General features: G+C 39.3%; 1 protein-coding gene, 1 non-coding gene and 1 pseudogene across 2 annotated transcripts; 2 read left to right on the top strand and 1 right to left on the bottom strand.

Annotated features, from left to right (window-relative positions):
- Nucleotides 1-22,206: 22,206 nt before the first annotated feature.
- Nucleotides 22,207-22,308, bottom strand: LOC124993902 (U6 spliceosomal RNA). Its single transcript, XR_007110414.1, has one exon. It is a non-coding gene; the product is annotated as a U6 spliceosomal RNA (small nuclear RNA).
- A 13,294-nt stretch (nt 22,309-35,602) lies between these two features.
- Nceh1 (neutral cholesterol ester hydrolase 1) lies at nt 35,603-103,267 on the top strand. The gene is made up of 5 exons (XM_047565114.1): nt 35,603-35,904; nt 82,059-82,287; nt 85,119-85,188; nt 97,820-97,991; nt 100,070-103,267. The coding sequence occupies exons 1-5, from the start codon at nt 35,671-35,673 to the stop codon at nt 100,685-100,687; spliced, it is 1,323 nt and encodes a 440-aa protein (XP_047421070.1). The 5' UTR covers nt 35,603-35,670; the 3' UTR covers nt 100,688-103,267.
- LOC124993816 (uncharacterized) lies at nt 50,675-50,765 on the top strand (annotated as a pseudogene).
- Nucleotides 103,268-144,179: the final 40,912 nt, after the last annotated feature.

Raw genomic sequence — 144,179 nt, 5'->3', positions numbered from 1 at the left:
TTTTTATGCTGACAACTTCCCTTCAAAGTACTTATAAATACATAGTTTTAAATAACACCACACTAGTTTTAATTACAAATTACAGATTTAGTCCCTCCAAGAATTTGCTGATTAACAGATTTATTTCAAAAGTCTTAATGACTAGCCATGGAATTTGTCCTTTTTTTTTTGAATTAACATTTTTCCAATTAAAATGTCATATTTCCAAGTCAGTTATAATATAGCATCTTCTAACCTGTCACCCATTCCTGTAAAACAAGCTTCAGAAATTATAATCACTGTGAGCTAGAAGAAGCTATTTTGCACAGCTCAATAGTCAGTAATTAGTATATGAATCTTTGCTTTATGCACATGAATCATTAGGCCATAAATCACTTGACACAGATTTGCAAGACTACAAATTTTGCACTTTAAAACTTCACTTGGAAAAACAGAATTAGCTTTCCTTGATGGAACAAGAGGTTACCAAATATGAGGAAAACATTATTTCAAGTTATGTAATTTGATTAGCAAAATTTTAAAAGTGGAAAGAAAATATCAGCTCATTAGTCTCGTTCTTTATTTCACAGATGAATTTTGTCAAGGCCTGCAACATCGAAGTCACAGAATTTCAGGTAACTAATTAGTGACAAGATTAAAAGTTAGATTTCCATTATGTATTTATTTATTTATTTATTACTGGGGATCGAACACAGAGGCACTCTACCACTGAGCTACATCCCAAGCCCTTTTTATTTTTATTTATTTTTTATTTTATTGTAAACAAATGGGATACATGTTGTTTCTCTGTACATGGCGTAAAGGCATACCATTTGTGTAATCATAAATTTACATAGGGTAATGTTGTTTGATTCATTCTGTTATTTTTTTCCCTTCCCTCCAACCCCCCACCCCTCTTTTCCCTCTATACAGTCCTTCCTTCCTCCATTCTTGCCCCCCTCCCTAACCCTAACTCTAACTCTAACATTAACCCCTCCCACCTCCCATTATGTGTCATCATCCACTTATTAGCCATAGCATTCGTCCTGTGTTTTTTTGAGGTTGGATTATCTCACTTAGCATGATATTCTCCAATTTCATCTATTTGCCTGCAAATGCCATAATTTTTTCAACCTTTATGGCTGAGTAATATTCCATTGTATATATATACCACAGTTTCGTTATCCATTCATCAATTGAAGGACATCTAGGTTGGTTCCACAATCTGGCTATTGTGAACTGAGCAGCTATGAACATTGATGTGGCTGTATCTCTGTAATATGCTGATTTTAAGTCCTTTGGGTATAGGCCAAGGAGTGGGATAGCTGGGTCAAATGGTGGTTCCATTCCAAGTTTTCTAAGGAGTCTCCACACTGCTTTCCAGAGTGGCTGCACTAATTTGCAGCCCCACCAGCAATGTATGAGTATACCTTTCTCCCCACATCCTCGCCAACACCTGTTGTTGCTTGTATTCTTGATAATTGCCATTCTAATTGGGGTGAGATGGAATCTTAGGGTGGTTTTGATTTGCATTTCTCTTATTACTAGAGATAATGAACATTTTTCCATATGTTTGTTGATTGTTTGTAGATCTTCTGTGAAGTGTCTATTCATTTCCTTAGCCCATTTGTCGATTGGATTATTTGCATTCTTGGTGTAGAGTTTTTTGAGTTCTTTATAGATTCTGGAGATTAGCGCTCTATCTGAAGTATGATTGGCAAAGATTTTCTCCCACTCTGTAGGCTCTTTCTTTGCATTGCTGATAGTTTCCTTTGCTGAGAGAAAGCTTTTTAGTTTGAATCTATCCCAGTTATTGATTCTTGCTTTTATTTCTTGTGCTATGGGAGTCCTGTTGAGGAAGTCTGGTCCTAAGCCGACATGTTGAAGCTCTGGACCTACTTTTTCTTCTATAAGATGCAAGGTCTCTGGTCTGATTCCAAGGTCCTTAATCCATTTGGAGTTTAGTTTCGTGCATGGTGAGAGATATGGGTTTAGTTTCATTCTGTTGCATATGGATTTCCAATTCTCCCAGCACCATTTGTTGAAGAGGCTATCTTTTCTCCATTGCATATTTTTGGCCCCTTTGTCTAGTATGAGAAATTGTATTTATTTGGGTTTGTGTCTGTGTCCTCTATTCTGTACCATTGATCCACCTTTCTATTTTGGTACCAATACCATGCCGTTTTTGTTACTATTGCTTTGTAGTAGAGTTGAAGATCTGGTATTGCGATACCCCGTGCTTCACTCTTTCTGCCAAGGATTGCTTTAGCTATTCTGGGTTTTTTATTCTTCCAGATGAATTTCATACTTTCTTGCTCTATTTCTGTAAGGTACATCATTGGGATTTTAATTGGAATTGCATTGAATCTGTATAGTACTTTTGGTAGTATGGCCATTTTGACAATATTAATTCTTCCTATCCAAGAACATGGGAGATCTTTCCATCTTCTAAGGTTTTCTTTAATTTCTTTCTTTAGTGTTCTGTAGTTCTCACTGTAGAGGTCTTTCACCTCTTTTGTGAGATTGATTCCCAAGTATTTTATTTTTTTCGATGCTATTGTGAATGGGGTAGTTTTCCTAATTTCTCTTTCTGAAGATTCATCACTTATGTATAAAAATGCCTTAGATTTATGTGCATTGATCTTATATCCCGCTACTTTACTGAATTCACTTATGAGATCTAAAAGTTTTCTGGTGGAATTTCCTGGTTCCTCTAAGTATATAATCATATCATCAGCAAATAGGGATAGTTTGAGTTCTTCTTTTCCTATTCGTATCCCTTTAATTTCTTTGGTCTGTCTAATTGCTCTGGCTAGAGTTTCAAGGACGATATTGAAAAGAAGTGGAGAAAGAGGGCATCCCTGCCTTGTTCCAGTTTTAAGGGGGAATGCTTTCAGTTTTTCACCATTTAGAATGATATTAGCCATGGGTTTAGCATAGATGGCCTTTACAATGTTAAGGAATGTTCCCACTATCCCTATTTTTTCTAGTGTTTTGAGCATGAAGGGGTGCTGTATTTTATCAAATGCTTTTTCTGCATCTATCGAAATAATCATGTGATTGTTGACTTTAAGTCTATTGATATGGTGAATTACATTTATTGATTTCCTGATGTTGAACCAATCTTGCATCCCTGGGATTTGGGAAATTTTCTGATATTATTTCATTGAATAGATTGTTCATTCCTTTCGTTTGTTTTTCTAAGCCTTCCTCAATCCCAATAATTCTCAAATTTGGCCTTTTCATGATATCCCATAGTTCTTGGAGATTCTGTTCATGATTTTTTACCATCTTCTCTGTTTGTTCAACTTTGTTTTCAAGGTTAAATATTTTGTCTTCAATATCTGAGGTTCTGTCTTCCAGGTGTTCTATCCTATTGGTTGTGCTTTCTATGGAGTTCTTAATTTGGTTTATTGTTTCCTTCATTTCAAGGATTTCTGTTTGTTTTTTTTTCAATATCTCTAACTCTTTATTGAAATGATCTTTTGCTTCCTGTATTTGCTCTTTTAACTGTCGATTGGTGCTATCATTCAATGCCTGCATTTGTTCTTTCATCTCATCATTCAGTGCCTGCATTTGCTCTTTCATCTCATCATTCAATGCCTGCATTTACTCTTTCATCTCATCATTTGCTTCCCTGATCATTTTAATTATGTACATTCTGAACTCCCTTTCTGTCATTTCTTCTGCCATGCTGTCGTTGGATTTTATTGATGTAACATCTAGATTTGTTTGGGGCATTTTCTTCCCTTGTTTTCTCATATTTTTCAGGAATCAGTGGGTCATTAAGATATTGCAGATTTCCTCTATTGACTTATAATGTCCCTGAAGATTGCTAGTATATCCCCTCTTATCCTTCAGTAGCCTGCAGTCTTGGAGGAAGTTGATAATGCGGTGTTCCACAAGGAAGCTGCCTCTCTAGGGTTGGTGACCCTCAGGTGGGGTATATTCCCTGCTAGTGGGCAGAGGTGCCTCCACTTGTTGACCAATGGTCATCCAAAGGGGAACTAGGCTGCAGCGTGAGGCAAGGCCTGTTTGTGCCTGTGTCTCTGGTTTTACCGTCCTTGTGGGAAAACCTCACCTGGCAGGGAAGACTCACCTGGTGGGGAGGTCTCGCTGGTCAGTTCCCCTCCTAGAGGTTCCCCTCAATCTACAACTACCACCTGGGCTGGGCTGTCTTCCTCTGCAATGTTCCCAGGGGCCCGGACCTACCTCCTGGGCCTGGGAGCCTCACCCTTCACAGACGAGTCTCCTTAGGCTGCCTCTCCTCTGAGAATCTGCCCGCAGTCCTGGAAACTTCGCTCCGCCCTAAGCGTGTCTCTGTGCAGCTCTTCCACCAAGAAGCCGGTCCTGGGACCCTGCTCTGCACCTAATTGCCTGGCTATGCGGCCCCTCCTCTGAGCCGCCACCTGGAACCCCATACAATAACTCCAAGACCCAGAGACCCGCCACACACCTCTTCCTCCAGACAGCCGCCCAGTGTTCCCACGCAGTCGCTAGGAGTCCAAGCAACTCACTTCGCGTCTCCTCCTCCCGCCAACAACCCGTAGCCCTAGGCAGTCACTCCAAGTCCAAGTGACCCACCCTGTTCCTCCTCCTCCTCGGGGTAGCCCCCCGGGTGTTCAGGAGCAGGTCACTCAGAGACCAAGTGACCCACCACGCTCCTCCTCCAGGCAGGCCACCGGTTTTCAGGAGCGGTCGCTTTGAGTCCAATCAACTCACCACTCGCCTCCTCCTCTGGTGACCGCCTGTGGCTCTGATGCAGTCACTCCTAGACCAAGTGACCCGCTGCGCTTCTCCTCTTCCTCCGGGCAGCCCCCCGGAGTTCAGAAGCGGTCGCTCTGAGTCCAAACAGCTCGCCATGCAGCTCCTCCTCAGGCAGCTGCCCAGAGCCCCAGTGGTTGCTCTGAGTCCAAGCGCTGTGCTGAGCTGCCTCCTCTTTGATGATCCCAGTTGTCCGTGTTTACCGCTCCAGCGGGGGGAGGGGCGTCTCGCTGAGCAACTCTACTTCACAAAGTTCCCTGCGTTCCGGGGCTACCGCCCCATCTGGGACGCCTCCCCAACGGGAGAGACTCACCCGGCGGCTTTGAGTTGGTCCCAAGTCTCTCACTATCTCCTCTTTTGAATCCTGCGTCCTGGAGCAACGTGAAATGCAGCCGCCCTCTAGTCCGCCATCTTCCCTTTTTATTTTTTAAGACAAGCTCTCACTAAGTTGCTGAACTTGTTTTTCTCTTGCCTTAGCTTCGTGAGTTCTCATATTATAGGAGGACACCAACACATCCAGCCATTAATGTCTTATTTTTTTTTCTTGTTTTTTTTTTTTTTTTTTTTTTTTTTTTTTTCCCAATCCCATGGTGCTAGGGATTTGAACTTTCTGCTTGCAAAGTCAGTGCCCTATGGGATGGGCTATATCATCAGCACAATGTCTTATTTTTTATTAAACTTATTTTTGTTTTACATTATACATACATGCCTCTAATCCCATCAATTTGAAAGACTGAGGCAGGATTAAAAGTTTGAGGTCAGCCTCAGCAACTTAGAAAGGCCCTAAGACAGGATCAACTTAGTAAGATCCTGTCTCAAAACAAAAAATCATAAAAAGGGCTGGGAAATGAAGCTGAGTGACAAAACATCCCTGAGTACAGACTAGAGTAATAAATAGATAAATAACCAATATATTTATTCATAACGCAAACACATTTTACCTTTAAAACAATTAAGTTGCTTTCAGTTCTATAAGAGCCTTGTTGGTCTTGTACTCTAATAATACATTCTCAAAATTTGTCACGAGAATATCGTTGTAATTGATCTCCATGAATCCACACTGCCTTCGTCAACTCCATTTTTTTAATTTAATCCATTCTTTAGCCTGCATTCAGAGTAACATAATGGAAATCCAAAGTAATTATGTCATGTCCTTTTGAAAACCTTTCCATCCCTACTAGACTTACATAGTCTGACCTCTACCTGGTTCTCCAGCTTTAGTTCATACCAACCATACTCATTTTCCTTCTCTTGACTTTTTTATTTGTCTTGCAGAGTTGGGGATCTAAACAAAGGCCTCATCCATGCCAGGCAAGGTGCTGAATCACTGAACCATATCCCCAGCCCACTTCTTTCTTTTGAGGACTAACTATATTGGCCTTCCTTCTCAGGGGTTTTGCACCTGCTCTTCACCCATCCCTCTCATCCTCATTCCTCTAACCTACAACAGGCAATTGTAGTCACTTAGTGCTTGCTCACTTACAACTTCTTATTTATGTATTTATTTTTTAGTTGTAGATGGACACAATATCTTTTTTTATTAATTTATTTTTATGTGGTGCTAAGGATTGAACGCAATGCCTCACACTTGCTTGGCAAGCACTCTACCACTAAGCCACAATCCCAGCCCCTTACTTACATCTTCTTGAAAGTTTCTTTATGATTATACTATTAGAACCCCTACTGGCTAACTATCAGAATTCACAACTCCTAGCATGAATATGTCTTTTGTGGTATTCGCTGTAATTATTGGATTAATGTTTGTCTCTTCCACAATCTATACCAGTCAAGAGCAGGAAAGATGTCTGTGTTCATTTATCCACAGTACCTAAAACATAAAAAGCACTTAAATATTTGAAATAACAAGGGAATGAGTTAACAAATGAACTTTTTTTTTGTTATAAATTAGTGGTGCTTTGTCCAACGATAGCAAAAAAATTTCTATTATTTGTATTTTTATCTAATCCATGATTTATGACAATTTTTCCTGTTGTTTCTTACTAGGGATAATGGATTAAGTGGTTTATTTCCAAAATTAATAAATTTATATCAGGGATGAAATAATTTACATATTTAATTGGCATTTCAGTAAATTACCCAAGAATTGAATGATTTTGAACCATGGCCATCTCAGTTCTGAGTAGAAGAGAAGTAAAGCTAAATGCTACCAAACTGATTCAGTTAACTCCTCAGAGTTTACAAAGCTAGGAAATATATGGACCAAAAAATTCAGTTTTTTAACATATTCCTTCATGTATTATATGACTCCTAAAAGTTGTCTTTTCCATACTATCAACTGACTTGCAAATATCTGAGGTATCCCAAAGTGATATTGTGTCAGTTGAACTTTGACAGTAATTCCATCTTTGTATAATATTTGCCATAATAATTTGAATAGGTTGATTATATTTAGCAATGTCATTATTTCAGTTCAAATGAATGGAAAAACAGAATTTTTAATGCAGTTAAAATAAAAAATGGATCCCACATTATAAAAATATGGTTAATATTGCTGGGTGAGGTGATGCATAACTATAATCCTAGCTTTTTGGATCACTGAGGCAGTAGGATCATAAGTTCAAGTCCAGTCAATGTAATTCAGAGAGACCTTGTCTCAAAATAAAAAATAAAAAACTAGGTAGCTACATTCCAGAATGCCCCCAGTCTCAGTCTCTAGTAATATTAAAAGAAAGAGAAAAAAAAAAAAAAAAGGCCAGACACAATGGCATATACCTATAACAAAGCAAGTTGGAGACTGAGATAGGAGGATCACAAGTTTGAGGCCAACCTCAACAACTTAGACTCTCAGCAACTTAGCAAGACTCTGTCTCAGAATGAAAAATAAAAAGGACTGGGGATATATTCAGTGGTAAAGTACTCCTGGGTTTAATCCTCAGTACAAAAAAAGGGAAAATTGTACTCAATCATGTGCCTTTTGGACATAAGCAGCTCAGCTACGGGTTTTGGAGTATATCCTAGATATTATGGGAATTCATTCTTCTGTGAGCCTAAAACTGCTCTAAAATATGAAGCCTATTTTTTAAAAATATAGTTAACACCAGTTTATGATAAAAAATTCTCACCAAACTAAGAATAGAACTTTCTCAATCTGAAAAATGTCTTCTATGAAAAACTTAATGCTAAGATCTCATTTAATAGTGAAATGTTTAATGAACAAGTCAATAAATGCCAGTTTCACCACTTCTGTTCAACATTGTACTGAAGGTCCTAATCATGTCAATAAAGCACAAAAAGTAAATAAAAGGCCTAAAAATCAGAAAGAAAAAAGTTAGACTGCCTTAATTTGTGGATGATATAACTATGTCATAGGAAATCTTAAATTAATCTGCTAAACACTTAGAAATAATAATTGGGGTTAATAAATTGCAGGACACAAAATGAACATGCAAAAATCAATTATATTTTTAAATATAGCAGTGATCAATTGGAAAATGAAATTAGAAAACAAGTTCATTTACAAATGCATCAAGAAACGGAAAGTAGCCAGGCACAGTGGCACAGACCTGTAATCCCAGTAACTCGGAGGTTGAGGTAAGAAGAGCCCAAGTTCAAGGCCAGCCTCAGCAACTTAGTGAAACACTGTCTCAAAAGTAAAAATTATAAAACGGCTGGGGACATAGCTCAATGGTAGAGTGTCCCTGGGTTCAACCTCCAGTAATAAGAGGAAAGAAAGAAAGAGAGAGAGAGAGAGAGAGAGAGAGAGAAAGAAAGCTGAAGAATTAATTTAACAAAAAACGTGCTTGACTCTATACTACAAATTAGAAAACATCAGTAAGAGAAATTAAAGATGTTTTAAAATATTGAAGAGACACACCATATTCAAGCATCATAAAACTCAGTGTTGTTTAAATACCAAATCTCCACAAACAGAATAAATGTAATTTCAGTCAATACCTCATTAGAACTTTTGTAGAAATTGGCAAGGTGATAGTAAACGTTGTTGAAAAGCAAAAGACCTAGAATAGCAAATGTATAGTAATCTTGAAATAGAACATAAAGAATTTCTACCTACTTTCAAGACTAAAATAGAAATAAAATAATCAAGATAATATGTAACTAGCATAAAAATCAACAAATGCATAAAGAAAACCGAAGAGAGAGTCCAGGAATAGATTCCCAGTTATACAACTTTCTGACTTCCTACAAAGGCACATAAGCAATCCCATGAGGAAGGAGAGTCTTTTCAACAGTGTTATGGGAAAAGCCACATATCCATGCAGAATTCATTTCTACCCAGTCACATATGACTGTGATACCAATAATTCCATAGGCTGAGGCAGGAGAATCTTAACTTAGGGAGACCCTCAGCAACTTAGTGATCCCTGTCACAAAATAAAAAATAAAAAGAGTTAAGGATATAGCTCAATGGTAGAGCTATATTGGGTTCAATGGTAAGGATATAGCTCAATGGTAGAGCTATATTGGGTTCAATCTCCAATATTGTAATAAAAATTAAAAACCAATGAAAGCTAAAACCACGAATCTTCGTTTGAAGAAAAATAGAAAAATATCTTTATGATTTGGGTCTGAGTGAAGGTTTCTTCTTAGACAAGTAACAGAAAGCAATAACTAGCAAAGAAAAAAATGATAAATTAGATTTCATCAGAATTTAAAACAACAAAACCATTAAGAAAATGAATTTGGCATTTAAAAAAAGAAAGAAAAGAAAATGAATTAGGCAGTTCATAGACTGTCAGAAAGTAATTACAAAACGTATACTGGGAAAAGAACTAGTACTCAGTAGATACACACACACACACACACACACACACATACTCATGCACATACACACATACATACATACATATCTCCAACATATACACAGGAGACATATATAGATACAGATATCTACATGAAATAAATCAAATAAAATGGTATTGATACCTGTATCTATTTCTTATCCATCTACATCAGCTATACCTCAATAACAAAATGTTTAGCAAATCAATAAAAAACAGACAAGAGATTTGAACATACAAATAAAACATTATTACTAGTAATACAATATTAACTAATAATCAATAAGCACATTGTCAAGTGCTCAGTGCCATTATTCTTCAAGGTTATACAAATTAATAGTGAAATGGTCTAACACTGGACACTCACTGGAATGGCTACAGTTAAAAAGACTTGTTTAAAATTAGAAATTTTCAAATTTTAATGAAAAAAATTAAAAACAATGGGCATATAAGAAATCAAAACCTTCATACATTGTTGGCAGATATAAAATGCTACATCTTTTGGAATAGAGAAATCAGTACATATGTCCACAAAAAAATGTACAAGAATATTCATAGCAGTTTTATTTATTATAACCTCTGGCAAACAACCCAGATGTCCATCAATCAGATAATATATTTTTTACTTTTAAATTTAAAAAAAAAATTTTTTTATTTTGGTACTGGGGATTTGTTCTTATTCTTTCTTTTGCTACTGGGGATTGAACCCAGGGACATTCTATCACTGAACGATATCCCTAACCCTTTTTTATGTTTAATTTTCAGAGTATCTCACTAAGTTGCTTAGGCTTTTCCTAAAATTGCTAAGACTGACTTTGAACTTGCACTCCTCCAACCTAAACCTCCAAAGTCACGAGGATGGGATTACAGGTATATACCACCGTGCCCAGCAAGAATATATTTTTTATAACGATGGTATATTCATTCATACAAAGGAATATTGCTGACAAAGAGAAAAGAAGGAATCATTTCACAACATGTATGACTCAGAAACATGCTGAATGAGGGGAAGAAGGAAGCTTTATACAAAAGACTTGAGTCTACTTATATAAGATTCTAGGAGGGTCTGATCCAATCTGCAATGGAAAAAAGTCAAAACTGTCTCTTGGGGCACAGAGAATAGGGAATAAATGGGAAGAGCCATGATGACATTTGGAGTGTTTTTTTGCCTTTGAATTACGCAGGTACCTGCATTAGTCAAAATTTTGACTAACCACTTAAAATTTGTACATTTCTTTTGTATGAAAATTTCTCTTCAAAAGACAAAATAAACCAAGCACAGCAGAACACGCCTATAATCCCAGAAATTTGGGAGACTAAGGTAGGAGGATCAAAAGTTCAAGGCCACCTGGGCAACCTAGTGAGAACCCTGTCTCAAAATAAAACATAAAAACCCGGTGCCTAGCTCACTGGTAGCGCACTCCTGGGTTCAGTCCTCAGCATCACAACAAAAAGACAGACAAAAATTTTACTCTCATTAATGATAAGCATGTTGAAGTTTTTAAGGGGAATTGTACACATATCAGTAGTTTATTTTTGAAAGAGAGAACAGAAGAGAGAGAGGAGAAAGAGAGAGAAGAGGAAGAGAGGAGAGAAAGAGAACAGACAGCCAGAAGAGAAAGAAGAGAAATTTACTTTGAAATGTATTAAAAAATAGAAGATGGCTGAATAGAATTATGTGATAAAACAAATAGTAAAATGTTAGTAGTATAATGTAGGTGGGCTGTAGATAGGCCTTCACTGTAAAATTATTTCAATTTAGCTATATAATTTTTTTTTGGTACCAGGGATTGAACCTAGGGATGCTTAATCACTGAGCCACCTCCCCAGCCCTTTTTAATATTTTATTTAGACACAGAGTCTCGCTGAATTGCTTAGGGACTCGCTGAGTTGCTGAGGCTGGCTTTGAGTTTGCGATCCTCCTGCCTCAGCCTCCTAAGCTGCTGGAATTACAGGCATGCACCACTACATTGGGATCTGTGTAAAATTGTTCATGAAGTCAGGTGTAGTGGTACATGTCTGTAATCCCAGCTACTCTGGAAGCTGAGGCAGGAGGTTCACAAGTTTGTGACCAATCTGGCATTTTAGGGAGGTCTTATTTCACAATAAAATAAAAAGGGTTGGAGATGTAATTCAGTGCTAGAGCACTTGCCTAGTACACAAGACTGGGTTCAGTCCCCAGAACCTCAAAAAATTTTTTTTTCCTTTTTTACAATAAAATGCTGGGGAAAAGATTAAATAAAAATTTTACTAGAACTATGAGAATATCAAGGAAATTTGGATGCTCACTGGAGATTTGCTATTAAGCTATTACTGAATTTATTATTTTTGTATGATAATGGCATTGTGGTTATATTCTTTAAAGAGATCATCTCTTTTAGAGGTAAATTCTGAAATATGAAAGCCAGACTTTTAAGATTGTTGCCACGCTTATTTTTCTTTATTGGTTCAAAAATTTATATATTTTTTATTACCTGTAATTGACCTTATGGCCTTGCCAGTACTCTTTAGTTTTCCTAAGGTTTCGCGATACTGACCCTGCATATGATGTCCTTATTAAATCCTGGGGCAGAAATAAGGCAAAGAGATGACAAAGATCAGAATTCATAACTCACAGGGTATGAATTCAAAGATACTGGGATCAGAGAGATGTTGTAAACCCACAATAACTGAGCTACTGATATTACACCAAACACAGGGGGCCCAGTAAATAGTACATGAGATGCTAAGAGTCAGAGATGGACACAAAGGCAAAGAAATTCCATGTTATGGACAATAGAAGTGAATCAGTGGAAATCTAGAATTCAGACAATTGTCATCATTCCAAAAGTTCTTAACCTTTGTTCTAGCGAATGAACAAAAGATATCTTAAGATGTAATATCTGGGTTTTTGTGAGGATTGTAACAAAAAAGTGTTAGGTATTTATTTGCCATTCACTAGGCTAGGCACGGGGTGGGGGTGGGGGGGATAAAACCATGAGGCGTATTGATGTAGCTTTCTCTAGACAACTCCAGTGGTTTTGTTTGTTTGTTTGTTTTTTGTTTGGTTTGGTTTTGTTTTTTGCAGTGCTGAAGATCAGAGCCTCATACATGCTAGGTTAAGTTTAGCGCTCCACCCATGAGCTACATTCCCAGCTCTTCGACAGCTCTGATTCTATCATGCACGCTTTCCTTTCTGTACACTGGAGTACACAAGGCCTTACAGCATTCTGGTCATTCATAACAGAGGGGTAATTTTGTGTTAATATGTATAAAAAAGAAAATGTTTCCCTAATGCACGCTAACATGAAAGTTGTGATGCTTGATATAGTAGGGGGATAAAAAAACTAATGTTTTATCTCTCATTATTTTTACCTTCTCTTTTACACACAGTTGAACTTATTTTATAGAAGCTATTAAAATACTAGGCTATTTTCTCCTTCATTAAACATAATTTTCTTTAATTTTTCATTAACATTTTGCATGCTTCTTTTTCTGAAGATTAAATGGAGATGTTATATATAATATAAAGTTAAGATGTTTAGCACTATTTTCAAATCATATTGCTTCATTTTTCCTAATTAAATTTCTTTTTGGGGGTGGGGAGGTTGTTTTTTTCTTTTTTTTTTTTCATGAAACTGACTGACCAAGAAATTAAATTCATGCCTGCTCTTTAGAACACCATTATGAAAAAAAGCAAGAATGTATTATCATGGGCCCAACTAGACAGTATATCTTATATCTACATTACTTGATTTTTAAAAATTGTGAACATATATTACCTTTATAACTTAAAACATGAAAAAAAGAAAAACACCCTTTACTATGTCATTTTCCTTACCAAAGTACTAACTTCCTGTAAGTTACTAATGGCATACATCCAAGCACCTTCCCGTGAACACTCAAGGTCTTTTTTCCAACTCTCCTACAACCAGAAAGAACAAACATGTTTTCATGCTGTGAAAACAAGGAACATAAATTGAAAGGCTCATTTCCCGGAATGAATAGCTTAAGGTAGAAACCACAACTGACATGTTTATCTGAAATTTCTTTCTTTCTTTTTTTTTTTTTTTTCAGTACTGGGGATAGAATGCAGGAGCACTCTACCTTTGAACTACATCCTTAGTAGCAAAAGAATTCATTAAGACATTCAAGGTCAGCCTGAGCAATTTAGTAAGACCCTGTCTCAAGGAAAAAAAAAAAAAGAAGAAAGAAAAAGTATATGTGTGTGTGTTGGGGGGTGTCACTCAGTGGTAGAGTGCTCCTGGATTCAATCCTTAGTTAAAAAAAAAAAAAATACACACACATACATATAAACATTAATGGCATGGATTTAAATTTTGCTTTGCATTATTTCTATACTATTTTCATTATTTTCTTTGTTTCTTTTCTTGTTTTTTTTTTTTTTGTTTGTTTGTTTTAGTACTGGGGATTGAACCCAGGGGTGTTCTGCCACTGAGCTACACCCCAGCCCTTTTTATTTTTCATCTTGAGACAGGTTAAGTTGCTGGGGCTGGCCTCAAACTTGACATGCTCCTGGAAATGAAATGGTGAATGGAAGGAGGGAGAGGAACAAATCAACTAATGTGTAATTTCTGTGTATCCAATGGATGTGCTGTCTCTGACTAGTCTCTGCCTTTAGCATTTCACATGGGCTGAGTTTATAAAACATTAAAAATTATCACTGTGAATTCATTCTACAAATGGTTATAGTAGGGCTTTTTGATTATAAACAGAACTGACTCACTCTGGCAATTATTTAGTTGTTTGTTTGTTTGTTTGTTTATTACCAGGGATTGAGCCCAGGGCACTTAACCAGGACCTTTGCCCCTGCTGCTGCTGTGATCCCTGTGCTTCTTGACCAGACTTATCACCTTGACAAACTCTGCCCAATCCTCTGTATCTATAATGTTCTCCTTTGAGTCAAAACCTTGCACCAGAGCTGCTAGGACAGAATCCCACACATGCTGAGTGTGTGAGGGCTAAGTGAGTCTAGGGAAGGTGAGATTTATAGCTTCCAGCTTGCAGAACTAGGATTCACAATGTGTGAAATCGTGGGAGTTAGAAAAAAGATTCGAAAGACTCTGAGAGAGCTCAGAAGCCCACTATGATGCTTATGCAAGCATTCTTTGAAATAAAGTCTCATTCATCTGCCCCAAACACGTTCACTAGAAGGCGTATAGTCAGATGATTCACTATTTACTTATTTACATATTGAGGATTTCAGGGACAATTTTTGACTGTGCTACATCCCCAGCCCTTTTTATTTATTTATTTATTTTTATTTTGAGGCAGGGTCTCACTAAGTTGCTTAGGGCCTCATCAAGTTGCTAAGGCTGGCCTCAGATTTGGAATCCTCCTTTTTCAACCTGCCAAGTTGCTGGAATTACAGGCATGTACCACAGTACCCAGCAACTCGCCTTTTAAACAATATGGAAAAAACAAATATTTCTGGCAAATTAAATAGGAATTTAGTTTTCCTTTTTATTCCCTTCTAACAAACTACTTACCCCTTATTTTTCTCCTATTCTCTCTCCCTTTTCCCTTCTGTTTTTCTCTAAATTTATTATTTTTATGATTACATTTATCAATAATTTGAATAAATGGCAATTGTTCCTAAACTTGGAGGAAGTAGAGTGAGTTTACCAATGCTTCATAGTATTCATTTATTCAAAGCATTTGTTAAGCACCTTCTAAGTGCCAGGTGCTATTCTAGGCAGTAGGGATATAAACAGCAAGAAAAAGAGACAAAAATCCCTGTCTTCAAAGTAGATACAATTTGAATTTTAAATTTCAAGATCTTGTAAATACAAGCAACAAAGTAGGATCAAGTTCACTAAAAGAAAAACAAAAATCTGGGTGTGATCCTTATACCTGTATTCCCTGAAACAGAGGAAGCTAGTTTGGGCAATTTAGTAAGACACTGTCTCAAAATTAACATAAAGTTAAAATAAGGACTGGGGATGCAGCTCAGAGGTAGAACATACTTGTGTTCAAACTCCAGTACCCAAAAGAAAAAGAAAAGTTAGACTACAATATATAATTCAATTTCCAACATCAAAGCATATTTTATGTTTATTTGATTTGATTTGATGTATTTGTTTATTTATTTTTTTACTTATTTTTTGTGCTACTGGAGATCAAATCCAGGGTGTTGGGCATGCTAGGCAAGCACTCTAACACTGAGCCACATACCCAGGCTCAAGATGTAGAGAACAGGCTGTGCCCTGCTCTGAGTTACTCCATGGTGAGTAGAACTGCAGCTTTTCAGGCTGTTACCAACATTATAATAGTAGGTAGAATGACTTTACACCTTGGTTTTTTGGTTTGTTTGTTTTGGACTGGGGATTGAACCCAGGAGCACTTTACCACTGAGCTGTATCCCCAGTTCCTTGAGGGCAGCCTTGACAACTCACAAAGACCTGCCTCAAAATAAAAAGTGTTGGGATGTATCTCAGTGGTTGAGTGCCTCTGGGTTTCATCCCCACCTGAAAAAAAATCATTACTATTAAATTGAATCAAGAGAGGTTTTCTGTTTTTGTTTTTGTTTTCTTTTTTGTTTGTTTTTTTGGCCGTGCTGGGGATTGAATCCAGGGCCTCGTCCTTGTGAGACAAGCACTCTACCAACTGAGCTATATCCCCAGCCCAAATTCAAGAGAGATTTTTGATTAATGGGTGCTATAGGATAGTCCTGCAATTCAACTGACTCAGGAGACTCAGGTAAGAGGATCACCAAGTTTGAGGACAACCTCAGCAACTTAGTGAGACTCTGTCTCAAAATAAAAATATAAAGGGTTGGGGACGTAGCTCAGTGGCAAAGCACCCCTGGGTTCAATTCCTAGTATCAATAAGTAAATAATCAATCTATCCAATCAACCAAACTGAAGGCACGTTGTCAAATCTCTAGAGGTATCTGAAAACATAAACTTATAAGTAATTAGATACTAATCTGCCAGAAGGCATGCAGCTGTAGGAAAGAAAGATATCAAAAATCCTATAGCATTGTGATCTTTGTTTTGGCAAATTTTGTCTTCCCAGGTCTGTGCCTGGTTAAATCTGTTTTACTCTGTAAGATTCCTTCCTTCCTTCCTTCCTTCTTTCCTTCCTTCCTTCCTTCCTTCCTTCCTTCCTTCCTTCCTTCTTTCCTTCCTTCCTTCCTTCCACTGGGGATGGAATCCAGAGGCACTTTACCACTGAACTACATCCCCATCCCTTTTTATTTTTCACTTTTAAGACAGGGTCTCTCTGAGATGTGGAGCCTGACCTCAAACTTGCAATCCTCCTGCCTTGGCCTCCCAAGTCACTGGGATTACTGGCGTGTGCCACCATACTCAGCCTTCCTTTAAATTTAAAGCAAATATCACCACTATGTGAGGCTTCTTAGACCTAACCTCTAACCTGGTGAACAAGTTGTCCCTGCTCCATTCCCCTGCTTCCTTGACTCAACATGATATATAGTAGGGTTTCTCATGCTATATTCTCTATCCTCCACCCATTTTTTTTCAAGATTATATTTGTGTATTCCTAATTGTATCATGACCACCATCTTTTCTTTTCTTTTTTTATTTAAAGAATTTCAGTATGTGTCATAGAGGCACAAAGGTTTATTTAGGATGGGAAGGGATACACATTCAAGGAAAAATGCAAGCCATTTTGAGAGAGACATGGTTTTTTGGGAGAGATGGGGAGCTTTTTCATTTAATTAATTTATTTCTGTGATGCTGGGGAGCAAACTCAGGGCCTGATGCATGCTAGGCAAGCCCTCTACTACTGAGTCACATCCCTAGCCCTCACACTGCATACGTGGTGTTTCCCACTCCGATATTCCAAGCTATACAAGGGTGTTCCTTCTTGAAAGGCAGAAAAATCACATCTTTGTGAATTTACTGCTGCCATCTACTCCAAGGCACCCCCTCCAGCATAAACGATATGAATTCAATATATGTTTGTTGAACTTAAATGAATTGCAAGATAGTATCTTTTAAACATTATGTGTTGGAACACTTGAGATTTTTATCTGTTATTGTTGAACATATGAGGGTGGCTTGTGAAATCAATGTTATTACTTTACAATTGAAACTATTTTTTCTTTTATTTTTGCAATTCTGGAGATCAAACCCAGGGCCTGAGCATGCTAGGCAAGCACTCTACCTCTGAACTTTACCCTCAACCCTAGCTAGAACTTCTTAACATAGAGCATGGGCTAAATTTAAGTTTTCCAAGCTAGGTACTATGGCGTGTACCCTGTACCCTCCAGTTTAGGAGGCACAGGTGGGAGGATTGAGAGTCCAAGGTCAAGCCTGGACCTTTTAGGAAAACCCCAATTCAAAAAATAAACAAAACTTTCAGTTTTCCAGCCAGGTGCAGTGGTTCTTGCCAATAATCTGAGTGACTCCAGAGGCTGAGGCAGTAGGATCACAAGTTCAAGACTGATCTGGACAACTTAGTGAGACCCTGTCTCAATATAAAAAACAAAAGGACTGGGTGTCGCGAGCAGTGAGTAAGAGAGGAATCAAGTTTGGTTCCAACAAGTGGATTTTATTAGTGCAATGCACACTCAACATTCCTAATAATAGCAAGTCATGAATACATTGAAGATTCACTCCCTTGTTCACCTAGAGTCCAATCCCCATGGACTTACTCAATGTAATGTCTCTTGGCCAAGAAATCAGTCAACAAGACCTAGGGGGCTCTTCTCAGCCATAGCCTCTCTCAGCTCCTCGGATGTCTTTGGATGTCCTCGGGTGTCCGATAAGCCAGAGGCTGGGGAGCAGTTGTCACCGCGAGAGAGGTGGCCAGTCATCTAGCCTCGAAGACAACGGTTGATCAGCAGTCAGTGATGGAGTGGACAGCAGCTGGGGCAGTCAAGAGACACAGCAATGTGGAGTCCTCTGGTCACGGCGCTGCTGATAGTTTGCTCCAAAAGTCCAGGGGTGTAAGTAGTGATTTTCAACCCAGTCATGCTCGGCTGAAAGACCAGAACATGACTATTCTAGGAACCACCACTGGAATCATAGATAAAGGTTCAAATCGGCATTGTTCAGGAGTGTCATCCTGCCACACAGCAAGTTTGTCACCAGGCGCCTTTATTTTAGTTTTACAAGTCCAGGCAAATACCAAATACAGCTTATTTTTACTACATAACACACAACTATAGCAATTCCTATTATTTCTTTGTCTCATTACACTGGGGATGTTTAAGTCTTAGTACCAGAAAAAAAAATTAAAAGTTGTCTGAAATTAGCCATTTCTACTTTTTGTTGTTGTTCTTTGGTACTAAGAATTGAACCCATGGGTGTTTTATCATTGAGCTACATTTCCAGCTGTGGATAATTTTTTATTTTCAGATAGGATCCACTAAATTGCTGGGGGCTGGCAATCTTCCTGCCTCAATCTCTCAAGTTACTGGAATTATAGGCATGTACCATAATGCCCAGCTCTAATTCTTAAAAAAGTCTTTGGAGAGCAGCATGCTAACCAAAACCGTGGTGAATAAAAGGAAAGGAAATCAGTATGTTGTAGAGATATCTGTACTCAAACGTCGATTGAAGCACTATTCATAAAAGCCAAGTTGTGGAGTCAACCTAGATGTGCACTGATCATGGTTGAATGGGTGAAGAAATTGTGGAACATATTCACAGTGGATTATTACCAAACCTTAAAAAAGGCCGCATTTGTGGCAACACGGGTGGGCCTGGAGAACATGACCTTAAGAGAAGCCAGGCACAGAAAAACAAATACCACAAGATCCCACTCGTATGCAGAAGCCAAATAAGTTCATCTTAAAGAAGTAGAAAGTAGAGAAGTGGTCACTAGAGATTTAGAAGGAGGAAGGTAATAGAGAGAAGTTAGTTACTGTGTACAAAAATTGAGTTAGATATGAGGAATGTGTTCTCATACTCTATAGCATGGTTGGGTGACTAGAGTTCACAACAATTGATTATATATTTCAAAATAGCTAGTAGAGAACATTTTGAATGCTCCCAACACAAAGAAATTATAATGTTTAAGTGTTGGATATGTTAATCAACCTGATTTGATCATTGCACATTGTACATTTGTACATTGTATACTTGTACCAAAATATCATAGTGTATTTTATAAACATATATAATTTTTGCATGTCAATTAAAATTTCTCAAAAACAAGGGTGACTGTAATGGAATTTTTTGGTTGCTCTTATACTAAGGATTGAACCCAGGGTCTCACACATGCTTGGAAGGCTATCTACCACTGAACTACATCTCTACCCCTTCTTATTTTTTACTTTGAGACAAGGTTTTGCTAAGTTGCCCAAGCTGGTCTTGAACTTGGGATTCTCCTTCCTTAACCTTCCAAATAGCTGGGATGACAGGCATGCATCACCACATAGAGCTAGAAATTGAATATTTTAAGGGTTTATAAAATTCCTTTAGTCGTATATGTAAAATACAGTCATATTTGGTGTCAATTTTTTGGTGAATAAGTATTCTTTGAATACAAGTGGCTAGTAGCCATCAACACAGATCCAACAATCCTTTGTTTAAAAACCAAAATAGACATGGAAGTATTAATCTTATGTATTTGGAAATTCAATATTAAGTAAGTGTATAATACATTTTATTACTAGTTTATCTCTCGCCACACTGTTATTTCTATTTCTTCCTGCTTTTTCATTCCAGAATATAACATACTAATAAAAGCTCAGTAAACACTGCTTAAATAAATGAGTATGTGAATGATACTAGGCAAAAGTCACAGCACTTAGGATAAAAGTAATATAATAACTTACCTCACTGGAAAATTATTATGACTTTTGTATTTGTATCAGAGAAACTGCCCTCTAAAAAATGAAATACATTGTAATCATTATCTTCTAAGGTTAATATGATATGCAACCCAGCATTTCCAAGAAAGATATTGCAATATAAATCCTTACCTCACTTTTAGGTGTGATAAATGTGATTTCTGGGGCAATCGGAATACTTTTCTGTACAAATTTCTTTCCTAAAAACAGTTTATGACATCTGAAAATGCTACCACTATTATAACTGAATTTCTGTGTGAGAGGTATTGCAAATCTAGAAAGAAAGCAGGGATTTAAAAAATATTATTTTCAGTTTGTAAAGAAAGGTGGAGAAATTCCTCATTTTTTCTAAACAGTGAAAAAGTTTAAAAGAAATTTTTTTGCTTTAAAAAAATAAAGTCGGGTTCCCTGGTGGCATGGGCTCAGTAATCCCAATGACTCTGGAGACCGAGGCAGGAGGATGGCAATTTTTATTTTAAATTTATTTTTATTGTAAACAAATGGGATACATGTTGTTTCTCTGTTTGTACATGGAGTAACGGCATACCATTCGCATAATCATACATTTACATAGGGTAATGATGTTTGATTCATTCTGTTATTTTTTTTCCTTCCCCCCCCACTCCCACCCCTCTTTTCCCTCTATATAGTCCCTCCTTCCTCCATTCTTGCACCCCTCCCACCCCCCATTATGTGTCATCATCTGCTTATCAGTGAGATCATTTGTCCTTTGGATTTTTGAGATTGGCTTATCTCACTTAGCATGATATTCTCCAATTTCATCCATTTGCCTGCAAATGCCATAATTTTTATTATTCTTTATAGCTGAGTAATATTCCATTGTGTATATATGTATATATATATCACAGTTTCTTTATCCATTCATCAATTGAAGGACATCTAGGTTGGTTCCACAGTCTGGCTATTGTGAATTGAGCAGCTATGAACATTGATGTGGCTGTATCTCTGTAGTATGCTGATTTTAAGTCCTTTGTGTATAAACTGAGGAGTGGGATAGCTGGGTCAAATGGTGGGTCCATTCCAAATTTTCTAAGGAATCTCCATACTGCTTTCCAGAGTGGCTGCACTAATTTGCAGCCCCACCAGCAATGTATGAGTGTACCTTTTCCCCCACATCCTCTCCAACACCTATTGTTGCTTGTATTCTTGATAATCGCTGAGGATGGCAATTTTGAAGCTAGCCTTGGCAATTTAGCAAGGCCCTAAGCAACTTAGCAAGACCCTAACTCAAAATTAAAAAAAAGAGAGAGCTAAGGTGTAGCTCAGTGGTCAAGTGCCCATGGGTTCAACCTCCATTACCAATACAACAAAACAAAAATAAATAAATAAAAAGAAAAGAAATTACAGCTGGACACCGCAGCACATGCCTGTAATCCCTGAGACTCTGGAGGCTGAGGCAGGAGGATCACAAGTTCAAGGCTAGCCTGAGCAATTTAATAAAACTCTGTCTTAAAAAATAAAAAGAGCTGGGGGTATAGCTCAGTTGTAAAATGCCTCTGGGCTTAATCCCCAATACCATAAGAAGAAAAGAAATTACAACTACTTTGTATATAAATTAGAGTGTTAATTCCCTCCCCTCCTCCCCATCTTCATTTCAAGAAGGGATTGAAGGGGAGATGATATCTTTAAGAGACTAGGCTTTATTGTTAGAATACTGGTTTTAAGTACTGATATTGCTTACTTTGTGACGTTAAGTAAATCACTTACTTTTCTGGAACTTCTACCAGAGTGGATACAAAATAGTTCTCATTGCATCAGTCTCACAGAATTGTAAGAACTAAATTAAAAAAAAACATGAGTTTGATCAATAAATGCTGTAAAATTAGCTGAATCTGGATAGAAGTATAAGGACAGTACTAGTGAATAAAATAGGTGGAATGGGGAGCACTTTATTTTTAACAACTGATAATCAATTTTAAAAACATAGAATGCTTCACCAATTTGCATATCATCCTTGTGCAGGGGCCATGCTAATCTTTGTATTGTTCCAGTTTTAGTATATGTGCTGCTGAAACGAGCTGCGGAGCACTGTTATTGCCATTTTATCAGAGAGAAATGATCTAACCAGAAGGTGGACAGAAAAGTACCAAACACTAAGTATTAGCTGGGTAGAGTGGTGTGCACCTATAATCCCAGCCATTTGAGGTTGAGTCAGAAGGATTTCAAGTCTGAGGCCAGCCTTGGTAATTTAGTGAGACCTTGTCTCAAAGTTAAAAAAAAAAAAAAGAAAAGAAAAAAATAGAGGCTGGGGATGCAACTTAGGGGTAGAGTGGTAGCGTGCCCCTGGGTTCAATCCCCAGAATAATAATGATAATGATAATGATTATTATTATTCCTACATATGGTAGAGATTTTAGCCTTAAAATTAGTTTCTGAGTTGATTTCTTCACACATTCTGGCAGTTAGAGCAATTTATGACCCAGTTTGCATGAAAGTTTAGACTCAAGTCAGGCGGACATTTTTGTTCAGTAAGAGATGTTTAGGAAATGGGTCTTGTATCTTTTTTGGGGGGGGGCGGGGTGTTACCAGGGATTGAACCCAGGGTCACTTAATTACTGAGTCACATTCCCAGCCCTTTTAATTTTTTATTTTGAGGCAAGGTCTTGCTAAGTTGCTTAGGGCCTCACTAAATTGCTGAGGCTGGCCTTGAACTTGCACTCCTCCTACCTCAGCCTCCTGAGCCGCTGGGATTATGGACGTAAACCACAGCCAGGAATCACCAAAACAAAATTTGGTTCAAGAATTGAAGGCTTGGCTCGTATAGACTCATTTTAAGCTTTGAGAAGAAAAGAACACATGACTCGAAGACTGAAAAAGAAAACAGCTTTTTAATAGCAAATAGGGAGAAGTTAGCATAAAATATAATGAAAAGAAACTTTCCAGTGACATGCAATTAGTGTTAAGTAGATAATCAAAGAATTTCTAGAATTAGTGAGACCATAACTTAATAGAAGTAAGCTGTCATAATACAGATCTGGAAACTCAGTATGTAAGTAAACTCAGACCAGTCTGTGAAGTAAGTCTCTTTACTTCATTAGCAATAGTACAAAGAGTACAACTTCACTAACTGGATGCTGAGATCTTTATCACTAATTATAGAATTAGTCTTGTAATTCTATTCATAAAGTAACTTACAGGGCAATTTGGCCTGAGTCATGAGTATTGCAACAGCTGAATGATTCATTTTACCTAAAGAAAGGAAAAATACCTTAGAACCCAAAGTAGCTAATCCTGGCTCCACACTTCTTTGCAATGATACCATGTATTGCCAAATATATATTTCTGTGTGATTTACTAAGATCACTTATTGGGTCACTACTATATTTTAATCACTTTCCCCCCAAAATAATTACTTTTTGATGATAGCCCTTGTATTTTTCTTGTAAAAGTACATTCTTAGAGCTTTAAGGAGCATTTGTGTGCGTGCATATGGTACTGGGAATTGAATCCAGCAGTGGCACTTTACCACTGAGCTACATTTCTAGCCCTTACTTTATTTCATTATTATTTTATATCAAGACAAGTTCTCTCTAAATTGCAGAGGCTGGCCTCAAACTTGCAATCCTCCTGCCTCAGCCTTCAAGGTTGCTGGGATTACAAATGTGTGAACATTCAGCAAGTCATTTTTTGTTTTGTTTTGTTTTGGCAGTATTGGGAATTGATCCCAGGAGTGCTCTACCTCTGAGCTATGTCCCCTGTCCTTTTTATTTTGAGACAGGGCTTTGCTAAGTTACTCAGGTTGGCCCTGAACTTGTTATCCTCCTGCTTCAGCCTCCAGAGTATCAGAGATTATAGCAATAAGAAAGACTCTTGGAGACCCTAAGTCCACACTATTATTTTACAGATGAGGTAATAGTGAATCAAGAACACTAAGCAAGCTGGAAGTGTAGCTCAATGGTAGAGTACATGCTTAGTATATGCAAGGTTCTGGGTTAAAAAAAAATTAAATAACTAATCTTTATTAAAGAATGTGTATTCTACATAAAGACACATGACAGTATCACTTATAAAAGAAAACTGGATACTATTATGGTTTAGATATTAGGTGTCCCCCAAAAACTCACATGTGAGACAATGCAAGAAAATTTAGAGGTGAAATGAAAGCATTAACCTAATCAGTGCATTAATCCAATGATAGGGATTAACTGGGTGGTAACTGTAGACAGGTAGGGTATGGCTGGAGGAGGTGGGTCACTAGGGGAGTGCCTTTGGGGTTTATATTTTGTTCCTGGTCTGCAGAACTGTCTCTGCTTTCTGATTTTCATGTGCTGAGCTGCTTTTCTCCATCATCCCCTTTGCTCTGATGTTCTGCCTTGCCTCCAGAACAGAGCAATGGAGTTGGTCATCTATGAACTGAGGCCCCTGAAACCAGGAACCCTAAATAAACTTTTTCTCCTCTAAAATTGTTCTTGTCTGGTCTTTTGATCACTGTAAAAAAGCTCACTAAAACAGATACTGTCTATTTAGTTACTTTCCCATCTGTGGATCTATTCTATCTTTATCATATTTTTTTTAAGAAAAATAGGATCCTTAGGTTTTATTTTATTCCTTGATTTTTAGTAAGGTTAAACATTTTTACCATGTCTCTGTTTATTAGCTGTATTTCCTGCTCATGAAAATAAACTGTAGTGGTGCACACCTGTAATCCCAGAAATTCAGGAGGCTGAGGCAGGATGATCCCAAGTTCAACACCAGCCTTGGCAACTTTGAGAGACCCTGTCTCAAAATTAAAAATATAAGGTGCTGGGGATGTAGCTCAGTGGTAAAGCACCCCTGGATTCAATCTCCAGTACAAAAGAAAGAAAGAAAGAAAGAAAGAAAGAAAGCTGCACTTATTTTTATCAATGGATCTTGATATTAATGCAAACTTCAAATAACAGAAAATTTAAATGTTTAAACAGGTATCAAAGTTCTTACTAGTGCAGGAAATGATTATACCTACTTTGCAAACCCTAGCAGAAAAAAACATCCTAAAACAGTGCTAAAATAATGCTAAAATAGTTAACGCACTTCCCAGGAGACTTAAGATTATAACTTGCTGAATAAATGGTAAAACACTTTCCTTAATGACATATGTTTATGTACGAAAAAAGAAAATCTTATACATTTTTCTCGCCTTTTCTTCTGGTACCTTTAAGGAGGGAAAATAAAAATGGATTTGGGTATCTCAAAGTGACCTCTCTCTTAGAGGGGATACCCAAAAGATTCAGATCACTTGACATACACAAAAGGCAGATTTGAATTAGCAAAGTGATTATTTGAATAATTATGTACAATTTTTTTTCTATTTTATTTATTTACTTTTCATTATCTTTTCTTCTATTTTATTTTCCACATATTTATTGGTGTATTTTAGTTGTACATATTGATGGGATTTGTTGTTACATATTCATACATGTACACAATATAATTTAGCCAATATCACTCCCCAACATTTCCCCTCTCTCTACCCCCTTTCCACCTCTTGGTCCCTTTCCTCTCCTGATCTCCCTTTTATTTTTAGGAGATCTACCCCCACCTTTGTTTTCTTTTTTCCTTTCTAGATTTCCATATATGAGAGAAAACATACAACCCTTAACCTCCTGAGTTTGACTTATCTCACTTAACATGATGGTCTTCTCTGGTTCCATCCATTTTCCTGCAAATGCCATAATTTCATTTTTCATAATTCTTTACCTATTACACTTGGCTGTGGAGGAGACAAAATTATCTCTTTTTCCATGCTCAACCTTTAAATCTAAATATTAGTCTTTATCAGCTATATATATTTATTGAACATGAGCTATATACTTAGAACTGAATTGGGCCCTGCATATAGGGCTTAGGTAAGGCACTGGAATAGGTAATAACTACAACTTTTGATTCAAATTTGTAAAAAGAACAGCATTCTGGCAATATGCGAGGGACATAAGAAAGGTAAATGCTCTAACTTAAAGTCTCATAATTTTTCAACATCCAAACCTGGCCAATTACTAAATGGAAAAAAATGATTAAAATGCCGTAGGCATGAGGTTTCAGCTGAAAAATAGCAATTTCCCTCAGCTCCTTCCAGATCTCAGTCAAGGCTTACAATGAAAGTAAGTGGAAGAAGCCTCCAGGCTCAGCAGGAGATCAATCTGAGACCCAAGGGAAACAAAGAAAAAGAAAAAGCATCTTTTACCTGAACTCACACTAATATAAGCCAGAAAGTAAATTGCATGGTGCTTTACTAAAATAATTAATGGCCCTGTCATTTTTTTCTAGGACTCTTGTTTTTCCTTTAAATTCTATATTTTTTGAGCTCATGATTTTAATATTTTTCTGATCAGTCCTATTTTTATTCAACTAGAATTTTAAAACATCTGTAACATTGCAATGGAGATTCACCTCCGAAAAGTTACAAGGCCTTTGCTTTTATGTTATGCGTATGTCATGTTGTCTGCTTATATATGTGCATCCATACATCATGTACATGGTGTCAAAATTGGCAGATAGATAATGATCACTCATGAATTAAAATTTTATAAGTGAATCCAGATGCCTTTAATTCATATAATTTAAAAAGGTTCCTTTTAAACTGGGTAAACAAATGAACATAAAATGTCTTTAAATTTTTATTTAACTCACAAGTCTAAGTGGTCAAACAAAATGTTGATGTCTATAAAATGTCTAATATCCATTGTTTCTAGGACTTTACTTCAACAAGAAAGAGATGCAAATACTGTTCAACACACTTGTCTGATATCTTGGTTTTTATGAAAAATAAGTAAATAGATTTGACATGTGTGAGATTACTCATAAATGTGTTTGTTAAAGACATTCGATTAATTTACAATGTTAAAATGCTGTTAAATATAACATCAAGTATTCTTAACTCCTTAAATTCCATGGGGTAACATATTTAGACATTATTGGTGTTTTCATAGATTGCTAAATAAAAAAGGGCTTACAATTTAAAAGAAGAAGAAGAAGAAAAGTAAATGTTCAACAGAAACAACCAATGCTTTTTACTTTGAAGATAAGCATTTGAAAAGCAAGAGATAAGAAGAGTGAAACTGAAGAAAGAAAAACCAAGAAAAGAAAAACTGAAATGGATGAATAGACAACAACCAGGCCCCATAGGACCCCTGGCCAGACTGACTGAGCCCCGTCTCCAGGATCGCTCAGCCTGACTGATCACTCCCTGCCTCCGGGGCCCTCACATCGACTGACTGCGCCCTATCACCAGGACCCCCAGACTGACTGATTGCACCCCGCCTCCAGGACCTCCAGATGACCACACCCACACCCCAAGCTGTGGCTCCCATTTGCCAACACATTTGGAAGCCAGAGTGGCCATCTTGGATAATCCTGGAAGCTGTATCTCCCATCTTTAGGTGAGGCAAATCTCATCCTGAGATGCCTACTAGAGACTAGAAGCTCATTGTCAGATACTTCTCATACATCAGGCTATTGAAGACTGGGAGGTTTGTATACTATATGACTGTTATAGTGTAGATTTTCTTTTTTCTACTTATTAAAAAATTTTAAGTTTTTATTTCTTTATTTTCTCACTCTCTTTTCCTTTTGTTTACCTGTTCCTTTAAAGTCTCTTTCTCCCTTTTCCCATGCTAACAACTGACTTCTTTTGATTACACTCTCACTCTTTTTGTGATCTAGAACTTCTGTATATTCTTTTCTTATCCTATTAACAGCTACATCCTACACCCCTCCACATCCTCTTTGTCCTCCATTAGAAACTGCAGACCTTATTGCAAATCTATTTGTTATACTGAAGATAATAATTGAACACATTCTGTTTATTATGACAATATTATTAACGTCCTCATAGGGGCTATTTAGTTTCTGGTTGCATACTGTCTGAAATGGGAACTGCTAATATTGATCTCCCCCTTAAAGAAAAGTTTTTGGAAACCTATAGGGCCACTATAAGCCTATAGGGGGGAAACTGCATTACCCCAGATCTGCACTGCTAGAGGGGAAGATACATGAACAACATGAAGAAGCAAGGGAAGAAAATGATCCAAACAAATCTAGATTCTATATTAATAGAATCCAGTGACAGTATGATAGAAGAAATGTCAGAAAAGAACTTCAGATTAGGCATGATTAAAATGATTTGTGAAGCAAAGGATGAGACAAGAGAGCAAATGCAGGCAATGAATGGTCATACAAATAAGCAGTTGAAAAAGCAACTGCAGGAAGCAAAAGATCATTTCAACAAAGAGACAGAGTTAAAAAAAAAAACCAGAAATCCTTGAAATGAAGGAAATAATAAACCAAATAAAAAACTCAATGGAAAGCATCACCAAAAGACTAGACCACTTGGAAGACACAACCTCAGACAATGAAGACAAAATATTTAATCTTGAAAATAAAGTTTCCCAGAGAAGATGGTAAGAAATCATGAACAGAATCTCTAAGAACTATGGGACATCATGAAAAGACTAAATTTAAGAATTATTGGGACTGAGGAAGGCACAGAGATACAAACCAAAGGAATGGACAACCTAGTCAATGAAATAATATCAGAAAATTTCCCAAACCTGAAGAATGAAATGGAAAATCAAATACAAGAGGTTTATGGAACACCAACTGCACAAAATTACAAAAGACCCACACCAAGGCACATTTTAATGAAAATGCCTAACATACAAAATAAAGATAGGATTTTGAAGGCTGTGAGAGAAAAGCATCAGATTACATATAGGGGGAAACCAATACAGATATCAGCAGATTTCTCAGCCCAGACTCTAAAAGCTAGAAGGGCCTGGACCAACATATTTCAAGCTCTGAAAGAACATGGTTGCCAACCAAGAATCCTATACCCAGCAAAACTAACCTTCAGATTTGAAGATGAAATAAAATCTTTCCATGATAAACAAAAGTTAAAAGAATTTATGAATAGAAAGCCTGTGCTACAGAATATTCTCAATAAAATATTCCATGAGGAGGAAATGAAAAACAACAATGTGGGTCAGCAAAGGGAGGAACTACCTTAGAGAAAAACCACTCAAAGGAGAAACCAAACCAAATTAAAAACCAAAAATAAGCCCAAATGACTGGGAATACAAATCATATCTCAATAATAACCCTGAACGTTAATGGCCTAAACTCATCAATCAAAAGACATAGACTGGCAGAATAGATTAAAAAGAAAGACCCAAATATACTGCCTTCAAGAGACTCATCTTGTAGAAAAAGACATCCACAAACTAAAGGTGAAAGGATGGGAAAAAACCTACCACACACATGAACTCAGTAAAAAAGCAGGGGTTTCCATACTTATTTCAGATAAAGTGGACTTCAAGCCAAAGTTAGTCAGAAGGGATAAAGAAGACATTTCATACTGCTTAAGGGAACTATATATCAGGAAGACATAACGATTGTAAATATTTATGCCTCAAACAACGGTGCATCCATGTACATCAAAAAAAAAATCCTTCTCAATTCCAGGAATCAAATAGACCACAAGACAATAATTCTGGGTGACTTTAACACACTGCTGTCACCACTGGATAGATCTTCCAAACAAAAACTAAATAAAGAAACCATAGAACTTAATAACACAATCAATAACTTAGACTTAACAGACATATATAGAATATTCCATCCATCAATGAGCAAATTCACTTTCTTCTCAGCAGCCCATGGAACCTTCTCAAATAGACCATATGTTATGCCACAAAGCAGCCCTTAGTAAATGCAAAAAAATAGAGATACTGCCTTGTGTTCTATTAGATCTTAATGGAATGAAATTAGAAATCAATGTCAAAATGAAAAACAGAAATTACTACAACACCTGGAGACTAAATAATATGCTATTTAATGAAGCATGGATAACAGAAAACATCAGGGAGGAGATAAAAAAATTCTTGGAGGTTAATGAGAATGACGATACAACATATCAAAATTTCTGGGACACTATGAAAGTGGTACTAAGAGGAAAATTCATTGCATGGAGCTCATTCAAGAAAAGAATGAAAAGTCAACAATTCAATGACCTAACATTACAGCTCAAAGCCCTAGAAAAAGAAGAACAGAACAGCACCAAAAGTAGTAGAAGACAAGAAATAATTAAAATAAGAGCTGAAATGAATGAAATTGAAACAAAAGAAACAATTCAAAAAATTGACAAAACAAAAAGTTGGTTCTTTTAAAAAGTAAACAAAATAGACAAACCCTTAGCCACACTAACAAAGAGAAGGAGAGAGAAAACTCAAATTACTAAAATTCAGGATGAACAAGGAAATATCATGACAGACACCACTGAAATACATAAAATAATGAGAAACTACTTTGAAAATCTATATTCCAACAAAATAGAAACTACCGAAGACATTGAAAAATTTCTAGAGACATATGCTCCTCCCAAACTGAACCAGGAGGACATACACAATTTAAACAGACCAATATCAAGCAATGAAATAGAAGAAGCCATCAAAAGTCTACCAACCAAGAAAAGTCCAGGACCAGACAAATCTCGGCTGAGTTCTACAAGACCTTCAAAGTATTCCAGGAAATAGAAAAGGAGGGAACCCTATCAAACTCATTCTATGAAGCTAATATCACCCTCATACCCAAACCAGGCAAAGACACATCAAGGAAAGAAAATTTTAGACCAATATCCTTGATGAATATAGATGCAAAGATCCTTAACAAAATACTGGCAAACCTTATCCAAAAAACATATTAAGAAGATAGTGCACCATGATCAAGTGGGGTTCATCCCTGGAATGCAAGGATGGTTTAACATCCGTAAATCAATAAACGTAATCCATCATGTCAATGGACTTAAGGATAAGAATCATATGGTTATTTCAATTGATGCAGAAAAAGTGTTCAACAAAATACAACACCCCTTCATGCTCAAAACTCTAGAAAAAATAGGGATAGTAGGAACATACCTGAACATTGTAAAGGCTATTTATGCTAAGCCAATGGCCAACATCATTCTTAATGGAGAAAAACTGAAACCATTCCCTTTAAAAACGGGAACAAGATAGGGATATCCTCTTTCACCACTTCTATTCAACATGGTCCTCGAAATACTAGCCAGAGCAATTAGACAAACTAAAGAATTTGAAGGGATACGAATAGAAAAGAGGAACTCAAGCTGTCACTATTTGCTGATGACATGATTCTCTATTTAGAGGATCAAAAACTCCTCCAGAAAACTTCTAGACCTCATCAATGAATTCAGCAAAATAGCAGGATATAAAATCAACACACACAAATCTAAAGCATTTTTATACATAAGCGATGAAACATCTGAAAGAGAAATGAGGAAAAAAACTGCATTTGCAATAGCCTCAAAAAAAAAAAAATACTTGGGAATCAATCTAACCAAAGAGGTGAACGATCTCTACAGTGAAAACTACAAAATACTGAAAAGAAATTGAGGAAGACCTTAGAAGATGGAAAGATCTCCCATGTTCTTGGATAGGCAGAATTAATATTATCAAAATGACCATACTTCCAAAGGTGCTATACAGATTCAATGCAATTCCAATTAAAATCTCTATGACATTTCTCATAGAAACAGAAAAAGCAATCATGAAATTCATCTGGAAAAACAAAGACCCAGAATAGCCAAAGCAATCCTGGGCAGGAAGAGTGATGCAGGAGATATCACTATACCAGACCTTAAACTCTACTATAGAGCAATAGTAACAAAGACAGCATGGTACTGACACCAAAATAGACAGGTAGACTAATGGTACAGTATAGAAGGCACAGAGACATACCCACTAAGTACAGTTATCTCATACTAGACAAAGGTGCCAAGAGCTTACAATGGAGAAAAGACAGCCTGTTCAACAAATGGTGCTGGGAAAACTGGAAATCCATATGCAGTAAAATGAAATTAAGCCCCTATGTCTCACCCTGTACAAAACTCAACTCAAAATGGATCTAGGATCTAGGAATTAGACCTGAGACCCTTCACCAAATAGAAGAGAAAGCAGGCCCGAATCTCCATCACGTTGTCTTAGGACCAGACTTCCTTAACCAGACCCCCATAGCACAAGAAATAAAAGCAAGAATCAATAAATGGGATAGATTCAAACTAAAACGTTTTTTTTCTCAGCACAGGAAACAATTACTAATGTGAAAAGAGAGACTACAGAGTGGGAGAAAATCTTTTCCACACACACTTCAGACTGAGCACTCATCTCCAAAGTTTATAAAGAACTTAAAAAACTTTACACCCAAAATACAAAGAACCCAATCAATAAATGGGCTAAGGAAATGAACAGACACTTCACAGAAGAAGATATGTAGGTGAACAACAAATATGTGAAAAAGTGCTCATCATTCCTAGTAACTAGAGAAATGCAAATTAAAACCACCCTAAGATTTCATCTAACTCCAATTAGAACGGCTATTATCAAGAACACAAGCAATAATAAGTGTTGGCATGGATGTGGGGAAAAGGGCACACTCATACATTGCTAGTGGAGTAGCAAATTGGTACAGCCACTCTGGAAAGCAGTATGGAGATTCCTTAGAAAACTTGGAATGGACCCACCATTTGACGCAGCTATCCCACTCCTCCGTTTATACACAAAGGACTTTAAATCAGCATACTACAGTGATGCAACCACACCAATGTTCATAGCTGCTCAATTCACAATAGCTAGATTGTGGAACCAACCTAGATGCCCTTCAGTTGATGAATGGATAAAGAAACTGTGGTATATATATACAATGGAATATTACTCAGCCATAAAGAAGAATCAAATTATGGCATTTGTTGATGAATGGATGAAGTTGGAAAATATCATGCTAAGTGAAATAAGCCAAGCCCAAAAAACCAAAAGCCAAATGTTTTCTCTGAAAAGTGCATGACAATATATAATGAGGGGGGGTAATGGGGGGAAGAGACGAATGAAGGAACTTTGGATGGTGTAGAGGAAAAAGGGGTGGGAGGGAGTGGGGACGGAAAAACAGTAGAATGAAACAGACAGTATTACCCTATGTATATGTATGATTACATGAATAGTGTGAATCTACATTGTGTACAACATAGAAATGAAAAGTTGTACCCCATTTATGTACAATGAATCAAAATGTGTCTGTAAAAATAAAAAATATTTTAATTTAAAAAAAGAACTTAGATTCCCAGAGCTTCAACATGTAACAGTGATTAATTAAAATAAACCCAGAAAATAAAAAATTAACAATTGCCTCCCTAAAAAATAAAAAATAAAAAAATCTACTGCTTCTGGAAGCTGCTCTGTTCTGGGAAGCAGGAGAAAGAAATATTGGTTCCATCACTTCCAAACAAGAGGACATGAACAGCTGTGCTGGTCTTTTTGAAGCTCATCTATAACATTGAACTTGTTATTACAGTGAAGATGAAAGGGACAGGTGTGGGTTTTGGTTTTTGGTGTAGTTTTGTCCTTCGTTCTAAAATCTATGATTTCAGAATGGTAGAAAATATATTAAAGTCTACAAGGTAAAACTCTGAATCATTTTCCAGAGTACCCCAAAACAAGTAAAGTTATGTCTCTGGGATTTGGGGTGGTACAGGGAATTGAACCCAGGCCCTCAAACAAGCTAAGCAAGCACCCTGCTAGAGTTACGTCCTCCAGTTCTCTTTATTTTATTTTGAGATTTAGCTTGGGCTAAATTGCCCAGCCTGTCTTCAAAGAGGCAATCCTCCTGCCTCAGCCTCCTGAGTAGCTAAGATTATAGGCATGTGCCACTGCACCCATCTTTTGGGATTATTTCTAATTACCCATAAAGATTGGGTTCTAAATTCATGCACACACACTTACCCACATACACAACCCTGTCTGTTTAGAGTTACATGCATAGCCAGTAACTACAATTTAAAAAAAAGAAAACAACTTCCTCAAATTTATGCTTGAAACACCTTTGAAAAATGTCCTTCTTAACAATGTTTACCTCTGACTTTGAACAGAAAACCAACTTCTAATAATCTCATCATCACTCTCACATTTATGGCTATTTCGCTTCTATTAATTAAATTAAAAGTATGTTAAAATGCAAAATTATATATGCTAGGTGTTTTAAGGCCTTGATTAATAAGTTTGGAGTTGCTCACCTACCACCTCCTTAAAACAGTTCTAAATGTTCTCCTTGATTTCTGGTTGTAATTCTGCTAGTGAAGTTTTCTCTCTTCCATTCCATACTCCTCCCCACCCCTTCACTCCCAGGAAATGCAGATTCCAGTTCTTCTCCAGGTACCACTGACCCACTGGAAGAGTTGTTTCAGGTGGTATCCACCAGGTTTCTCCATTATGAAGTCATTACTTTTCCCTTTGTAATTAATAATTTATGGAGAGATCTTTTGATGAGAAATGGAAATTTCTTGTGAAACTTTCATCTGCAAGTTTTAGCATTCTTTTATGATTTTCTGTGGTTAATAATTGACATGGTAAAGAAATCTTCATGTGTTTACTCATTTATATTAGTATATATTCCTGAGTTATCTCATTCAGTGGTTTATAATCATTGTGATGACTTATTTTGATGCTAAAATTATTACAGGTTTAGAGATGAGGAGACCCTTCAAACTGCCACCTGTGACTTTCTGACCAATCCCCATCATTTCGTTTCTTAATACGCCTTTCTTCTAGCACAACAGCCTTGTCTTGTCATTTACCTGTCCAAGCCTTGGAATAAGCCTTCTCTCTAAGAAGCTGTGGCAGAGTCACCACTGGAGAACAGGATTTCTAAACCAAGACCCAAGACCCAGGTGCTAGATGTAGTGCCCGGTGAGTCATTTTTTGAGCTACAGGAATTTATCACTCTCTTTTCATCGCTTATCAATTTAGAACTTACATTACCTATGTGGGTCTAAAGAGAGATTTTTTTTTTTTTTTTTTTTTTTTGGTACTGGGGATTGAACCCAGGGGCACTTTACCACTGTCTTACATCCTATTATACATCCACAGCCCTTTTTATTCATTTTTAAATTTTGAAACACCGTCTCGCTAACTTGTTCAGGGCTTTGCTAAGTTGCTGAGGCTGGCCTTCGAAATTGCCATCCTCCTACCTCAGCCTCCTGAGTCGCTGGGTTTGCATGCATGTGACACCGAGCCCGGCTAGAGAGAAAAATTTTTATTATCTTCCTCAGTAGTATCTCCATTTTGAGCCAGAATGACTCACGTGCTTTGGACAGAGACCCATCACACTCAAACTATTCGGTTTTCAACTGTTTGAGAACGTTCAGGAGGCCGGTCGTCACAGGCATGCAATACAAACAGTGTCCTCCAGAGCCCGCTGTGCTACGTCCAGCGCAGCGCCAGAGCTTCCTCAAACCTGGAGCGTCTGCAGCACTTTGCAAGGACACCGAAGAGGGGGCACGTCAGCGCTCTGACTTCCTCCCGTCGCCGTCTGTGATTGGCTCCTGGGCTTACAAGAAACACGTGAATGAACAGCTGCCGTTGGCAGAAACTTGCTGGAGGTCTTTGGGTGGTATCGCCCTCTCCTCCTTGTCAACCCACAGGCGAGCCGAGCCGGGGGAGGATGAGGTCGTCCTGTGTCCTGCTCACCGCCCTGGTGGCGCTGGCCGCCTATTACGTCTACATCCCGCTGCCCAGCTCGGTGTCCGATCCCTGGAAGCTGATGCTGCTGGACGCGACTTTCCGGGGCGCACAGCAAGTGGTGAGGCGCAGCCCGGCGCTGCTTCTCTCTCCCTCCTCTTAAGCAGTGTGTGATGGGGAAGCAAAATTTCTCGACCGTGTTCCATGAGAACACATATTTTGCTAACGCAGTGAGGCGATCGCTTTTTAAGGTGGCCCCGCCGGACATTTTCAGGGTATGGGCTTCGCCTCCTCCTGCTAGCGGAGGGCTCGATCCGGGTCGCCCGCTCTGCGTGTGCGATGGAAGAGGTGAAGTTCTTGAACAGAATCTGACAGTTGTCTGACCTCTCGTCCGCCCTAAAGATCCCCCTTTCTTGGTTTGCAATGTCAAAAGTCAAATCCTTCAGCATTTTATAAACCGCTCCGCCCCCGTTTTCGTCCTCCCATAGGAGCCGGCAGAGAGTGAGTTAATTGTTTTAGGGAGGCTCGGGGAAAACAGGCTGCAATTCCGGGGAATAAAGCCACCTTAAAAGCAGAAGCAGGCAAGGGCAGTCTCCCACGTCCCCTTGGCCTTCCCGGGGACAGCAGGCAGGGCTCCGCTAGCACTTGAGGAACCGCACGGATCTCTCATTTCATCCATGGCACTTCTCAGCTCAGCCCAAGAAAGGAGGCCAGGAGGCCCTTCTGGCTGAAAAGGTGGTGGAGGAGGTGGCAGCTCTTGTGTATTTTGTGCCTGTCCCACAGCGTTTATTTTATGACCTTGGCTGTCAAGGAGATAATCTTTGCAAAGCCAGAAAACCCTGCCTTAACCTGGAAGGGTAACATTTCTCTCCACTGGATCCAATGTGTGTGCCCCTCCCCCCCAACCCCGCGCCCCCACCAGACAGGGAAAGGGAACTGGTTTATTCCATTGGAAGAGGCATTGTTTTTACAGTCAGAACTACAGTCTGCAGCCAAGGCTAAGCCCTATGATTGGGCAGTATTTCTGAGCAGACTGCCTTATTTAAATTAAGCTCAATTCTTTTTTTTTTTTTTTTTTTTTTTGGTGGTGGTGGTACTGGCCCTTTAACCCAGGGGCACTCTACCACTGAACTACACCCCTAGCCCCTATTATTTATTTATTTGTAATTTATTTATTTAATTAATTGAGACAGGTTCTCTAGGTTGCCCAGACTGGCCTCATCCTCCCTAGTCTGTGGGATTTGAGGCTTGGGTCACCAAGTCATGTACCTTATCTAAACTCTTAACCCTACTTCAAAATCAAATGGCCTCCCTCCCTCCAATCTTGGGTATTAATCTCAGGTTATTTTTGTAAAGTCCTTCTTTCAGAAATGACAACTAGACAAAGAGAGAGAGAGAGAGAGAGGGGAAAAAATAAACAATTGTGATTTTTCTAGAGGGTTTACATTTCCTAGCCACTATGTGTAGAATTACATAGTGGCTTTGTCCCATTAAATGTCCCCTTACTAGGGCACTGTAGTGCATTTCTAGTACAGATTTGCTTTTCCCCCAATCCAGTCACATTCTCCACCTCCAAGACTTCTTTTGTCCATTTGAAAAAGTCTATGAAGCTATAGAATCCCTTCTTTTCCAACTGCTTACTAAAATTTGGCACAACAAAACAAAGACCATCCCTTTCTCTAGCATTGATATCAACCCGCACTCCCAAAAAAATCAGTCTTCATGTCTTCATGTAGGAAACCCTGCAATCCCTCTCTCCTCTTATGAGATTATGTAATTTGAAGTAAAACCTGTTAAAGATTCTGGAGAACAATGGTGTTTACCTGGGTGGGTTAAATGGACATCTGCAATAGCTTAGAAATAAGGAAAACACATACTCGGCAAGGTGGCACATGACTGTAATCCCAGTGGCTTGGGAGGCTGAGGCAGGAGAATTGCAAGTTCAAAGCCAGCCTTAGCGACTTAGCGAGGTGCTAAGCAACTCAGCAAGACTTTGTCTCAAAATACAAAAATGGGCTGGAGATGTGGCTCAGTGGTAAAGCACCCCTGGCTTCAATATGTATTGAATTTACATATTCAATAAATATGTAAATAAGGAAAACATGAAAAAAGAAAGAGTTGTCTGCAGACAATATTCTTAATTTTCAGGTCACTGAGAAAGTCTCCCTTATTATAAGTAATTTGGGGGAAACCAGATATGTAGAAAAACCTGTTTTCCCCACTTAGGTGACCAAACCATCAAGGGTGAGACTGGATAGGGTTCTCCACAGTGTGCCTTCATCCGGTGTTTGGAAATGGAAAGATTGTAATGCCAGGACCCAGCAATAGAGATGGCAGGAATCCTCACCTGACTCTGTGACCCTGGAGTAGATTGGTTGAGAAGTGGCTTTTGTCATTTCTTTTTCTGCATTGCAAAATAAAAGCAAGATTATTCAGAACAGATAAAAGCATATTTTACTCAGTAAAGTCATTTTCCTGAGTTTTCCCTATAAAATATGAATTAACCCAGAGCCTTGCGTATGGTAGGCAAGTACTGTACCGCTGAACTACACGCACAGTCCAGGAATGTGTGTGCGTGTGTATTTGTTTATTTTGTGGTATTGGAATGGAATCCAGCTCTACCACTGAGTTATATCCCCAACCCTTTTTATTTTTTTATTTTGAGACAAGATCTTACTAAGTTGAAGAGACTGGACTTGAACTTCTGATGGTCCTGTCTCAGCCTCCCCAGTAGCAGCTGCTATCTCCCACCCCCGTAGTGTACTTAAATGCCTGGTATATATAGTTATTCTAAAAGTTGTCTCCAAGGATCCATTATGAATTGTGGGGAAAAAAAACTATCAGATTGCCCAATTTTGTTGAAACAATACAATACATGTAACCTGGGAGTCATTTATATCATTGAAACCTAGAGAGCTACCATTAAATTGCATGGCATAAACTGACTAATTAAAATAATTTTAGTTTTCATTGGTTGGCTCCATTGCAAAAGCAATTGAAGCCATTTAGAAGATTAAGCTTGGCCTACCTCCTGACACAGCAGCACCTACCTGTGGCATCAAGAGTCAAGAGTGCTGCTTTATTCTTTATCACCTTTATCTTGTACAGTGAGTCAGATTATTGAGATTATGTTCATTGCACTCTTCTTCCTTGGAGTCCTCCAATATTACCTATGAAGCTTCTTAGAGACAATAAAAAATTAAAAGGGCTAGAGATGTAGTATATTGGTAAAGAGACCCTGGGTTCAATCCCCAGTACCATAAATAAATAAACAGCTACTTAGGATTTCGCTCTTAATTCATCTCAAGCACAGATGCTGCATTGGAATCTCCTAGAAACCATTAAAAAATCCTGATGCCCAGATCAGACCCTATGCCAAATTTATTCAGAATCTCTGGGAGATAAGGATTTTTAACAGTGTTTTTAGAACTTCTCCCAGGTGACTTAAATAACTGAAAACCTTGAAAGATACTGCTCTATGAAATGAATGTATTTCTGTGATAGATAATACATTTTCCTTAAACTGTTCAAGTTACATTGCATGCGTGTGGCTGGGAATGAGCCCTTTTACATTAGCATGGATTAGTTCATCAGATTAGTTGGTTGATACTAAGAGTCTAAGGGGATAAAATACTAGGCTAATTTTAGTGTTAAAAAAGAGCCATTATAACAACTAGCAGTGGAAAAACACAAGTTAAAATAGGTCTGGGAAGGGCAGTGGAGCAGTTTATATAAAATGGGGCAACAGAAGACTAGAGGAGATCAAGGAGAGAGAGTGGGGAAGTTATGAAGGCTGATTTCAAAATGCTATGCAAGTGAAGAAATGGTAATCCCAGTGCCGGTGAAGGGACTGAGAAGTGTAAACTGCTGGATAAAATGTACATCAGGACTAACTTTTTTGAGGACAGTTTGGCAATATTCACAAGAGGTCATCGAAGTATGTTGGTTCTTTGATCCAGCAGTCCCTCTGGATAGAAGGTTGTAAATCATGATGGATGTTGGCAAATTTCGGCTGGTGTTAAAGCTCGTGGTTAGATGGCTTGTCTAGCATAAGCAATCTGTAGTTATAAACTTGGAAACTTTTACAGGATTAAAAACTTTGTTTAACTCTTCCTTTTTAGAGCCCCACCATTTAAGAAATGTGGAGAAATATTATATATACATATTTATATATATATTTATATGTATTTATATATATGTATTTTTTTAGCATCATTTAAGGGAATGAAAAACAATGAAGGAGGGGGTATGGAGTGGACCTCAGAAGTAGAGCACTTGCCTAGCATGTATGAGCCTGAGGCACTGGGTTTGATCCCCAACACTGCCCCCAAGATTAAAGTATGGTGAATATGGTATATTCATATTTGGGGACATTATGCAGTTGAAAATTTTATGTTGTAAAATAATGGTTAATGACTTGGGAAAGATTTGTATATGAAGTGGGAAAGGCTCTAATGCATGTACACTATATATCAAAAAGTACATTAATGTATTTTTTCACAATGAACATATAATAAAAAAATTTTCTAGAACTTTTTCTTTGTCCAGGAGTATGTTTCCTACTTCTAAAGTGAAATTGGTCCATATATGCATATTAATGTAATGTATATTTTTTGGAATTTTCAATGAAGAAAATCAGATTTTTTTTAAAAAGCATCTTTTGATGTAGCTATTATAGTCTCATGCAAAGTCACTTAGACTTAACACAGATTGAAAACCTACAGTGTTAGCTGGGCGTGATGGTACCCACCTGTAATCCAGTGACTTGGGAGGCTGAGACAGGAGGAAGTTTGAGGCTAGCCTGGGCAACTTAGAGAGACCCTGTCTCAAAATAAAAAGTAAAAAAAGGCTCGTGATGGAGCCCCATGGTAGAGCACTTATCTTGCCTTTGGGAGGCCTGGGTTCCATCCTCAGCATCATGTTAAAAAAAAAAAAAAAGCTGGGAGCTGATAGGCATCATGTAAGAGGTACAGTTACAAAAGCCTGTAGGAGGGAGAGGCTATGTACAGTTCAGAGGGTAGGAAAGAGGGTGACCCGGGGTAATGATGATATTTCAAGGGAATTCAGATCAGGAACCTGGCTTGTCTTACCTTGATCATCTATCTCTTAACTTACTTGTTCTTTTAATTATTTTTTAAAATCTATTTATTTATTTATTTATTTATTTTGGGGTGCTGGGGATTGAAACCAGGGCCTCTTGAATGTTAAGCATGCACTTCATCACTGAGCTGCATCCCCAGTCCTTTTTATTTTTCATTTTAAGACACAGTCTTGCTAATTTGCTGAGACTGGCCTCCTGTCCCAGTCCCTGAGTAGCTGGGATTATTGGGGTGCACCGCTGCACCTGACCAGCTATTAGTTCTTATACTATGAACCTTTTCAGTGACATAATGTAGAAGAGAGATTGTTGAAACAGGCATTTCTTCTGATATTCCCCTGTTTCTTATGGATGATAGTGCTTTTAGACTAGTCCAGTAAGGTATTTCATTCTGTATAACGCCTCCAAACCTGTTGAGCTTTAACTTGACCTCACCTGAATTGCCTGTCGGTGATGTGCTTTGGGGCTGTGTGGGTGGTTTAAATGACAGCTTAGCTGGAAACCCTGAAGAACTGTAATATGCTAACGTTTTTCATAACAGTTCTGAACTGGAATTTTTACTAATGTCAGGCAAATTTAACTTTAAGACCTTAATAAATAACAAGTTTTATCTATTGCCTTTCACACCTGTGATAGTGTGTATTTGTTCATGTACACTGGAGATTTCACTAACAGTAGTAATTTTTAGATGATTCAGAAGAACCGTTCTCATTTATTTTTAAAATTAGAGACTACGTGTGAACAATTATTTAGGAATTACAGAGTTTATGTGTGGGTTTAGTTGCTTTGAAGCAACTACCTCACATTCTTTTTATTCGCTATTTTTGATTGGTGCATTATAATTATACATAATGGTGGAATTCATTAATACGTATTCATACAGGCACATAGTATAATAATATAATTTGGTCAATATCGTTCCCCAGGATTTCACCATTTCCTCTCCTCCTCCTTCCCCTTGGTCCCTTTTCTCTATTCTACTGGTCTTGAGATCCCCACATCCCCCACCCCCAGTCCCCACTGCCTCAGGATTATCTTTAAACACATGGGAGAAGAAAGGTTTGAAGACTGGCTTCAGGGGTAGTATTTAATCAGTATTAGTTTTGAAAGGTAAGAGATCTAAGTTGGTCTCTGCAGACAGCACTTAGAAAACTAAGGTCAAATGGATTCAGCTGCTTATTTATAGTTGCATTTGTTTTGTTTTGTTTTGTTTTTCTAGCATTTCTACAGATAGATCCCTGAGTACAGAAATACCATCGTTCTTACTGTGTCCATCCACCTCACTCTCCCTGCACTAGGGATTAAACCCACAGCCTGGCAAATGCTAGGCAAGAGCTACAGCGCTGAGCTACACCCCCAGTCCTTTTATTATTTTTTAAAGACAGGGTCTTGCTAAGTTGCCCAGGCATGCCTCAACCTTGTAATCCTCCTGTGTACTACATGATTACACTGTGAAGCCAAGGCTGGAACTGAAGTTCCTGGCTCCTAGTCTCTGATGCTCTCACTGCTGGGTCATGCAGTAGGAATGCTCATAGTAACCTTTCACCAGTGCAGTCTTCATATTCTGACATTGTTTTTAGCTTGCGTGGTTAAATGATTAAATTTCTGTGGTACCCCAGGGGACACTGAAAGCAAAAAGAATTTATACAAATGGTTGTCAAATAAAATGCCAACTCCGTAAGTTTTTTTTGTTTTGTTTTGTTTTTGGTATTGGGGATTGATCCCAGGGGTGCTCTACCATAGAGCTACATCCCATCATTTTTATTTTTTATTTTGAGACAGGATCTCATGAAGTAGCTGAGGGTCTTGCTAAGCTGCCAAGGCTGGCCTCAAACTTGAGATCCTTCTGCCTCAGACTCTTAAATTGCTGGGATGACAGGCATGTCCCTCTGCATCCTGCTTGATAAATTGTGAATAGTTATACAAATGTTTTTAATTTGTTGCCTTTATGATGCATTTAAACATCAATATCTTGTGGGTCACCTATACACATTTGCAGAGTTGGATAGCTCATCTCGCCACATTTATTATCATTGCTACTAAGCATGGATAGATAGTCCCCAAGTTGCATGTAAAATTTATTGTCCAAGCCAGGATGTTTTTGAGAGTGACAGGAGCTGTCAAAGATAATCATGCCAGGATGATTATCTGATTATTAGTCTTAAACCAGAATTATTCCCTGGTAAACCTGAATGATTTGCAAACGTTCAGCCTGATAAAGTCAGGGTGTAGAATGAGGCCTGTCCTGGGTGCTCCCATCTGACTCACTCCTCCGGTTGCCACTCTGCCCCCTCTCCCAGTTGCCTGTCCCCTATAGAATACTACAGAATAAAAGTGCTAAGTTCTGTAACTGGTCCGCTCTGTGTCCCTGAAGACAGTAACAGACTGGTGTGGGACCCCTTTCCCCTTGTCCCTCCGACATGCATGCTCTCCCACCCTCATACTTGGGTCAACATCCCCTACAGCTTCCACGTCAGCTCAAATATCCTCTCTTTTTAGAAACTTCCCCACCCTCCAGTAGCCCCTAGCAGCCTTCATTTCTCTCCACACTCAGCTAGCATCTTGTTTTTCTCTTATGGCTCTTTCCTGTTTCTTCCCTTAACATTGATATTTTCTTAATATGCCGGGTCCCCACCGAATCATCAGCTTTCTCACCTTGGTAGATAGAATTTCCCTCTTATGATTTTTAATTTTGTTTGAAGTTCGCGATCGAGAAACTATAAAGAAAATAGGAATTTCATGGTTCTGCTTTCTTTCAGTCTGTGTATTACTCCATCTGCCCCAAGGGACAGACCTAGGGCCTCCACGGGCTTCTGCCTCTGAAGAGAGCCCAAAATGGTTTTTGCTGTCTTTTGCAACCTTTCTTTTTTGCAAGCCTAGTTGATTTCTAGATTTTAACTTCCTCATAATATCTTACAGATTTATGCTTGTCTTTATAATGAATTATCTACCTGTTTCTAGCTAAATATTACTTAAAATTACTAAATATTACTTAAAATTATAAGCCATCTCCTTAAATGGTAAATTTCCACATTTATTTGATATCATTCTGTCTCTTTTCTGCTAGAATGGAATAACTGATGATTGCTCCATGAGAAATTGAGCAGTTCTCTTCTAAGCTTCCTATACCATGATATCAGATTTAAACTATTTTTTCTTTAAAGAAGTTGAATCTTTTTTTTTTTTTTTTTTGTACTTGGGACTGAATCCAGGGATGCTTTACTACTAAGCTACATCTTCAATCCTTTTTTTTTCTTTCTTTCTCTTCTTTTTTTTTTTTTGTTTTTTTTTTTTGTTTTTTTTTTAATTGTGGGACAGAGTCTTGCTAAATTGCTGAGGGTCTCACCAAGTTGCTGAGGCTGGCCTCAAACTTGCATTCCTCCTGCCTCAGTCTCCTGAGTTGCTGGAATTACAGGCATGAGCTACCATGAATGGCAAGTTCACTTTTCTAAAGTGCATGATGTTTAGCTCACTATTTCTTGTATGTGTGTCCATTCTAAGAGAGGATCTTTGTCCCAAGGTTTCTGTATAACAATGGATCTCTTTACTGAATTATAAACATTGAATGAATGATAATTGAGACTGTATAAAATTAGTAATTTCCTTTATTTTTCAAGAAAGGAAATAGAAGTCCAAAAAAGTTAAGTAACCTGTTCACAGACACATGACTGCTTAGGAGGCTGGCCATGGACGAGGTCCACTGGACTCCGTAGCCATGCCTGTCCAGCCTCCCCTGTCCCCACTCCACCTCTCTACTCCACCCTCTTCTGTACTCCTTGTGTAGTCCACACTAAGAATGCATCACACAGGAAGAAGTGTCTTGTATATTTACAAATTTTACTCCTGGAGGATATTAATATCGTTAAGAGAAAAACTTTAGACAAGATAAATTTAACAGAGTATATATAATAAGCAAAGGACAATTGAAGAATCAGACAGTGTGAAGAACCAGAAGAGGTTCACAGAGCTCCACTCTGCCTGTGAGCAGCAAGGTTTTGGAGATGAACATGGAAGCAAAGTAGAGAAATTATTTGGCTGCAGCTAGACATTTGCCTTATTTGGGTATGATCCTGTGAAAAGTCCTTTAGTTTAGTTGGTGGTTTCTGACTGGTTAAACTTGAGTTTCATTTTACCCTTTATATTGACTTGGGTTTTGGTTTGCTTAGGAGTTCTGGTTACAGGGACAACCTCAGGCTAGTGGCCTTCTTCTTATTTGTCTTTATGATCTTTATTACACATTAACAAAGTGTTTCCTGGTTTAAAAAGATTAGGCAATGCTGAATTAAACAGTTAATGAGGATTTTTTTTTTAATTATAAAGAATTTTGGATTTCTTACTTTTTAATGTGCATTTTGAGTTTTGTTTTTTTCTTTGAGTTACTAGTGATTGAACCCAGGAACACTCTGCCCCCAAACTGCGTTCCCAGTTCTTTGTTTTATTTTCAAACAGGGTCTTCCTAAGTTGCCCAGGCTGGCCTTGACCTTACAATCCTCATGCCTTAGTCTCCCAAATTGTTGGGATTAAGGCATGTATCACCATGCCTGGCTGTTTTTTGAATCTTAAGAGTATATACAGCCAGGAACAAAGGTGCATGTCTTAATCCCAGCAACTCAGGAGGCTGAGATGGAAGGATCTCAAGTTTGAAGCCAGCCTCAGAAACATAGGGAGACAATGTCTCAAAATAAAAAATAAACAGGGCTGGGGCTGGGGATGTAGCTCAGTGGTAAAGCACTCTTGGGTCCAATACCCAGTACAAAAAGCAAAAAACAAAAAACCCCAAACATGTACAGTAGGTCCCCAAATTTAATTGACTATAGTTCTCTTGTTTCACAAACTATTTCATGAAACTGATAACATATTACCAAATTTTGAGGACCATTTTCACAGTGATTTAAAGTGTGGACTTTGGTATCAAAAACTGTGTTTGAATCCTGACTTTGATCTATATTAGCTGTATGACCTTGAATAGAGTATTTAACCTGAGTTTGTTTCCTGACCTAGCAAGTGCATATATAATACTTAATCTATAAAGTTATAGGAAGATTTCACGATATGATGTGTATAAAGCTCTGTTGTCCATCATCGTCATCATCCTTGCCGTTCTTATCAAACATCATTTAAATGTGCAAAACACCTGGAGCATGAGAATGATTTAGTCCAGATCTGATTTTGGCAATTGTCCATAGTGTCCTACAATAGTAGCATGTGGTTTTTGTCATATTGTTTCCTCTTTTCCACTGCTCCCTGGTTTGTGGCTTTCTATACAGCTGTAGCTCTTCTTAACATGGACTGCTGGCTACTAGGTTTAAATCCTGTCTTTAGCACCTACTTGTTATGTGACTAGTTGACCAAGTTATTGAACTGTAAGGAAACTGTTAATTTTCTTCTTTCTTTTTATTTGCGGTGCTGGGAATTGAACCCAAGGCCTCATGCATGCTAGACATGCACTTTACCACTGAGCCACCCCCTCTACTCTTATTAGTTTCTTTATCAGTTAAAGTGGAGATAATGACAGGGTCTCTCTCAAGACTTGTGATAAAGATTAAATGTAATTACATGTATAAAAGTCTTAACACAGTGCTTGGCACACAGCAAGTACTTAAAACTTATTCCCAGTTGAAATTCTGGAGTACATGGGCTTAGTTGGTGATACCAACCATCATCATGGCTGTCATGGCTGACTCTCATTGTTCTATAATTTACATATATTAACCCAATCTTTATAATGACCTTGTGAGGTCAATACTGCTGTTATTTTTACATTGTAAATGAAGAAAGTGAGGCACAAAGGGATGGGTCAAGTATCTGTCTGCCCAAGTCATACACGCCATAAATGGCAAAACCAGAACTCTAATCCAGAGTCTGTCTGGAGTCATTGCTCTAAACACTGGAGAAATCTCTGTCTTTTGGACAAGTGCTATTTTATATCAGTGAGTCCCACTGGGCTTTGCTAAGCTATCAATCCATTTTAGAATTTTATGTGTCACCTGTATAGAGTTCTTTAGACTTTAGGTACCTGAGGTATGGTTGTTGACATGACATTTTGTTGTAAAAATGAACATATTTTTTACTGGAATTCTAATCCCAATCATGGGCCATCTTGCTTCAGTGGGAAGTTGATGAAGAAGTACTGACAAGCCAGCTTGATATCTTTCTCAACAAAGGTGTTGGGCTGAGGCTCAGTCCCTGGGAATCAGATTAAGGATCCTGACAGGTGAAGAAAGATATGAGGTGCAATTGGGATAGTAGACATGCTTTATTTGGAGGAGGCAGCAGCCCCCAGCTCTCGGCCCACTGAGTCTTCCCACAGGCCTTTGTTATATGCAAACGAAACAAAGAAGGCTTGACAACAGGTTACATAAGTGAGCACATGCTCACAAGCCACTCTTTATGACCTTGAGTACTTATGCTGAATCACAGTGTCTACAGCAGTGGCTATATACTAAAAACATAACTGACTAGAAGCCTTGGTGAGGGAGCATAACTACAGCCATCTTAAGCCTGCCCTACAGGAAGGTTTTGGATTTGCTGTAATGGTGGCTGTTGGTATTTGGCCTGTAAGTATAGAAGAGATGACTTCGAGTTCTCAAGTTATCAAAGACAAGTGTCTTCGGTTGCCCCCCATAATGAAAGAAATTTATCATTTATCTATCATTTGTTAGTTGAGCAATTATTATGTGCTAGGCACTGGGATGAGGTAACTCACAAGACAAAAGAGAACCTGACCTTCCTGAAGCTGAAACCTGGCTCTGCAGGGTCAAAAACATGTGACAAGTAGTAATGTAAGGAGAAATATAGGAAATATGGGTAGGTTTTTTGACAGGTCAGTGATAATTGAGACCTTGGAAACAAATGAAATTCCTAGAGGAAATGGCATTGAATGAGATGAGTGGTGTGAAGAGTGTTTGAGAAGAGGTGAAGCCAGCAAAGCAGTCAGGAAACAAGGAGGAAAACTGGGAAAATAGAATGTCAGGGGAACCCAGAATGTTGAACACCACCAGGAGGGCATGGTCAACTGTGTCAGATTCTCCTGAGAGGCTGAAAAACATTAGGGCTGAAACAGCTGGTCAGGTCTACATCTGGTGGACCCACAACGTGTCAGCCCCAAAATGTTCTATGTTCTCCCAGGCACCTGTGGCTTTTTCTTTTTTAAAGTTGCATCCGGACACAATATCTCTCTTTCATTTATTTGTATGCAGTGCTGAGGATCAAACCCAGTGCCTCACATGTGCTAGGCAAGTGATCTACCACTGAGCTACACCCCCAGCCCGGCCTCTGTGGCTTTTGCATTCAGTGTCTCAACCTACACCCTGTTTGCACCAATGAATTCAAGATGTCTACCCGAAATCATGCAATGTTGGTTGTAAGCTATTGTTTCTGACCAGAAATAGTCAAAATGTATTTTATATATCTTGGTTAAAACCTGAGATGGAGGTTACTGATGGCTTTTACTTACATACTAGATAGTAAAGCACATAAAGTAAGGAAATTCCCTTTTCCTAAGTAACTAATTTTAAATTTATGTTGGTTGGCTCATCTATGTGGAAGCATATTTTACAATCTGGATTCTTTTTAAATCATTGTTAATTGACAGATAATCATTGCACATATCTATGAGGTAGGGTGTGATGTTTCAAGACATCTATACATTGCATTAACAGTCAAGTTGTTTGGGTTATTCATCATTGCAAACATTTATCATTTCTGTGAGCTACATTTCCATCTAGCTACATTCCCCAGCTCTTTTTATTTTTATTTTAAGACAGAATCTTGCTAGTTGGCTATGGCCTCACTAAGTTGTGGAGGCTGGCTTTGAATTTCTAATCCTCCTGTCTCAGCTTCCCAGGTCACTGAGATTATAGGTGTGTGGCACAACACCTGGCTCAGATGAATGTTAACTTATCCCATTTTGCATTGAATTCTTTCAGTTCTATAGTTATGATTGAAACATTTAAACATATATACTATACTTTGGTGAAGGACAATGGGTCAGTAATTTACAGAATATTCCATGTGCCAGATCTGAGTCTTAGCAGCCACAGATGCTACTATGGACCAAAATTTAATAACTTTCTTTTATTTCCTCACATTGTCAGTTAATATTGCATAATTCTGAATTATTAAATTAAGTGAAACTATGTCTTAGATTAAAAGATAAACTCTGTTTTTGGTTATGTCTATAGAAGGAAACCATTTGGTAGTGATTTTTAATTACTCTAAAAAATTAACCTCAATTTCCTGTCTCTGTAATAGCATGTTTTTTGGCAAATCGTAGACTTTTTAACTGCTTTAAAAACAGCTGGAGCCAGGCATGGTGGTGCACACCTATAAACCCAGTGACTCTGGAGGCTGAGGCAGGAGGATCTCGAGTGCAAAGTCAGCCTCAGCCAAAGCATGGTGCTAAGCAATTCAGTGAGACCCTGTCTCAAACTAAAAAATAGGACTGGGGGTGTGGCTCAGTAATTGAGTGCCCCTGAGTTCATCCCTGGTACCAAAAAACAAAACAAAACAAAAAAAAGTTGGAGTTTTAGGCCCGTATGGTGGCATACCCTGGTAATTCCAGCTACCTGGGAAGCTAGAGGCTAAAGGATCACAAGTTCACAATCAGCCTGGGCAACTTAGTGAAATCCTGTCTCAAATTTTAAAAGGCTGGGGATATAACTTAATGCTTGCTTAGCACTGGTGAGGCCAAGGGTCAATCTCTAGTACCAAAAAGAAAAAAAGTTTGGAGTTTTGAGATGGGGTGTTGCTCAGTAGTAGAACATCTGCCTAGCATGCAATAGGCCCTGGGTTCTATCCTCCCAACACTGAAAAAAAGAAAGAAAAAGTTGAACTTTCATTTGGGTGTTGTCCATGGTTTTATCTTTTTTGGTAACAGAGATTGAACCTAGGGGCATTTAACCACTGAGCCACATCGGCCCTTTTTTTTAAAAAAAAAAAAAAAAAAGTTTTATTTTATTCAGAGACAGGGTCTCACTAAGATACTTAGGGTTCTTGCTAAATTGCTGAGGCTGGTTTTGAACTCATGATCCTCCTGCCTCAGCCTCCAAAGCCACTGGCATTATGAGTGTGCATCACCACTCGGCCCAAGGTTATATCTTTATGCCACCACCAACCACCATTTTCTCGTTTTTTCTTTTTTCCATTTTCAAGCCTCAGAGAGTGGGGAGCAATCATGGGTAGCATTTTAAGTTCAATATACCTGTGATCTTTAAGTGACTGCAATAAAAATTGGTTCCTGTGGTTTTATGTGTACATGGAGATACAGTGTTACTTTTAGGGTCTTTTTATAAACATCGAAGTTAAATGTATAATGTCATACTCTGTTACAGCTCTTCCTCTTTCTGCTCAGGGAAGGAAGTGATGCCTTACTTCTTTTCTAAAGTGCCTGTATATTTTTAGCAGACATTTATCGATCACTCAAAATGTGCCAGACACTGCAGAGGCCTTGAGGTTCTTGCACTATGAAAACTCTAAAAGTAGACAATCCGTATAATACTGCTGAGTGCGTTTGACTGTGGTGTATGGTGAGAGCTGGGAACCTGGTGGAGGAAGCTCCCACATGTCTGAGGAGCTTGGACCGAGGAGGTGCTGGCTGAGCTGAGTCTGATCAATCAGACAGGAAGGGCATCCAGGGAGAGAAAACAGAGGGAGCCAAAGTCTGAAGTGGGAGAGCATGCCACAGACAGGAAGGTACTTCCACTAATTTTCTGACAGAAAAACAAAAACAAAAACAAAAAGACATTTGCATGGGTGAGACTAGCCTGTCTTGTGTTGCTAAGATCTCTTATACTTGCTTCAGCTGCTCATATACTAAAATTGGAACAATACAGAGAAGATAAGCATGACTCCTGTTTAAGGATGACATGCTTTTTTTATTTTTTGCAGCACAGGGGATTGAACCCAGAGGCACTCTACCATTGAGCTATAGCCCCAGCCCCTTTTATTTTTTATGTTGTATTTTGAGGCAGGGTTTCATTAAGTTACCGAGGCTGACCTTGATCTTGAGATGCTCCTACCTCAACCTCCCAAGTGGCTGGGATTACAGGCATGAGACATCTAGCTGGTAAGCATTCTACATTTTAAAAATTCTATTTTATACTTCATCATGGTGTCTTTCAATAAACTAGTAGTAGGATTGAGAGCATGATTTTTCAAGAATAAGTGCCACTTGGTGAAATAAGCTTAAACTACTTATGAAATATGTTCTCTATGACAGGGCCGAGGGTGTGGCTCTGTGGTAGAGTGCTTCCTGTGTAAGACCCTGGGTTCATCTCCAGCACGAGGTGGGGCAAGGGAAGAGTCTGTGTTATAAACCTATAGAGTAGTATTTAAATTTTGATAATTAATATAATTTGAAAATGTGTTTTCTAACGTTGTTTGCTTTAGTAGCTTTTTATCTTCGACAAAAACTTTGTCAGTCCTTCTTGTTCTAGTGTTGCTTTAAAAAGTCTTGTTTAAAGTTGGAACACACTGTCATTGGCCGTGTGGTTCCTAGTTTGAGACAAAAGCTTCTTGCCTTTTCACCAGAGGGTGGGTCTGTAGGTTAGAGAACACGATCTCTTGTTTTAACTACCCAGTTCAATTTCTCTTACTACGTTTGTGTTTCTCATTCCACCCTGTTCTTTCTTTTCCATTTTTTCCTCTTGGCATTTGTAATCGTCTGTTTAAACTTCTACATAATTTGTCTCCTCTGCCTGACTGGGTAGTTCTGGAAGGGAATGGTCATGTCTGTGGGTTTCCCTACTGTGTTGCTCAGCTTTTCCTTTCTGTGGCCAAAAATACCTGACAAGAACAACTTGGAAGAGGACAGTTCACTTTGGCTCACGGTTTCAGTTGCAGTCCATGGCAGGTTGACTCCACTGCTGTGGTTCCAAGATGAGGCAGCACATCATGGTGGAAGGGCCTGGTGGAGGGAAGCTGCTCCACTTAAAGTGCACAGGAAGCAGAGAGAGGGCAGGAAAGGGGGCACAGGGAAGATGCTCTCTTCCAGAGCACACCCGAGTGACCTGCCTCCTCCTGCCTAGAGTTACCGCCTAGTCGGTCCATTCAAACTAGGATGGGCTCGATTGGGTTACAGCTCTCATAGGAGAGAGGGTGTTGGTGAGGACACCTCAAAGAAAGTTGTTCCTGTACATCCCATTTCTCAAATAAGGACCCATCAGTAGAACCAATTAGCAAAATTGTTTGCTTTTGCCACAGACTCCTGTTTTCTTTCCGTGAAGAGCCCAGGTAAAGGAAAACAGTATAGGGCCGCCTGCCTGCAGCTTCACAAGGCATGAACTTAGAAGCAACAGTGAAAAGAAACACAACAGTAATACTGGATACTGGTTCATTCCGTGATTCCAGGGAACACTAATTACATACCAAGTAGTATGTTAAACTTAAGGCAAGAAAAAGGAGCCAAGAGATCTAGAAACTTCTCATGAAAATGTAGCACATTCCAAAAGTTTGAACCAATAGTGGAGAGCAGAAAGGCAGGAGTGGCCATCCAAGCAGTGAGTTGGACAGGGTGATACAGAGGAGGGACCCTTGAAATGGACACTGCAGGATTAACTGGAGTTTGGTCATGAGAGGAAGCAGGAGAAATTCCAGGGACTGTTGGAACCCTACAGTTCAACCCTCTGCCTCTGAGGAAAGTATGTACTGCATGGGAAGGACAGACACATGGTACGGGCAAGGTGTGTTCAGGGAAGCAGTTCACACCTGAGCAGGTGAAGGGTGTGTTTGTACAGTGGGTGGGTACCAGATGCTTAAGTTATATAATCCCTGGGTGTCACAGCTGCCTTAGAATTTTCCCCACAGAAGCATAATTCCTTTAGTATATTAAAACTGATTTTTTTCTTACTCTGAAAGGTTAATAATCATGCCAAGAACATTTTGGAAAAATAGAAAAAAATTCATCTAGAATCTCATCTTAACACAACCATCCTGCTTTTATTGTATTTCTGTTTCGTCTCTTTGAGTATATGTTTGTCTTGCTTTGCTAGATGCTATCATACTATAGGTACAATTTCAGGTACTACTTATTTTACTTAGAATTTTACCAGAAGGACTTAGCACGTCATTACTGCATAGTATTCCCAGTTCTCTTTGCAGTGAGTATATCAGAGAACTTAGACCACTTTTTAAACTGTTCTCCTATTACCAAAAATTTAGACTGTGCACAACGGTGCAGGCCCATAATTCCAAGTGACTCACGACGAAGTGGAGGCAGGAATTTGACAAGTTTGAGGCCAACCTCAGCAACTTAGTGAGGTTCTAAGCAATTTTGTGAGATATTGTCTCAAAATAAAAAATAAAAAGGGTTGGGGAAGTAGCTCAGTGGTAAAGCACCCCTGGGTTCAAACCCTAGTACAAAAAAGAAAAAGCATTTAGACTTTCGTTACTTGCCATGGTAAGGAATGTTACAGTGGTGCACATATGATCTTTTTGTTTTTGTGTTTTCCTCAAGAGATTGCTCAAAAGTAGACCTACTAGATAAAAGGCTATAAATCTTTTTGCAAGTACATAAACCTCTGCAGTCTTTGAGAAGACCCAATAAATACCCCTTCGATTCTACATCATCTGTCTGTCCATTTTCATCCATAATTAAACTGCTTCTGTGCCTTAACATAACTTAAAATGCAAAATAAACAAGACCCCCCCCCAAAAAAATTCCAATACTTCTCTTTTTATTTTGTTTTCTATTGTCCAGGTTTGAAGATAGGCCAAACCATAATTAATAAATTATTCATATTTGTATGGGAAAATGTAATCAGACTTTCCATTAACTAGCTGAAGAGTTGAAAACTGACCTGTACATGTTATTTTTGGCCCACACTGTATGCTAAACATTTTTAAATTTGTTGTCAACACTTAAAGGTTCAGATATTTCACACAATGATCTGGACTTCCTGCTTCTCTTGGAAAAAGTCCTCATCTGGCAGCACGGGGTCAGCCTTTTCCCCTCCTGCTGTGGACTGGGGGCTGAGTATAGCTGCTTCTGTAGGCATTAATTCTCCAGTTGGCCACAAGCCTCCCCACTCCCTAATGTTCATATCTGTTTTAGTCAATTTCATTAGTTGCCCTGGCCTGGGAAGGTTCTGTGATCTCCTAGCATATTCAAAAGTAAGTACTCAGTTAATGTCTTGTGTAATTAATATATATTTATTGAATAACTTCCATTTTGCACAAGTGTTCCAAATGGTTCCTATGCTTGCAGAATTCAGAATCTATTGGGGAAAATGAGACACAACCGCACAGCAAGTAGACTAACACAGGAGCATAAGCCTAGAGATGTCAGGAGCAGTAACCTGGATACTTTTCAAATGGGTGGTCATTAACAAGGGCCATGAACCCAGAAGGGTGAAAACTGACCTTGGGAAGATTAAGATTGAAGCTGTACCTTGAAGAACAGGTCAGAATAACATTTCAGGGTGTTAGAGGAGAAGGAAAAATATAAAACTCCAACCAAAGCAAACTAGTAGGAAGGAACATGCTGGGGAAGTGTGACAGGACCAGCTTGGTTGGAATACAGGGGATGTGGAGAGGAGGGTGGGCATCCACCCTTCAGTTATCCCCACCAACGGCCCCGCAATTCACAGTTGCTCTGGAAATGCCCAGAAAGCAAATGGTGTGTGCAAATACTGGCCCACCTCTCTTTATGCAAAGTATGCCTTCCACTTTAAGACTCCTTCTCTTATTTCTTCCCAGTTCTGTTTACTCCGGGACAAAATGAAGAGACTTTGATTTCTTTCAGTAGAATCCATGGGGAAAGTTGGTGTAAGAGGGACAGTAGAGAAAAGGAGGGCCAGGAGGGAAGTGGGTTATGAAGTTAGGAGAAAATGGAAAGGACAGGAGAGTGAAGGGCAGGCAGCTTAGCACGTACTGCCAGATTCCAGGGGCCCAGCTTCTCTTGCCCTTTTCCACGTCCAGGTCCCCCATGTGCAGAGCTTCACCCACAGACTCCATCAGGACACTTTGCTCCAGGTTTGTTCCTGTAGTTCCTCGGAGCCTCTGAGAAAAATCCTTAGGATGGTTTTGTGTGTCTGTGTCCCCATACCTAGTATTGTGTACAAGTTGTGTAAGTGAAGACAATCAGCACATACCTGTATCCTGTATGATGGATGTAGGGTCAAGCTGAAATAAGAGCAAGCACCCACTCTTCTCCTGTCCCCACTCTTTCAACACTTGTCTTCCCAGGAAAGGGGGCTGGGTAGTGTGTACTGAGGACCAGAAGGAAGTGGATCCAACAGAGAAGCAATACTTCAAGAGTAGTCCCACCTTGGGCTCAGAGCTGGGTTGGAACCCTGACTCTCTGGCCAGTAGAATTCAGGCTTCCTTGTCATTTGTAAGACAAGGGGACTAGACAAGGCAGGACCTTCCCAAACCAGTGTTTCTTCCCTAGTACTAGGGACTGAACCCAGGGGCACTTTACCACTGAGCCCCATCCCCAGCTGTCCTGAGCATGCTATGTCACTAACATGGGCCAAACACCTTTATGTCTTTTCTCAATGTCGGAATTCATTGAGTAACAACAAATTCACAGACTATACAAGTTTCATCAGTGGCAGTTCACTCAGTGAATACTTGGGGTCACCTAGTAGTCATAAGCCAGACAATCACAGGTTCTTTTATTCCAACCTTAATTTCTAGTAGCTACAGTACTCAAGTTACATCACACTTTACACAAATATGTATGCTACAGAAAGGCTAAGAAAGGGTTAATGCAGCTACAGGGTTGTAGGATGCTGTGCCAATGCAAAGACAGAGAGAGATATGAATGCAGAGTCAGAGTCACTGTGGGGGTCAGATAAGGACTGTAAGGAACTTGTTCCACAGAGTTGTCAAAGCAGAGGGTCTGGATGGAGTGCAGTTTCAGTTTGAATGTCAGCTCAAGGTGTCAGCTTGGAGTGGGTCATGTATGGTCATCATAGGCAGGAGAAACTGCACTTTGCTCAAGCCCTTTGGGGACATAAAATCGAGGTTTATTGCTGTGGCAATTTTCCTGGGTAAGGCTCATGATAAGTGACCTGGCAACAGGATCAGTCTCAGGGGCTCCTCCTTTTATGGATCTTGAGTGAGGAATCCTCGTCTTGTGAGGTTGATAAGCTCCCATGTCTGGTGTTCCTGATAGGATTTCGGATGTCCACGTGTCCAGGTCTACTTGATTTAATTTGATTGGTTGACATGTAGACGCTGTTTATCAATGTGTGCCTTATGGTGGTGCTGGGCAGATGGTGGTTGTTTACTTGTACAAACAAGGTGTGTATTCATTCTACCTTCTACCTGGATACTCAAAATGGGGTAGCTATGGTAAACTACTGCTTTATAGAATAGAGTAACTCAGGTTTACACACATCTTTTTTTTTTTTTTTTTTTTTTTTTTTTGGTGCTGGGAATTGAACCCAGGGCTGCTTGTAAGGCAAGCACTTTACCAACTGAGCTATATCCCCAGCCCCTACGCACATCTTAAAAACGACTTTTCTATAAATCAGAGAGTAATTCAGAGCATGGCCTGTTGTCTATGCCAGCCCTTCTCTTATATTTTATATTGGGACAGGGTCTCTAAGTTGTCGAGACTGGCCTCAAACGATCCTCCCACCTCAGCCTCCCAAATTGCTGAGATTATAGACATGTGCCACTGCTCCCTGTCCAAACGAGTTTTAAGGCTAGTTAATAGGTATGAAAAGATTAATGATTAAGCACAGTTCAATAAAATTCTCTTTTACTACTGGGACTTGTCAGTGTCTTTAAAGAGGTGACATACAGCTGGTTGGGAGGATGCATACCTGTAATTCCAGCAATTTGGAAGGCCAAGGCAGTTAGGGATTGCAGCCAGCATGGGAAATTTGGTGAGACCTTGTCTCAAGGTTTAAAAAACAAAAAATAAAAAAGGGCCGGCAACCTAACTCAGTGGTAGAGCAGCCCTGGGTTCAATCCAGGGAAGAGTGATGTACATTGTGAATCTGAAAGGAATGATGCTGTTTTTCCTAAAGCCGAGCTGCCTCAGGATCACAGAGCCCTTCGCCCTTTGTTCTTGGCACAGAATTACCTTCTCCATCTACAGTTCTAGAAACTTCAGTTGGGAAAGGCCTCTCTGTAGTTTCCTTTTTACCAGCAATATGTCAATATTCTAAGTATATTTTAAAAAACAAACAGCAAACGTCTATAAAGCCACAGATATTGTTTCAATTCACTTTCCATTGTTATAACAGAATACCACAGATGAGGTAATTTATAAAGAAAAGTTTATTCCTCACAGTTCTAGAGACTGTGAAGCTCAAGAGCATGATACTGGCATCTCGCAAGGGCCTTCTTGCTGTGTGATTACCTGGCAAGACAGGGAAATTCTTTTATCAGGAGCCCATTCCTGAGATAACAGCCAGCTTCCATTCCTGAGGGCATGGCCTACATGAGCTAGTCACCTCTTAAAGGTCCTGCCTCTTAATACTGTTACAATGGCAATTCTCTTGTTTTTCCACATTTTTAATTGGTGCATTATAGTTGTACATATGATGGGATTTGTTGTTACATCGTGCATGCACACAAGGTAACTATAAATTGGCCATTATCATTCCTCAGTATTTCTCCTTTCTCTCCCCTTTTCCCTAGCTCTGCCCCTTTACTCTATTGGTCTCTCTTCAATTTTTATAAGATTCTTCCCACCCCATCTTTCTTTTCCATTTTCCTCTCTAGCTCCCACATGTGAAAGAAAACACATGACCCTTGTCCTTCTGAGTTTGGCTTATTTCACTTAACATCATGTTCTCAAGTTCCATCCATTTTTCTGCAAATAACCATTTTATTTTTCTTTGTGACTGAATAAAACTCCACTGTGTATGTATACCACATTTTCTTAATCCATTTATCTGTTGATGGCTACCTAGACTGATTCCACAGTTTGGTTATTGTGAATTGTGCTGCAATAAACATGGGTATGCATGTATCACTAAGTGTGATGACTTTCATTCTTTAGGATAAATACCAAGGAGTGGTATAGCTGGGTCCTATGGTGGTTCCATTCCTAGGCTTTTGAGGAACCTCTACTATGGCAATTTCCAACATGACTCTTGGAGGGGACTTCCAAACCACAGCAGATGTCAAAGAGAGGTCAGAGATCTCTAAGATGTAACAGCTCTCTAAAAAGATTACCAAAAATGAAGATTTAGAATGATACTGTCAGGACAGGGGTGCCCTAGTGCTATGTCTGGGAGGTGGATGGAATAGATTTCCAATTACTGCTGTATCTCTGCAGAATTGTGAGTAAACCATGGCATCTGTTCAGTTATCTTTTGTATCAATATGGCTTAATTTCCCAACTAAAACCCTCAGGCATCTGAACAAGAATTAGTTGTCATTAGTTCTCCCAGCAAATTGATTTTCTTGCCTACCTTTCATCTAGAGTTGGCAAAGAGAGGGGGTGTTACTACAGTGTTTGCATAATTATACTTTTGTACTTTTTTACGTTTGTTTGCTTGCAGTTTTCTGACATTTTCTAGGTTTGATTTTCCTCTTGGGTATTTGCTAAGGTTTTAGTATCTCTTAATTATACAACATGGTGATGCATGTAAATACTTTCAAATATTTGGGGAGCATCAGTGTATTTCTCTTTAAAGTATTCAGTCTATGCTTCTAATGTGATGTGGACATTAACTCATTCCACAGTTTTGGTTGAACACATACTATATACCGGGTACTCTGGTAAGGGTTAAAGGTGAAGCAGTGAACAAATATGTCATTATTTCCCTGTGTGGATAGGTACCCAGCTTCAAAGAACTGTTGCTTATGTAAGCATTCATTTTCTCATTCATTTATATTTAATGATTCTATTTCATTTTAAGTTATAAGAGAATGATAAAGTGATAACTTCCAGCAAAGCTTTTCTTTGAAAAGAAAATATACTTAGTCACCTTATTTCTTAGTATTCGGTATGTAAAGAGAAAAATATTTGATACTAGTGTTAGCAGCACTGTGTTAAACAATCCTATGCTTGTGTTTCTTTTAGATGACCAAGTCATGCACAATTCAAAACCCACACACATCAATTAGATGTGTTTGTCCTGAATATCCTTAACTGCTATATGGCAATCTTTCCAATTTTTCAAGCAGCAAAATTTGATTATGCACCATTTTATATTTAATTTGTCACATTTACACAGCAAAACAATGACTGCATAGGTAAAGCAAACACATCTTGGATTGGGTCTTCAGGTACACATTTTTCCCTAACACATTATTTCTTTCTTTTGAAGTACTGAGAATTGATCCCAGGGGTACTCTACCACTGAGCTACACCCCTGGCCCTTTAAATTTTTTATTTTGAGACAGTATCTCCCTGAGTTATCTAGGCTAGCCTTGAACTTGTGATCTTCCTTCCTCAGTCTCTCAAGTAGCTAGAATTATAACCAAACATATTTTCAATGGAAAGTTCTGATAATTTTCACATACTCTGAAAGCCACGCAGTAAACAAACAAAACAACCCTAAACCCAAAGTCTTCATTAGGATCAAACCCTGTAATACCAGACACACATGTTTTAGAGAATTTGCTGCTTTCTATTTGTTTTCTAGAATGTGAATACCTTTAAAATGCTAGGTAAAGTGATTTAATACTTAAACATTTGGGGTTTTTTTTCTTCCTTATAAATAACCCTAACATAAACTACCTAACCATGAGATTGGAAGTCATGGGTAGGGGCATTGAAGATATTATACAGCATGTTCACTAAAGCATGTTGCTTCCCTGAACTCAAGTATTCAGAACATTCTTCGGAACATGAACTGGAAGTTTTCCTGACCTTATTGATTAGAGGCTGTTGATCTTCGTTGCAAACATCTCTGTTCCCTCACTCTCTTCTGAAGTATCAAGCTGACCTCTGGGTCACGCAGAATGGTATTTTCCTTGGGTTCTGCCTTTGCTCCACTGGGTAATTTCAGGTGTAAATCCTCAATTTTCTGTCTTCACAGAAGCAATCACAGAAAGATAATGTAAAGTCCACCTTCTTGTCTTCAGCACCTTTGGATACATTTACCAGGTTCTCAAATTGGAAGTTGAGGTACTATCCAGAATTTGATTGCCTCATTTTAATATATTATAGCAATGTCAGATAGGTTCACATTTTATTAACAGAAAACCTAAATCTTTTTATTTTAATTTTTGCTCTGCTGGGGATTCAACCTAGGGCCTCACACATGCCAAGCAAGAGCTCTACCACTGAGCCACATCCCCAGCCCTTAGTCTTTTCAAAGTACATAGTATTTAAAAATATGTTTTTAGCATTTTCCCCTTTCTTCTCTATTTCTGTGTCATCCCCACCTTAGTGGGGATGTTCATCATTTGATTCTCCCACTTCTTCCTTCTCCTCCTCCTCCTCTACCACCTCTTCTTCCTCCGCAGGGAGGTCCAGGTATATCATTCCATTTTGCCCATGAGTTCATGTATCTTGGCAAGTAAGGGCTAAGGACTTATAGGGTCATTCTACATTTTTTTTCCCAGAGCCTTATCAAATTTGACTTCTATCTTAGAGCATCACTTCTGCAATTTTTTGAGGGCAAGGATTTGGCACTTCACAGATCTTGGCAGGCTCTCAATAAAGTCATTTTGAGGTCTATGGGATCTGGGGTTACCTCTGCCATCTGACCAGCAGTGCTGTCAGGAGTCCACACTCCAAGGCTGAGTCATAAAGGTCCAAGTTTGAGGCCAACCTGGGCAACTCTTGAGTCACTGTCTCTAAATCAAAAGGGCTGGGGATGTAGCTCAGTGGTAGAACATTCACTTAGCATATGTGAGGTGCTCAATTCAATCCTCAGTACCACTAAAAAAAAATTTTAAATCAGCACTCCATTCAGTGCACCTGCTTCTGCTGGTCAGCTAGCTGGGCCCCACATGTCCCTTGATTCCTGAACCTGACAGTTAGAGAAGTGGAGTGTAGGGTGGGGCCTACAGAAGCTGGGCACCCCAGCTGGACCCCAAATACTTTGTGGGTCTGCTTTTCCTACAGGAAAGGTGCTACCAAAATGTCCTGGGACCAGGAAGTAAAGGCTTCTTTACCCTCTTCAGATGTAGGGCAGATCTCATGCCCCTCTCCACCCACTCCTCGGTGCACTATCATGAGCCTATCTCTTCCAAATCCAGGTGACTCCAACTGGGTTTGTAATCTCAGAATTCACAAGGGAGTATTACACAAACCAACCTCACTGAAAGGTGGAAGAGGAAGCTGGGTGCAGTGGTGCAGGCCTAGAATTTCAGCAATTTGGGAGGCAGGAGGATCAAAAGTTCAAGGTAGGCCTAGGCAACCTCAGTGAGACCCTGTCCCAAAATTTAAAAAAATAAAAAAGACTGGAGATGTAGCTAAGTGGTAAAGTACCCGTGGGCTCAATCCCCAAAGAAGGTAGGAGAAGGGTAGAAGAATATTCTCTTAAGACATCTTGACATAGAGCATGAAGAGATCAATTCTGTGTGGGAGGGGTAGTTGGGGGCCTTCACAGAGCAGGTATCTTTAAGATAAGAAGTTTAGGGGAGGGAACATTCAGGTCTGAGGGAGGCCTGCAGTGGTCAGTCAGACTGGCCACATGGCTTGTCATTACAAGCCTTGCTCTTAAGAGCATTACCCCAAGCTTGGCATGGTGACTCAGGCCTGTAATCCCAGCAATTGGGAAAGCTAAGGCAGGAGCCCAAGGCATTCATCCATCACCTTTGCAAAGAAAATAAGAACAAAAGCCATGTAATGACTCTTTCACACTTTGAATGGTCTAGGCCAATTTCTCAACTCTGCCATGCAAAAGGATCACCTGTGACATTTGTGAGCCCCACCTCCAGAGTCCAGTTCAGTAGGTAGAGTTGCTCTAGAGTGTATATTCATCCGCAAACCATCCTTTGAGTATTCCTGGACAAGACAACTCGATAGCATAATGATAAGAAGCAAATGAGTTTGTTTTCTCTTTTTTTCTTTTTTCTTCTGTGTGTGTGTGTGTGTGTGTGTGTGTGTGTGTGTGTGTGTGTCCCTTAGTACTGGGGATTGAACCCAGAGGCACTTTACCATTGAGACACACACCCAGGTCTTTTCAATTTTTTTGTTTTGAGACAGTCTTGCTGAATTCCTGAGACTGGCCTCCAACTTACAATCATCCTGCTTCAGCCTCCCAAGTTGCTGGGATTACAGGAATGGGCCACCATGTCCTGCCACTGTCGACTTCTTAAGGATAGGTGCCCTGCTTGTATTTTCCCCTTGTCTCAGTATGAATTTTGGTGTCTGTAGACAATAAACATTCAACTGTTTGCTGAAAGACTGGATAAAAAATAAATATGGACCCACTTCCATACATTCCCATAAATTCACCTAAGGAGGACAATATAGTTTTTCCATCTGTTGTACACCTATTTTGATTTAGACTTACTATGTTAGATATTAAACAAGTTAGATTGTTGTAACTGTGGGTCTAGGCTGAATGTTTGTGAAGAGTGAATTGTTTGTTTCCTGTGTCTGTTAAATTGAGAAGTTTCTCCTGCTGTGCATCTTCTCCATTGTTGAAGAATCTTCCAGACTCTGCCTTCTTGAAGCTGAAGTTGGCAGACCAGCCTGTCTCCTAAGCCTTTGGGCCAGTTACTGAGCTGCATTAACTTGAAACTGCTGGCTGTGGAAATTCTAATTGCTGCAAAGGCTCCCAGCTTTTATATTGATGCTAATTTTCTCAGGCGCTCTTTTTGTAGGCAGACTGGTCCTGCTAACCAGCTGAGCAGATCTGCTGGCAGAGAGAATATGCTGCCAGTAGGATAGAGTTTGGGGTACATTTCATGACCTACTTCACTTCTCCAGTCTGGTTTCCAACCTTTTACTCTCAAGTGCTGCAAAATTTGTGTGATAGGAGAGGCTTCAGCTTCAAGTAATGATTTGGTTAGTGGTTGTCTCTGAGCTGAGTAATAGTATTCAGAGTGATGAGTCAGAATCGGTTGAACTTTTGAGTTCCAGTATGTACTTTGTCACTGTATAATTCGTGGCAAGGCAATTAACTTCCCTAAGCTTCAAGTGAGCATAAAATGAGCATAAAATCTCTCACAAGTCCTTGTGAGATTCAAACCAGTGAAAGTTCAAATGGTCATGAACTGAATAAAAGGGAACATAATTTATTATATATTTTATTTAGTACGTATTAAGTTATCACAATTATGCGAATATGCACAAAGGATATTTAGTTTATTATAATCATCTGAATCTAGCTCTTCATCTGAATCTGAAGATGTCTATAAAAACCATTTGCCAGCTGGGCACCATGACATATGCCTATAATCCCAGTGACTTGGGAGGCTGAGGCAGGAGGATTGCAAGTTCGAGATCAGCCTCAGTGAGTTCAAGGTCAACCTCAAAATTAGAAATGACTGAGGATATAGCACTGTGGTAGAGCACCCCTGGGTTCAATCCCAGTACCAATAAACAAGTAAATAAATAAAACTCGTTTGCCTCCTATGTTTGGAGTTTGCGTATGCCACTTAAGTAACTCCTTTTCAAAGGTCTTGTCAAATTTGCTGCTTCCTACACTTCGCATAGACCTGAAGGTGAACCCAACTTTTGGAGTACTCTCTGTGACTCGCTGGTGAAGTCAGGCAGAGGGCGTGAGTGGGCAAGCTCTGAATTGCCCTGTCCCAGAAGGGAGTTGGGGAGGCTTTGTTTGGAAGTTGAATTCTTCTGTGCTGCCTTTAGTCAGCTGCTATTTGGAACACTTAAATGAAAACAAATGCTACTTGTCCTGGCAGTCAAGGGAGGCTTTTAGCAGTTTGGGTAGCCTCACTAAGGACGTTTGTTTATGATCATGAAGCACTGGGAAAAAATTTTTTATTCCTTTTTTTTTTTTCTTTTTGTTGCTAACGGGTCTCCCACATGCTAAGCCTGTGTTGTACTACTGAGTTACACTTCCAGCCCCAGGGGAAAAAATTGATCCCCAAGACTCAGACCTTGTCGGTAGGAACTCACAATCTACTTGCCACTATGACAGGCAACAGAGACGAAAGTGAAAAAACTCTCAGTAGTTTTTTTTTTCAGTGGTGCTGGAGATTGAAGCCAGGGCCTTGTTGTAGGCTAAGCATGTGCTCTACCTCTAAATTACACCCCCAGCCTAAATTTAATTTTTTTAAAGTCTTATTTTTATGTGCCTACATAAGGTAGGTAAAGGAGAGTGAGGCATGATTAGAGCCAAGAGAGGTGTTAACAGAAGAGGCTGAGAGAGAATGTCCTGGGTAGGAGGAGCCCAGAGCAGAGGGGGTGATGGGCGTGGTTCCTTGGTCTAGGTGGGTCAGGGCTGGAGCTGCTTGGCCTTGTGTGCTCAGCCTGGGTGCGTCATGTCTCCTCTCTGGACTTCAGTTTCCTTTTGTGTTGATATGAGGAACTTAATGTTCCTTCCAGATGTAAAATCATCTAGTTTTATGATGTAAATCTGTCAATATATCTGTTGGGTTTTGAGAGTAGGTTTCTGCATAGCAGTAGAGGGTGGTGTTTTTGCAGGTTCTGGAGCCAGAACGCTTGGGGTGAATCCAGCTCACCATTGATGCCTGTGTGGCCTTGGGTGATTCACGTGGCCACGCTTGGCCTGAGCTTCCTCCACAGTGAGAGCTGCGACTGGCAGAGAGCAAATGTCAGCACATGCACTTTCCAAACCCTCCACAGATCCTCTAGAATGCTTTCACGTTCACATGTTCTTTAGGAGACTTTTGGAATTAAACCAATACTTTGGACCTGTGGAAATGACTAATGTTCTGTGTGATAGTCAAAAACAAAACAGTTAAGGAACTGAAAAGAGACAAGCTTATCCTTTTTGTTTTCTTTGAGATCAAATTGCAGCCCTACAGGTTTGCTGGGAGGGAGAGAACAGACAGAACCTTTCAGATTGATAAGGTCTGGGCACTGGATTCCTCTCTGAGCCCTTTCCTTTCTCTCATCTAGGTTTATTATGGAGTGGTGGTAAAGTTCTTCTCAGATTTGCTTTGTAGCTTGCAGTGAAGTTCTTGGATCTATGAGTAAACAATTTAAAACCCGTTGAATGCCTTGTGTGGTGGCACATGCTTGTAATTCCAGTAACTTGGGAGACTTAGGCAGGAGGATTGCAAGCTCAAGGCCAGCATGGGCAACTTAGCAAGACCCTGTCTCTTTTTTTTTTTTTTTGCGGTGCTGGGAATTGAACCCAGGGACTTGTGCTTGCGAGGCAGGCACTCTACCAACTGAGCCACATTCCCAACCCGAGACCCTGTCTTAAAATAAAAAATAAAAAGGAGTGGAGATGTAGCTCAGTGGTAAAGTACCTGGGTGTTCAATTCCCAGTAGAAATAAATAAATAAATAAATAACAAATTGAATGATCCTATAGTAGCATTATCTCATGAGAATACCCTATTATGTAATTATAGTATTTGTGCCTCACAGGTTGGCCTAATAATTCTGTTCACTGCTTTTCCAGTAGAGAGAGTGCAGCTGTGCCCCATACAGAACATGCATGTTGCATGTTCTCAATATGAGAAAAAAAGTTCATTCTACAAAAATAATGCTGAGTAAAAAAAGAAAAAAGAAAAAAAAGAATAGGAGAGGAAAGGTGGATCTAGGAAGGGTCCCAAAACAGATGGAGCTCTACTAAAGGCCAGGAGGCCGATCAAGTCTATACCCTGACTTATTGTGGGGACTGATTTCCACAATCTAAAGAACCTCACCATAACCGATTTTTTTTTTTTTTTTTTTTTGGCATTGAACCGGGGGTGCTTTAACACTGAGCTATATCCCTAGATTTTTTTTTTTTTTTTTTTTTTTTTAATTTTGAGACAGGGTCTCATTAAGTTGCTGAGGCTGATCTAGAACTTGTGGTCCTTCTGCCTCAGCCTCCCAAATCACTGGGATTACAAGTGTGTGTCACCATGCCCAATTCTTTCTTTCTTTTTGGTTGTACTGGGGATTAAACCTAAGGGCATTCTACTACCAAGCTATATCCCTAGTCTTTGTTTGTTTAAATTTTTATTTTGGGATAGAGGCTTGCTAAATTGCCCAGACTGGCCTTAAACTTGCAATCTTACAGCTTTAGCCTCCTGAGACAATGGGATTACAAGTGTGCACCCCTACATCTGCATTCACCATGACCAATTTCAATGTCAACAGACTCACAAAATTTCTGTAAATTTATCAATTGGCTTTTGGAACACAGTAAGTGCTGTGAAGGGCACTGCCAAAAAAATAGTTGGTAAAACTAACTAAATAAATAAAGTTATTCAAGTTCTGCTTGAGTACAAAGGGTGGGGTGGTGAGAAATGAGCTTGGAACGTAGAGTGGGACCAGACTGAATGCCAAGAACAGACTATTTTTTCCCCCTGCAGTAAACGGAAATCAAATTTTTAAGCAGTCATGTTATATATCAGACTTTTAGGGTAGGAACTTTGAGCAGCAGGTTATAGGCAAAGACAGTCATGTCTACAATTCCAGTTAGTAGGTGGATACAGGAAATAATGAGCCCCTTATCCGAGGCAGCATGGGGATTGGGGGTGGGAGCTGGAGGTTGAACTAGATCTAGAAAATGTTGGCAGGTGGAATTGAGATAAATCAATTATTGATCAGAAATCAGTGAGATAAAGAAGCAGCTGAGGGAGCTATCAAGGTTTCTACCTTAGAACCTGATTATTTGGTCAGATATTTAATTGAAAGTTTAATGCAGTGAGTTTCTTTACTGAGGAAGGGAGAATAGAACATGTTAAGTATTATTACTGTTACTTTTTGGCAGTGCTGGGATAGCAGCCAGGGTCTCACACATGCTAGACAGTACTCTACCACAGAGCTATATCCCTAGCCATATTCATATTAATTTTGAGGAGCTTAGAGGCTAGATACTAGAGACGTTTGGAAATATAGGCCTAGAGATTGAAAAAGGCAGATCCTTGAGATGTTGAAGCCATCAGTATATGAATAGAGATCATTGCCATTTGATTTAATAAACTGTTAGTGAGCACTTCCCTTGTGCATGGGTGGTACCATGGCTTGCTCAAGGAAAGTGGGGAATTATAAATTTGAATAAAAAAAACCAAAACAGCAGAATTTTGAACACTGTCACTTAAGGGGCTGGTAGGCAGGAGACAAAGAGCCCATCAATAAAAGACACATATGAAAGGTAGGAGAGAGAGAGAAAAAAAGAGGGGTTGAATTGTCATTGTAAAAAGAGAAACAAGAAACCAGAGAAGTTAAAGAGGAAGTGAGTTTCAAGAAAGAGCAGATTGTCAGATGTTTGCTGAGAGGCCAAGTAGGTCAATGGGTGAGCCTAATAAGGATGGTTTCATCAGAGATATGGGCTGGAAGTCAGATTGTAATGGGTTACAAAATGAGTGGGAGTTGAAGTAATAGGGATGGTGACTGTAGACAACTTTCACTGCTTGCAGAGATAAGAAAGGCACAAGGACAATAAACTGAGGGAGAGAGTAAAGAACACTTTTATTTTTTAAGTAGGGAAAGACTTAAGCATTCTAGGGAAAGAGCTGGTGGAGAGCGAGAGAAAGCATTATAGAACAGAAAAGAATGAATTGAGACCCTAGAGAAAGAAGGTAGAGTCGGGATCCAGAAAGCAAATGAAAGGTTGGTCCTGGGAAAGTTCATAACAAGTAAGTTCTTAGGGGACGGGAAGAAAGGTGACCTTTATCTCTAAATAGAACTTAACTCTGTTGAGGTCAGTTTTGCCTTTATTTCTAAGAAGAGTATGACTTCAAAGACCACCCTCTCTGAAGCCAACCATTTGCAATCTAACACAATTCATATTCTCTCTCTCTCTCTCTGCCTTTGTCTCCTGCCCTTTAAATGAGGGTGTTCTCTAAGGTTTCATTTTTTAATTTTATCCAGATTTTACAATTCTTTTTTTTTTTTTTTCAGTACTGGAGATTGAACCTGGAGAATGGGGGTAGGGCTCTACCACTGGACCATGTCCCCGTCCCTTCTTACTTTTCTTTTAATTTGAGACAGAGTTTTGCTAAATTGCTGAGGCTGGGCTTGCATTTGCGATCCTCCTGCTATAGCCTCTGGAGTCACTGGGATTATAGGCATATGCCACCATGCCCAGCCCAACTTTACAATTCCTGCTTTCCCTGAGAAAATTGACTTTCTCTTCCTGTTGCAGTGTACCTTGAGACCTAAATTCTCCTGGAAAGGGTGCTGTAACCAGGTGAAGCGACACACACTTGTAATCCCTGTGACTCTGGAGGCTGAGGCAAGAAGAATCCCAAGATCAAGGCCAGTTTTAGCAATTTAGTGAGGCCCTATGCAACTTAGATAGAAACTGTCCCAAAATAAAAAGGCCTGGGGATATAGCTCATTGGTAAACCACCCTGGGTTCAATTCCAGCCCCCCCACCCCGCCCCAAGTAAAGAAACGGGGTGTTGGGCTGGACATACTGGTGCATGCCTATATTCTCAGCTACTCTGGAGGCTGTCTGAGGTATTAGGCTCTTCAGTTGTAGGTCCACCAAGGCAACAGTAAGACCTTTCCCCTATCTCCATACAGAGAGACAGACATACTTAAAAGGAGTGTTGCTCAGATAGCCCGCTCCTTTAACCTGAGTTGGGTTGGAGTAGAGACCCAAGCCTCTGCAAGTGGAATTGTGTTTTTATCCTTGCATTATGGTTGAGAAATGGAGCGGAGGCTTTGTTGTCTTCATGTTCTCTCTCCCTCCTTGCTGGGAGAGGGTAGTGGGCAAAGGACCCAAGTTACCGGTGATTTTTTTTTCCCCACCACCAGAGTTATCTCTGTGCCTTCCCTACCCTTTTCTCCTCCTTCTGTAACCTACTGAACAGTCATTGAAACTCAGTTCATTTCACCTGACACTATGTCCTGACAGCATCTTTGACAGCCTCTCTTTTTTTGTCCAGACTTCATTTTTTTTCCTCTGTACTTTTAAGATACGAATCTCAATTTTTCATGTTTCTACCTTGGACCATAGTCATCTACTACGTCTGGGATATTCTTACATTTGTGTGTTCCTTGGAAACAGCCTCTAGTCATTGTTATTCTTGTACCCCAAATGCTTAGCACAGTTGTGATCAGATAGGTAGATATAAATGTTGTTTGGATGAATTAGTCAACTTAATTTCCTTAGTGATTCTTAATCTTGCTATGCAACAAATTTGCCTTGGGACCTAAACAAATCCCATGCCTTAGGTCACACTCCTAGAGATTTTTGTTTAATAGATGTGGGGTGGGACTCAGGCATTGGTAATTTTTAAAATCTCCCAGGTGATTCTAATATGCTGGTAGCTTTGAGAAACAGCAGATTAAATGAACAAAATAGATATGCCAGTTCCTGCTATATGTCAGACTTTTTAATTAAATTCTAACAATAACTTAGGAAAAGGAGGCAGAACTTATTTTTAGCAAAACAGAGGCCCAGAGTGTTGTAATAACTTTGCATAAACCACAGAGTTGGCAAGAGGCACAACTCGGATCAGATTCTGATACCTTGCTGTTTTTCCAGCTTCCAAGGTAGCTCCCATCCAATGGTGAGGAATCCATCCAGTGTCTCATTGATTTACTCAGCACTGGAGACCCCAACTCTCTTAAATTGTTTAACATTTGAAGAAAGGTGACCTTAACTCAGGCTCTACCTCCAATGTTGAACTTGGATGGGAGTCAACCTGTCTGTTACAACTCCAGTGTCTTCCACATTTGTAGGGCCATTATGCCTTCCTCTCTGGGCAGGACACCCAATCTTCCTTTCTTTCTGGAGGATGGTCATTCTAGTAGCTTCTTGGTCAATCAACCTTTACACCTTACCTCACACCTTGTCTCTGAAATTAGTCTGTAAACCTAATTTTTCCTTTCCACCTCACCTATAATTTCTTTAAGGTTTTGATGCTAATCTTTGATATGTGTAATGCTCTTTCTCCTTCAGCAAGTTCTATGTGTTCTATGCTTACTAAGGAGGAAACAAATCATTTATTTATTTTTTTTCTTTTTGGTGGTGCTAGGGATTAAACTCAGGAGTTCTCGACCACTGAGCTACATCCCCAGCCTTTTTATTTATTTACTTTTTATTTCAAGACAGGATCTCACTAAGTTACAGAAGCTGGCCTTGAATTTGCAAATCCTCATGCCTCAGCCCCCAAGTTGCTGGGATTATAGGTGTGCGCCACTGCATCTAGCTACTTAAGAGTTTTCTAACATTTCAGATTCACCAAAAGACATTCTGGGATTTTTTTTTTTTTTTTTTTTTTTTTTTTACCAGAAATTGAACCCAGGGGCACTTTACCACTGAACCCCAGCCCTAGTCCTTTAAATATTTTATTTGGAGACAGGATCTTGATGGCCAGAGTCAAGTTGTTCTAAATATTTAATTTGTAAATTTTATTTCATTTCATTTTGTTGGTACTGGGTATTGAACTCAGGGGGGCTTTCTTTACCACTAAGCTACATTCCCAGCCCTTTTTATTTTTTATTTTTTTCTTTTGAGAGAGGGTCTCACTAAATTGCTGAAGCTGACCTTGAACTTGTGATCCTCCTGCCTCAGGCTCTGGAATCAGTGGGATTACAGGTGTGTGCCACCACTGCAGCTAATATGTAAATTTTAATAATTTTTTTAGAAAATCCCTTAATGCTATAGGTAATCTTAATTAATTAGGCATAACTATTTTGATATTATTCTGTGGGATATAAGTCGAAATAACAGAAAGCTGGATGTGGTAGAACATACTTGTAATCTTAGCATCCAGGAAGGCTGAAGCAGAAAGATCACAAGTTTGAGGCCAGCCTGAGCTATTTAGTGAGACCTTGTCTCAAAAAATTAAAAAAGGTGGAATGTAGCTCAGTAATACAGCACCCCGGGTTCAACCCCAATACCAAAAGAAACAAAACCCCAAAATAGTAACAATGTAAAAAAAAAATTTGAAGCAATTCTTATTTTATAGTATTAAATACTAGTTGATGATCATAGTAATGAACATAGGACTTAGCATGTGCTAGGTACTAAGTGCTTTCCATCTGTTAACTTACTTTATCTTTGGAACAACTCTTTGAGCTAGGTACTATGTATTCCCATTTTATAGATGATGAAATGAAGGCACTGGAATATTAATTAAGACACTCAGCTAGTAAACAGTGGAAATGAGTTTCAAATCCAGCTAGGCTGGCCTCCTAGTCTGTGCTCTTAACCAGTGTTCTGTTTTTGCCAAAATGCATACCTTGAAAGTTAGGTTGCCCTTTGATAGAGAAAGATGGGCCCAGTGCTGTAATTCCTATTCCCAAATGTCATATACTTTTACTATTTGGCCTGAGCATAAAATGTGGGAATTCTCAGTAAATTGGAATGGAGCTGGGTATCTTGCACACAGTGCAGGTGATGATAATGAGGATATTGAAATAACTAGATTATGTCCATAGTATGCCTAAAACTCCCTTTGACTACTTGTGGGGACTTCCTTCTTGGGTGAATGACTGTTTTTCAACCCTTAGCTTTCCTGAATGGATGCATAGTCCAGTTTTTCTTGAAATTCTTTCAAATTTGGCTTCTCTATTCTTTTTATTCTCCTTTTACCCCTCCAACCTCTCTAGATTTCTCCCTCTAGATGGCTCTTTCCAGACTGTCAAAGAATATTTTCCTTCATGGTCTAGATCCTTAACCCCCTTAGGTCTCCTTGCCACCTCTGTGGAGCCTGACTGTTCTTTGAGTGTAATGGTTAACTCTGAGCACTGTTTCACTTCTGATCTCTTGCAATCTCTGACCCCTGCATTTGCTAACTGAGGTTTGGAACTTACCTGCCTAGATGCCCATTAGCTTTCAACAGACTGATTCTGAAGTGGAATCTATCTCCCCTTCCCTACTGGTCTTCTGCCTGTGTTCTCTTTCTCATTCCGCAGTAAAGATCCTTCAGTACCTTTGAGTCCTTTCTATGTGTGCCTCACCAGCCAGCCTGCCCGATCACAGGCCCTCTGCCCATGATGGTTGCCAAGGCCCGTGAACTGCGCCTGGGTGATCCCCCTTGCGTATGTTCCCTCCCTTGTACTTCCTCAGGGCAGACCTTCATTTGCTCTCCAGTGGACAGATGCCACATTCTTTCACCAGGAGAAAGAACACACACAGTTTATTACATGCCTAAGGCATGGGAGTATTACGATACCACCAGATTCTCATAGCTGCTGCCTTTGCTTCCAATCTCTTCTGTCCCTCGTCTATGACATACACCTTGACTATGCAATTCATCCTGAAACATAAACTCATTTAAAAAGAAAAATAAATTACTCATCCATAAATAAGAATAAAATTATGGCATTTGCAGATAAATGGATGGAATTGGAGAATATCATGCTAACTGAAATAAGCCAATCCCAAAAAAACCAAAGTCCGAATATTTTCTCTGATCAGTGGATGTTGATCCATAAAGGGGAGAGGGGTAAGGGAAGAAGGGAGGGAAATAAAGGAGGGGTGGGAGCAGGGGGGAGGAAAGACGGTGGAATGAAATAAACATCATTACCCTATGTACGTGGATGATTACACGGATGGTGTGACTTTACATCGTATACAACCAGAGAAATTAAAAGTTGTACCCCATTTGTGTACAATGAATCAAAATGCATTCTGCTGTCATATAACTAAATAGAACAAACAATAAAAAAATTAAAAAGGAAAAGAAAAAGGAAGTATTCAAAGATCACTTTCGTTTCACCAGTGATCTTCAAGACCTTCACTTGCAAGTGGCATTTAATCTGCCACTCTCTTGTCAGCTGTTATTTAGTCAGACTGATCATCCCCTATAATAGAAGTTGTAACTAGAGACCCTTTTCTTCCATATTTGGCCTACAGACATGTTTCCTCTGATCTGCAACTTCTAAAATTATTAATCTGAATCAATTTTTTTTTTTTTTTTTTTTTTTTTTTTTTTTTTTTTTTTTTTGGTGCTGGGGATGAACCTGGGGTGCTTTACCACTGAGATACATTCCCCAGTCCTTTTTTATTTTTTTTTAATTTTTTTTATTTTGAGGTAGGGTCTTGCTAAGTTACTGAGTCTGGCCTCAAACTTTTGATCCTCCTGCCTCAGCCTCCTAAGTCACTGGTGTATGCCATCTCATTCAGTCACTTTAAAATCATGGATTTCCCTTAAAATTTAAAGTCTCAGATGAAGTTCAAAGAAATGTGAAAGTTGGAATTTGAGGAAAAGGAGAAAAAAATCAGACAAAACACATTCTTACCTACTGAAATTCTTGGTCCATTTATACCCTTATTTGTATTCTTGTAAATATAGCATTAGTAGGTATCTACTTAATATTTGCCAAATTACAGTTATATTTTGTACAATTCTGTTTTCTGTTACTGTAACAAAGTACTTAAGGCAGGCTACTTTATAATGGAAAGAAGTTTGTTTGCCTTGTTGTTCTAGAAGTTCAAGGGCATGTTCTAGTGATAGCTTAGTTGTGCTGAAGGCCTCAAGGTGAATGGCATCACAATAGCCAGAGTGCAAGTGAAAGGAAGAAATCATGTAGCCATACCGGAAGCCAGGGAGTGATTCAGGGTTCAGGTTCTTTAACAACTCATTCTCTCCCAAGAACTAACTCCGGGTCCCATGAGAACTACTTCCAAGGGCACACCCCCTAAGGACCTCCCTCTGGGCTCCACCACTTAAAGCCTCCACCATTTCTCACATTGCCACTCCAAGCTTCTGATGTAAGAACCTTGGGGGACCAACCACATCCGAGCCACAGCAATTCTGTGTAGAACAAAAGTTCTTTCTACATTAGTGAATCCTGGGTGATCTCTGCAGTGGTCTCAAGTGCAAGTCATGTGAGCTGAGTGTCAGTAACAAAAAATAAATGTGCATTTAGGACCCTCTCTTCTCTGAAAGGGTCCACCCATTCCCTGTCTCCCTTGAGAGTGTTTCCTTTCTATCCCTTCAATAAACTCATGCCTGCTGCCTGAGCAATTCTTCTAAAATCCTTCCAGTGTGATTACAAAGAGTGGAGGTCAGCGTGGTCACTTGGTCTCTATGGACTGCCATGCCTCTGCCTAATTAACTCTGGTTACTCTGGTGATTTTATTGGTTACTTTCTTGATTCTGCCTTTTCTAAACTTTTTACATCTCAGGCTCATGGTGACTGGGGGAATATCTTGAGGCAGCTGACAGTTTCTGAAGGCAACACTTGAGTGAAACTGTAATGTCTCTTGATTGAGCCCTGGGCACCCCAAGGTCCTCAGGGGCAAGAGGCTGGGATTTCCTTTTCAATTTTTTTTTGTAGACAAGTCTTGCCCACTGGTCATTGAAAGTTCCTGACTAGGGCAACACTCTAGTGGAACCCAAAGATCAGTGATTGCACGTCTCTGAATGCCAGTATCCATTAGTGTAAATAGACCACTTTCTCTTCCTCTTACCTTCTCATTTTTATCTTCAGACCAGCAGAATGTTATAGGACCTCACTCAAGGCTCAGATATGTGGGAACTCTAATCAAGTTAAAACATGATCCCTGCCCTATCTACACCTTGTTCAGTTGCCTGCCTCTACCACTATGACCTCTGGATCTTCCCAATGCTAAATACTCTTAAGTGAGAGAGCAAGGACTTTGGGTCCCCTTTCCTTAAACAACTCTCTCTCAGCAGGAAGCAACTGGACTGAATCATTACCCAAATACCCTAAAAGAATTTAGGGACCCAAGTCCTTGACAGGGTAAATGATAGATAACAAACAGAGAAAATTAGAAAAAGGAGGTTGAAGGAATAATTGTACAGACTGGGCCTACAGTGCTGAACTCCACATGCAATTTGTCTGAGGCTACTCTGGGCTTAACTGGCTGAAGTCAATAAGACATGCTGCATTGTTCAGCAAACAGCCTGTAATCTGAAGGGGAAATGCAGGCCCAACAGGTCCCTCTCTGCTGATAAGAAAAAGACCAGTTACCCTGACGTGGGTGGAGGTGGGACTTCTGTGACCTTTACACAGAACAGATTCCAGGACTCAGGGAGACAGGAAAAAAAGAAGCAAAGCCCCAACCATAAAATCTATAAGAACAGGTTCCAGTTAGAACCTGCCAGTGTGGGCCACAGTGACCCAGAGTTGCTTTGGATCTTTAGTGTGTCATCGGAATAGTAAAATTTCCCCTTCAAGGGATAAGATCATGCACAATGGGGACTTGAAAATCTGATGCAGTCCTGCTGATAGTCAAAAGTCAAGAGGTGGAACTGGGCAGAGCTCTTTGGAAACTTCCCTGTTATCCCCAATAAAACTGGTCAGGAGAGGTGCCCTGTCACTCTCCTCTCTGAGAGGACCCATCTCTCACGTTCTCCCTTGACTGCATCCTTTTTCCCCTTTCCTATCCTATCTGAAAATATATATTTAATAATAATATTAATAACAAAAATATTAATAAATAATGTTTATTAATAAACAAATATAATTAAATATGCATTTAAAAGTACACTTAAACTTTACAGTGTTTAAAAAAATATAACCATAGCCAAGTGTAATGGTACATGCCTGTAATCCCAGTAATTTGGGAGACTGAGGCAGGAGGATTGTAAATTTGATGCCAATCTCAGCAACTTTTGAGACCCAATCTCAAAATAAAAATAAAAAGGAAATACCCCTGAGTTCAATTCTCAGTACCAAAAATAATAATATCAATAATAATAATAATGTATACTATATATATATGTGTGTGTGTGTCCACATTCACAGATTTTAATGCAGAAAAGCAAATGTTTCATAGGATTATAGACTTCTTCTATAACTTGGCACAATTTATAGTAGAATATGAAGAGGAGAATTTAAAAGAAGTTTGGCAGAATGAAATGACCATGCTGGAAAAGTGGAAGAACAACTGATAAAGAATCCAAATCACTGAATATGAGAAATATAGCAGGTCATGAGTTAGAATTCATGTTGTATTTAATGCAGTTGGTCCCTTTTGAAACTTAACCACATGCTAAGTTATTTATGTGACTGGAGTATCGGACTACTGATTCCTCACCTCCTTTCCCGTCCGCCTCGGATACAAGCATACAAATAAGCTTTTAAGAGATAATTTGCTGGGTGCGGTGATGCATGCCTATAATTCCAGCAACTTGGGAGGCTGAGGTAGGAGGATTGTGAGTTCAAAGTGAGCCTCAGCAACTTAGCAAGGCCTTAGGTAACTTAGTGAGACCTTGTCTCAAAATCAAAAATAAAAATAAAAAGGGCTGGAGATGTGGCTCAGTGGTTAAGCACCCCGGGTTCAACCCCTGCTGAGGTGGGGGGAGGTAATCGTCTACCTCTTTTTAACCTCTAACAATTTCAGAACATGGTCATTTGGCACTAATAACAAATGTGGGGAAAATTGTAGTCTCAACCACTGGGCAAATTACTAAACCTTTCCATGCCTCAATTTCCCATCAGTAAAATGGGAATAATGCTATATCAAGCACTTCAAAAGATTATTATAGGACGGAGGCTATAGTTCGGTGCAAAGCGCTTGCCTAGCATGCGTGAGGTACTGGATTCCATCCTTAGTACCATGTAAAAATAAACAAAATAAAGGCATGGTGTCCATCTACAACTACTAAAAAAATTTTTTTGAAAAAGATTATTGTAAAGACTGTAAGCTTAAGTACCTATGGCAGTGCCTGTCAGTGCCTGTCGCACACTGAGCCCTGTGTGAGTTGGTTGGCGTTAACACCACACCCGGTATAGAAGACCACTGCCTGAAGTGAGTCCAGGGTCAGCCTGGCGAGCGGAGAAGCTGGGATTTTCACTTCAGGTCTGGAGTTTGTACTGTGGACTTAAGTTCTGTATGTGCCTCTTTTAGATTGAGCCTTTCATTACCACGTGCCTCCTTACTTCATGTCACTTATTTGCCTTACCTACCCATAGACATTTGAATTAAAAAACATACCCAACACCTTATAGTTGGTTCCAACCCTTTTCTTTGTTATACATACTTCTTGCACTAAGACCCAGTTCAGGCTAGACACCTTTCTGGATGTCCCCAGGTGGAAGAAGTTCCTTCCTTCTCTGGTCTTGTACAACCCTTCACCTAGGCCTCTTTTAATACACCTACTATTTAGCTTACTATTCATTTAAAAGCATCCGTTCTCCTCTATTTTACTCTTACGTTCCAGAATATTATCGCTTTCTCCCCTTTAAAATTCTCCATCCATAGAATATATTCATAACTTATATGTTGAAATAGAGATCAATAGAGAGCAAACAAATTCATGTACCTAATAACTAATATATGTATATAATTATATATATAATAAAAAATATATATATTTATATATATACAGTTTCTCCTTGTCTTCCTTTGATTCTTGTTTGTCCTTTTGTCTTTGGCCATCAGACCTGGGTCTTTCACTGGGTCTTGTTCCACTGAAGAGCAGTGAGCATCCTCAGCCTCTTCCAACTCCTTAGGCAGAACTTCCTCCCCTAGAACTGGTCGCAACAAGTTATAAGACCTCTAGCAACTCACTGGATAACTTCAATTAGCCAATTCTAGGTGACTAGGGCCCTAATTCTACACCTGCTTCTTCAGTAGCTGGAGTTTTCCAGCTACTTCTAAAGAGATTTTGGGAAACTTTGTTAGTTCTAGAATATTACTTGAGTGAATTTGAATCTCATTTCATAACTTTGTTAGTTCTAGAATATTAAGTGAATTTGAATCTCATTTCATAAATTTAAAGATAAAAGAAATATAACTGGATCTGTGTTTTAATGCTCCCTTCTTCATCCTTAAGGTAGACCCTGAATCCCACTGAGTTTAGGAATTCCTCCCTGTCACAGTTTGCTTTTAGGCTTTGGAGGATCTTATACAATGCCCAGACATCTTGAGTTGAAGAGGCCATCTGGTACTACTCATCCTCAGCCCACACCTTTGTTTTACCTGGTCCTTGTGTGTGTTCCCTGCAGGTTGCCCTCAGATAGTCCTTGCTTTATTTATAAGAGCCCTTCAAGTCCATTAATGCTCACTTCTATTCCTGTTGGAGCCTTAAGAACATATATTGGACCCGGAGAGGAAAGAGGTTATCTCAGGCCCTTCTACAAGACACTCATGCAAGCCCTTGCTACATTTATGTCTTTATTGGCACATGAAATCATTCTACTTCTCCTTGACCAAGTAGAGCTTGGGGAACTGCCTAAGGCCACTTGAGGCACCATCTTCCTAGACTACCTTGCACCCACCTCTCTTTACCATCTTGCTTCTGCACATTTCTTCTTGAGTATGAGACACAGGCCAAGTGCTTCAGATTCCACAGAGCTAGCTGGAAGTTGCTGCACCCCGGGGTTCTTTTTTCATTGACTTTTAGATATCTCTCCATGCATTTCTCATTTCATCCCACACTCTCTTCCCCTCCCCACCACTTAGCCTGGGGAACCACTTGCTATGATTGGAGATTTCTTATTATCAGGTAACCTTCCAAATCAGTGTGTGTGCATATGCATGTGTGTTTAAATTCTCTGGAGGATGTATACTTTTCAAAACCAAAAGAAGGAAGATAACTCTTGATCTGTATAATGTTCCATCTGTGTTTCATGGAAATCAACTGTAAGAGTTTAAGAAATTTTAATCAAAGAAATTCTATCACTTTTAGGCTGCAACCTTCCCTCTTTCTGTTTTTTGCTTCTTGGCTTGTACTGGGGATCTGAACCCAAGGGCACTCTGCTACTGAGCCAAATCCCCAACCCTTTTTATTTTTCATTTTGATACAGGGTCTTGCTAAGTTACTGTGACTGGCCTTGAACTTGTGATCCTTCTGCCTGCTTCTGGGGTGTTTGTTCTCATACCCTTTCACTGAAGTATGAACTGTAGACATGCCTGGCTCCTGATTTTATTTGCTGGGCAGGAGGGGTGGGAGGGGAGCAGTGAGAAAAACTAGAGGAAACACTAAATACTGGAGGAAAAAGCTGGAAGATATTCACAATTTTGTTGTGCCCTATGACATCGTGTGAAGGAACACGCAAATGTGATCCCTACTGGACAGGGCTCAGAGCAGCTTCCCGGGCCCACACTGACCTAAACTAATACTTCTAGGGAAAGTCTATGCAACCTGTGATGCCTCCATGGTTTTAGGAATCCAACTTGGGCACAGATTCCTTCTTCTCCAAACTTCTCTCCTCTAAAGAAGGAATAGCATAGTACTTACCTCCTGGAATCTAGCCAAATTCAGCAAACTCCCCTGCACTCACTGTAGGCACTTAGGAGCTTTCATTAATAATAACGGTAAATGGTTAACAACAGGTAACCATTAGTTCTCTCCCTTTTCATAGTCTGAAGGAATCACGGCACTGGCTGTAGAATAACTTTCCTATTTTCTAATTTATCAGCATAGTCCAAACATGAGCACAGTTTTTCTTGGAGCAACTTCCTGGGTTCTTTCTTTTCCACCAGGTACCCTTTCTTGCTCCTGTCTTTTTTTTTTTTTCCCCCTACATAAACAACTTGTCCCTCTTCTAATTCATACTCTGTTACCATACTACCCCGTCACTGTCGTAAATAACGCAGGTAGTGATTCAAAAATTCTGCAAATGAACATAAGCTAATAAGCAGAGGCATTTCTAGAAAGGTGTGGGCAAATTCAGTCAAGTCTGTGCACCTGGAGCACACGCCACATGAAGGAGACCCACGAGGGTTTTCTTGTGAAATGAATGATCTTCCCTTGCCTGACCCATAAAGACGAGTGACTTATTTTAGAGCGTTTCTACGGTTGAAGACACAAATACTTTGTCTTAAATATTTATGAAGTTTTCATTTGACTAAAAAAAAAAAAAAAAAGGAAAAAACAATTCAAACTAGAAAGTGTCAGAGCCAAGACTGCCCATTACTTTGCTCATATTTCATCATCTTATGCCCATCAAGCTACACGTCCTGTGAAGACTGGAAAGAAAGCCAGGTACAGTGATGCACGCCAGTAACCCCAGTGACTCAGGAGGGGTTTTGAGACAGCAAGAGCCTGTCTCAAAATCAAAAAATTAAAAGGACTGGGGATGTGGCTCAGTTGTAAAGTGCCTCTGGGTTCAATCCCCAGTACAAAGAAAAAAAAAATGGAATGAATCGTGCCTGCTCCCTGTTAGTTGATAACAGTGCTGACAAGGGTTTATTGTGTCTGCTCTAGAAATCTTGGCCAATACAGTGATCTTCAGCTATGCCCTGGCAAACCTCAACATTCCCCCAGGTAGTGGGCTTGGGAGATAGCTCAGCTGGTAGAGTGCTTGCCTCGCAAGCACAAGGCCCTGAGTTCAATCCCCAGTACCAAAAAAAAAAAAAAAAAAAAAAAAAATTCCCCCAGGTAGACTGACATTTGACCACAAAACTCAAATGACAATTGTTCTTTTCCAATTTGCCAAAGACCTTAAGTCAGTGGTTAGAATCCTCTGTGCCTATGTGTGCACAGCCCTCAGCCCCAACTCATGTGTCCGTTTAATATTAAGGACATTAATACTAACTCTTTCAGTAAATGGAGCAATTGATGTCAGAGCACATACAGAAATTGGATTCTTTTATTAATACTTGGTTGCTGTGCTATCATTTATACTTGCCAACAAATCACTAACAACGGATTCCTGAAATAGCTGTTCTTTCTTAGATTAACTGCCTCTTGTTCTTGTTTTCCATGAATATTGGCTAATGGTTTTATAATGCTGTGCTTTCCAATTCTTTTCATGCCAAGACATCTATATATTTACAGTGATAATATTTCTATGGGACAGTGGGGTAAAGGCTCAGGAGTGTGGCTGTCCAAGGCTGAGCGCGTGAGCACTGAGGGCCACCTGTCTGTCCTCAAGGCATACCAGTGTGCCCCACGCACAGCCTCGAGAGCTATGTTATGGTGTGTTACAGGAGTCACATAGTTCTAATTTCTGCTCACACTGTTCCCTTGATCTTACAGTGGCATTAATAATTTCACTGGTTGCCAGTATTCTATTTCATATTCTGCCTAAGAGCACTGTCACTCCCCAGCTGGGTCCCTTCCTGAGATCTTGTAGAAGTGGAAAGAGAAGACTAAACCCTGCAGGGTCTTTGCTGGGTGGGTGATTTAGGCCTCTTCTTTCTTTGCATCACTGCAGCCAGATAACTTCTGTGACTACGAGTGCAGCCTCCGTGACTTCAGGGGCCTGTATGTTCTTTGCACTTTTCTGAACAACTCCAGGTTATGTCTGAGCTGGTCTGCTTCTAAATCCAGGGCCTCCGCTAACTCGTTCCTTTCCTCTGGCACACCCATCTCCTACTCCCAAAACAACCAGACACACTTAAGTAAGCCTCGAAGTACTTTAAAAACACTTCAAGTAGATATAAAACTTTCCTCTCTTTTATTTGCACTTAAAGTAAATGTAAAACTTACCTCTTTTATTTGCACTTAAAGTATTATTCTTCCACTCCTGGTATATTATTGGAACGATGATGTGCTTATTTAGGAAACAAAATTTAAGAAAAACTGAATCCTAGAATTTACATATCTTAGCTATGAGTCTCAGAATTACCACTGTTCAGCTAAATGGACAAGTTCAGGTCATTTCTAAGTCTTCTCAATCAAATGGGATCAATGATATCTGTCCCATTTCCCTCTGGAAGCTGGTTGAAAATGAAAGACAACTCAGGCATGAAAATATTTTATCAACTCTAAGAGCAAAAGATTAATACGATTTGTTGTTATAGCACAAGTGTCCAGTGAACCCTCCAGTCCAGCAGCCGTTGCTTGTAAGAATTTAAATACTGAGTTAGTCTGTGATCTCAGCTATTCTGGAGGCTGAGGCAAGAGGATCACAAGTTCAAGGCCAGTCTCTGCAACTTAGTGAGACCTTGTCTCAAAATAAAAAGAAATAAAAGGATTGGAGATGTAGTTTAGTGGTAGAGCACCCCTGGGTTCAACCCCCAGTACCACAAATATTATTAAAAGTTTATTAAAAATAAATAAATTACAAATGGTATGCCTTTACTCCATGTACAAACAGAGAAACAACATGTATCCCATTTGTTTACAATAAAAAAATAAATAAATAAATAAAAGAAGATAGGACAACTACAAAAAAAAGGTTACTTTTAGTTACACTAAAAAAAATAATTAATTAACTAATTAATTAATTAAAAGGACTTGGGGATATAGCTCAGAAGTATAGCTTTCCTGGGTTCAATGCTCAGTACTGAAAAAAAAAAAAAAAAAGAAATGCTGTGTTGTGAGTGAAGCTCTGGGGAGCAGTCAAAGTTGACACCCTTCTCTCTCTTTACTCTCTCCCTGATCCTGCAGAGTAACCTGATACACTCCCTGGGACTGAGCCATCACCTGATTGCACTGAATTTTATCATCGTTTCTTTTGGAAAGAAAAGCGCATGGTCCTCTGCCCAAGTGAAGGTGACCGACACTGACTTTGATGGGGTGGAAGTCAGAGTATTTGAAGGCTCTCCAAAGCCAGAGGAGCCTCTGAGACGCAGCGTCATTTACATCCACGGAGGAGGCTGGGCGTTGGCCAGTGCAAGTATGTCCCTGCCACCTGCGGATTGTTTGGAGTTGTGGTTGGGCCTGGGGAGGATATGTGGTTGAGTTTGTCTTTCTTCCTGGGTAAGGAGAAGGGGACCATTTATTTCGGGTCTCCTGGACTGTCCCAGTTATTTCTGGTGTCCCCATTAAATTATTAGTAGTGCCTGCTTTTTCACTCTCAAAAGGTTTCTGGTTTGCTGGGTGTGATGGTGAATGACTATAAGTACTCAGGAAGCTGAGACAGGAGAAATGCAGGTTCAGGGCCAGCCTCGGCAATTTAGCAAGGCCCTTGACAATTTTGAGACCCTGCCTCAAAATGAAAAATGAAAAGAACGAGGAATGTAGCTCGGTGGTAAAGCCCCTGAGTTCAATCTCCAGTACCAAGAAAAAAAAAAAAAGAAAGAAAGAAAGAAAAAAGGAAGAAAAAGGAAGTTCCTTGTTTGAATGATAAATTATATGATCATTATATGTAAAAAGTTTTTGCTTGTAAGTTTGTTTCTTTATGCAAGCAGACTGTTTCAAAAACATTTTTTTCCTATGATCTAAATCCTTTGATCAACTTATAAAGTGTTGATGGTAACTATTTATACCAAAACAAGGTGAAGTTTCTCTGGGCCAGAACATGAGGGAATTATCTGTAGCTCTTTTGCCAACTTACATTTTTATCTTTCTATGAAATGGGGTAGATATCTCTTAATACACATTATCTCACAGTATCTTATCAGCTTATGAAACTAAAGATTGAAATATAAAGGGTATGCAACCATTAAAGACAAACAATCTCACCAAGTTCAAGAACATTTTCTTTAGAGTTAGATCTCTTTCATGAATAGAAAAGGGTCCAAATGGCAGACAGCAAAGCAAAGCAACCAGGAAAAAGCCTGCCTCAGTGGAAGTCAGGGCCTTTGCTCTACCTGAAGATACTATGGAGCTACTTTCTTGTCTTTAGCCCAGAACTTTTGGCTTCCCCTATATTTAAAGGCAATGGCATGACTGGGTTTGTGACTCAGTGATTGAGCACTTGCCTAGCATGTCTGAGACCCTGGGTTTGATCCCTACTACCTGCAAAAAAAAAAAAAAAAGAAAGAAAAGAAAATAAACAATTAGTAAAGGCAATGGCAACTTGTCCTGTTTTTTTTTTTTTTATTTTACTATTACATATATTTTTAAATGAAGAGAAGGTCAAAAAGTATAAATGTCTCTAGAAATCCTACTTTATTTAGCTTCATAGTCACCATTTATTCTTTTTCTTTTTCTTGTTTTGGTACCAGAATTGAAGCCAGGAGTGTTTACCATTGGGCCACATCCCTAACCCTTTTTATTTTTTATTTTGGGACAGGGTCTCACTAAGTTGCCAAGGCTGTCTTTGAACTTAAATACTACTGCCTCAGTCTCCCAAGTCCCTGGGATTTCATGTGTGTGCCACTGGGCCCAGCTCTTTATTTTTATATTTTTATATTTGTGGTACTGAGCATTGAACCCAGGGGCACTCTACCACTGAACCATACTCCTAACCCTTTCATTTTTATTTTGAGACAGGGTCTCTCTAAATTGCCTAGGCTGGTCTTGAACTTGCGATCCTCCTGCCTTTGCCTCCCTAGTCACTGGGATTACAGGAGTGTGCTACCATGCCAGTCCACCATTTATCCTTTTAGTCACCAAGTATATAGGCCTAATTAAGACCAAAGGGCTTCCTGGGGTGTAGGACTTTGAGTGCAAAAACTCAGTTTTGGGCAAACCTGGACCAATGGTTAGCCTATGTGCTAGGAGCGGGGATACAAAAATGAATAAGACAGGGTCTCTGCCTTAGAAAAGACTGAGTCTGTAGCACTGGACACTTTGCCGGATGTGATATCTCCTTGAAGGACAGGAAGCGTAGGTGCCAGGAGTGGCATGGATTACAAGTGTTGATCAGGACTTCTCTATGTAATTGTAAGTAATCACTTCTGATAGAGAAAGAGCTGGGATTGGTGGAGGGATACAGGTGGATATGTCATTCTTAACCTTCTGGTTCCAATGCTGCCTTGAAAAGGCCATAGTTAAGGAACTATTAGGACAGGCACAGTGGCACATGCCTGTAATCCAAGTGGCTCAGGAGGCTGATGCAGGAGGATCATGAATTCAAAGCCAGCCTCAGCAATTTAGTGAGGCCCTAAGCAATTTAGACCCTGTCTCAAAATAAAAAATTTTAAAAAGGGTTGGGGATGTGGTTCATTGATTAAGAACCCCTGGATTCAATCCCTGGTACAAAAATGGAAATAGGAAATATTAAATCTTAGGCTCTCTTTTTGTACCATGTAGATCTTAATTTATTGTAAGAACAATTAAGGGATTAAATTCTTATACATTAAAATTTCCTCTGTCCCCCAAGACTTTTGGATCCCCCTTCTAAGAAACGCTAGGACTTGATTAAAATTTTGTTCCTTATTTATTGCTCAAATTGGTAATGCTTCTGAATCACAGCAAATGAGCTTGTTGAAAGAGCAAAATTTTATAAGTCTAAGGAGGAAACTTATTTGCTGTGATTTTTTAAAAAAGTTTTTGGTAGTATACATTTGAAAAGTTATAAAATCAGAATTAATTTGATGAATTTCATATTCTCCATTATGAAACATATTCAAGATTCATATGCATTTTCTGTTATTTATTATAATTGCATTTTACATTTTTACATGTAACTCCAATAATAAAACATTTGTTCACATTTGCTTTTTATTGTTTGTTTTTATTATTAAGTGAACTCCAAGTCTAAAAACAATCCATGCTTAGCAAAATTTATGACAGTATTAAATGACCCATTTAATAGTGTTACTCCTTTGTCTCTTTTAGAAATCAGGTATTATGATGAGCTGTGCACAGCAATGGCTGAGGAATTGAATGCTGTCATTGTCTCCATTGAGTAAGTAATTAATGCTGCTTATAATTTTTTTTATTAATAAGAGATTCTAGATAATAGTCTAGTAACTTTATTTAAAGTGCTGAAATAGAAGGTAAAATAAAGGTCCAGTGTAGTAAGAGATTTGCCCAATGTCATATTTAACATAATCAGAAAAAAAAATTACATCAGATATGGCTTAAAATTTCTTGGGCTAGCTGAATAACACCTTGAATTACTTTCTCATTTTAGTTTTGGAAACTTTGGGTAGTCAGACTGGTGCACATCTTAAATATATCTTATCAGCTGGGCACAGTGGCGCCCACCTATGATCCCAGCTACCTGGGAAGCTGAGGCAGGAGGAGGATCACAAGTTTGAGGGCAGCCTCAGTAATTTAGTGAGACTCTGTCTCAGAATGAAAAATAAAAATGACTGGATATGTGGCTCAATGGTAAAGTGCACGTGGGTTCAATCCCCAGTTATCGGGGGGGAAAAAAAAAAACTTCAAATACCCAATTACCTGCAACATTTGATACTTTTTAGATTTGTTCCTTTTAGATATACATGACACTAGAGTGTATTTTGACATATTATCCCTACATGGATTATGACTTATTCTAATTAGGATCCCATTCTTCTAGTTGTATATGATGTGGAGTTGCACTGGTTGTATATTCACATATAAGCATAGGAAAGTTATGTCCCATTCATTCTACTGTATATCCTATTCCCATCTCCCCTCCTTTCCCTTAATTCCCTTTTGTCTAATCCAATGAATGTCTGTTCCTCCCCTCACCCTTTCTTGTTGTGGGTTAGCATCAGAGAGAACATTTGGCTTTTGGGTTTTGGGGACTGGCTTATTTCACTTAGCATGATATTCTCCAATTCCATTCATTTACTGGCAAATACCATAATTCTTTATGGTTGTGTAATACTCCATTGTGTATACATACCACATTTTCTTTATTCATTCATCTGTTGAAGGGCACCTGGGTTGGTTCTATAGCTTGGCTATTGTTAATTGAGCCTGCAACATTTGATACTAACTTTCTAAAACTAAAAGCAAATCAAAATTTTAAGAGATTCTTCCCCACCATCAAGAGTTGGAAAAGTTATTTTCTAAGAACCAGGATAACTAGACCTTAAGTATAGAAATAAGTGTTCAACAAATTTTAAGGATGTAATTATTAGCAATAGTAGTAGTGATCTTGATGTTTTGAGTTGTCTCTGTCAGTTCTTTAATAGTCATTTTTCTGGGCAACTAAGAATGTAATTGTGACTGTGGTGATGATGGTAATAAAGAGACAGTGTGTCTGTTCCATGCCAGGCATTGTGCAGGAGCTTTAGCATCTGTTGTCTGTCCTCCTTTAGATCTCTGTTCAGGTTTCACCCACAGCCTTTGACCACCTTCCTCTGGCTTATAATTTCCAAAGATACCAACAGTGTCCCTATATTCAATTTATTATATTTATTGTGGTAAATGGAAATAGTGCAAACTTAATGAAGGTGGGATTTTAGGGACTTTTTTCTGTTTTGTTCATTGCTTAATCATGAAATTTCCCTGGCATAACTGGGTCAAAAGGTGGGTCCATTCCGAGTTTTCCGAGGAATCTCCACACTGCTTTCCAGAGTGGCTGCACCAATTTGCAACTCCACCTACAATGTAAAAGTGTGCCTTTTTCCCCACATCCACATCAATATCTATTATTGTTTGTGTTCTTGATAATAGCCATTCTAATTGGAGTAAGATGAAATCTTAGAGTCGTTTTAATTTGCATTTCTCTAATTACTAGAGATGTTGAGCACTTTTTCATATATTTATTAATCGCCTGTATATCTTCTTCTATAAATTGTCCAGTTCCTTGTCCCATTTATTGATTGGGTTCTTTGTATTTTTGGTGTAAAGTTTTGTAAGTTCTTTATAAACTTTGGAGATAAGTGCTCTGTCTGAAGTGCGTGTGGAAAAGATTTTCTCCCACTCTGTAGGCTCTCTTTTCACATTATTGTTTGTATCCCTTGCTGAGGAAAAGCTTTTTAGTTTGAGTCCATCCCATTTATTGATTCTTGCTTTGATTTCTTGTGCTTTGGGAGTCTTGTTAAGGAAATCTGATCCTAAGCTGACATGATGAAGATTTGGGCCTACTTTGTCTTCTATTTGGTGCAGGTCTCTGGTCTAATTCCTAAGTCCTTGATCATAGAATGGACATTCAATAAATATTTATAGAATACATGGAGAGTCATACTTAATTCTCACATGAAGCACCCAAGATACATATTTTTATATTTTCTTCATAGATGAGGAAGTTGGGACCTGAGAAACGAAGTATTCTGCCTAGGGTTTGAATTGCTAACTAGTCGCATGTGTAGGGTGGGAAATGAACCCAGGCAGATTGCTTCCAAGGTCCCTATGCCTTTTTGATCTAGTATCAAGCCCAAATCGGAAGCTGATAATCCTGAGTGACAGGGCTTGGCCATGTCATCCACTCCCATTTCCCATGCGCATCCAGATCTCCCCTTCCCTCCACCTCTCTTGCCATTCATGGCTCTTGCTCCTACTCCAGATCTGAGATCTAGGAGAACCCTTTCTTCTGCAGTTTTGGGAAGGGCCGTTCTTCCGAGTCATTAAGCAGTTCTGACCCTGTGAACAAAAGCCCAGAGTCACGCTGAGTAGTGCTGTGACTGCCTCCTCAGCAGATTTGGCTCCAGACACCTCTGGACAACTCCCAGGGGCCACTCTGAACTCTCAACTAGGTCTCCCAGTCCACCCAAGGGCTCTCTGTGCATTTTGGTAAAGCAGGAACCTTCAAGTAAATGATGGTGCCTCTAGCCTGAGCAGCTACCAGAGGAAAGCGGGCTGCTTCAGGAGCCGAGCTCCGTGATGGCACAAAGCCCTATAGCTCATTGCTGAGGAAGAAGGTCCAGGGACCCTTCAGTGGTGAACTGTGTAGCTTCAGCTCCTCATAGGTCTGAGAAAAAGAGAGAAGTTGAGTTGCTTTACCTGGTACATGAGGATTCTCCATTCATCACACACAACTTGCCCTTAGCTTCAATATCAGCAACTAGCAAGGGGCCCTGAACTTCCTAAAAGTTCATATCCACCCATCGACATCTGTCTCAAGTAAAACAGGTATTCATTTGAGTCCAGACCTATCATAAAACACAGAAGGACACATAAGATTTGAGGGTGGGGTACTGGGAATTAAACCCAAGAGCGCTATATCACTGAGCTACATCCCAGCCTTTTTAAATTTTTATTTTGAGGCAGGGTCTTGCAAATTGCTGAGGTGACCTTGAACTTGTGATCCTTCTGCCTCAGCCTTCCAAGTAGTAGGGATCACAGGTGTGTGCCACTGCCCTGACTGATAAGATATATTTAAGAAGATTTTATTTTTATTTATTTATTTATTTTTAGCCAGATAGGGTGGCAAATACCTGTGATCCCAGCTACTCGGGAGGCTGAGGCAGGAGGATCACAAGTTCAAGGCCATCCTTGGCAACTTGGAGAGACCCTGTCTCTAGAAAAATAAAATAAAAACAGCTAGGGTGTAGCTCTGTGGTAAAGCACCCCTGGGTTCAATCCCCAATAGCACCAAACAGAAAAAAGAAAGAAATTTAAATACTACAACTTAGAAGGGATTACTGTCATCTTATCTTCCCTTTGTATCTAATCCATATAATGTAGCATCCAGAAGTTTATCAACTGGGAAACCTCACAGTGCAACGTTCAGGTACTGCTACTCACAACTGTGTAACCCTCTGCTAAGTTGTAAAAACTCATGTGCACATGGGGTTAGGAATCTTCCCTGTGTGTTTAGAATGTGACTACTGGGGAAAGAACAGGAACCTTTCTTTTGGGTCCCCAGCACCTATAAGACTTAGAACATGCATGCCAAGTGAAAGCAGGTCGAGCTGGAATCATGATATCAGGTCAGTTTGGACAATTGATATAAAAGGGCTCCAGATGTTCTAGAGCACTAGACAGTCTGCAGGATGAGTGCCGTAGCCCGTGGAACAGAAGGTCAACTTACAAACGTACTTATCAACGTGTTTGGAACTCTTAGCACATTTTATCCCTCAGACATGAGATAAGGTGTTCGGGGTTCAGGCCAGCCACAGACAGCCTTGTCGCCTCTGCTCTAGTTGAGGTGTAGCCAAGATCATGTGATCAGGACGCTTCTCCTGGAAAGAATGTTCAGAGGTCTAACTTGGGAACATATTTCTTCTTGATGGCTTCCCTCTCTTTTTCTTCTGTTCCATGATTGCTGATTGATTTCCTGTTCTGTGCCAGTTTCCATGTAAATTCTGGTGACATAACAGAGTAAGACTTAGTTCCTGTTCTCACAATGTCGATGAGAAACAAAAGTTTGAACAATAATGTTCAGTGTGATAAGTGGATGAGCAGTAGCAGCTTCTGCAAGCAAGACTGGGCCCAGTTTGAAGGGTCGGAAAAGCCATCTTGAAGACTGTGATGCTTGAATAATGCCCCTAAGGATGAGCAGAATCTACTTAGACAAAGTGGAAGTCCAAAGTGTTGTGACGAGTGGGTGACCGAGCATTAGGGAATGAAATAGGAGAGAAGAACATTGGAAGGGCTTATGCTTCCGATGGTGATGAGGATGAGGCATAAGGGTGGATGATCTTGAGAGTCTTTAGGAGCTTGGGGAACCCTTGGTTCTCCTGAAATTCCACCTTCTCTGCTGCCAGCTGTTCCTTGTCCTGGAGGCTGTCAGGAGTGGGTAGTGGCATCGTGCCTCTGCTTCATGTGGGTTGTGGCCTTGAGGAAGATTACAGTCTGAGAAAACTGATTGGCAAGGGCTGGGTGCTCACATCCTGTTGGAATCCCTCTCCATCCATGTCACCTGTGCTGACTCAAGGGTCTGGGGACAGACCTAGTAACTGAGATATGTAAGGACTTTCAGCTATAAAAAAAAAAGGGCAAAAGTTATGCCTACTACTTAGTATCTTCTTCATCACTATGCCATTTTTTACACATTAGTTGTAAAAAAAAATGTGATAAATGAGTAAAAATCCTCACCTTATTATATCTAAGTTTCATGAATGTATCCTCGATTGTGTAATGTGGGAAAGTTATTTTATAGCCATAAACTTATTTTATCAACTTTAGTGTAAGTTAGTTACATGCTTTATCATCTCTAATTTGTTCAATAAAACATAATACTAGAACCATAAAACATAAGGGACAAGGAAGATTTAGAAACTTTTTTGTTTTACACCATGCTGGGATTGAACCCAGGGCCTCATGCATGCTAAGCAAGCACTCTACCACTGATCTACACCCCAGCCTTAATAACTTTTTAAAAAGATAATAAAGCATAGGTATATGGGTTATTATTAAATTCTACAAGGGATTTACCTTGCTCTTTGGGGTGTGGATAAGTCTTTCACATTGTGTTTTGCTTTTAATTGAATTTTTACTGCTCTGTGAACTTTGCATTTTATGTGAGTGCCTTAGAACTATCCACATTCTCCCAAACGTTGGGTGACACCTGCCATTTAAGAGGACTTGGAGCTGTACAGAGCTGTAAGGATGACTATTGCTAATGGATTGTAGAAGACAAGCTGTTTGAGTGCAGGGGTGAGTTCACTGCTCAGAGTTAAAAGCAATGGAACTTGGAAACCTCTGTTTTTTCCATCCATAAAATCAGATGGGTGTGAGCTGTTAAAATCACAGTGCTTTTACGAGGCACAGTGCAGTAAGCATCTCCATAAGTAGCTGTAGGTATAAGGTCCTCTGAAAGACGCTAGGGGCATTGACCTAGCTGTGACTTTCCCTGTCACATTGTCATGCTCTTCCTCAGAGTCATGAGTGGAGAATCCTTGCTTGTCACCTTTGCCTGGGCATCGTTGTAAGGTGGGCAGACTGCATTCTCCAGAGTCGGCCATGGTGGTGCCCAAGGACTTGGGAGGCCTAATTAGGAGAATTGCAGGTTTGAGGCCAACCTCGACATTAGTGAGAATCTCAACAACTTTGCAAGACCCTTTCTCAAAACAAAAAAGACTGGGGATATAGCTCAGTGGTACAGCAATCCCTTGGTTCAGTACCCAGTACAAGGGAAAATAAAAAGTAGGTTTCTTATTTTCTTCATTGTCATTAACTAGAGTTACTTCTTTTTGACATATTCAGCTAATGTCTTCTTGGCTCTGATCTCTACATAACATTAAAAATTCAGCTTCTCTCCCGTGGCTTATATCTTTTAGAATATGTCGGGGGTGGCACGGAAGGGGCTTTACACAGAGCCTGTGTTGCAGCTACAGAACACTTTTGAAAATTACTGGGAGCTTGTGAACCTGAACCTCACCCAGAAGGGAGGCTAGAGGGAGAAGCCCACTTGGGCTCCCCTGGTCCTGGGGAAGAGCGCTCTACTTAGCTCTCTTTTGCCCTTGAGGTTAGAGGGGAGCTTGCTTATGAATGGGTGGAGGCAGTTTAGATAAACAGAGAGCCTGGCACTCTCTGCTGTTCACATAGATATGTCTCATGAAATTTTTTGTGTGTATGTGGTGCAGGGATTGAACCCAAGGCTTCGAGCACGCTAGGCAAGCACTCTGCTCTACCACTGAGCCACAGACCCAGCCCTATGAAGTCTTCATCTGGGAACAGATCATCAGAAGCCTCACATTGTTTGATCAGATCCCAAATCTAGGCTCAGTCACTCTAGGATTTTGGTGAAGCATCCTGATACCCATCCTTTGAGTGTTTGTTTGTTTGCTTTTTCAGTCAAGGACCAAACTCAGGGCCTTCCTTGTGTGTGCTAGGCAAGCTCTCTGCCACTGAGCTAAATCCCCAGCCCCTTGAGTGTTGTTCTTATCCAAGCAGCCAAGGCTTTGCTGCCCCACTGCCCTTGCTGAGTGAATGGTGGTCAGATCTATCTCAGGGAGCCAATCTTGAGAGTAGAAATGTGAGGAAGGCCTTTATGCACAAACCACGTTTTCTGAATGAGGCTCATCATTCCTTCACAGTCCTTGTGCCCCAATGCAGTTTCACTGTCCTTTGAATGCAAAAGAAGCTTATACAAGCAACAACCGGTGTTGGCGAGGATGTGGGGAAAAAGGTACACTCATACATTGCTGGTGGGGCTGCAAATTAGTGCAGCCACTCTGGAAAGTAGTATGAAGATTCCTTAGAAAACTTGGAATGGACCCACCATTTGACCCAGCTATCCCACTCCTTGGCCTATACCCAAAGGACTTAAAATCAGCATATTACAGAGATACAGCCACAACAATGTTCATAGCTGCTCAATTCACAATAGCCAGATTGTGGAACCAACCTAGATGCCCTTCAGTTGATGAATGCATAAAGAAACTGTGGTATATATATACAATGGAATATTACTCAGCCATAAAGAATAATAAAATTATGGCATTTGCAGGATGAAATTGGAGAATATCATGCTAAGTGAGATAAGCCAATCTCAAAAAACCAAAGGAAGAATGATCTCTCTGATAAGTAGATGATGACACATAATGGGGGGTTAGAAGGGGGCAAGAATGGAGGAAGGAGGGATTGTATAGAGGGAAAAGAGGGGTGGGAGGGGTAGGGGAAGGAAAAAAATAACAGAATGAATCAAAAACTATTACCCAAGGTAAATGTATGATTATACAAATCGTATGCCTCTACTTCATGTACAGAGAAACAAGATGTATCTCATTTGTTTACAATACAAATAAAAAAAAAAAGAAGAAGCAGCTTGTGAGAGGACTAAACAGTTGAAAGATGCCGTGGATGTAATTACTGACTTGTTTGGAATATCCCCTACTGAAGATGGGCTTCCCAGTCTTAGGGGGATAGCAACCTTTTCATGTTCCCAAGATGGATCTGTTGAGCTTTTCTTGGGAGACAGTGGAAAGTTGGAAGAAAAAAAGCTGAACAAAGCCCAAGGCTTCTCTCTCTCTCCTGCCAAATCTAATAGGAATGTAATATCATTCCAGACCATCGCATGAACCTTTCACCTAGCTGGCACAGCACGAAGCGAACTCTGTCCTTTCCCGCAACAGAAGCGGGCACGCGGTTTACAGGTTAGGTTATTTTGAGCGACAACATTCGTTCCAACCCTCTTAGAACACTAGTGTCATTCTGGGCTTCGACTTGCATACGCCTGGAGCAACTCACGCGTCCCCTCAACTCTGGGCTTATGCACAGTGTCTGCCTTCAACTTAAGGAACAAATCATCAGTGTTCCTGAGCACTGCTCCACCTCCTGGTCACTGCTGATAAAGCGGCTCATAGGGGAAGTATTAAAACGTAGAAATGGTGCTGCTCACTTCAGGCTGGGCTCATCTTAACTCGCGGGTATATAATTATGACTCTCCTTCTACTTCTAAAGGAAGTCGAGGTGTCCATCTTGATGTGCTGTCAGAGAGACTTAGAGGGGGCTCTAAGGAAGGAGGGTTACTGTTGATACATTGGGAACCGTGCTCAGAAGGTTTACTGGGAGAAGTGACGTTTGAAGTGAGACTTAAAGGATGGGAACATTTGATGGGGAAGTAAAGAGAGAAGGCCCAGCGGTTAGAGGGACCACTTCATTGAGAATGGGAATGAGGGAGCCATGTTCAGAGAGAAATGAGGTGTGACTGGACTCTGGTGAGTTTTGAGCCCTAGCTACACATTAGAATTGCTTGCAGATTTTCTTCCAATATGGATGCTAGGCCCTGCTCCATACTAATCAAATTGGAATGTTTTGTAGAGGGGCAGTGTTTTGAAAAACTGCCAAGATTATGCAGATAGGTAAAGTACACACGGAAGACAGAACTTGTGCTTAGTAGCAGAGCCCTGGCCTAGTACTGATACGCAAGGCCCTAGGTTCTCTGCTCAGATTGGGGGAAGTGGGAGGGAAGAACTGAGAACCCCTGAGCTCATGCCCAGAAACCAGGAAGTGGAATCTTTAGAGATGGGCCAGAAGAGTAGGGGGTAGGAAGAATTTCCTCTTTTATATGTTTTGAAAGCCATATGGCTTTATTACTTTCACCGTCACAAACAGAGCTCTATAACATATATCTTATATGTAAAAGGTATAAAATAATCCCCAACATTTTGTTTGGAATGAGGAAAATTATGTTGTTGAAGAGGGGTCCAGGTGGGTTCAGGTACAGAGCTTGGTGTTTGTTTTGAGAACATTGTAAGTCCATTGAAATCACGAGAATGTTCTGAGATGCGAGAAACCCACAGTTCAGAGCATTTAGTACTCTGATGTATATATGTATATTCTTTTAAAGATTGTGGGTTTTGAAGAGGGAAGATATATTTTAAGGGAGGGGGAGGGTTTTGAAGTCAACTGTGAGTCAAGGTCCCAGGTCTGCCCCTTCCTGGCTGGTGTGGACAAGTTATGCATCCCCCATGAGCCTTGTGTTCTTATCCTTAAACCCACAGCTTTGTCCTGAGATTGGAGTGAAACACAGCTGTGGAACATTTGGCAGAGTGTCTCATCTAGGAGGAATACGATAAGCTTTTCAGAGTGTTCACATTTATTCCACTAATTAACCCTCGTGCCTGAGTTGGCACTTTTTGTTCATCTGGGAGAAGGTGTGTGCAGTGATAAAGGGAGGAGGTCTAGCTGGCATTGCCTTCAGCTCTCCCTGCAGTGAGTTGGGCACGTTAAGACACGCTTACACATATAATCTATGTGTGTGTGTATAGCTAGATCAGGTGCTTTTACTCAAGATCTATATTATTTACTTCTTTATGTGTCCAGGGGTTGAACCCAGGGGTGCTCTACCACTGAGTTACATCCCCAACCCTTTTCATTTTTCATTTTTTTATTTTTTTATTTTTATTTTTTTGCGGTGCTGGGGATTGAATCCAGGGCCTTGTGCTTGCAAGGCATCATTTTTTATTTTGAGACAGGGTCTTTCTAAGCTGCCAAGGCTGTCCTCTACCTTGCAATCCTCCTGCCTCAGCTTCCTGATTCACTGGGATTATAAGTGTGCACCACCATACCTGGCTAAGATCTTCAATTTTTAAATTAAAAAAAAAAAAAAAGGAATCCTTTTTAAAGTACTCTACAGGGACATAGCTTTGAACACAAGCAGCAGATAGTAGATATATTTCTGTATTATTTCTTTGGCTATATCACCTATGAATTTCCTTCTAATTCTCAGTGTTCTGTCTTTATGAATATATTACAAAATTTTGTGATACTTTTCAGATGAATTTTCAGGTGATAATTCTCAGGCCTATTTTTTTTAACCAGGTTATCTAAGAAATAGCTAGTTTTGTTATAATTTCTAATCTTCAAAATAGTGTTCCTAAAGAATGTTTCCAATGTGAACAAAAATAAGAGGAGGGTTAGAATATGTATCTTCAGAGGTTCCAGGAAGACTCTTACATCATAATGTTTGTTTTTATGCATGTTTACCTTGTTACCTCAGTCAGTTATTAATTGACAAGGTTAATTAGTAGCATGTCTTTAGATTACCAGTTTCCCTTGTTCCAAGACACCAAGTTCTCTTCTGAAATAGCATCTGGAATTTGAATTTAATTCATAGTTGTATCCTAGTAGGAATACGTTCTGACCTCCTGAGAAACCAAGAAAAGTGTTTGTCATGATACGTAGAATGTTAGTGAAATAAAATAGCCTTTACTTTCAGGTTTTAAGTCATGAAGTGCATCTGTTTTTCTTAAAATTAAGCATTCAGTTTGGGAATGGTGAAGTGATCAAGATCAGGGTAGATAGACTCTTGTGAGATATCGCCACCTAGTGGCAAAATTGTGGAATCTTACTCTAGCCGGTTCTTAATGAATGGAACAGTGTGGTAGCAATTTAAGACTGAAAATCGCCTGGAGAAAAAGCATTTTGAATGATTAATTGATCACCACAGATTTAAAAAATAAGAAATAAATTTAAAAGCTTATTTTATATGCTACATGGCAGTCACTAAGGGAATTTCTTATTGCATTTAGTTTCAAAATGTGATACATCCTGAATGAACAGTTTAGCATTCACTACATATTAAAGTATTTCACAAATTTTTGTCTATTTGTTTGTATCTGCATCGAATATCAAGATGTTTAAAAATACCTAGGTTTTAGGTGGGGGAAAATGGCCTTTTGTAGAGTAGCTTAGGGAAAAAATCATTTCTGAAAATAAACATGATCACTATAAGATAGAAATCTCAAACCTTAAGTCTTAAATGACTGTTAATTCAATTTTGTGTGTTTGTGTATGGTACTTGGGATCAAACCCAGGGTCTGGTGCATGCTAGGCAAGTGCTCTATATCACAGCCACGCAGTCAGTCCACTGTTATTCCATTTTAATTAGGTAGTTTCTTTCCTACTTTATTTCAGTATGTGTTTGGCTTATTTTACAAATCAAGTAGTTTTTATTTACCTGTTTTGTCTTCTTTTTGATATGGGGGATTGAACTCAGAGGTGCTTTATCACTGAGCCACATCCCTAGACCTTTTTAATTTTTATTTTGAGACAGGTGCTCTCAGAGTTGCTTAGTGCCTTGCTAAGTTGCTGAGGTTGGCCTTGAACTTGCAGTCCTCCTACCTCAGCCTCCTGAGTCACTGTGATTTTAGGCATGTGCCACCGTCCCTGGCTATACCTCAATTTCTTTATTTGCAAGCTGTTTATACTCAAAAAAAGGTTTGTTGGATAGATCATGATGATGACCTGGACCACTTGTAGATACTGGAAACACAGTGATGAGAACACAGTTCCTGGTATGAGAGAGCGCAGCCTTTAGAGGAAACACAAAAGGAAATAGTTTTAATAAGAAGCAGTAAGAACAGTAATATAACTGCATATAAAAATATCAGGGCAGTCCTTGAGAAGCCTACTTAGCCCCAGATGCAAGGGGAGTTGCAGGCAAACCCTCCAGTTAAGGCTTGAAGGATGAGTGGGAGGAGGGTGGGCACTGAGTGGGCACTCCAGGCCAAGACTGCCAAGGTGGATACCTAAGGTAATATTATGAGGGGGCATTGGATGAAACCAGGTTATTTCTTATTACCAATTGTAATATCACCGTTGTAAGCTCACAAAGAACTCCAACCTCGCAAAGCATGGTGGTAGAAGGAGCCCCGTAAATGTCTGAGAGGGTCTGTACTAGACTAAATGGCAAACTTAGCTTTCCTTTTGCTGGTTGAAACTGATCTTTTAGTTCCAGTCTCCAGTGAATACAGACTTTGCTTGGGTTCAATGTCAGGCTGGCATGGACCTCTTCAGTGGAGCCCAGTTTTATGATACTTATCAAATAAATTATGATAAATGCCTTACGGGCTCATTGTATGTGAGATCAATGAAGTGTAATACTGTGGAGTTGCCTTCTAACCTGAAACATCGTGAATGGATTACTGACTTCCAGGCAGAAACTTCCAAAACCTGTTATAATTCTATCCTTAATAATCAACATCTGGGTTAACGTTTTCTTCTTGAGTTCCTAGTGCCGATGAGCATGTTTTGCTTTTTTGGATCTCTGGTAGTTAATAAAAGAAAACTATTGCCAACACAAAATTATTACATTACAAACTAAGGATTTTGCAAAAAACTTTTTTTAAGTTATTTTTATGTTTTATATTTATTTTAATTCCTTATCTATTTTCAGCCTTAAAAGAACCAGTTTTTGTCTGTAAACATTAAGTGGCTTATAAAAACTTCATGAAGTCCTTAAATGAATACAACTTTTGTCTTCACAGATACAGACTAGTCCCACAGGTGTATTTTCCTGAGCAAATTCATGATGTCATCCGTGCCACAAAGTACTTCCTGCAGCCAGAAGTCTTACAGAAGTACAAGGTTGACCCAGACAGAATTGGCATTTCTGGTGACAGTGCTGGTGGAAATTTGGCTGCTGCTCTTGGACAGCAGGTAACACCACTGCCCTGCAGTGCTGGTGGGAGGAGGGGCAAGGCCACATCCAACAGGCCAACACATTCTTCAACACTTTGCCTGGGCCAAGTCATTGTTGGGTGGGCTGCTTCCTGTACAGCCAGGTTATTCAAATGATCGCATCTGCAGAGCACAAAGGTCTTTCTGAAATAGGAAGGTAGGTCATTGAAAGAAGCATCTCTGAATCCTTAGAGAGGCTCCGATTTCACTCAGTGTTAGAGAAGGCCTAATATTTTAGAGGGCTCCCTTGCTCTGAAAGGAGATGCATGGAATTTAAGTATCCCCTACACCTTCTACCTGTTTATCTTGCAAAATGGGGTGCTTTTGCTTAAATGACAGATCATTTTCTTAGAACTTTGAGACAAATTTAAAAATATTGCCCAAAGTTTTCTTTTACTATGAAAAAGGGAAAAAAAATGTAATGACTCAACTTTTTTATTTTATTTGTTTATTTTTGCAGTACTAAGGATTGAACCCAGAGCCTCATCACATGCTAAGCAAGCGCTCTACCATTGAGCTATATCCTCCATCCTTTCTGTTTTTTAAATCTTGAAGTAGGGTCTGAAACTCAGGCTGGTCTGAAACTTAAAATCCTTAGCCTCAGCCTTGGGAGTAGCTGGGATTATAGGAGTGCACTGTTGCAACCAACTTGGTTCAGTTATTTCAGATGTTAAATTACAAGTTGATCTTACTGTAAGTTCAAGTCCAGCCTGGGCAACTTAGTGAGATCCTGTGTCAAAATAAAAAATAAAATGGTGTTGGGGTTATAGCTCCTCAGTAGTTCAATCCCCAGTACCACCACCAAAACAAAAAAATTTTTAAAAAATGGTTCTGAGGTTTACCTGATTAAGTTCTACAAAAACTGTGTCATCTAGCTCTAATAGTCTAATAGCACTCAAAATCTTTGGTAGTTGCATAAATGCAAAGATATGTATAACATTTGCATTCTCTTATAGATATTTAAATAATGGAAGAATAGCATCTGAGTCTTCTCACCTCCCGATTTCTTTTGGTATCTTCCAATAATAGCATTTGTCATTTTATTTGTGATGTCCACACATGACCAGAAGAAACCCCTGGTGCCATGAGGAGAGCACCACAGGCTTTAGAGCCAGACAGAATGGGGTGTCAAATAAACCCCACCTTTATGAGATCCAGGACTCTAGTCAAGTCCCTCAACCTCTCTGAGCCCCAGGACAATAAGGGCAGGGCATCTGATTCAGGACTGGGACTTGGTGAAATGATGCCTATGCGATTCTGGGCAGACGTTATTATTTACTGATCGTTTTCTCTAGTTTTTACAGAGCAGTTGCATCTTTCCCGGGGAGAGGGTTCTGAAGTCCAGGAGCTCTTTTAGTTACCTATGAAGCACAGTGACTTGGTTAGCCTGCCTTTAGATGGAACATGACCAATGCTAGTTTTAGATACTAGAATTACAAATGGGGTGACGTGTGCACACTGCAGAGAGCCGCAGGTGAGCTGAGATTGCTGCGATGGGGATGCGCTCCCGTGCCCATTTCAGCTTCGCTCTGGGGCTCGTTGAGCCGGGTGGAGGGTGCACTGCCAGCATTATTTAAATCTCACTCTCACCAAGCATGAAGACTAAATGCTCATCAGAGGGGATTCTACTAAAACACTTTGGAGTCCTGTCATCTGTTCATTGAGCTTTTCCAATACCTCTCCTCTGGAAGAGTAGGGCTCATTTTTTCCCCCTAGGAAGCCACTCATTGCCTTTTGGGGCCTTGTAGAGAATAAAAAATTAAATAAGATTCACAGATTATTCATCCACAATACCCAGCCATCAGTGCTGAATGCCAGATGATAGATATGAATTAAGCATTAATGGGGGATTAAAGGCTTCAGAGGTCACCCTGGGTTCACTCAAAACTGAATCACAAACAACATACCTTTCTTTGTAAATATTACTGAATTCTGGTCCTGGTAGGAATTCAACATTTATGCCTTTGATTCAGAGCAGTACATGAAGCTACTCTAAAGAGTGTGCTTTCTGCAAAGGGAGCCATGCAAAATGAGATGATTCATTTCCTCTTTTCTAGTTTGCTCAAGATGCCAACCTAAGAAATAAGCTCAAACTGCAAGCTTTAATCTACCCGGTCCTCCAAGCTTTAGATTTTAACACACCCTCTTATCAGCAAAACGTGAACACGCCCATCCTGCCCCGCTACGTCATGGTAAAGTACTGGGTGGACTACTTCAAAGGCAACTATGACTTTGTGCAGGCCATGATAGTTAACAATCACACTTCGCTTGACGTGGAAGAAGCCGTCGCCCTCAGGGCCCGTCTTAACTGGACGTCCCTCTTGCCTGCATCCATCACAAAGAACTACCAGCCTGTCCTGCAGACCACAGGCAATGCCAGGATCGTCCAGGAGATCCCTCAGTTGCTGGATGCCCGTTCTTCCCCACTCATTGCAGACCAGGAAGTGCTTCAGCACCTCCCCAAAACCTACATTCTGACCTGTGAGCACGATGTCCTGAGAGACGACGGGGTCATGTATGCCAAGCGTTTGGAGAGCGCGGGTGTGGAGGTGACCCTCGACCACTTTGAGGATGGCTTTCACGGGTGCATGATTTTCACAAGCTGGCCCACCAACTTCTCAGTGGGAATCCGGACTAGGGAGAGTTACATCAAGTGGCTGGATCAAAACCTGTAAAGAAGTCAAACTTCTGGAAGACCCAAGCCCCTCCTGACCTCCTGCACCTGCTTTGGAAAGACATGTACTTTTCAGTCACCTAATCTCCTCCCTCTTGTTACTTGTGAGTTTTAGAATCTCGGTTCCCTGCAGATTCTGTGATAATCTAATTTTAAAAACTGAGTCTGACTAACTTAAGTACAAAAACATCAGAGTTTGGTACCCAAAGTGGGCCCTTCTCTCTCTTCTTTATTTTCATCAACTACTGTTAATATCCACAGCTGCAGAGAGTGGGACTAGGAGCCGGAAACTGCCTTGGGTCCCGCCTTCCTCAAGATGCTCTTTTGAGAAATTTATCAGTTGTGGATTATAAAAAAATGACTTCTGATGAGTTAAGAAAATGTAAGCTCTTCCTCAACTTGCTAGAGTTTACTCTGGGTTCAAAGCAGTGTTACCCGTGTGCACTTTCAGGTCAGTGCTGGGGGGTCAAGTGCTCTCCATTCTCTGTGGATGGTTTTGTTTCCTATGGGAATTTTGACAAAGGATTTCTAGCAAGACAAGTTTCTCAAAGGAGTTTCTTTCTGTAGTGTTCATTTTATGAGATCGCTATCTCTATGTCCAGCTGGCTTGAAATGATACTTGAAGTTACTTTCTACAACTATTCATAGAAAATATGAAGTTGCATGCACTGGATAGCGACACCTTGTTAAGCTTTCACTGTTTGGAAAATCTTTTGGGAACAAATTTATTTAGATTTAGAATAAATTTCCTATTATGAAATAAGTTAAAACAGACAAATGAAACAACCTACTGTTTCATTAAAAATTGGGGCATAAATTACTAAGAGCAGTGTGTATATATTTGGTATAGTCAGAAAACAAAATACATTTACTATTAGTTTAACATTATGAAAAATACCTTTAGAAGGTCTAGTCCATTCTTGAGAACTCAACTTTTTCACTTATATGGCTTTAAAATGGGACTATTTTGGTATAATACAATGTATTGTTTATTTTTTTAAGTTATTTAATGTTGATATATATAGCTAGATTTAGGGTTTTTCTGAAAGACATCTGTAATAAATATTAAAAGGAATGGTATTTTTAAAAAATACTACCTTAGAGTTCTATCCATATGTAATTTTATGGAAAGAGATAAAATAACAATCAATAGTACTATATATTAGGAGAAAATATTTTGATATTTATAAGCATATAAAATTAAAATAATTAGAAATTCTGACTGCACCTAGTAAAGTCCTCTAAATTCATAAAGTTGAGCATCCCTAATCTGAAATCTGAAATGCTCCAAAATCCAAAACTTGACTGCTGATGTGAAGCTTCACGTAGAAAATTCCACATCCTGAAAGTTTGTTTCATGCACAAATGTGTTAAAAATATTGTATAAAGTGGCCTTTGGGATATGTTAATTTCTTGTTTGGATTTGGGTCCCATCCCCAAGATATCTCATAATATAGATGCAGATATTCTGAAATCTAAAAAAATATAAAGTCCTTTCAAGCCCCTTCCCATCCCAGGCATTTCAGATAAGGGACGCTCCACCTGTAGTTCACTAGTTTAGACAGGACACGCACTGCTCATCTTCTCCTTTACAGTCAGAGGAACCCCCGCTCATAGTCTTCTGGGCGAAGGGCAGACATTGGCACCTGGTGCCTGCACCCCTCATTTTCTCCTTCTAGCCAGGTCTAGAAGGTCCACCAGCCCGAGCTTATCTTGACGTAAATCTTCACTGCCAGCAGGGGCATCTGTGGCACAGCAAGAAACTTGAAATCTGATTCGAGTGAGCACCCTGCCCTCCTTCCTGCCAGCCCTGCTTCTGCCCCAATCCATGATACTTCTAGGGACTGCAGAGAGCAGCAGCTGAGTAAGGATGCAACGCACTGTGGAAAGAAAGTAGAGCCTTCTCACACGGGGGGATGGGTATGTCTCTCCTCCAGCAATGAGATAACCAGTGGAGATTTGCATACTTGTTTTTAATTTATTGTAAGAGCCAGTAGCATTTTATGTACAAAACACAAGTTAATGCAACAGTGTGTGTATGTGTGTATGCCTGTGTGTATATAAAAAATAATCAAACAAGCTACCTTGCTAAGGTACTTAGGTGAGTCACTTACCATCTCTGGGCCTCTCTTCCCTATAAAATCAGAGAGCTGACTTACTGGATCCTTGAAGTCTTTTCTGGCTAAAAATCCAACCAGTTTTTCAGATTGGACAAACTGTATTGACCTATGGTGATTTGTGGGGGTGGGGAGGTCATAATTTCATACTCAGATACATGCATCATCAAAGATATATTTTTCTTAAAAACTGAGATTTTAGTTCTCACTCTATGGTAGTTACCATCCTCATATAATGTTTTAATAATTTTTATTTTTATTTTTGTGGGCCCAGTATCCATCCTAGGACCTTGCTCATGCTAGGCAAGCATTCTACCACTGAGTTGCACCACAACCCCATTACTGTTTTATTTATTTTGTTACCATTTGAAAGTAGACTTTATTTTGAATTTTTCTACTTCTAAGAAAAAAAAATATGATACATGCACAGAGTTCCTTAAAATGACACTTTCCCCCCAGATTGTGAGCCAAATTCTATAGTAATTACAGACAACAAATGATTCCACATTTTTAAAGAGCTCTCTGAGATGAAAAGGGAATAAAAGAAAAAAGGGGTCAACCACTGTTTCTGATAAAATACTTGAGTCTCATTGTTCTTTTGGGTTAATTCTTATAAAAAAAAGTTAATGCTCTTCAGATTGATTTTTTTTTTTTTTTAGTAGTAGAACTTTGGTTTTTTTCCTATTTTATGAAAAAGTTGATAATCTTTTGGTAATATCGTTGTTGTCTGTGAAATAGGAACATTAATATATGAAGAAAAACCTTGAAGTGCTGCAAAATGTAGTGAGGTATAAATTAATCTTCATGTTTTATCATTGATTTGTGAAGAATTTAAAACTATTGTGTAATTACCTTGGTGGATATAATATTCTATGCATGACCTTTTAACCTTTGACTTCTTGCCTGTTTCCCACTGTAAAGGGGAAAGGCAGATTTTATGAAGGATTTTAGGAGCAAATATATTTTATAAAATGAAAATCCAGTGTGGAGATGGGAAAGCATATCTGTTTGGAATCATGTTTGGAAATAAAATGGCTCCATCTCGGAATATGCCTCTTTCATTTCCCCTCCTTGCACTTTCTGGTTCCCGTTTGAGACACTGTGCCCTCTCCTTTTCTCCGTGTGCCAGATCACTGCCCAAATCTTCTGCCCACCTGAGTACCCCAGTTCACTTTCAGTCACTGGAAGGTGGTTTGGTGGCCTCCATGGTGATGTCCATCTCCTGTCTGGATACATTATGTGTTTGCTACCCGTGGTGACCCTGCCTTGGACTGGTCCGAGTTTTCATAAAAGGATGGGACTCTTGGGGACCTGCGTACACCTTGCAGCAAAGGCAGATCGTAAGGCAAATGGGGCTTGAACCTGACCCTAGGGTCACATTTCACACTTGAGCTTTTTATGCTTAGTTTACATCAATAACATAGACATATATAAAACTTTTTTTTTCTCAAGCAAATCACTTATATTAGTACTGAATTTACACATGAGTGTGTAAATTAGATTTTCCTATTCAATTTTAGTTATTTTCATCTTCTCCAACAAAATATCTGGTGTGTGGCTCTATTTCACTGGAAAGATCCACCAATGGTCCTAGTTGTTTTCGTATGGAACATGTGAATATAAATTGTGAATTTCGTTGTTGATGTTTCAAGGTTTTTTGTTTGTTTGTTTTGGTACTGGGTATTAAAACTAAGGGCTATTTACCACTGAGCTACATCCCCAGCCCCTTTTTAAAAATTTTTGATTTTGAAACAGGGTCTCACTAGCTTGATCAGGGCCTCGCTAAATTGCTAAGGCTGGCCTTGAATTTGCTATCCTCCTGCCTTGGCCTCCCAAGTCATTGGGATTACATGCCTGGGGCTTTGTGTTTTAATAATGCTTTTCTTGTGATTTTTCCCTCTCTTTTTGTCCTCCATGTTTGTTTGCTTTTTCAAACAACGGCTCATGTTTTTAATGGATCTCCTATTTAAACATCTAGAAGATAATGTATCTCAGTACCAGGTTCCCCAAAACACAAAGATTGGAAATGTAAATATGATCTCTGTTAGGCCTACATGGATCACTCTGCCCTGTCATTCAGCACAACATTCTGTGTCCTTAGAGAATTAGAGGGGCGGGCGACATCAGGTGCACACGTCTGTCTGGAAGGCTCCTCCCTGGAATTTCTCTTGGAGGGCTCATTGTTGACATTTCAGACCAGATGCCCGCTCCTGGGAGAAGTCCACCTTCCCAGCCCAACTGTCTGCCCAAGCCAGCATTCGGCCAGCCTCCGGTCCCCACCTCCCCGAAGCCCAGGTCCTCTTCATCTGAAGGCAACATTTACTGTGACTGTTTTCCATCTCACTTCTCTGTCTGAAATCCTAATCACTGATTTAACTTTGTGCTCCTTTCCTATTTTCCCTAAACTTAAATATAGCTTCATGAGAGCAGAGACCGTGTTTGTCTTGTCATCTGTATTTCCTGAGTACTTAAAACACAGCACATAATGAACTTTCAAAAACAAAAGATGTTTTTGAATAAACATCCTCATCAAGAAAATGTCAACTTATGAAAATCATGGTATTTTTCTGTGTTGCTTCTAAAAGTAATTTAACGTATCAAATATAAATAGTACTTAAGACTAAAACTAAATATTTCTAAGCAAAAGTAATAGGCCTTGTTAACTACCAAATTTTAAAACCAATTTTTAAAACTGAAGATCCTTTTCTTCCTTTCATACTCGTGTGTTCTGCTTAACAGTGAGATTTCTGCTGTGTTGAATAAACTGTTTCAAATACCCCTAAAGAATGATCTATATAATGTTTCACAAGTGTTTCATGGAAAACAACTGCAAGAGTTTAAGAAATTTTAACCAAAGAAATTCTATCACTTTTAGAATGCTACCTTCCCTCTTTTTGTTTTTGTCTGTGTTGTTATTGTGTGTGTGTTTGTTTGTAGTGGGGTTTGAACCTGAGGACAGTGCCACCGAGCTACATTCCCAACCCTTTTTATTTATTTATTTATTTTTTTTGAGACAGGGTCTCACTAATTTGTTGAGACTGATCTTGAACTTGTGAGCCTCCTGCCTCAGCTTCCCAAGTTGCTGGGATTACAGGTGTGCACGACTGCACCCACTCAGCAAAATTTTTTTTACACGTCTGATGATTGGGAGAATTTTTCACAGATTATTTCTGGCCACATACATTTCAAACCTTAGTTCTTCCTCCATCCCCTTCAAACTTCCAGTGCTGGATGCCAAAGAGGAAGTTCATCCTGCAATACATCTGGCCTTGCCTTCCGTAGAGTATAGGATGGGGGTTTTCCAGACGATCTCCTCTACTGGCTGAGCCAGCAATAACTTAGGTGTAGCATCTGCAAATCACTCACACACACACACACACACACACACGCACGCACGCACACACAATCCACTAAATCAAAGCTAAATGTATCCTCCAGCTCAATTTTCCCTTGATAGAACCCCAAAAATACCTGCAGCTGCCCCAAGCTATCTGACACATGAAGAGTCATGATAGAAGGAAAGTTGAAGTGGGAAGAGTCATCAATACTAACCAATTGCAGTCAAAAGCTATTTTGATCTCTGTGTATTTTAAAAAATCAGTAATCTTTTTTTTTTTTTTTCTATTTCTGGTGCTGGGGTCAAACCCAGCATGGTAGGCAAGCACCCTACCACAGAGCTACTCTCCCAGCCCAAGAAAAGCACTAATCTTGGGACCTATGAATGGGGTCTCTCCCATTCCCTTGATAAAAGTCCATGCAAATGAGGGGCCCTTAAATATATGGTAAGTCTGTGCCTATATGTGATCTGGATTCTTGTGTGCTTCCTGTGGGCATCCTACAGCCCCCCTAGTGCAGCAAATCTCAAACCAAATGTACTCCCCTCCCCCCTGGTGCTGGCAGTGCCTGATATTGTCCCTGTATCATTTGATTGTACCCCCTTCTCCCCACTTACCCAAGCTAAAATTAAGACAGTGTTTTGGTACCAGGGATTGAACCCAGGGGCACTTAACCTCTGAACCACAGCCCCAGCCCTTTTTTGTATTTTTTTAATTTAGAGACAGGGTCTCACTGAGTTGCTTAGGGCCTTGCTAAGTTGCTGAGACTGGCTTTGAACTCACAATCCTCCTGTCTCAGCTTCCCAAGTCTCCGGGATTACAAGTGTGCCCCACCTTGCCCACCATGTTTTCTTTTCTTTCTTTTTTTTTTTTTAATTGTGCATTATAATTATAGGTCATGGTGGGGTTCTTTGTAACATATTCCTACCTGCACCTAACATAATTTGGTCAATTTCCTTTGACAATTGCCTTTATCTCTCCCAACCTCTAACCACCAAATCCCACCAACTTAATTCCTAAGAGTTTCCCAAATCTATTTTTTCTTTCCATCACCCACCTCTCTTTGAGTCTCTCATCACTCTTTGCCCAAATAATTACATTATTGGGTTTTCTTCTCTCCCTCCATCTTGGGTCCCTCAAATTCATCCACTCCACAACTGTATAAACAATGAATTAAAACTCACATCTAACCATGTATTTCTTTTTTAAATTTTATTTTTGTTTTGTTTTGTTTGGGGGTGCTAGAAATAGAACCCAGAGTGCCCAGCCAAATGCTGTAACACTGAACTACAACCCCAGCCTCCAACCATATGGTTCTAAACCTGAAGTCATTCAATCTCCTGGCAGAGTTGAAGTCACTTACTATGATGTACACAGCTGTCCCTCACTTGCACCTGCTGCAAAAGTTCTTCAGGTGTGGTCTGGGGACCTATGGGGGTCTCTCAGCCACGTCCCACATGGATGAGAAAAGGGTTAACTGCCAGAGGATGATGTTGGCTACAAATCAATCAATTACCCATAATTGAACTTATCTAATCAATAAACACACAAGAGCCAATACTCTTTTTAAATGAGAGGGGGTGTGACGGATCGGGTCATACCAGATCTGGCCTCTAACAACATGGAGTAGCCTAACTCTATTTTATTTATAGACACACAGTTAGAGGGGGCAAGACCAGGAGGAGCTGCTTCTGTGATAAACAGGATAGGATGGAGTAAGGGGAGCCAATTTGCTTAGGGAAGCTATTACAGAACCAGACAGGAAACCACTCCCACACAGTGCCACATACTTCCTGGCAATCTGGGACAGACCTCTGTGGTAGCCAGTACCTAAAAGTTGGACCTCTGTGTCCTGTGGCTCAACCTCGTCTGATTCTGCTAGATAAGGATGGATCCCCACAGGACCCACTAACTCAAAACTGCTTTCATATTACTATGGCCTTATTTGCCTTGGTCACTGTCTTTCTTTCGTGAGTGTGCAATGGAGTCTTCAGCAGCGACAGACATACGATGTCAAGTGCAGGAACAGATAGGAGAATCCAGCTGTCTCCAACTATGCTGTACAGCAAAGAGATTTGTGAAGATGTCCACCACCACCACACTTCGTATTTAAAAAAATGATTTTTCCCCATAAAATAGAGAAGAATGTAATATGTATTTAAATAAATGAATAGCTATGTTTTATGTTTCTCAGTTTATATTTCTAATGAAAGCATAAATAAATGCAGCTTATATAATCAGAAGCTCTTGAGAAGGGATCCTCAATAATTTTTACGATTGTGAAGTCCTGAGACTAAAATGGTGGAGAGCTGATGTTTTGCAGCACTGTCTCTGGGCCACCCCTGCATATGGTGCTGAGCTCCAGTCTGCCAACTCTGAGCTTATTATCATGGTTCTCTGCACACATTCTGCACATGCACCATGTTTTCTCTTCCTTCTGGAGCCATTTACAACTCTTCTGGAGGATTTAGGTTTCACATTACACTCAACACATGGTATGGTAATTATCTGTTGATGGGTCTGACTCCTCAAAAACCTAGGCTTTTTTTTTTTTTTTTTTTTTTTTTCAGTACTGGGGATTGATCCCAAAAGCCCAAAAGCACTCTTCCACTGAGCTACACCCCCATCCCTTTATATTTTTTTATTCTTAAACAGGGTCTCTCTAAGTTGCTGAGGCTGGCCTCAAACTTGTGATCCTCCTGATTCAGCCTCCTGAGTCACTGGAATTATAGGCGTGCACCACCACACCAGGCAAAACCAGGATTCTTGAATGAGTGGTTATGTCAGTATCACATAGGTGACCCCCATGACTGACGTGGTACCTCTTACCAAATAAACACTCTGTAGTCTTTGGTGAACAACCTGCTGTATTGTTTTTTGGTTGCCACAATCAAAACATAGTTTTCCTTTCGTGATATGAAAAATTATGTCTGATGCTATATTATATATTTACAATATGTTTGATTTTTTATATAATTAAGATAAAATCTCTGGAAATTTTCTCACAGATACTTTCTACTAAGGCATTGAAAAATCTCATTTGGTCAAAGAATGAAATCCCAGACTACAATAGAGCTTTAAAAATTCAAAGCTTCTGCCAGCAGAGGGCGCCCTTAAGAGTCGATGGCGTTAACCACATCCTACACTGCTGTTTTCTCTGGAATTAAAAAAAAAAAAAAAAAAAAAGGAGAGAGAAAAGATTTCCCAATAGCGTTCTGATATTTAAATGAATAAAAAAAATCATGTGATGTTTCATCACGGAATAAATTAAATTTGGTGTTTTTTTTTTAAGTAGAGAAAATTTAAAATCCTCATGAGGACCTGAAAGAGAAGTGAATTCTTAAACAACTCAGGACTCATGTTGATCCTTTGTTAAAACATGACTCATCTCTCTGTTCACTAGTGTTTTTTTTTTTTTTTTAACATGTTTTTATTCAAGATAGTTATTTGTCATCCATTTGGAGAAAGGCTGACAGAAAACCAGTGTTGCGGATTTTAAAGGCCCATTTAGTGCAGTGGGAAATATAGGACCTTCATGTTTTTATTGTGTCTTCCGCAAACCCACCCCACGCACTGGGAAGTGCACTGTGAGTCTTGAGATGCGAAGGAATTGCCTTTGAAAGCAGTAAGGTAGGGCCAGCTGGCCTTCAAAAGCCAAAGCATGTGTCCTATTCAAACGACATTCAGTAGGGACATTTGTGAGATTGCCATGCTTTAAACAATGGCTATAATACGTTCCATGATTGAGGAGAGAAGTTCGTGCCACTCAGCTTACCTGAAATAGAGGCAACCGCATGAACTGAAATTTGGCAATTAATCCCAGTTCTAGCTTTGCCAGCAAATATCACAGTACCTATAGGTAAGTCTTCATCGGTGCCTTGCTTTCCCTATTTTAAAAGTCATATTTCTCAAAACCTCTTCCTTATACCACAAAAATGCTTAAAACAGCTTATAATTAAACAAAATAGTCAATGAAGGTGTGACATACGAACAGTAACTCATAGCCAAGATAAAGAACAAAAAACTGCCAACTAAAAAAATTGACTTCTGTAGTGAGACTTCTGGTTTGGATCTAAGCACTTGGCAGTCAAGGAATAAATTAAAAACAAACAAGCTGGATGGACACTATGGTGCACATCCGTAATCCCAGCGACTGGGGGAGACTGAGTCAGGAGGACTGCAAGTTTGAGGCCAACTTCAGCAACTTAGTGAGGCCCTAAGCAATTTAGTGAGACCCTGTCTCAAAATAGAAAATTAAAAGGGTTGGGGATGTAGCTCAATGTTAAAGTGTCACTGGGTTAAAATAAAAAAGTGAAAATGTCACCACTGAAACTGTATTTCAGAAGGAAAGACACCTTCCAGTTTCTCAGGGGTGATGATCTTTCTCTAGCACTGAATTCTAAATGTCACTTAATAATGTCTTCAGTTATGTTAAAGCAAATGCAGCAGCAACTCTCCCATTACTATTTATTTGATGAACTTCAGTGAGAACTAAGACCTGACTTTAAACTTCTGTGTATTGAACATGAAATCAATGGAAGTAATAGCGCTCATCTGCCTGCCTAAAAGACCATTAAAAACAAAGATAGAGAAGGACAGTATTACAAGTTCTAAGTTAAACAAATGTTAGGCATTATCAAATGTATCCCTCCAGGTGTATGATAATAGGATGATCTGTTTTCTGTTCTTTTATTGGTGATAAATGGGGGAAAGAAGACATTTTGAGTACACAGAAAAATTACTAAAGGTTATTTAAGAAACTGTTACCTAGTTACCTCTGGGGAATGGGAACAGGGTCCTGGGGAAGAAAATATTTTTCCCCACTTTGCAACCCTCTGAAATATTTAAAATTTTAATTATGGCAATGTATTATTTAAAACTTTTTAAAAGGGAAAGAAAAGCCTGTAAGTACCATCCTTTTACTTTTTTTTAGTCATGTTGTAGTTCATCTCTTTGCAGGTTAGCTCTGCTAAAAACAGACTTGTTTAATAAAGAGGGAGCTTTACTGTAAGGATACAATCAGAAATCTCCTGGATAGCCAACATCAAAAAAGGACAGTCTGCCCTCAGAGAGCTCGATACAGAAGATTCAAGAACCCAGGATATCTCCTCTCTCTCTGTATATATTCTTTCTGCTTCTTTTTATCTTCCCAAATATCCAAATTCTGTCAGTTGATAGACATTTTTAGCTTGCTTTGGCAGGACATCATGACTCCGTATGATCAAATATGACCACCAATGTCGGGTGTTGGGGCCCACGCCTGTAATCCCAGTGATTCAGGAGGCTGAGGAAAGTTTGAGGCCAGTCGGGGCAACTCTTCAATGCCCTCTCTCCCATAAAAAAATAAAAATAAAAAGGACTGTGGATATAGCTCAGAGATAAAGTGCCCCTGGGTTCAATCCCCGGTACTGGGGACAGGGGTGAGAAAGAGAATGAGGTACATACAGGTGGGAATGCACCTCAAACATCTACCCTTATCTGCACCCAAATTTGCCACAAACATGATACAGCTCTATACAACAGAAATCCCTCTTTCTCTGCTCCAAATATGCAACATCCCAATGGCAGGTCCAAAGGCAGTCCTGCTGTTCTCAGACCCCTACCTGCAGGAGATGAGCAATCTTCTCCAGATTCCTAGATTCCCATTCCAGGTGTGACTTTCTCATTTTCTTGAGCTAATGCAGTAATCACAGGTTTTTAATTTTTAGATGCTGCCCCAGTGATTCTGATTCAGGGTCCACTGTGGGACCTGGGCTTTGGGACTTTGAACAGGCTCCCTGGTCACTCAGGGGTGTTGATGCACTCCTGTTGAAGAATCACTGGGCTGAAAGAAAGAGAAAAGATTACTCTGCATTGGGGTGGGGGCTGGGGTTGTGGAGGACAAGCCTGCTCACAGTAAAATGAATATGTAATAAATGGTTTTCAGACTTTAGTGTGTGTTAGAATTTCCTTAAAACACAGATTGCTAGCCCTGCTCCTGAAACTGCGGATTCATTGGGTCCGGAGTGCATTCAGCAATCCTTCACACTTTAACAGGGTCCCCAGTGGTGGTGGTGCTGCTGATCCTGAGCAAATTGTTACGTGACACTACCACTGAGGATCACCTACCTCACAGACAGGCTCAAAAGGATGTAAATATTCAGGAAATAATTCTAAAATGTCACATGGCAATGGGGGGCTTACTCAGAAAAGTGGATAGAAAATGGTTTCCATTCTGGCCTTTGCTAATTTTTAAAGATCTACGATACAAAGGCCAACTTGCACTGCATTGCATTCTCTCTGCACGGGTAGTGTGTCAGTCAGCTCCTGACAGGAGAGAAATGGGTTGGTTTGAGCAGCATTTAACAAAGGGACTCTATGCAGAGATGTGGGCAGGGTTTGCAAAAATCCACAAGAGACTGAGCAGTGCTCTGGGTCTGGTAGCAATGGGAGGTGTTAACTCATGGAGGCCTAGTAAGACAGGAGAGGGTAGCCTTGTGAAGAAAGCCTGGCATCAGCTGCATGCTCTGGAGGTCCAGCTGGGAAGGAGTCAGGGGAAGAATTTCCCCTGCCACCCTTCATTCTCCTTCCTGTGCCTCCCACATTCTAAACCGGAAGTGAGAGAATCCTTCCTTGCCTACTGTAAGGTCAGACTCTGGGTCCACAGCAGGAGAGAGAGTGGAAAGTGTACTCAGAGGGCAAAAGAAAGACACCTGAACTCAGGGGCTGGTGACTGAGTTCCGCATCTTGTACTTTTGCAGCCTGGAATATGGTAGCACAGATAATGAGGGGAGGCAGATGCTGTTCATGTTCATTTCACACAGGCAAATTGTAGCTCTTCCTGCTATCTGAAGTACTTACATTTAAAAAAATAATAGAAGTGATGTTTAATTTCGAATGGCACTGAGCAGGAATAATAGGTGTAGTTCTATTACAACATCTATGTCCAGCCTTTATCCTGGCTCAAATTCATAACCATAGTAACTAAAATTACACTACTAGCTTTTCTCTCTTTTGTGTGCAGAGGATTGAACCCAGGGTAACTCTGCACTGAACTACATTCTCGGCCCTTCATATTTTTCATTTTGAGACTGGGTCTTACTAAGTTTTTGGCCTCAAACTTGTGATCCTCCTCAGCCTCCTGAGTAGCTAGGATCACAGGCATGTGCCACTGTACCTGGCTAGCTTGCCCTTTGAAGTAGAGTTTTAGGATCAAATAATCTTTCCTGCCTACTTCTGAGCACTAATTTTGACTTTGGGAGGGCAATAAAGGACCTCATAAACTACAATTCTAACTTTTGTACAGATGAAAACTCCACATAAACTAAGAGTCTATTGGCCAATCAAGGAAGATAATGGTTCTTCTCTTATATGTCCAGGCAGAGAAGGGATATAAGGAGGCACGATGGATCAAGTGTTGAATCTCAGAACACCCATTTCCCCTGGGGTCTGTCGTTCAGACATTCGTTCACTCAGTAAGTATTATTACATCCCTATTAAATGCCTGACCCAGTACCAGTGTCTGGGGGAATCAATGATAAGAAAAGAATATCCATGCTCTCAAGGAGATTTTAATCCTGTGAGGACTCTGGAAAATGGAAAAGTTGATGATAATTGTATGATTGTGAAAAAATTGCCAGAAGTGTTTATAACAATCCATGGCTTACTGAAATATTTTTAATTATCTTTTTATTTTAGAGCAACTTTAGGTTTATGGAAAGTTTGAGCACAAGGTACAGATATTTCCAAAATATTTCCTACCTCACATATGCACAATGTGTAAGGTTTTCATTAACATGACTAAAATACCTGACAAAGAATTACTTGGAGGGGGAAGTCTATTTTGGACTTGTGGTCTTAGAGGTTTCAGTCCATGGTCAGCAGACTTCTCTGCTCTGGACCTGAAGTGAGACCAGGACATCATGGTGGAATAAAAGTACTCAGCTCATGACAGCCTGGAAGCAGAGAGAATTCAGGGAGCCAGAGACAAGATATAATCCTCAAGGGCACACCCAGCTGCCACCCCTCTCAGCTATGCCCCACCTGCCTAGTTACCACCCAGTAGTTCATTCAAATTGTTAACCTAGGGGACTGGGGTTGTGGCTCAGTGGTAGAGCGCTTGCCTAGCATGTGTGAAGCACTGGGTTCGATTCTCAGCACCAAATATAAATAAATAAAATAAAGGTGCATTGACAACTAAAAAAACAAATTATTAATCTATCAAACAGATTAATCCACCAAGTGGATTGATCCACTGATGAGGTTAAACTCTCATAACCCAATCTTTTCACTTCTGAACATTGCCTAGCACATGAGCTTTTGGAGGGACATTCTTAGTTCCAACTATAACACACTGCCTCTCCCATTATGGACATCCCACACTAGGGTGACACATTTGCTACAGCTCATGAGCCTACATCAACACCTTATTAATATCCTAAACCTATAGCTTATATTAGGGTTTACTTTAGTATTATATGTTCTATGGGTTTCCACAAATGTGTAATGACAGGTACCTACCATTATAGCATTATACAGAGTATTTTCATTACCCTAAAGCTTCTTTTTGGCCTATTTATTCCTACTTTCCCACTAACTCCTGGAAATCACTGATCTTTTTACTATCTCCATAGTTTTTATTTTCCCAAAATTTCATATAGTTGGAGCCATACAATATGTAGCCTTTTCAGTATGGCGTCTTTGACTTAGTAATAAACATTTAAATTTCCTTTGTATCTTGATAACCATAGTGAGAGGGTCCTCGTAACTGGGCCTCCCTGAATTTTTTTATTTCTCAGAGTTGTCCACACTGAGCCTCTAGCAATTTCCCAATTTTCCTACTCTGGTACTGGTTCCCATGGAGGGTGCTACTCACGAGTGCTTACCTGGCAAGGGATGATTCTCTGTATTTGCTTTTGGTTCCTCCAGTTTGGAGGGAGAAGCAGTTTATCCTGTGACCTCACTTCTTTTATAGATCTAAGAGGAGTTGCTGATTTTAAAATTTGTTCATCTGTTTACTTGTTGTTAGGATGGAGTGACAGGAGTGATGGCTTGTTACAGGTCAGACCCAAAACTGGAAGTTCTACCAGAGCATTTTTCACAGATGTTATTACGTCACTGCAACTTAGAAAGTAATTTTTATTGCCCTGATTTTACAGATAAGTAGCTGAGACTCATAAAATTATGTACTGTGAGAATAGGAAAGACAGTAGAGTGAATCAGACATAACTTTCCCATGTTCATATATGATGACACCACCAGGGAAACTCCACACGTACAACCACATGAATGGGATTGTAATTAGAAAAAATTATACTCCATGTATGTATCATATGTGAAAACACACTCCACTGTCATATACATCTGAAAAGAACAAATAAAAAATAAAAGTAAGTACTGATTGGCAGTTGGTGGAATGTAATTGAGACAACTCATAGGCTGTATATTCCTATGCTAGGCAATGCTCTGTAGCTTCCGTCTTTGTTTAAAAGCCACATATACCTGGAAGGGTAAAATATGTAGGTATTAAGTCCAGAATATAGATCATCTTTAACCCTGACAGGAAAAGAGCATGTTCAGAGAACACAGAGAAACAAAGAGGTATAAAATAAAAGTGGTCCCAGAAAGGAGGAAAATAATATAAAAATAGAAGATGAAGGTCAACATTCACTGCTCCATGACTTGACTTGGGTCTGGCCCCATTTCCCAATGGGTTCTCTGACTGCTAGCCCCAAGATTGGTTTCCAGGGTTGAGTCAATAGCCAGGTCAATTATAATCAAGCTTGGATTATTTGTTCCAGCTTTACAGAGAGGGAGTAGAATAACAGGATAATGTAATAAACAATGTTCTATCTGCCCTCATGGTCAGCATTTGTTCTTTTCACTGGGGCCATAATAAATTTGTGCCCCAAACAGCACATGAAGTTCTATGTAGCCAAATTAAAATGCCCTCTAGTCCCAACACCATGTTTTTTTTTAGTCCTTAAATTGGCATGACCTAATAGAGAGAGAGTGCTGTAAACAAGAGGGAACACTTTGTCGTTCATCAGTGGACAGACATGCCCTATTTCCTCCTTGGCTTAGCTGGCGAAGTTTGATACACCAGAAACCCCATGAAGATTCAGGATGTCTCAAGACTAAAGCAGGTAATAGAGGAATACAGAGAATATAAAGCACTAATTTCACAGTTCATTTTAATTTTAACTTTTATTTAAAGCCATAGATACATTTTAGTGATTTTAAAAGAAGACTAAACACACCTTTAAAAAATGTTACATTTAAGCTCTTTGACTCATTTTCCATTTATAAATTAATTTCTATGTTACTTGAAACACTAAGTGCAAAATAATTATTTTTTGGAACAATGCTACATAAATCCTGAGGGGAACACTAACAATGATAGATACAATATATCAGTTGCTTGTATGTGTGACAAGCACATCACAAATATCTTCCCTGAACATCTTCAATATTTCATGCTTTGTGACTCAGGAAATGAGAGGTTAATTAGCTTATCTAAGATGACATATGTTTTAGTCTTGGTTCTTCAGAGAAAACAGAAATATTTATTATAAAAGATTTATTATAAGGAACTGGTTCATGTAATTATGGAGGCCAATAAGTCCCCAGGTCTGCAGTTGGCAAAGCTGGAGACCTAGGAGAGGTGATGGTGTAAGTTTCAGTCTGAGTCTGAGTCTACAGGCAGGAGAAGATTGATGTCCCAGCTCAAAGACAGTCAAGCAGAGAGAGTGAGTTCCCCCTTACTCAGCACTTTCTTCTTTTGTGGATTTCAGTAGATTGAGGCTCACACACACTGGGGAGAGCAAACTGCTTAATTCAGTTTACAGACAAATGTTACTGTCATCCAAAACCACCCTCACTACTCACTCACAATAATGTTTAACCAAATATCTGGGCACCCCATAGCCCAGTCAACTGGACACATAAAATAAGCCATCACAACATATCTAGAAAGTAAAGTAGCTGAGATGGGGGCTTTGAACACAGGTGAATTTGACTCTAAAGTTCAGTCTTTATCATATCACATTGTTCTTCCTGAAAGAAGGTGGCCTTTCTGATGTCAAATCCCACTGAGTTTTGGGCAATGGGGGAGGTCCTGTTAAACAATCCTTCTCAACACATATCTCAGATCAATCAGCTGTTTTTTCAGTTTCATCTGGCCCAAATCCAAGCCTCTGGCACATTCTGCTTTGATAACAGTCTGGAAATTCCCACTATATTTCCCCATTGGCACATTTCTCACCAATTTTCCCATGGTGCAACTAAGAATTTCAAAAAACAAAAGTAGCTTATTATGCAAAAAAGCCAAGGACTTCTTTTTTTATTTAAAAAATTTAAACATAGCTGGGTACAGTGGTACAAGCCTATAATTCCAGCTACCAGGGAAACTGAGGCATGAGGATCACAAACTGGAGGCCAGCCTGAGTCACTTAGTGAGACCCTGACTCAAAATAAGATAAAAAGGACTGAGGAATGTAGCTCCACGGTAGAGTGCTTGCTTAACATGCACAAGGCCCTGGGTTCAATCCCCAGTACTGCCAAAAAAATTTTAAGGATAAAAATGAGCTTCAAAAATGATATATTTTTTAAATTTTATTATATACGTGTTAGGTGTAACACATGTTTTGATAAACATCTACATATTGAAATGATTACTTCAGGTAAGCAAATTAACATATGCACCTTTTCCCATAGGTACTTTGTTTTTGTTGTTATTATAAGAGCACCTAAAATCTACTCTCTTGGCAAATTATCAATATGCAATATAATATTTTTAACTATGGTCCTCCTGTTAAACAGACCTCTAGATTTACTCATGCTAAATAATTTTTATACCCTTTGTCTTATATCTTCTCCACTTCTCCCCTTTCTGAATTATTTTATAAAAACAATTTTCTTTGATTCAAAATCCAAATTTAATTTTATATTTTTAGCTTGCACTTTCAGTTCAAGACTTCTTAATAGGTAAAATATACTTCATAAAGTTTATCTCAAACTGCATGAAACATCTTTTAAATAAGAACATTAAAAACTTGAAATGCATACTTTGTGCAACTTCTAGAATCATCTTTTGTGTTATCGACTATGCCATTTCCTTTTTTGACCAGTCTCTTTTAATCATGTTGAGGAGCATGAAACAAGTCATCTGAATATGATGCAGCCCTGGCAGGAGCACCCCAGCCCACGCGGGAGAGTGGCTGTGTAATGCTACCAGCAGACTCCAGACATTACTGTCAACTGTTTGACTGACATTCAGGAAATTCCCTATGAGTATCTGATCTCTGCGGTTTATAGGAGTTCATGTGCCTGCAAAGGAGAGCAAATTTATTTCCAATATATTAATGAGATCACACCCAAAAGCAATAGTATACGAATTCTACTTTTAAAAACCTTTTAAACAAAAATCATGCATGAAATGCAGATAAAATCTGCAAGTCATTTGCTACAATATCCAGGCAAAGGCAAGTATTTCTGCACATTGTCACATGCTTCCAAAGTTGTTTCAAAATATTTAAAAATGAATGCTTTTTGCCTACTGCATCATTAACTCACTCATTTAATGCATATCCCTTAGGCATCTCCCACTTTTAAGACTGGGTAGTTTAAGAAATTTTAAGATAAGTAATTGTAGTGCAGGGGCAAGGGTGAACACCCAAAACACCGGAAAGCAGCACTGAGCATTAGAGTGCTCAGAGGAAAAATAAAGGGTTATCAGGATTCAAAAGAGGCTGAAGTTAAACAGAGCACCGCATGGAGTGAGTGAAGAAATTCTTTATGAATGAGGAAGAAGATGGTCTGAGCTGAAGGATAGTAGGTGCTTCTGGCAAAGGGCCAATATGAGCACAAGCCTGTCAAGGGAAAGGTCATGGAACAGCACAGCTTGGTCCAGGGAGGAGCTGGGAGATTGGAGTTGGATGATGGACCCACACCGATCAGAAGAGAAATGAGAGAGGCCCTGTAGGAGTTAAAGAAAGCCATCGCCGGTGCAGCTGTGTTCAGTGCGAGGCGCTGGAGCAGGCGCTGGAGCAGGCGCTGGAGCAGGCACTGGAGCAGGCGCTGAGGGCTCCATGAGCCCAGCCCTCTGCTCTCCCCTACTCTGACCTTCTCCACATTGCTGGGGGCTCAGTTCACCTCTCTGGGCCTCAGTGTCCGTGTACGTAAAGTGGAAGTACTACTCTATCTCCTTCAGGGAAGTGGTCATGGTGATTAGGTAGCATAGATTATGGAGTTTGGCAGGTGAGTTGGTTATAGGTATGCTCTTCAACTTTTGAGAGTTCAGAGCATAGTTTTTTCTGTAAGATATTAAAATTCTCTTTAAATAATTTTACAACACCCACAGAGACACTTAACAAAAACAAGTTGATGGTGATAAAAATTGCTTTATATTTTAAGAGCTTTTCAAGTAGTTGCTATTATCTTCCCTAATTCCAAGAAAACTTGAGAATTCAGGTAAGGCAGTTGCCTGAAGTTATGAAGTGAAACTCAAGAAGTGAGACTTGGGCTCAAATGCTTAACACCAGGTAAACTGCTTTCCAATTTTGTAAATGGTTTTGATATGAAAAAAATACATATATATGCTTTTCAGTGCTTATTATTCAAAATAGAATTAGCCTAAAGAAACGTGCTTTTATTTATTTCTTTTTTTCTTTTGTTCTCTCTCTCTCTCTTTCTCTCTCTCTCTCTCTCTTTCTCTATCTCTATCTCTCTCTCTCTCCTCTGCCTCTCTCTCTCTTTTGTACTAGGGATTGGACCCAGAGACACTTTACCACTACGTTTCCAGCCCCTTTTTAAATTAAAAAAAAAAAAAAAAAAAAAAAAAATTTGAAACAAGGTCCTACTAAGTTGCTGATGGTCTTGTTAAGTTGCCAAGGGGGTCCTGCCTCAGTCTCCCTAGTCTCTGGGATAACAATCATGTGCCACCACACCTAGCAATTCTTTTTTTTTTTTTAAGTGCACAAGAAGGAAACATTTAATATCAATATTGCTTGATAAATTTAAATGAGATACTACTTTTAATAGATATCTTAAAACATTGTTTACATGTTTTTCTGATTATGAATGTCATAGAAATTGAAAAAATATTGAACAGCAAAAAGATGGCAATAAAAGCAGCCCATAATCCCACTATTAACAATTTATTAAACATTTCTCTAGTATTTTTTTTATTAAAGTATGGTATTTTTAAGCTAGTTAAATGTGCTACATAATTAAGAACTGAAAATATTTATATTTAAAGTTCTTCAGCAACAGAATTTTCACTCACTACTAGTTTTTTCCACTTCATTATGTATTTATATAACATAATTTATATATAATTTGCATACAAAGCACACAAGTCTTAAGAGTTACAGCTTTGGAATATCTGCAACACCACAGAAGGTTCACATGTGTCACCTTCCAGTCAATACCACGCCCACCGAGGATAACTGTTGCTCTCTACCACTGTTGATTGTTTTGTCTGTTTTCAAACATCTCATACATCATATGTAATATATTTTAATGTCTGGTTTCTTTACCACATTAGTACATATCTCAGTAGTTCATTTTCATTCCTATGTAGTATTCCTCTTAGTACCGCTTTCATAGTATCCCAGAGATTTTGATATGTTGTATCGTCATTCTCATTGACCTCTAAGAATTTTTTTTATCTCCTCCCTGATGTTTTTTGTTATCCATGTTTCATTCAATAGCACATAATTTAGTCTCCAGGTGTTGGAGTAATTTCTGTTTTTTATTTTGTCATTGATTTCTACTCTCAGTCCATTATGATCTGATAGAACACAAGGCAGTATCTCTATTTTTTTGCATTTCCTAAGGGCTGCTTTGTGGCATAACATATGGTCTATTTTCGAGAAGGTTCCATGTGCTGCTGAGAAGAAAGTGAATCCGCTCGTTGATGGATGGAATAGTCTATATATGTCTATTAAGTCTAGGTTATTGATTGTGTTATTGAGTTCTATGGTTTTTTTGTTTGGTTTTAGTTTGGAAGATCTATCTAGTGGTGACAGCAGTGCGTTAAAGTCACCCAAAATTATTGTGTTGTGGTCTATGTGATTGCTGAAATTGAGAAGGATTTGTTTGATGCACGGGGATGCACAATTGTTTGGGGCACAAATATTTACTATCGTTATGTCTTCCTGATTTATGGTTCCCTTAAGCAGTATGAAATGTCGTTCTTTATCCCTTCTGACTAACTTTAGCTTGAAGTCCACTTTATCTGACATAAGGATGGAAACCCCCACTTTTTTACTGAGTCCATGTGCGTGGTAGGTTTTTTCCCATCCTTTCACCTTTAGTCTGTGGATGTCTTTTTCTATCTAGTCTCTTGCAGGCAGCATATTGTTGGGTCTTTCTTTTTAATTCATTCTGCCAGTCTATGTCTTTTGATTGATGAGTTTAGGCCATTAACGTTCAGGGTTATTATTGAGATATGATTTGTATTCCCAGTCATTTGGCTTATTTTTGGTTTTTAAGTTGGCTTGGTTTCTCCTTTGAGTGGTTTTTCTCTAAGGTAGTTCCTCCCTTTGCTGACCTACATTGTTGTTTTTTCATTTCCTCCTCATGGATTATTTTGTTGAGAACATTCTGTAGTGCAGGCTTTCTATTTGTAAACTCTTTTAACTTTTGTTTATCATGGAAGGATTTTATTTCATCTTCAAATCTGAAGGTTAGTTTTGCTGGGTATAGGATTCTTGGTTGGCAACCTTGTTCTTTCAGAGCTTGAAATATGTTGGTCCAGGCCCTTCTAGCTTTTAGAGTCTGGGTTGAGAAGTCAGCTGCTATCCATATTGGTTTCCCCCTATATGTAATCTGATGCTTTTCTCTCACAGCCTTCAAAATCCTATTTTTATTTTGAATGTTAGGCATTTTCATTATAATGTGCCTTGGTGTGGGTCTGTTGTGATTTTGTGCATTTGGTGTTCTGTAAGCCTCTTGTATTTGATTTTCCATTTCATTCTTCAGGCTTGGGAATTTTTCTGATATTATTTCATTGAATAGATTGTTCATTCCTTTGGTTTGTATCTCTGTGCCTTCCTCAATCCCAATAATTCTTAAATTTGGTCTTTTCATGATGTCCCATAGTTCTTGGAGATTCTGTTCATGATTTCGTACCATCTTCTCTGTTTGGGCAACTTTATTTTCAAGATTAAATATTTTGTCTTCATTGTCTGAGGTTGTGTCTTCCAAGTGGTCTAGTCTTTTGGTGATGCTTTCCATTGAGTTTTTTATTTGGTTTATTATTTCCTTCATTTCAAGGATTTCCGTTTGGTTTTTTTTGAGAATCTCTATCTCTTTGTTGAAATGATCTTTTGCTTCCTGCAGGTGCTCTTTCAGCTTATTGGTATTATCATTCATTGCCTGCATTTGCTCTCTTATCTCATCCTTTGCTTCGCGAATCATCTTAATCATGTATAATCTGAAGTCCTTTTCTCACATTTCTTCTAACATACTGTCATTGGATTCTATTAATATAGAATCTAGATTTGTTTGGATCATTTTCTTTCCTTGTTTCTTCATGTTGTTTATGTATCTTCCCCTCTAGCAGTGCAGATCTGGGGTATTGCAGATTTCCCCCTATAGGCTTATAGTGGCCCTCTAGGTTTCCAAAACCCTTTCTTTAAGGGGAGATCAATATTAGCAGTGCCCAATTCAGACACTATGCAATCCTAGACCAAATAGCCCCTATGAGGACAATAACAAAATTGTCATAATAAACAGAATGAGTTAAAATATTATCTTCAATAAAACAAACAGATTTGCAATAAGGTCTGCAGTTTCTAATGGAGGACAAAGAGGATGCAGAGGGATGTAGAATGTGGCTGTTAATGGGATAAGAAAAGATTATACAGAAGTTCTAGATAATAGAAAGGGTGAGAGTGTAATCAAGAGAAATTGGATGTTAGCATGCAAAAAAGGGAGAAAGAGACTCTGAGGGAACAGGTAAACAAAAGGAAAAGAGAGCAAGAAAAGTAAAGAAATAAAAACTTAAATGTTTTCTATAAGGAGAAAAAAGAAAATATACAATATAACAGTCATATAGTAATGAAACCTCCCAGAGATCAGTAGCTGATGCTTGAGAGGTACCTGACAATGAGCTTCAAGCCTCCAGCAGGCGTCTCAGGATGGGATTTGCCCCACCTAAAGATCGGAGCTATGGCTTCCAGGATTATCCAAGATGGCCACTGTGGCTTTGAAATGTGTTGGCAAATGGGGAGCTGCAGCTCAGGGTGTGGACGTCGTCAGCTGGAGGTCCTGGAGGTGGGATGCGGTTGGTCAGGCAGGGGTCCTGGAGGTCCAGTGTGTTTGGTGTACTTGTGGGATCCTGAAGGCCAGGTGCAATCAGTCGGTCTGGGGTCCCGGTGATAGGGCGCAGTCAGTTGGTCTGGGGGTCCTGGTGGCAGGGAGCAGTCAGTCGATGTGAGGGCCCCAGAGGCAGGGAGTGATCCGTCAGGCTGAGGGATCCTGGAGACAGGGCTCAGTCAGTCCGGCCAGGGGTCCTACGGGGCCTGGCCGTTGTCTCAAAATGGCAGCAGCCACGTGTAATCAAACTTGCAGGTACTGTAACAGTGAACTTCCAGGCAGCAGCAGGCAGCTGGTGCTCCACTGGCGATAGGTGATCAGTTTGCTGACTGTTGTCGGACGATCGGGGAAGTGAACCTTGAGCGTTCGGTGATGGATAGGCGTAAGGCAGGCAATGGACAGGCGAAAGGCAGGCAATGGACAGGCAAAAGGCAGGCGAATGGTGGATGATAGGCGCCTGACAGTGAGCAATCTGCACTCAAAAAAGGCGTCAATATCTGTAGTATTCCATTGTATGAATATCATGCAGTTTTTCCATCCATTCTATTTACTGAGTTGTTTCAAGTTTCAGGCTCTTATCATTAAAGTTACAGGCACTCTCATACCTGTATTTTTTAGTGCACATAAGCACTTAGAGCAGTCCCCTCCTTTTCCATAGGGGATATTATCTGAGACACACCTCCCCCAGTATCTGCCTGAAACCACCAACAGTACTGAACCCTACAATGTTTATACTGAAACCTACAGTATGTTACGGATACATAACCTTATAGTATATGCATATACATACACATATATGCATACTATATATGTATATATATATGATTTTATACATACTCTTTCCTCACATATATACCTGTGATCAACTTTAATTTATAAATTAGGCAGAGTAAGAGATTAATTATAATAAAATAAAAAAAATAATTATAATAATGTCCTGAAATAAAAGTTAGGTGAATGTGTGCTGTCTCTGGAAATACCTTAATTCTTCATTATACTGTAGTAATATTTTCAGACCACAGTAGACTGTGGGTGATTGAAATGATGGAAAATAAAATTGCAGATAAGGGAGAACAACTGTGTTTCTGTTAGGTGATATAGTCAGGAGAAGAATTTCTGAGTAATACATATTTATAGCAGCACAAATCAAAATAGCCAAACTATGAAATCAGCCTCGGTGTCCACCAATGGACGAATGGATAAAGAAAATGTGGTGTATATATATACACAATGGAGTTTTATTCAACCATAAAGAAAAATGCAACTATGCCATTTGCAGAAAAACCAATGGAACTAGAGACCATTATGTTAAGTGGAATAAGCCAAACTCAGAACGTCAAGGGTTGTATGTTTTCTTTCAGAGGTGGAAGCTAGGGAGGTAAAGGAAAAGAAAGGTGGAGGGGTGGGGATCTCATAAAAGTCAAAGGGAGATCAGTAGAGGAAACAGAGAGTGGATGGTGAGGAGGGACTGGGGAAGTGATGGAGGGTGGTATTGGCCAAGTCGTATTGTTGTATTGCACATGTACAAAAACGTAACAACAAATCCTATCATTATGTACCACTATAATGCACCAATTAAAATGTGGAAAAAAAGAATTACTGGGTAATAGAATATACATATATTTATCTTTAGATGCTATCAAAAACTTTTCCAACTGGTTTTACAATTTATAGTCTTAACAGCAATTTATTTGAGTTCTGGTTGTACCACACTTACACCAGTACTTGCTATTCTCAGTCCTTTTGATTTTAGCATCTGACACAGGTATGACGGTATCTCATTGAAGTTTGATTCTGCATTTCCTTGATGATTGATGATGAGTTCCTTTCCATTTGTCTAAGGGTCATTTGGATGCCCCCTCGAGTAAAGTGCCATTAAAGTCTTTCGCGTTTTAAAAAATTAAGTTGAAATCTGGATACAAGTCTTTTAATGGAGATATCTATTGCAAATACCCTTTCCCAGTGCATTAGTCCTTTTGCATTACTATAACACAAAAATCCCTGAGGCAGCCTAACTTTATTAAAAAAAGAGAGAGAGATTTAACTTTGTGTAGGAGTGCATGCCTATGATCCCAACCACTCAGGAGGCCAAGGCAGGAAGATCGCACTTTTGAGGCCAGTCTGAGCAACTTAGTGAGAACTTGTCTCAAAGTAAGATTAAAAAAAGGGAATGGGGGTGTAGCTCAGTGGTAGAATAAATACTTGCATAGTATGCTGGAGGCCCTGGGTGGAATCCTTAGTAGAGAGAAAGAGAGGGTGGGGGGAGAAAGAAAAGAGAAAGGTTTTATTCAGCTCACAGTTTTGCAGCCTGAAAGTCCAACACAAGGTGGCCCTTTTGGTTTGGACTCTGGTGAGGGCTTAATGGCAGATGGCATCATGACAGGGGTACAATGAGAGCAAAAGGTCATATCACAAAACAGAAAGCCAGAGGGAAAGAAGGAGCCAGGCTTGCTCCTCTTATAACAACCCTTTCTCAGGAACTAAACCAAGTATCTCAAGAGAAGTGCTTCAATCCCTTCCTGAGGGCAGCACCTCAATGGCCCATGGGCCTCTCATTAGACTCTGCCTCTTAAAGGTCCAAGAACCCCTCAACAGCAACAACCTTGGGGACCAAGCCTTCCACACATGAGCCCTTGGAGGACAAACTACATCCGATCCATGGTGCCCAGTCTTTCAGTCTTACGGATACCTTTTGACTAAGCTATTGGCTTTGTTCACGACAAGAAGTAAACTATTCTCTTTACCGGTACAAATAATGGAGTTAATGAATCATCACTTTTCAATTTTTTCTAATATTAAACTACTAAAAAAATCATATTTTCCATATGTTTGCAGCATATTTATAAGAAAAACAGCACAGAATGGTGTTTGGCAGAGAACCATGTTAGTGAAACTGGTCTTATGAGGCAAAGTAAGTATCCCCTCACTCAGATAGGGGACTGACCAATAAGTGCTAGTCCTTGATGTGAGAGTAAATGAGATTCAGACTAAACCCACTAAAACTGAGCCCAAAAATTCAGAAACAAGTTCTTTGTTAGAAAAAGTAGAATTACCAGGATTCCTTTTTTTTTTTTTTGCGGTGCTGGGGATCAAACCCAGAGCCTTGTTCTTACAAGACAGGCACTCTACCAACTGAGCTATATTCCAAGCCCCTTTATTTGAGTTTTTATTACCCAAATTCCTTTAGGCCCTGATTAAACATGAAGAAATATATTCCATGGTTATACAGAGAGGAAAAGTTTGTCATTACTTGAAACTATTTATCAATGAACCAAATACTCACATGATTTTTCCCTTCTGAAACAACCTTCCCTGCTTATTTTGAATGAGCATCTCTCATCATGTCAAAATTTTTTTTAGTCTGTGTTTTACTGGCTGCAGGATCTTTTAAACACAAACAGACAGCAGAGTTTGAGTCTTGTAAAAGATGCAGAATTTCATGAAATTGAAGAAAATTATCTTCTAGAACTGCTTCAATTTCCTGACCTGTGTCAGGAGACTGAGTAAAAATTGAAGAAGAAAAAGTAGACAAGGAATCAGAAAAATAAACACTAAAACAGAATAATGGATTAGGATTATGACACACCAATGCTTCCAAAATATGCTGGTTAAATATCAAAGGATTTTTTTAAATCCCCTTGGAAAATTATTAAAAATTTGATTTTTTAAAAAAATGTTTTGGTTGACATAATCCATGTTAGATGGTGTACACAAGGGTAACATAATTTAAATGATGCTACGATTTGCAATCTGACAGTTTCAATCAAGAAAGTCTCTCCTCTCCATACCAAATTAACTCCTCAGCATTCCCTGGACTAAGAATTAATGCATAGTTGCAGTTAATTATAAATATTTTGTTAATTTTAGTTTTAAAATAATTATATTCAGTATTTACCTTGAAATGTACTCCTCTTATGGCTAGCGAGTGTGTCTCATAGCTCTGTTTTTGTGAAGAACTTTGGAGGTGGACGTTATTTATTGTATCCAGGCTCTTCGTCAGGCATTTTACAAAGAGATTCTTCACTTTGCAGCTAGCATAATAGAGCACAGAGCAGATAAGAGATCTGCAAAGGTCACAGTGATGGTGTTTGAAATCACGTCTGTCTACTTCCAGAGGCTATTCTCTTTAGGTCAGGTTGCCTCCCAGGACTTCAAAAGTGGACGCATTCAGAAACACATGGTGATTTCTTTTACTCCCTACCCCTCAGTCCTTTGAATAAGAAAATGATGTCTGTGCTCTTTCATTAGGGAAGTGCTATATTAGTAAAAATGGTTTGTGTCCACATAGGGCAAATGGAGGTGGCAAAGCATCTTCACATCCATGGCATGTGGCCTTCACTACCATGTTGGAAGTGGCAGGAAAGCAACGAGGGATCTGAGGCTCAGAGAGCAGAGATGGCTGGTCCAAGCACCCAGAGCTTAGAAGCAGCAGTGCTGTGCTAAGTAGTCTAAAGGGCTAACTCCTTTAGACTATGGTGTAGTGTTTTTGCTCTATACCCCTCTGATTTTTGCAGTGAAAAGAGGGCAGGAGAAATCAGAGAAAAAAATTCATTAACAAAGTTAATGTCTAACTACAGGACTTCGTATTATGATATTTTTCAGGCGAATTACTTTGATGGCTCCCTTCTGAGAGTCGTGCCCACAACACCAGCAAGAGGGAGTTTTGAGATCAAACTTGTCCTCCCTTTGGAAGCTGAAGAAGTTTCTGGTGTATGAACTCTATTGATTGGAAAACCAGCCAAAAGATGCCTCAGGGTTCTCTGTCCCACAGAGCGTGCTATTTGGAAGAGCCATAAAAGGACATTAACTAACAGATCCGGGAAAAATTAGCCCAAGGTGTTTTCTTCCTGTAGCTTTGCCAATTTGACTTTCTGTTTCTTAGAATTAAGTCTTCATTGTCGATCCTCGTCAGGGACGGGCTAACACCATAGCAAAACTCAACCGGGACATTTTATCTTTCTCACAGAACCCTAGGCTCTTCAGACCTGTACGATTTATTCTAACAAGCTCTAAAATGATTGGATTTACCTCATTCCTGCCTACTTCACCCCTCTTAGCTCACCAACACACGTTTCCTCCTCCGCCTGACATCACAGATAATAATCCAAAATGACAGGATTAAAATTTGGACCCAATAATCGCAGGGCAAAAAAAAACACACAAAATCCTTTATTCCTGTGCAACTCATGAGGAAGAGCAATAACCATAAATAAAAACAAAATAAAACTCCTGACTACAAATTCTCAGCTTAACTGTATCTCAAGCTGGCTGTTCTGCTTTTATTTTTGTGTACTTTCCCCTTGTTAAGGTTTCCTTTCTGTGCAGGGAAAGATTATTTTTGATCTTTTTAGGCTTAAATTGCTTTTATTCAGTTAATTCATGGAATATGACAATAAACTAGCCTGTCATCCTGGACTCAATTCAAAATTTACCTATAACACATTCCACCCAGTTTCTGGGAAATTCCAAACGAATTTTCTGCCAGTTACACTTTACACTGATCACTCACTGTTGGTCACTCAAGCAAGCAGTTTGGAGGGTAATAAACCTGCACAGGTGAACTCAAATGCCTTCACCACCCCCTTGGATTGGCACCTGAGGAAGGAAGAGGAAGGGGAGTACCTGGCTTTTACCTAAAAGAACAACAAGACAGCAAAAACACTTCTGCACTTTAAGGATATGTGCTGGGCCAGGTGTGGTGGTGCACGCCTGTAATTCCAGTGGCTGGGGAGGCTGAAGTTGGAGGATCACAAGTTCAAAGCCAGCTTCAGCAATTCAATGAAGCTCTAAATAACTTAGCGAAACCAATCTCAAAATAAAAACAGTGCTGAGCCCACCTGCCCGCCACCCCCACTGCAGTCGCCAGTCACCCCCACAGCAGAGAGACACTGTACCTGCCCCCTGTGCTAACTCAATGCACCCTTGCTGGGGCTCCCCAGCTTCTTTGGAGGCTGGTATAAGCATTTTGAATTATTCTTGAGAGCGTGGCCATCATCTTTGGAAGGACGGCTCCCTTCTTGAGACACCTACAGGAGACTGGAGGCCCTTTAACAGGTACCTCTATTTACTCACTTACACCCTACACCCTTCACCATCCTCTTTATTCACAACTAGAAATTCTGTAAATAGTAATTGAACTCATCCTATTCATTACAATAATATTAGTCTTTATAGGGATTATCTGGTTGAGGCCTGCATTTTCTCTGTATTGGGTGCTACTGGTATTGATCTCCCCTTCAAAGGAGAGGTACTGGAAAATTGCAGGGTCATAATAAGCCTGCGAGCGGAGAACTTCAGTACCTCTGATCTTCACTGCCAGAGGGGAATATATAGAAACAATATGAAAAACAGGGGAAGAAAGTGTCCCTAACAAACCAAGATGCTATTGTGATCGAATTCAATGACAGCATGACAGTAGAAATGACAGAAAAAGAGTTTAGAATCTGCATAATTAAAATGATCCATGAAGCAAAAGACAAGATAAGAGAGCAAATGTGGGCAATGCATGATCATTCCAGTAAACAGTTAAAAGAGCAAATGCAGGAAGCAAAAGAAACTTCAATAAAGAGATAAAGATTCTGAAAAAGAAAACAAACAGAAATACTTGAAATGAAAGAAACAATAAACCAAATTAAAAACTCAGTAGAAAGCATACCAACAGAATAGATCTTGTGGAAGACAGAATCTCAGACAATGAAGACAAAATATTTAATCTTGAAAATAAAGTTGAACAAACTGAGAAGATGGTAAGAAGTCATGAATGGAAACTCCAAGAATTATGGGATATCATGAAAAGACCAAATTTAAGAATTACTGGGATTGAGGAAGGCACAGAGATACAAACCAAAGGAATGAACAACCTGTTCAACAAAAGAATATCAGAAAATTTCCCAAACCTGAAAAATTAAATGGAAAATCAAATACAAGATGCTTACAGAACACCAGGTGCACAAAATTACAACAGATCCACACCAAGACACAGTACAATGAAAATACCTCACATACAAGATAAAGATAGGATTTTAAAGCCTGAGAGAGAAAAGAGTCAGGTTACATATAAGGGGAAACCAATACGGATATCAGCAGATTTCTCAGCCCAGACTCTAAAAGCAGGAAGGGCCTGGAACAATGTATTTCAAGCTCTGAAAGAACACGGATGCCAACCAAGAATCCTATGCCCAACAAGACTAACCTTCAGATTTGATGGTGAAATAAAATCTTTCCATGATAAACAAAAGTTAAAAGAATTTACAAATAGAAAGCCTGCACTACAGAACATTCTCAACAAAATATTTGGTGAGGAGGAAGTGAAAAACAACAATACAAAAGTCAGCATGGGGAGGAACTACCCTAAAGGAAAAGCTAATCAAAGGAGAAACCAAGTCAAGTTAAAAATCAAAAATAAGCCAAAATGACCAGGAATACAAATCATATCACAAATAATAACCCTGAATGTCAATGGCCTAAACTCATCAATCAAAAGACATAGACTGACAGATTGGATTAAAAAGAAGGACCCAACAATATGCTGCCTTCAAGAGACTCATCTCATAGAAAAAGACACCCACAAACTAAAGGTGAAAGGATGGGGGAAAACTACCATACATATGGACCCAGTAAAAAAGAAGGGGTCTCCATCCTCATATCAGATAAAGTGAACTTCAAACTTAAGTTAGTCAGAAGGAATAAAGAAGGACATTTCATACTGCTTAAGGGAAGCATAAAACAGCAAGACATAACAATTTTAAATATTTATGCTCCAAACAATGGAGCATCTATGTACATCAAACAAACCCTTCTCAATTTTGAGACTCAAATAGACCAAAACACAATCATAGTAGGGAATTTAATACACCGCTCTCACCACTGGCTACATCCTCCAAACAAAAACTGAACATAGAAACTATAGAACTAAATAATACAATCAATGATATAGACTTAATGGTCATTTACAGAGTATTTCATCCTTCATTGAGCAAACATAGTTTCTTCTCAGCAGCTCATGGATACTTCTCCAAAGTAGACCATATGCTATGCTATGAAGAAGTCATTAGTAAATACAAAAAAATAGAGATACTACCCTGTATTCTATCAGACTATAATGGAATGCAATTAGAAATAAATGATAAAATAACAAACAAAAACTACTCATACACCTGGAGACTAAATAATATGCTATTGAATGATGCAATGATAACAGAAGACATCAGAGAAGAAATAAAAAAATTCTTAGAGGTAAGTGAGAACAATCACACAACAGATCAAAATCTCTGGGACACTCTGAAAGCAGTACTAAGAGGAAAATTCACTGCATTGAGCTCATACTTTAAAAAAATAAAAACTCAACAACTAAATGACCTAACATTACATCTCAAAGCCCTAGAAAAAGAAAAACAGATCAACACCAAAACGTAGAAGACAGGAAATCATTAAAATCAGAGCTGAAATCAATGAAATTGAAACAAGAGAAACAATTCAAAAAATTGACAAAACAAAAAGTTGGTTCTTTGAAAAAGTAAACAAGATTGATAAACCCCTGGCCACACTAATGAAGAGAAGGAGAGAGAAAACTCAAATTACTAGAATTTTTCATGAAAAAGGAAAGATCATGACAGACACCATTGAAATACATAACATAATTAGAAGCTACTTTGAAAAATCTATACTCCAATAAATAGAAAATATCGAAGACATTGACAAATTTTTAGAGATGTATGATCCTCCCAAACTGAATTAGGAAGATGTACATAATCTAAACAAATCAATTTCAAGCAGCAAAATAGAAAAAGCCATCAAAAGCCTACCAACCAAGAAAAGCTCAGGACCAGATGGATTCTCAGCCAAATTCTACAAGACCTTTGAGGAAGAACTAATACCAATACTCCTCAAAGTATTCCAGGAAATAGAAAAGGAGAAAACCCTTCCAAATTCATTCTATGAGGCTAGTATCACTCTGATACCAAAACCATACAAAGACACATCAAGGAAAGAAAACTTTAGACCAATATCCCTGATGAACATAGATGCAAAAATCCTTAACAAAATACTGGCAAATTGCATACAAAAATATATTAAAAATATAGTGCACCATGATCAAGTGGGATTTATCCCAGGGATGCAAGGTTGGTTCAACATATGGAAATCAATAAATGTAATTCATCAAATCAATGGACTTAAAGTTAAGAATCACATGATTATTTCAATAGATGCTGAGAAAGCGTTTGATAATATACAACACTCCTTCATGCTTAAAACACTAGAAAAAATAGGAATAGTAGGAACATACCTCATCCTTGTAAAGGTTATCTATGCTAAGCCCATGGCCAACATCATTCTTAATGGAGAAGAACTGAAAGCATTTCCTCTAAAAACTGGAACAAGACAGGGATGCCCTCTTTCACCACTTCTATTCAACATTGTCCTTGAAACACTTGCCAGAGCAATTAGACAGACCAAAGAAATTAAAGGGATACAAATAGGAAAAGAAGAACTTAAGCTGTCACTATTTGCTGATGACATGATCCTATATTTAAAGATCCAAAAAACTCCACTAGAAAACTTCTAGAACTAATAAATGAATTCAGCAAAGTAGCAGGATATAAAATCAATGTGCATAAATCTAATCATTTCTATTCATAAGTGATGAATCATCTGAAAGAGAAATTAGGAAAACCACTCCATTCACAGTAGCCTCAAAAAAAATAAAATAAAATACTTGGAAATTAATCTAACAAAAGAAGTGAAAGACCTCTACAATGAAAACTACAGAACATTAAAGAAAGAAATTGAAGAAAACATTCGAAGATGGAAAGATCTCCCATGTTCTTGGATAGGCAGAATTAACATTGTAAAAATGGCCATTCTACCAAAGGCACTATACAGATTCAATGCAATTCCAATTAAAATACCACTGACATTCCTCATAGAAATAGAGAAAGCAATCATGAAATTCATCTGGAAGAACAAGAAACCTTGAATAGCCAAAACAATCCTGAGTAGAAAAAGTGAAACAGGAGGTATCACAATACCAGACTTTAAACTATACTACAGAGCAAAAATAACAAAAATGGCATGGTATTGGCACCAAAACGGACAGGCAGATCAATGGTACAGAATAGAAGACACAGAGACAAAACCACATAAATACAGTCACCTTTTACTAGACAAAGGAGCCAAAAACATACAATGGAGAAAAGATAGCCTGTTCAACAAATGGTGCTGGGAAAACTGGAAAACCATATGCAAAAGAATGAAACTAAACCCTTGTCTCTCACCCTGCACAAAACTCAACTCAAAATGGATCAAGGACCTTGGAATCAGACAAGAGACCCTGCACCTAAGAGAAGACAAAGTAGGCCCAAATCTTCATCATGTTAGCATAGGATCAGACTTCCTCAACAAAACTCCCACAGCACAAGAATCAAAGCAAGAATCAATAAATGGGATGGACTCAAACTAAAAGCTTTTTCTCAGCAAAAGATACAATCAAGAATGTGAAGAGAGAGCCTACAGAGTGGGAGAAAATCTTTTCCACATGCACTTCGGATAGATCACTTATCTCCAAAATTTATAAAGAACTTACAAAACTTTACACCAAAAATACAAAGAACCCAATCAATAAATGGGCCAGCAAACTGGACAGACACTTTACAGAAGAAGACATATAGGCAATTAATAAATATACAATAAAGTGTTCAACATCTCTAGTAATTAGAGAAATGCAAATTAAACCACCCTAAGATTTCATCTTACTCCAGTTAAAGTGGCTATTATCAAGAACACAAACAATAATAGATGTTGGTGTGGATGCGGGGGAAAAGGCACACTTTTACATTGCTGGTGGAATTGCAAATTGGTGTAGTCACTGGAAAGTGTAGATGTTTGGAGACAGGGGTCCGCTGAGGGTGAGGATGTCGATGTCTATCTACCCCAGTGCACTCAGTCATCAGAGATTGAGCTCTGAAGTCTCAGATCTAATTTTACTTAGGATTGCACAGGATATATAGGCACATTATCCAATCAGGTTAACACGCTTGTCAAAGCATAACAGAGTCAGCCTATAGGTGAACTATAAGTCGAGGTAGTGTAAACAAACCAAGTATGCCTAAGTAATTCTGCCCAGCAACAGGTCTGCTACAAAGGACTGGGGGAATGGTAAACTCCTGTACACAGCATGAGGCAAGGCAATGCAGGCGAGCTCACATCACAGCTTGCTGGGATGCTTGACAAAGCAAGGCCTCCCCTCAGCTCCTAACTCAGCCTCAGTAGCTGCAAAGACCTGCATTTCATGATGAGTCTTTACCATTACCTCGGTTTCTCTGTCCAGACTGTTTGGCTTACTTAGACCATGGTGTCAGTGATTGCTGTTAGATAAGCTTGAGGAATGTTCCCTACAGGAAAGCAGTGTGGAGAATCCTCAGAAAACTTGGACTGGACCCACATTTTGGCCCAGTTATCCCACTCCTCAGTTTATACCCAAAGGACCTAAAATCAGCATACTATAGTAACACAGCCACATCAATGTTTATAGCAGCTCAGTTTACAATAGCTAGATTGTGGAACCAACCTAGATGCTTCAACAGATGAATGGATAAAAAAACTGTGGTATATATACACAATGAAATACTATTCAATCATAAAGAAAAATAATATTATGGCATTTGCAAATAAATGAATGGAATTGGAGAATATCATGCTAAGTGAAATAAACCAATCCCAAAAAACCAAAGGCCGAATGTTTTCCCTGATAAGTGGAGAATGATGTATGATGGGGGTGTGGGGAGTGAGAGAAGAATGATATATGATGGGGTGTGGGGAGTGAGAGAAGAATGGAGGAACTTTATGTTATGTAGGAGGAAATGGGGGGGTATGAAAAACGGTGGAATTAGACATCATTACCCTATGTACATGTGTGATAACACAAATGATATGAATCTACATCGTGCACAACCATAAAAATGAAATGATGTACCCCATTTGTGTACAATGAATCAAAATGCAGTCTGTAAAAAATTTAAAAATAAATAAATAATTAAAATATATAATAAAAAAATAAAAATAAAAACATAAACATGGGCTAAGGATGTGGCTCAGTGGTTAAGCACCCTGGCTTCAGTCCCTGGTACGAAAAAAAAAAAGAAAGAAGAAAAGAACATACCCTGGGCACAGTAGTATATGCCCATAATCTCAACTACTCCATAGAATGAGGAAGGAGGAGTATAAATTTTGAGACCAGCCTTACCTTGGCAATTTAGCAAGAAGCTATCTCTATGTAAAAAGGGTTAGAGATGCAATGGGGCAGCAAAGAGCCCTTGGGTTCATCCACAGTACTGCAAAACAACAACAAACCAAATACATAAACTAGTACATGCCCATTTTATGTTTATCTTGTTTTTTGTTTTGTCTTGTTATTGTACTAGGAATTGAGACCAGAGGCACTTTATCACTGAGTATCGTCCCCAGCTCTCTTTATTTTTTGTGTTTGTGACAGGATCTCCCTAAATTAATGAGGCTGCCCTCAAACTTGAGCTTCTCCTGCCTCAGCCTCACAAGTCACTGGGATTACAGACAGGCACCACTGTACCTAGCTCTATGGTATTTATTTTGCTAGCTAGTTGTTAAAGTAAGATTTCTTTCTTCTGGTCTTACAGTTTAGATATGTCTCCTCTAAAAGCTCATGTGTGAGACAATGCAAGAAGGTTTAGAGTAAAATGATCAGGTCATCAGAACCTAACCCAATCCGTGAATTAATCCCCTGAAATGGATTAACTGGGTGGTAACTGTATGCCTGCAGGGTGTGGGTCACTGGAGACATGACTTTAGGATATATATTTTGTCTTTATTGAGTGGAGCTTAATCGCTGCTTTTTGGTGTGATGTCTGAGCCACTTCCCTCTGCCACACTCTTCTGCCATGATGTTCTGCCTCACCTGAAGCCCCACAGACTGGAGCTGCCTGTTGATGGACTGAAATCTCTGAAACTGGGAGCCCTGAAATAAACATTTCCTCCTCTAATAGTTCTTGTCAGGGCTTTCAATCACAGGAGTGAAAAAGCTAACTAAAATTAACTGGAGAACCCAGAGTGTTTTCTGTCTGCATTGTCCTTGGGAGGAACAGGAAGAGGAAGAAGTTAATGGAAAATAGTTCATTTAAAGTCTGTTGGTGAATTGAAACCGCTTGAACAGGAAATCCTACCTCTGTTAGATTTTGAAACTTGTACAAAAACACCATGAATTGCAACTGTAAACAAACTTAGTTGCTTAAGTCACATAGAGTGGATTTGCTTGGGTCAAGTTCTGCAATTTCCAGAAGTTTAAGGAGAAATGGATACATTTTTGTTTGGACTTTGCAGTGATCAGAGCCAGCACCATCCTCATATCCCCAGGGACATGTTAGACAGTTTGTGAGCTCCAGCCCCAGAATGCTCCTTCCACAGCACACACCACCATATACGTCCTGTGGCTCAAACAACATGGCCCCAGGATGCTCACTTTTGCTGGGCAGGAACAGGAAGAGGAGCAGCCGGTCTTGGCTTCTGGACCCCTGTCTATCTTCCTGCTGAGTACTCCAAGCTCGGAAAGGTAAAATCTTCAGGAGGAGTTTACCATCTGAGGTTCAAGGTTTAAGGAAATCCACTGGGATATTTAGTGGACATGGTGCTGAAAGCTCTGTCCTTGTTCCCGATGTCAACCAAATAAAGAGGACACAGTTTTGAGAACAACAACAACAAAAAAAGGTTTATTGCTTTGCCAGCAAAAGAGAAACACAGGGAACTCCTTTCCCAAAGGCTGTGATTCTCCCCATCAGCAGGAACAGGGGCCTTTTAAAGACATGATTCAAAGGTCACATTCCAAGTGTTCTGTGTTAATTAATGACTTATTAATTTGATAGTTATTTCTGAGGTCTTCTGGTACCATCCCCAAAGTCTAGATTACTTCGTTCCTTGAGTGTGCACTCATGGACAGATAAATCTGCCTAGGATGGGGAAGAAAGGTAATCCTGTTTCCTCTGAGATTAGGGAAGGGGAGAGGTTAGGGAGGAGCAGGGAGAGAGGAAGAGAAAGAAACATGTGCATTTTAAAAAATCAGTTGCCGTGGCAGAGCAGCAAGGGCGATATTCAAAGCCTAAAGTGAACCACTGTTCCACTGTTACAGACAGAACTTGACGTTTCCTTTCTATTTCAGTTTTAGATCCTCAGCAGAGAAAACCCTAGGTAACTGCTGCTGCTTAAGTTCCAAGTTTTCAGTTCTGCAGATATTGCTATGAAATTGACACAAGTATAGTCAAATAGGTTGGAAACCAAAATCTACAGCTTACCTATATTATTATGTTTATTAAAATTAATTAATATTGTTATCTAATAATCACTATAATTATCTTCTTACTATTAATACAATTACATATGATATACTATATAATTACATTATATATTACATATTATGTGATATATACTGTATTTAAGTTTTTGTAGGCGTTCCACATCTGGGACAATGAGACAGAATGGGTTATGAAGCAGGAGGTCTGAGTGTCAGAAAGCCCTGCTCCTTCACCAGGGCTGAGCAAGACAGTCACAGCAAGACCTAGGAGAAAAGTGGATGTATTGATTAACTGTTTTCTGTTTCCACCTCAGCAAATGGAAACTAAAACTGTCTTCTTTTAAGGCTTTGCCTTTCCTCTCAAGACTTAGCACCTCCTTTGTGAAAAGAAAAGTGTCAAAAAAAAAAAAAGAAGAAGAAAAGAAGAAGAAAAAGAAAAAGAAAAAAGTGTCACAATTAAAAGGATTCAGTTCTAATATTTTTAACAGCCAAGGGTCTCTCTGAGGAATTATTATTTCAAAGAAAAAAGTGCTTTGGGGGAAATAAATAAGTAAATATAGTTGTATGTAAAGAAGAAAAGTAGAAGGAATTTCTATGTTTTTTCTTAAGAAAATTTACTATACTCTTGCCATGTTTTGTATTTTCTAGCAAGTACATTAAAGAGGTGTTTTTCTTAGACACAGAACTAAATCCTTATCTTGAATATTATCTTTTCATTTCTTTGTTTCTCTATTCTCCTCTTCTCTACTTTCTTTAATTTTTGTCTGTTTCTGGAAATAGAGTCAGAAAGAGGGAAAAAAAGAAAGAAAGAAACGACAGACACATACTAGCAACACCAGTAAGAATTTCCAGAATATATGTATACTGGAGTAAGCAAATACGAAAACACATAAGCCTGGGCATGCCTAGATCAGCAGGCAAAATCTGCCTTAAATATTCTGTCTAGTCTCAAAAAAATCAGCATACAAAAGGTTTATTTTTCAGAAGGAGAAAAATGCCAATAACACTGTCTCACTCTGAGTTTATCAGACCTGCTTCATGCTTCAATGAAAACACAGTGCTTTTCATCATTACATGTGTGTCTGAGTGTGCGTGTGAGTGAACAGTTGTTTATTCACTATCTTCCTTGCCAAGTTTCATGGGTGTGCCTTGTTTCTATGGTTTACAAGAATCGGCATGCTTAAAAGAATTCCATTACTTTACCTAGCTTTTTCGGTTTTGCTTCTCCTTCTTCCAAACAGATGATAAAAATTTAGAGCTCTTAAGATTCCAACCCCTCATTTTACATGACCAGAGGATTAGTGGCTCAATTAAGCCCTCCTGAGCTCCACACAGAGGTTGTTTATTTATGACTTTATTCTGGTTTAAATGTTAGATAAAATGCCATATTTTTCCAATACTTGATTAAAGTTTAAATGTATAACCACCCTTAAAGCCATTTGGGAGTCAGTGATATCAAGATGATGATTGTCCAAGAACAAAAAATATATTCAAAGGACAAAATAGATAATGTCCTTCTACCAGTTAGACATGATGTTCAAAATATCTAACAACTGGCAGAACATGGGACCTACCTGCTGATGCAGACACCAGTTGTAAATGCTCATTTCAGGTGAAGCATGCACACTGGGGAAAGGAGAATCTTGTTTCCAGTCTCCACCAGAAAATTAAAGAGTGTGGTGAATGAATCAGAGATGGCTACTTCAAAGGAACTGATAGAACTCTAAGGAACAGAGAATGTATCAGGAAACAAGGATATATTTGGGACTGAAGAATCAAACTTCTCCTGACCTCAAGTTTCTTTGGTTCATGATTTTAGGGTCTCAGTTCATGGTCAGCAGACTTACTCTCCGGGTTTGAAGTGAGGCAGACGGGCATAATGAAGAAAAACTACTCACTTCATGGTACCTGGAAGCAGAAAGAAAGAGGAAGGAGCCAAGGGACAAGATATATAAACTCCAAGGTATATCCCCAATGATCCAGCTCCCCCAGCCATGACCCACTCACTTATAGTTACCACCCATAACCCATCAAATGGATTCATCAAATGGATTAACCCACCTATTATGTTACAGCTCTCATAATCTGATCATTTCACCTCTGAACACTCCTGCATTAATATAGAGGCTTTGGGACACACCTCATATTCAAACCATAACATGAAACAACAGAAAATTTTATTCATTATTGATGGGATTGCAAAATAGTACATCCAGTTTGGAAGACAATGCAATGGACTAAACGTTTGTCTCTCCAAAATTCATGAGAGTGGATCACTCATAAATGGAATTATTGCTCTTACAATAAGAAAGATAGTTAGTTCCTTCTGCCATGTGAGGACATAGTTAGCATCCACAATCTATGAACTAGAAAATAGACCTTCACCAGATACAGAATCATCCAGTGCCTTGATGATGGACTTCCTGGCCTCCAGAACTGTGATGATAAGTTTCTGTTGTGTGCAATCTAACCAGTTTATAATATTTTGCTTTAGCAGTCAAAAAGTCTAAGAAAAGCAGTTCATCTGTTTTTTACAAAGCTAAACAGGCTTTTAACACATCTTATTAAGTAATCATGAGCTTGGTATTTACCCAAAGGAGTTGAAAATTTATGCCCACAGAAACCTGAACCCAAATGTTTAGAGTAGCCTGATTCATATTTGCCAAAACTTGGAGGCAACCAAAATATACTTCAGTAGGTAAATGGATAAATAAACTGGTACATCCAGACAATGGAATATTATTCAGTGCTAAAAAGAAATGAACTATCAAACCAGGAAAAGACATGGAGAAAATTTAAACACATGTTACCAAGTGAAAGAAGTCAATCTGAAAAAGCTACCCAGTATATGATTTCAACTATTTAACATTCTGGAAAGGCATAACTATGGAGACAATAATAAAGATCAGGGATCACCGGTTTTAAGGGAAGGGGAGGGATAAATAGGCAGAGCACAGATGACATTTAGGACAGTGAAATTATTCTGTATGATTCTTTAATGGTTGATCCATGTCATCATACCTGTCAAAATCCATAGAAATGTATAGCCCCTAGTTTGTGAGCCCTAATGAAAATTATGGACTTTGGGTGATAATGATGTGTCAATATAGGGTCATCAATTGTAAAAATTGTACCACTCTAGTGTAGGATGTTGATAACTGGTGTGCTAGCTTGCACCACTTGATCAGAATACTTGACAAGAATAGCTTAGAGGAGGGAAAGTTTATTTTAGCTCATGGATTTAGAGATTTAGTCCATGGTCAGTCAACTCCATTGCTCTGAGCCCAAGGTGAGGCAGAACATGGCAGAAGAGCACAGTGGAGGGAAAGGCTCAGCTCATGGCATCCAGGAAGCAGAGAGAGGGGCCCCAGGGAAAATGAACCCTTCCAGGGCCCCACCCCAGTGATCCACCTCCTCCAACCATGCCCCACCTGCCTACAGTTACCAACCAGTTTTTCTTTTCAAACTAGGATGGACTGATTACAGCTCTCATAATCTGATCATTTCACTTCTGATTATGCCTGCATTAACACAGGAGCTTTGGGGGAACACCTCTTAGTCAAACCATAATAGTGGGAAAGGTTGTGCAGTTGCAAGGGCAGGAAATATACTAAAACTCTACTTTCCACCCAACTTTGTTTTGAATCTAAAACTGCTATAGAACATAAAGTTCAACAAAAACCAACAGGTAATGATTCCTTTGCTATCACCTTCCAGGAATCTTCCCTCCTCAGAGAAGATAGCCATCATTTAGGGTCTGTCCTATATAAATCCTCATTTCTCTAGACTAACTTCTAGAGTAGTTATGACCTTTTGAGACATCAGACATTCATCTGGGGGCTTAGTTAAACATGAGAATGTATTGGCTTATGTAACTGAAAGGTCCATGGAGGAGTCTGGGCTCTGGCATAACAAAATCCCAAAACACAAAAGATATAGTCAGAAATCCCCACCTCCACCTCTTGCCCTCACTTTCTTTTTTTTTTTTTTTTTTTTTTCTCACATCTATACCCTTCCCCATCTGTGCTGATCTCATTCTCATGAGGGCTAGCTCTGCATGGGGTATCCACATGAATATTAGCATCTCTAGAATCACATTCCACCAGTTAAGCCATCCGTAGAAGAAAGAATGATTCTTTCTCAGCAAAATTCAAGTAGCTTCTTTCTCTTTAGACTCTAGCCATTTGTCCATGGTGACAATAACCTTGTTTCCTAAAGTTTATTTGCAAGTCTTTGGTGTTCCATAAGATGATTTGGTAGTAAGCAAATATTTATTTTGATAAAGATGGCAAATACTGGGAGGAGAGAGGTACTAATAGGCAGAGCACAGTTAATATTTAGGGCAGTAAAATTCTTTATGATGCAACAATGGTGAATATATATCATCATAGACTTGCCATAGTAATCCCATGTAAATTTGCATGCATAATCAAAACAACTAGTGCATCAAATTTCTTTTTTGTTTGGGATGATGCTGAAATAGTAAAGAAGGTAGTAAGTAATCTGTTTTACATAGTTAGAGTGAGTTTCAGGTCTGGTGGTCAGGTATGTTTTCACGAACATCTCAAACTTTCTCCAATCTGAATTGTCCAAACCCACCAAGACTTAACCTGTTCTATGGGTGAAGTGTTGCATAGGCAGAAAAGTCTGGCCACTATTGAAAAGTGAGGGGAAATTTTTAGGTTCATTTAAGTTTCTCAAGGACTCTGGAAAAATCCACTCCATATGGTAATTCATAAGGAAGTTTTGAAAGGAAATCAATATGACACAAATGGTATTTGATGGCTTCACATTCCATACCACAGTTGACAAATTAAAGATTTACTCCTGTAGAATGTAAAACTCATTGATATTGTCAATCTTGCAACTCTTAGGATGTTTGAACCAATAAGATATATAAGTCTTTAACTTTGAAAGTCTTTAAGACACCCATGAGAAGAAAAAGTACAATTTTAATAGCAAGCAAAATTAATTACATGGCTATCATCTCCACCATTAGATTCTTTATAAACCAAAATAATTTATCTGACTTTTGTCCTTCAGATTTGTTTCGATTTCACTGCTTTCCAAGAGGAAGTGAACTTCCTTAACAAATTATTTAATTCAAATTCTATTCCAGGAACAAACAGAAGTTAAGTTTTTTTTCAAGGTTTTTTTTTTTTTTTTTTTTTTTTTTTGGCTGTTATTAAGGCATATCTTTTGTTTCTCTGTGGTTTCACTACGGGAAGGCACTCAATGAGGAAGTTGTTACTATATTTCTATACGATATTTCCATACTCAATTATCTTAAAATATTCTTCAGATAAAAATATCAGATAAGAATAGTATGTGGCTATTATGTAATTTTTAATTGTATGCAATAAAACAAAACTATGAGAAGATTCTGGGAAGAGGATGGATTAGGAATCACAAGGAATCTGTCTTTCCACCTAGACCGCAATTGAATTGGCAGAATCAGACATAACTATTTTCAAACACTGAAGAGGATTGGAAGTTTGTGATATGGTTTGGACACAAAGTGTAACTAAAGGCTTTGTTGAAGTCTTGGTCCCCAATGCAGCAATGTCTGGAGGTGGGGCTTTGGGGAAGTGATGAAGTTCTGACTTCATCTTTGAATTAATCCTCTGCTAGATTAGTAATTTCATGGCATTATGGGGAGGCAGTGGAAACTATAGGCAATGGGGCCTACTTGGAGCAAGCAGGTCATGGGGAGCATGTGGTAGAAGGGTATATTTAGCTCCTGACCTCTTAAACTCTCTTTATTTTTCTCTTTCCCTCTCTGCCTCTCTCCTTCCTGGCTGCCATGAGCTGAGAAACTTTCCCCTGCCACATCCCTCTGCCATGTTCTGTCTCCTCTCTGGCCCAAAACTATGGAGCCATCCCTCCATAGACTGAAACCTCTAAAGCCATCATCCAAAATGTCTTTTCTCTTCAAGTTATTCATATCAGGTATTTCAATCATGATGATTAAAAACCGATAGACAGTTTCCAACTTCTAGAAGAAGGTTTGGGTGGTATATTGTACTTAATTTTAGTCAACTTCAGTTCTAACCATGCCCCACCTCTCAGACCCTTGGTGGGCAACTATGTAGGTGTTCTTGGAGCAACTTACTTATAGGCTTCAGAATCCTAGGTGGGAAAAAAGAACACTATTTTTCAATAATTGGGATCTTTGCTCTGATTGCTGATTGTGGCTTCTGGCCACAAAGGTGCAGACAAAGAGGTGGCCGCCATTATGTTTATATGGCGCAACCCCCCTCCTCTGATCATCACTAGCTGATGTATCTTCCAGGGTATTTTAAAAACAAGCACCCTTTTCCCTTTCTTCATTGATTCTCTTTTGGAGTCAGACATTACAGATTAGGATATTCCAATGCACCCACACTACACAGAAGAAAGGCAGAGGTTCAGGAAAGATTTGAGAAG

The sequence above is a fragment of the Sciurus carolinensis genome, chromosome 9 (genome assembly GCF_902686445.1).
Source record: "Sciurus carolinensis chromosome 9, mSciCar1.2, whole genome shotgun sequence".
Taxonomy (NCBI): Eukaryota; Metazoa; Chordata; class Mammalia; order Rodentia; family Sciuridae; genus Sciurus; species Sciurus carolinensis.
Note: the sequence above shows the minus strand (reverse complement) of the source record. Positions and strands in the feature narration are given on the sequence as shown.

What these genes read in the sequence shown, in the direction of transcription:
- Nceh1 (XM_047565114.1), top strand. Translation starts at nt 35,671, where the DNA reads ATGAACAGCTGCCGTTGGCAGAAACTTGCTGGAGGTCTTTGGGTGGTA. An exon ending in TCCGGGGCGCACAGCAAGTG is followed by an intron (nt 35,905 to 82,058) that starts GTGAGGCGCAGC and finishes CTGATCCTGCAG; the next exon opens with AGTAACCTGATACACTCCCT. An exon ending in CTGCTGCTCTTGGACAGCAG is followed by an intron (nt 97,992 to 100,069) that starts GTAACACCACTG and finishes CCTCTTTTCTAG; the next exon opens with TTTGCTCAAGATGCCAACCT.